This window comes from Manacus candei, unplaced genomic scaffold (assembly GCF_025592945.1).
Source record: "Manacus candei isolate 608988 ecotype Guabito, Panama unplaced genomic scaffold, ASM2559294v1 h1tg000056l, whole genome shotgun sequence".
Lineage (NCBI taxonomy): Eukaryota > Metazoa > Chordata > Aves > Passeriformes > Pipridae > Manacus > Manacus candei.
The window spans coordinates 6,836,363-6,980,541 of record NW_026138104.1 but is presented as its reverse complement, the minus strand read 5'-3'; the positions used below and the strand labels follow the sequence as shown (position 1 = coordinate 6,980,541).

Here is a 144,179-nt window from a genome sequence, read left to right as displayed (position 1 = left end):
CCTCCATACTATCTCTAAAAACTTTTACAGTCCTTTTAAGGATTGATCTTCAGATGACCACTTTTATTTCATTGCAATTTTATAAAACAAGAATTATGTTTTTTCCAGTTTTCTGCTAATTTTTGTGGTTCCAGATGCTTTTTTCCCTCTTGCTTCTTGTATTATTTTGCAAATTTTCCTGTTACAAGTATGCCAAAAATCCACTAACCTTTGACCAACCTGCCTTAATCTACCTGAGGAACTGAAGGAGCCCTTGATCATAGTTTCACCTGTAAAATGACCTGGCCTAGTTATTTGTATTAGAAATGTTTTGTGGAGTTTGAAACACAGCTTACAATTTTTTGTCCTCCTTTAATACCTGATTTTTCTGCCCTATCTTTTATTACCCTTGGCTGTATTATATTTTTGACCAATTTACTGCTGCTATTTTTCTTTCTGTTGGCTGAATTTCTATCCATAATAACCATAGTTCTCTTATGTTACTAGTACTCATACTGTTGCTCTTTCTAGTGCCTACAGCTCTTCGTAATTGCTGTTGGGCTTTAAGACACATCAAAGACAATACAATTTTAACCTGGTGAATTAAAAATTACTTTATTAGAGCTGTATGGTTTTGTGTTGATACTGAACAATACTATAGTGATCCTGCAAGAGAGTAGATGATTCCTCCTCCTCCTCTCTCCCTTCTAAAAAGTGCAAAGCACTTACTCCCTTTGGCCTCTTAAACAAAAGGATAAATGCCCAGACCTGACCACTCCTCACTGGCCATCACCAGGGGGATGTGGGGATGTCCAACCCCACAGCCCTGCAGTCCTGGGGGGATGGTGTCTCTCAGAAACCTTGCAGACTTTGGCATGGCCTGAAGGGCTTTCAAGATACAATCTGCTCTTAATGGGTAAAACACTAAATTGTATGGTAAGATTCTGCTGTATAGTTTGGGGTTTTTTTAATATTTGAATGTGAGTTTGAAGGAGCACACAGTGGCACATTCAATAAAGTTCAACTACTTTTCAATTACTATTCAATTACTACTAAGTACACATATGGTGTTAGCTGATCTTTTACAGTGTGTTTGTACTGTCGCAGGTTTGGTTGTGTAATTTTGTTCTGTAGATAGAGCACAGGACACCTGCATTCACCTCTGTACATTTTTTCTGTATCTAGATAGGGATTATATTTACACTAGAAAAACCATTTTGTTATAGATTAAGATTTTGAAAATAATAGCATATCTGTTTCTCTGGTGATAGGATACTCTGTTTCAGTGATAACTGATGACTGCATAATGCATTCATAATGTTGAGAAAAATGGAGATATATGCAATAAGAAATAGTGTTTGTTACAGCAACAGGAGACTAGAGATGGAAACAGATCATTCCAGCTAGCCTCATCAAAAGGGAGGCTTTTCTTACTGAGTGATTTTCATTCTGTTCTTCATTTAGAGCAATAATTCATATCCAAGTAATGTCATGATGGGAAGGGTGTAAGAGTAGAGCAGAAATAGTGTTGCAGGCAATAGAATTGCCACAGTTCCCCTGAAATCTATTTCAGAGCCTCATGTGTCTTACTAGTAGTTCAATTTCTTTGTTTCATTCTGTTTTCTAATTTCCTCAAATTAATCTCTTAACTCTTAATATTTGGTACATACTGAATGGTTTTCTTCCTTAATATTTATATTCTTCCAGATTTACTCCTTGTTATCATAAAACCTTATAATAATACCATAATTAATGGTAAATTACATTTATTAGATTTGAAATCTGTCCTATTAATACTGTTAAGACTCATTCAAGTTTGCCAAATCTTTCTGAATGTAAGTAAACTAAAAGGAGCAAAATTTCTATATGATCTAAACAGACATTTATAAAACCATTTTGATGCCACTTGTATTACAACTAGTAGAAACTATAGCTACTTCCAAAAAGGAGGAGAGTAAACTTTTAAGGTTTGGGAGTGAGTTTTTTGTTTTGGTTTATTGGTTGTGGGGTTTTGGTTTTGTTTTGTTTTATTTTTTTTAATGGCTAGAGATTTGTAATTTCGCCATCTAAGAAAGAGGAAAGAACGTTCCTGACATTTCCCAAAATAGAAGATTCCCGGTCAGGTCACTATATCTGATATTTATGACACTTCTGCATTAGATAGAAAGTGAAACACTATCTCTGAGCCAGTCTGTAAAGCCGTGGTATATTTATCCATCTCCAGGCCTTTGTGGCTGTTCAGCCAATGATGTTTAATTTTAGAACCTTTTAGGCAATTAGAGGTCTTATCAGGAGGGAAATCTAATATATTCAAATTGCAGTAGTAATATTTTTGTAATATAAGTAGCTTTTTCTACTGAGATAAGTAGGATATGTTGTTTTCCAAACTTTCACCTTTTAAGATGAAAATGAGATTGGAAGGAGGGGGAGATGTTACCAAAAGGGTAGTTACAGAATGCTCTTTCCTATCTGGTAAGTTAGAGCTCCAGTGTCTGAAAGCTAAGTATGTTTGAACAATGGATGAAAATTTTAGTGGACATTACCTATGAGATTCTGACCATGCTTAACTTGCCAAAAATTAATTCTATATTTGATTACATATCTGAAATATATGGAAGGTCTTCCCTGAAATGTAACTCTTATAACCACCATGCTAAGACACAACATCCTAACTTGTGTTAGAGCTCGACTTCCTTACCAAAGTTAAGTTTTGGAATCCTGTTCAATGGGATTCATATTTTGATTTCCAGGAAGCAATAGATTTTACTTGCAAAGTTTAGGTCAGGGTTCAGTTCTTTTTTGTTGCCTGAGGTACTGAGGTGCTGTCACCATGCTGAAACACTAGCTAAGCAATTCCTTCCTCTGCCAAATAAGTGGTTAGTGTTCATCTGTACTAAGAAGTGTATCAAGCAAATTTATGTAATGAAATTTTATATTTTTGCAAACTATTCATTTGCAAATAGCATGCTCTCATAATCCCTACTGCATGGAACCTTATATAAGGACAAGAATATATAGTTATGTGCTGGGAACACTTCATTAATGACACAGAGAAAGGATTTCCTGTAGAACAGATGGCACTTGTAGTATTAACCAAACTGTTCATCTAAACCAGCATTGTCTGGACCTTAATGCCCTCAGGCAAGGATCCGACCCAGTTGTGGAGAGGCACCATGCAATCCTGACAGATGGCCATGTGTTGAGGCAGCCCAAAGACCACGCACATGTACCAAGGCTGGTTGCTGAGAGCTGAAGCTCACAGTGGAGAGTATTCAGTAGGCTTGCGATGTGTCCTGCTCCGAACAACATGATGTAAAAAACAAGAAGGCACACAAAAACTTAAATCAAATGTAATGAAGAAAGCAATAGTCTCATAGCCCTTCACCCAGGTTCATTGATAGATCAGTAGCGGGCAGAAACCTGTTTCATTAGCTTCAGTCAGCTTCAAGAGGGTCTAAAAGTTAGTCTGTTGTTCTGTAGTGAGTTGAATGAGTGACAGTAATAAATAGATTTAGAATTATACATTTCCAACTTTTGGAAAGCAAAAATTTGAATAATTTAATGGTTGTTTCATTAATGTTTAGTGCTTCTTTCTACTTTTATATATAAACCTGAATGAAATCATAATGATCTACCTGAAGTCTTAAAGCTGAAGGATATGAAATACAGTTTAAATAGCAAGGACTATTCAATTCAAAAGATTGATCAAGGCTCCTTCTGTATTAAGAATACACTTCCATCAACTCAAGATGCCCCTGAAAAGAGGCAGGAGTCTCACTTGTCTTCAAACACTGAGTTTTAATCCAGTTTAGGTTTGCTTTCTACAGCTGCGGAGAGATTTGCTCTTCTTTTCAGGCAGGAAAAGCACAGTTTTGAGAGATACATTTGATGACAGAGATTTCAGAGTTGTAAATAAAAGCAGAGTAAAATAATATCAAAACACAGAAATGACTGAAGTGATCTAATGAGAAACGTGATAATGGTTTGCAAAGAGAAAAAGGAATTAAATGGGAAAATATAATGGAGGGAATTTATGTGTTTAAAACATTTCTGTGTTTAAAATTGAAGCCTTGAAAGTAGCTGCCCTTAGCATTAGTTTTAAAGTGGTGGAGTTTACCATCTTTTCAGAACAATGTTACAGGAAGCACAAGGGCAACTGTCACTCATTTCTTTTTGGCTGTCTTACTGAGCTGGAGTTCAGAAATGCCACTGCTTCCTCATGGAACCATTCCAAGAGCTGAGGATCCTCAAATTGTGGAAAGTCTTTAGACTCGGTCTTTTCTACTCTGTCGTGTCCCAGCAATCAGTGAGGATATCAGTGAGGGCTACAGAAGCCCTATTAAGTTTCTATTTCAAGCAGGTGGGAATAAAATCTTGTGACTTTGGAGCTGCTTCGGACAATTGTCCAATGCTTTGAATTCTAACCCATTTTGTGTACAGCTGCAATAGACCTGATTCTGCTTTTACAAACTCTCCATTTACCCAGCTATATTGCCACTGAAATCCAGGGTGTTGCATAAGTTTGAAATCCCTATGTTGTAAGGAGAATTCGATCGTGTGATTGGTTTTGCAGTCATTTATTAATAATATTTACAGTGAATTTCATGTATGTAGATAAAATTATTTTTTTTTACTTAAGAAGCCCTGATACTGCAATGTATCTGCAACGTATCTGCAATGCTATCTGTTCTTTAACTCTGCTGTTTACACCTCTGAACTAGCCACATAGCTACCAGCACGTGTATGTGAGAGAAAGTGGAATGTATCTGCAGCTGAAAAAACAAAATGAGGACTTGATCTGGACAGGGCTAGGGCTTAATACAAAACACTACCGAAAACTTGGAAGTTCTGTTCAAACAGGTGAATGGATAATGTATTTGATTTACCAGGTTCATGTTCAGTGTGTCTGTATGGAGACCTGTGGAAATGTAACAGGGTCGAAATGCCCTTTTTGGGGGAGGGAATGTGTAATTGTGTAAGGTGTGAAGAATCAGGAGGAGATGGCTGGGGAGACGACCAAACAAGCATCTCATCTTTTGTTTTTTTTCAGATTTGTGCTATCCTGTGTATAATATAATTTACAGTTGGAAAAACAATATATATGATACCCTACCAAGTGACAATGGAAGATTTGAGGTTGTTTAGTCTCTTACAGATTTTTGCTATGGCATGCCTCATCAATGATGCTCTCTTCTCCCAAATGGTAGAAGTACTACAGGAAATTAAAACAAGTTTATGTGCTCATTAGACCTTATTTGTCAGTTTTCAGCGCTGAAAGTAAGTTATAATGACCAATCTGCCAAAGCAAAGTGAAACTGAAACTACAATGCCCAAATAGAAAAGAAAATTGGAAAAGGAACACCTTATGAGGCAGAAATATCTTACAAAAAAATGGAAGAACTTATTGACAAGGTGAGCTTTTAATTATTACAAGCTAAGGACGGGTGTCAAGAGGATGAAGCCAGGCTCTTTTCAGTGGTGCCCAGCAATAGGGCAAGGGGCCACGTGCATAAACTGAGACACAGGAAGTTCCACCTGACTGTGATGAAAAACTTCCTCATCATGGCGATGACAGAGCAGAACAGGCTGCCCAGAGAGGGTGTGGAGTCTCCCTCAAAACCCACCTGGATGGAACCTGTTCTATGTGAACCTGCTGTAGCTCCAGAGGTTCCCTCCAGGCCCAACTTTTCTGTGATTCTGCTTAGATATGTATTTTACATGAATTTACATATGGACTTTTTGAAGTCTGTGGCTCTCACAGAACTACTGCACCTTTAACATTTTAATTGCTAACGTAGTAGTAGGTTTTTACATAGCAGCTTTATCCCGGGGCCTTTCAGAAATTCTCGTGCCACTTCTCTAAAATAGGAATCAGCTTCCTGGAAAGGAAAGTGAAGATCCAAAGTCACTCAGGCTGTGCTTAAGTTATATGGCATGGATGCTCCATGGGCACCTGTCCATCCAACCACCCAGTCTGGAAATGTGCCACAGCTCCCTTCTGGTCCGTGTACCTGGATTTTCCTAGTTCTTACACCTGACTTGGAACTGATTTGAGTCAGAGCATCCAAACAAAACCAAGATTAGGAACTCCAAATATAGAAATAATTGTGGAAATGGGAGTTAGGTCTGAGTCAGGAGTTCATTTCTTTGTTCTTTTCACTTGAAACAAGTGATTGGTTTTGCCATGGGGAATTTACAGCAATAGGTCTTGACTTCTCATCCATTCAAAGAAATGGCAATTTTACCCTTGATAGCAGTAAGATGAGGATCAGACACACATACATAGGATAAGATTACATTTAATTACCCACAGCGCTGTTCTTATTATAGTTACCAAAACATTGCCTGTTGAAATCCTTGGAAAAGAAAAAAAAAAAGACTCGATTAGATTACAAAAGCTTTCAATTTTAACAGTATACTAGAAAAATCTAACAGCCCCAAAAAGGAAAAGTTTCTCCAAGAATAACACTGTGTATGAACAAAACTTCGTATTTGTTTTGCATAGTTGGCAAAGAAAATAACCAATGTTTTACATACTTTCAGATAACATACATAGTACCTGAGCAGCAAGCTGCTGAAACAACATGCTCTTTCTTAGGCAAGTAGCACTTGAACAGTCAGGTGTGCTAGGACTACATCTATACTGACATACAATTTTTAATGGTTTGGATGCTCACATTTGTCCTTGGGCCTTGGTTCTCTATCAGCTTCAGTGTGTCTCTGTTGCTTCACTCATACTCCTTTTTGGAATAGAACAGCCAAATTCCTCAAGACAAAAACCTAGAGCATTTCTGGTGCTGCTCTGTTCCCTATAGGCAGCACAGACAAGATGGCACACCCATGTAACATCAGAACATGCAGTCTATGTTTGGCACCATGCTATAGAAACACCTATCTCATAGGACATGACATAACCCAGTGCTATCTTCGGTTGAAAACTACAGACTAAGAATATCTAAAATCCACACTTGTGTCTCATGGGATCCAACCTGCCCCAGCATTAATCATAGAATCATAGAATCAACCAGGTTGGAAAAGACCTCTGAGATCATCAAGTCCAACCCTTGATCCAACACTGCCATGGTTACTAGACCATGGCACTAAATGCCACATCCAGTCCCATCTTAAAAACCTCCAGGGACAGAGAATCCACCACTTCCCTGAGCAGCCCATTCCAATGCATGATTTCTCTCTCTGTAAAAAATTTCTTCCTAATATCCAACCTAAACCTCCCCTGGCACAGCTTAAGACCATGCCCTCTTGTCTTACTGATAGCTGCCTGGGAGAAGAGACCAACCCCCACCTGGCTACAACCTCCTTTCAGGGAGTTGTAGAGAGTGATGAGGTCTCCCCTGAGCCTCCTCTTCTCCAGGCTGAACAACCCCAGCTCCCTCAGCCTCTCCTCACAGGACTTGTGCTGGAGTCCCTTCACCAACCTCGTTGCTCTTCTCTGGACCTGCTCCAGCACCTCAATATCCTTCCTGAACTGAGGGACCCAAAACTGGACACAGCACTCTAGGTGTGGCCTCACCAGTGCTGAGTACAGGGGAAGAATCACTTCCCTGGTCCTGCTGGCCACACTGTTCCTGATCCAGGCCAGGATGTCATTGGCCTTCTTGGCCACCTGGGCACACTGCTGGCTCATGTTCAGCTTCCTGTCAATCCAAACTCCCAGGTCCTTTCTGCCTGGCTGCTCTCCAGCCACTCTGTGCCCAGCCTGTAGTGCTGCAGGGGGTTGTTGTGGCCAAAGTGCAAGACCCAGCACTTGGCCTTGTTGAACCGCATCCCATTGGAATCAGACCGTCTCTCCAGCTTGTACATACAACCAGTCCACTCTGGAGGTCACAAGAACTGATCAGTGTGGACAACAAGCTGTGTGGCACATCTTAGGTCTATGATTTTCTGCCTGCAACAAAATGTTTTAGTAGCATATAAATGTTCTAGTAACGTAGAGCAAGCAGCATCCTTATTGTCTGAGGAGATGTGCAGGATTTACTAAGAACTCCACAGCACACAACTAGGGTTGAAAAGCCCAGTAACCTCTGTTCTAATGAGGGTTGTCAGAGCTTCCAGATTCCCTAATATGAACCTAGGAACTAGAGCCTGAAAGCTCTGGGACAAGATATGGAAGTTGTAGGGTTTACAGCCAGAAGTAGTTTACATGTGAGTGTTGCCTGGAATGGCAAAATAGGAGAGCCTTCATAAATGCCAAATTACTTTAAGATGTTCTTGGTGGTGTCTTTGCCCCTGTTGTAGGGATGAATCAGACAAATGTTAACTTTAAATTTATGGAGTCCTGAAAAAACTATTGAATCCTATACACATCACATTTAGTTCTTTCCGAGACTTTTTTTTTTCAGAATTTGAAGTTTATTTAAAATTCATCTGGACTGATACCAAACTTTAATGAACGTTATTTCCCACCAACTGCACATTCTACTGTATTTCAGATGGTTCTTTTCTTGTATATTTTTGTCTCCACAACACAAATCAAAGGTGTGGAAATGCAGCAATTCCTGTCCTACAAATTGTGAACTGCAATGAAGATACATCCATTTCACAGTCAACTCTCTGTATTGTACTTTGTGCTTGTTTAGCTTAATACAATATCTCTAAGATCAATGGATAGTTTCTCGGTAAATTCAGTATTCATTGAAATAGGCCCCAAGTTATCTTCTCATCTGAAAATGGTGAGAATACACTACGTTGTTGATAATATAATGACAATTTTATCAGTGGTTTTAGTAATAATGCAAGTCTCTGTAGAAAAATAAATTCCTATTATTCTTGCCAGGTTTACTTTAATGAGTACACACTGTGTTATCTGAATAGGTGGGTGCTGGAGGATTTTTTTAACATAGACCATTAAAATTGTTTGTTTAATGAAGAGATTAATTTGTCATTTTATACATAGCTAATGGATAATGTAATAGAAAAGACTCATTTTGATGAAAAGCCAATTAATAGACTAATAAATAGACTATAAGAACATCCTTATTTTTGCTTCATTTTTTCCTGATAGTTTATTAAAGGACCAGGCAGATTATTTTTTTCATGACAGTGTGACTATCTGGGCAGCAGATATTCCTCTTGAATTTAGCCTGTATATTGTTATAATTTTATTATATTCATATTTTTTAAAAAAAATAACTATAAAATATGTGAGCCCTCTTGTGGCCAAAATATCTTCTATGTGTCTTTTGAAATCATGAAAAACTGTGTGGCCTGGTGAAGTAAGTTCCTGAAAATATCTAGAGAATACTGAGTGTAAATTTGTTAAGTTAGTACTTCTAATGTCATTTCTCTTTCATTTTTTATAACAATTAAATCCATTTAATTTTTCCTTTACATACTTCTTTCTTTATGTTTGTAGCTAAAATGCCCATGAAGTTCTGGTTTTGTAATGACACACAAACAAAGCAAAAAACTCTAAGATTTTGAGTAATTTTGTAAATTCTGCTATAATTGCTGTGAAAGGCTCCAGTTATTGTAAAATCGGGTTTGTGAAGATCTTTTTTATGACACAGGGTTTTTTACTTTAAAATCTTCATATATATCAATTATTTCAGTTATATAAGACCAAATGTGACCATCAGTCAGAGCTGTCTTTTAGTTGTTACTGAACTGGAGCTGAATTCTGTGGTGATTTTAAGACAGAAGAGACTGTATTTCATTGCCACTTACCACCCTTCCTTCATGAATTCGAGGGAGAATATTCCAAACCATCCAAACCACGTTCTTATTTTAGAAAAAATCTTATCACCTGATACATTGTTTTTCATATTTTTGAGGGTTTTTTGCTTCCCTTCATTAGAAAGGTCTGTTTCTGCAGTGTAATACCTTTCTTTGTAAAGAAAGAGGAAGAATTTTACAGCTGTTCAAATTAACTCATGAACTGGGCCTTGAGAAATTAGGTAGTAATTTTAATTGATTAGATAAAATATCAGCACTCTATGGTTAAACCTATAGTAAATTTACAGATAGGAAAGGGATGGTATTTTAAATTCAAAGTGTGTATTCTACTCCTCACAGATTTTTCCACTGTGTAAGGTCTGTTACTGTACTCATATATGTAATGTAGTATAATAATGGCATTTTAATATATGTATGTCTTGTGGATTTCTGAACACTTACTTAGTATCTGTTCTAATTCTGTTGATTAATAGCATTTGCTTGGTTATTTCCCTTGAGGCTTCAAAAAGATACCAACAATGTACATTTTGTTGTAACTGGCTATTTTAAAGTTGTGTTGGAGAATATTGGTTGAAACACCTTCTGTATCTCCTTCTTCTGTATCGTGGTGTTTAAGGTTGTTGTGTAAAGTTATGTATTTATGACAGATATATATATGTGTGTTAAAGAAATGCAAAGTATCAACACATATACTTGTATTTTTCTGGTTTATTCTGTATTTTATCATCACATCCTTAGTATAAATTCTCAAGGTACTCTTCACAAATAGTCTGTAGAATTAACAGAACTTAAGACTTCTGGTATCTGATGCCATATAGAAATTGTAAGCACAGGAAAAATGCAGGAGTCTGTAGAAAATACACCAAAGAAGAGGTAAAGATTAGTGAATTTAGTGAGGAGGGGACAAAGCCAAACTTCACACTCATTGATGGTGAAAAGAGGTAAGTTTCTCATTTTAAAAAATTGAATGAATGTAAATATCAATTGGGCAGAAAAATGGGTAATAATTCATAGACTGATTGATTTCTCCCAGTAAGGGAAATTCAACTGCAGAGGTTTTTGACCAGCCTTAAATGCTGTTTTAAATGGAATCATCTCCTCAGATTAGCCACTGATAGTGAAAGTGCTCTGAACTTGAATTCAAATGATTAACAATCATGTGAGATAGGTTGAGGCTAGAACCCAGAACTAAGATGCTCCATCTATATTTAAGAGTCTCTTATAACTCTCAAGAGAACATCAATCAAACATCCATTTCATTACAGTTATTTTGATATTTTGAGAATTCCAATTCAGTATGTTTTTATTTATGTATGGTAATTTTGAAGAATGACAACAGGCTAATGCAGGTTAATTTAAAGTGAAAGTCTTTTCCATCTGCATGTGATTAAGGATGAGATGTTTCCTGGGAAAAAACTGCAACACCAGTTACTGAGCATTACAGTGTACGTCTCTCAGTGAGACGGTGAGTAAAGTCCAGGCAACTATTTTATTTTATTTAATGTTTCATTTTTATCATGAGAAGCCCTTCTAATACTATAAGATATAGAAGCCAGCTCATGCCATATGAGAGCGAAAATTTTGAAACATTGACTCCAAGAAAGGCGTATTTTCAAAGCTGGGTATACTGAACTCTATGCAATACAATCTTGTGTCAATAATTTGTGCATACAAATAACACAGAAATTGTGCCTTGGCTGGGTAAACATGACATCCTTCTGCAGTATATGAATGAATCATAGGGTGGTTTGGGTTGAAAGGGACCTTGAACATCATCTAGTTTCAATCACCTTGTCATGGGCAGGGACACCTTCCACTAGACCAGGTTGCTCAAAGCCCCATCCAACCTAGAACACTAGGCCTAGAACACTTCCAGGGATGGGACATCCACAGATTCTCTGGGGAACCTATTCCAGTGCCTCGCTACCCTCTGAGTAAAGAATTTCTTCCCAATACCTAATCTAAATCTATCCTTTTTTAGTTCAAAACCATTCCTTCCCTTTTCTATCAGTATCTGCCCATATAAAATGTCGCTCTCCCTCTTTTTTCAAAAGCTCCCCCTACATACTTGAAAGGCCTCAATGAGTTCTCCTCGGAGTCTTCTCTTCTCAAGACTGAACAAACCCAACTCTCTCAGCCAGTCTTCACAGGAGAGGTGCTCCAGGCCTCTGATCATCTCCATGGTCCTCCTCTGGACTTGCTATAACAAGTCCACGTTTTTCTTGTACTGAGGACTCCAGAGCTGGATGCAGCACTCCAGGTGGGGCTTCACAATGACCCAGCATGAGAACTCTTTCAGCCAGTTTGTGAATTCAGACTCGGACTGTAGGTTGCCCCTTGTAGCCACCTGATAGAAGGTAGAGAGAGCAGGAGCTTATGAGGTTCGGCATGTTACATGTTCTGTCGGCTACGCACATTTAAGTCCTAACACAACAGGGAGAGCCAGCCATAAGAAGCCATCTGTCCTTCTGTTTTGCAGCAGACCAAACTGAAATTAGGGTCCTCCTTTTTTTCCAGGAATATTATATATACAGTGATATATTGTAGTCTAGATGCAGGACCTGCACAGTCTGCTTACTCTCTAGAGCAGGGCAGAGGACTCCATAATGACTGAGTCCTTTGGGATTTAATTTAAATGCTCTAGAGTTCAGAAAGTTCGTTAGTCAATCCTTTGGGTGGGCATGAATTAGTACAACTTCATATTGTCCCTATTCTATGTTCACTTAGACATACACTATACTGAGCTTGAAGACATTTAAGAAAATTATTTTTGCAAAACTGAATTGGGAGGTGTAAATAATTAAAATTAATTTATTTCATGGCAATTAGTCTTATACAAAATAATTACTTTTATGTCCTTCATGCAGAGTTGTATGTTTTTTGTCCTTTTTGTTCCATTCTGACATCATAGTAAGAATCTCAGGGAGAATGAACAAGGATGGAGCTTGCCAAATTGAAAATATTTCGAGTTTACCATCACTAGTATATGAATGTTCAAACACAGAGCTGCATTAAAATAGTACTTCCCACTGACTCTTTTTTCTGATTAAAGTCATATATAAAATTTCCTTGCAAATACATTCAACTCTTACTGTAAAAGATACACAGTTCAAGTACAGTCAAGTTGAAACACTCCCCTGATTTAAGAATGATTATACAGTGACGGCAATTCCATACTCAATTAGAGACAACAAAATGCTAGATTCTTTTTTAAATCTTTTATTAATGTTTATTTCTCAGTTTCCAGCTTATATATCTTAAGCTGCACTTTCTTGAAATATGTTGAGTATGTGATTAGCACACTACTTACAGGTGGTTTGTCCTGTTTGTTTTGAAAATTATATAAGAGCGATGAAAAGATTTAGAGCTGGGTTATATTTGCCTTCAATGTTTGGTCTGTAACTTTTTTTTTCCTAAAAATAAATATTTAAATATATTCTGTACTTAATGGTAATAATTTTTTTTACAGTTTTGTGAAGAATAGGATAAGACTTTTATATATCCAACTGTCAACATTTTCTACTGGCATAATGAAAGATTGTTTTAAAGGGAGAGTTTCTTAGTGTCAGACAATGACTTGCTGCAGACATAAATGGAATTTCACATTTCTCTACAATGTGAATAATTACTTGCATGTATTTTATGTTATTGTTTATTTCTTAAATATTTAACATATTCAAACTTCCTGAGGATTCTTTTTCAAATGCATGCAATAACAAGTATTTGCAAAAGGCACACCAGCTTCCCTTTAAAAAAAGGTGTCTGCAATTCTAACCATCTGCATATGAACTGAAGTAGTACTGTCTCAGTGGGAAGCAAGGCCAGTGTAAGCCTGATTCATCCAGCTCTAAAATAAATGGGAAGACCAAAATTATTTAATGACAACTGAGTGTGTTTCTAATGTTATGAACACCACCAGCTGCCAAATCTGCAAGAATTTAATCTGTGTTTCTGTAAAACTCAATCTCAGTGGTGAGATTATGAGATTATTTCAGTTGATGGAAAATTCTATACCCAGCTTGTGAATCTTTATGAGAAATGAATGTCACTCAGGTGAGATTTTTGTTTGAAATTCCGATATCTAATATAATGTGAACATAAAGATCTTTGTGATATGATTCTTTATGACAGAAAATGACAGGAATCCAGGGGCTAACACAGAACCAGAAGATATTCAGGTGGGGAAAAAAAATTGCATTATAGTAAAGGCTAGTGAAGAATAAGATATTATTCGAGGTGCTATAGGTAATTACAGAAAAGCTACCAAGGTTACAAAAATAACGACTTTCCATTTTAACCATCAATTCACATGAAGTGAAAAAAAGGACAATTTTCAGTGAAAAGCATCCTGAAGTATCTCTTTTCAATCCTCTAAACAAGTCTCTGAAAGTATCAATGGATTAATTGACTTTCAGATATTTCTCTCAGAAGAGGACATGAAAATATCTCAGCAATTCTTTAAGAACAGTGAAATTAATTAAAAGGAATATTAGCTGCTTAAGTGCTTAAAATTATGGCTATTAACAGTCTACATAGTACAGTAGTGTGTCTGATTCTCTGTATCCATGATTGCATGACCTGCTTTAAATTATTGAACTGAATAAAACTAGGTTCTTAAGCAAGATGATAGAAATGTGCCTTATTCGTGTCATAACGAATTGCCAGTCAGAAATATAGGTATACATGTGGGTGTAGCTATAGATGATATAGATAAAGATATAAATTACATAGATACATACATAGATACAGATATATACAAAAATACACTTCTCTGTATATATTTTTCTGAAAAAAAAATGTAAACATGCAGACAAATATTAAATTCCTCATGTTCTATCCAGCAAAAAGAGCATGTATGAAACAATTCCACTTTTCATAACTCAGTGAAAGTATTATGCCTATTTTAGTGAGTCAGGGCCTAGAATAGTCCCTTAAGAATTAAGGCCATATTAAGCTTGATTAAATGCTTATACTTTGGATATCTCTCAGGTGATTTTTTTCAAGCATGCAGCTAAGTTACTAAGTTACATTACTAAGCTAAGCATGAGAATTGATTATGTAAGTCTCATTTCTGTATTTTATAGTGTTTCAGTGTTTCTTTAAGAACAGTTTTAATTTTCTATCATTTTCCTAAATTTCAGATAAATTTAACTGTAACTTGGCTCTTTTGCTATTTAGTCAACCCATAGTTTCTAATCAACCTTGATAATAAAATATTTGTCTCTACAGAATCACAGAATTCCTAGGCTACAGAAGAGTAGGAAAAAAAAAAAGATTAATTTCTTAGACTTCCAAATGCAGCAAAAACAGACAGCATTTGAAGATGGTGAATCTGAAGGTTTTAATGCATAGTAGCCTACTTTGAAGTTTAAGTATTTCTTTCTAACTGTTTAGCGTGTAGTTGAACGTGATTGTATTTCTCCAGATCTCTCTCAAAAGATTTTATAAAGATTTACTGTACTACCATGTCTTTTCATGAGAAATCACAGATTAACTTAATTCCATTTTAATACTGAATTCTAATACCACCATGAAACCGCGTATTTGAAGAACATTATAAAAACTTTTCCCAAATCTTCGTTCGCGAAGCCTAGCCATGATGATAAAAACTTTTTTAATCTCTATGTAATGTCCCTTCAGTATCTCTGCTAGTAAAAAAATATAAATTATACCTATTAAGCACAACACTTCACTACACCTCTTAGAATGCTAGTTAGGTTTTTTGTTTTGACATGCAATGCCACAGTTTCTCTTATAAAGCTTTATGATTCATTCTCCAACAAGATGTTTAAAAAATCAGCTTATTATCAAGCCTGTGGGCAGCACTCCTTTAGTCCAGTGCCTATTCCTATGGCTAAAACCAAGTATGCATTTTTTAATGTTTTCTTGTTACTCTTTGCATTTGTATCTCTCACTGACATTATAAATACAGAGAATTGTTACCTATTCTATGTTTGGATCTTTAAATGCATGAATATAATTTAAACATTTATCTTTGGTTTTGTCATATACTTTAACCAGTCTAAGGCTTTACCCTTTGACATTGGTCTACCCCTAATGTTCTGTTTCTGTAGCTCTTCTCCAGTCCTTTTTCTGATTCTGTATGTAAATGGTACTTTAATTTTGGAGTGCATTAGAAATAGCATGGGTATGGTGTTTTTTAAAGAGAACAGAGATGGTTACATTCTAAAGGACTTGAATCTATTGCATTTGGTGACCACTTTATCTGACCCAGAATCCAAGCAAAGGAGAGACTTTGGGGAACAAGGAAGAGTTCTTTGATTACACATTTTAAGTGACAAATTTTTCAGAGACAAAATTTTCAGAGATAAAAGATCTGTTATTCAAGACATGGGATCAGAAGGCTTGGAGTAAAGCTCTAGGAGAACATCCTATTTTGACTAGCTAAGAATGGATGTTTGAGAGTTTATGACACATTGTGAAGGAGATGGTTTCTGTTCACGATATACAAATAAAAGTCTGATTGCTTCAGAGACTGGAGGTTTCACACTGGTTTTCTTTACTATACAGGGACTGTCTAATAAATGCATAAACCATGCAAATACCTACTAAGCAGGAACTTATCCAGTTAGACACTGTTACTAACATGTCTTGGTAATTGCTAATGTTTCTAGGAATTTGAGCCAAATGTTACATCATTTTTTCTCTCATCCATGTGAAAGAACATCTGACCTGTCTTCCTTCACTTTCTCCTTTCTTCAACCTCTAATACATTCAGCAAGCTGTTAGTCTTTTGTGATTGATCTAGAGAGTTCTTGACTGGTCATTACCTTCTTTCCACCCCCATGACTACAGTGATTTCCACCTGAGTTTTTCACAGATGATGAACAGAAGAAAACCAGGCATAACACAGCCTGTGATTCTTTGGTTTCCCAAGTGCAATCTATGATTCTATCACATATCTGGGTGCCAAATGTCATTTAGCAATCTTCACAGTCTTTTGCTTACCGAAGTCTCAGTGAAAGAGGGAAGCTGTGGGACTTCAAACAAAGCATAGTGAAACATATAATGGAACATATCAATATGATCAAAAACACATGGAAAATGTTCTCCATTCTCTTTTAGCAAGCCAGAAGCACATTTCAGATTTAAGAATAGTAATATGGACTTCAAACCCATCACTCTTACTGAATATTGGCTGAATTAAGAAAAATGTTTGGGTTTGGTTCATTATTTTTGGTTTGGTCTCAGTGGTTTTTAGCTACCAAAGGGTGATCAGCTAAACTGTGACTGCTAAAATAAAAAGAAACTACACTTTTAGCTACAAGGTTGTCAGGTTTTGCTGGTGGTTTGAAAGAATTGTTGCTACCTTCACTGGGGTAAATTGGAGCACAAAGGAAAATAAGGTGATTTGGAATACTGCTATCTCCGAAATAATTTAGCAGTTGTTTCCTTAACAAGATCAGCTTGTCCAATACATAGTTGTATTATGTTTTGTTTTCAGCACTTTTGAAAGGAAAAAAAAAGTATTAAGTTAGCCAAACAAGAATATTCGCTAGATTATAAGTTTAACTGAAAGGAAAATATTCCCTGAATTAGAGAAAATTATTAGAAACAAATTCATTAGTAACTTCCTTTAAAGCAATCCTAACCCTGATACTTCAAAATTATTGAAAAACAATTACAATAAATTCATCAGTTCAGTTATGTGAAAGAGTATATTGAAAACTGTGACTCAAGCAAAGACTCCTCCAATATATAGCAATGCTTTGGCTTCTGCACAGGCTTGATGTCATTCTCATGAATAGTTGATTAGGTTGAGGAGTGCAATGACTGCATGAATAATTGAAATTATAAAGAAATGATTGATCTAATTACCAGTGCTATGTAATATCATTCCATTTATAGACCTGTACCACTGGCTCATGTCTGTCCTACAGTTTCCCCTCAAAGAGGATATGGGATATTCTGAAGGAACCCTTGATATTTTCAATTACTCTTCTGCCCTGCAAAGCCTATTCTTGGCTGCTGACAAACTGTGTTGAATATTCTGTAGCAACCAACCTCATCCCTACTTCCACATACAAGTAGATTATTGGAAAGCATCCAGTCTATTTGTACATATAGATTTTCTGTTTTGTACCCCTACACCCTCTCATCATGGATGGTGGAATGAACAAGACACAAAGGATACTGAGAATATGAATAATTTTTAAAGAGGAAAAACCCCTATCTTTCACCTGCTGTTTGTCTCTTCCCAAGTTTGAGTATTGATCTACCTAGCATTAATCACAAGGTACACTTGCAAAATGCTTTGCCTTTCCTTTCACAGGGGATTAGTGCCACAGGCTTTCTGTGAAGATTTTGAACATTCAGCCATCATGGTATGTATGGGTAGAATTCAAGTGCTCTAAGTGGTTTCTTTGCAAAATGTCTCCTTTCTACATATATTAATGCTGATGTCTTGATACATGGCACTGCATTATGGGAGGATAGTGCCAGAGTCCTTATTCAATACTGACTGCATGAGCTTTCTCTGGGTATACAGAATTTTAGGCGATGCACTGCATGGAGTCACAAACCAGATGAATGTATATATAAGCACAGACAGAGAGAAAAAAGTTATCAGGAACTGTTTGTCTTCAGATTCATTTCTTTCATGTGTGAATGCAGGTCCCTATGGTTCCACCTGCACTCCTATCTCACCTTCTCCATCCTCTGAAGACTTTTCAAATATACAAGTCCAAGCAGAGTGTTCTTTTCCAGAGCTTACAGTAATTGTGAGCCGAGGATGAGGAAAAGGCTTCCCTACATTCCCAGTCTCAAATTCATGGGTTTGTACATCTATCATAATACTATCCTAACAAAAAGCAGCAATAATTAAGTACCAGACAGAAAATAGTTGTTGAAACAAAATTTTTGAACTATTAAACACAGTAGATAGTCTGTCCAAAACCTGACAAGGATTTACTCTTCCAATAATAGAAGATACAGAAATTCCAATAATATTCTTCAAATCATCTAATCAGGTGTTCAGGGAGAAAAGGTCCGGAAAGTTCCAAACTGAAAATGGCATGTTTCCTTCACAAGAAAATATACTTAGAACCCTCCTAGTCCAATTTCAGAAAAGAATATCTACATAGTACAAATGTACTTGATTTTCAATTATCAGTTTTATGTCAAGAATTACAAGCTAGAAATTTTCTTCAAGATACTGAAGCCCTCTTAACATAAAGAAATGCTTTAGGTATGTGGTTCCTATTTAAAATATCCTTGATTGAAGGTGTGAAGGAACCAGGGGAGCCACCGACAGCAGGGGGAAGGAGACACCCGTGGGCTGTGAGTCGCCTTCAATCCTACTTCCAGCCCCTGTCCCCCCATTCCAGGTCGCAGCGCCCTTGCCCCCCTCGCCGCCACTCAGCACCGCGGACCCGCTCCCGCGACAGTGCCGGGCGGGCAGCAGGTTCCTCTTGAGCAGCACCCCACCACAGACTCACAGGAAGCTTGGGAAATCCTTCTTCTTTTTGCCGGCTTCTGAAGATGGCCCCAAACACTGCTTGCAGATATTTAAAAGAATATCATTGAAAGTAATATGCGATTTTTAAATGCTTGGCAACATCCATTCAGCTACGCACTTCAGTTTCCTCGTGCCTAAGTGCCCTCTCACGTGGGTTGGGTTGAAGCTGAGAGTTTTGCCTGGCTGTTTTTTTTGCTTTAGTCTCATTTTAACTTGTGAACCCAGAGGAATATTGGGAATGCATACATTGCAGGATTAAAAAAATATGGATATAGTAATGTGGACTCAGTAGTGTAGGAAATACTAAAAAGTGATGCACCTTTCAAAAACTGAAGGAACCCGCCCAGGGCCCAGGATCCTTCAGCCTTTTAATGATGTGAAAGAGCTCTACTAGGTTCAGTCAAGTCTTTACAGGGTAATCCATAAGAGCTGCTGTAAAGTCATCCTCTCCAGGTCCACCAGCTGGTAGTTGGACTTAAAATTAGCACTGTAGTTACAGGTAGAAAACTCAAAACACTAATAAACTATATTATACTTAAACATAAATCTGTCATTACAAAATGATACTGCATCGAGATCCACCTTTAGGGATGGTGAAAGGAAGTGTGCAACACTGGAAGGTGAAGTTTTGCCACAATATTTACTCTTTCCCTTGTTTAAAGATGATAAAACCGAACACCTACAAACATCTATGCTTTCCATTGTATAGCATCCACTGCTGTTGATTTTTATGTACTCAGGGAGAGTTTTCTCACAGTCCGGTGTTTGCATCTATTGACTTTGCAATCTGTAGACAGACTCTTAATGAGCAGAAAAGACAAGAATCTCAGAGATAAAGCCCTGGAATAACAGTGAGCCTTTACAGCTTGTCAGTAAGAGAAAGCTCAAACATAAATATCTGATTTACAGAAGTAACACAACTTATTTTGATAGATTACATTGTTTCTGTTTCAAATTACTCTGTCAATTGAGGAGGAAGAGGTTAAGAGGTCATATTTTTTTAAAAAATGCTTGAAAGGGTTCTTTCAAGGGATTTTTCATAAATTTCACCCCCATATTTAATTGCTTATTTGTGATGGTGCACAAGCTCTACTTTGTCTGTCAAATATGCTGATTTTGGGAAATGTTGCTTTACAAATCCCCTCAAATAGACAGGAACAGGATCCACCTCCCTCCACGTGGACTGAAGTGTAGTGATTTGCCCCACACAGTTGTTCCTGACAGGTCTTCATCACATCTTCATTTTAAGTTTGATCTTTTTCCCCCTGTTGGGTGAGGTATTGTTGTTGTTTGGAGCTGTTTAACTTAAGAGTAGAGGATGCGGAAAACGACATGGGCTTTTTAAACAGAAGTGATGTCAAGGCTGAGAGTCGTCTATACTGAAAACTTTTAGGGTGTAAAATGTTGAGGCAAAAATCCCCTTGACTGCTGTGGTGCTTAACTTCGCTCTTGAGTATCAACACAATCTCCTGAGGGAAGACGGAGTCTTTTGTTTCTCCTTTGCCCTTTCCGTGTAACCTCCCCAGCGGTGGCACCCGCGGCCGGGGAGGGCATCCCCGCGGAGCCGATGGGAGACACTCGGCATCTGCCAGCGTCCCGCCGCCCTCCCTGCCGCCGCCGGGGCTGGGCTGCGCTCCCCGGGGATGCGGAAAGCCCCCCGTGAGCCGCCGGCCGCCCACACGTGCCGTACCACGGTTCTGGGAGCCTGAGCCCAGGCGGGGCGCAGGGCTGGCACCGCGACTCCTCCGGCGGCGGGGGCAGGGTCAGTTGGACACGGCGTTCCTGACACCACCTGCTTCAGGTAGAGGCATTCGTGGGCCCATGGGATGTTTTGCCCGGAGAGGAGGCGCTGGTCCCTCGTCCGCCCCGTCCAGGACAGCGCGGGGAGGCGACAGCGGCGCCGCGGCTGGACGGCGATGAGTTTTAGCTGCAGGGTGTGACACACGGGGTGGTGGAGCATCCTCGCCACGCGTGGGCCAGCCAAGGCCTGCGGGGAGAGGCTGCTTGGCCCCGAAACACGGCGCTGCCGGCCCTGCCCGCCGCGTCTCCGCTTTTCCAAAAGCTCGATTCACTGGCAGCCGGCAACAGGAATAAATTACAAAGCCGCACTTAATGTTAGTGACTCTTTAAATGGAATTTTTCATTCAAAGTTTGTCATTAAAATAGAAAGGCCTTTTGGCTGTGACCATACAGGCATAATAAATTGTATATGTTTGCGATACTGAATGAATCTTGCCCATATGCTGCACTGCAAGGCTACATGAATGAAGCATTTACCAAATCAGGCCCACCACATTAAACAGAAAAACAATCTTTATTCATGGTAACTTATCAGTTTCAATTAATCAACCTCAACAATAGAAATTCTGATGTGTTCAAGCAACTTGAAAGCAATAGGTCATCTCCAGGGCAGCCATGTTGTGTCTTTGTGCCTATGGCTTCAAACAAAGCAACATCTCCAGTAAATGTACATCCCCACACACAGATGTGTGACTATATCTGTATAAACATCCAGGCGCGCCGAAGGCCCTGGTGTACACGTACGGCTGTACGTAGAAGTGTTTAGCTTTTTGTCATACAAAAAGTAATTGTTTTCCAGTATTTTTTTTTTTGAGCTCCACAAGTTTAAACAAAAGAAAAGAAATTTCCATTGGATGACCATCCTTTCAGTTTCTCTGCTGCTATGTGAATAGCATTGTGCAAACCATTCCAATGGTATTGAAAAGGGGTAACCATTGGTTTGATTTGGTTACACGGTTTCGTAAAAAGCTCCCTCCCACTGCCTTAGGGTCTGTGAAAGGTCCGTGACCTGTTTAGAACTGCCAAGTGAAATGTCATGTCGCCCCTCCCAAATGGGAGTATCTGCATTCATTTGATCAGTATAAAAAATGATTGGGGATGGCGAGATCAGGGCTTTTGAATTGCAATTTATAGCAGTTTACAAAAATGCACATTGTTGGAAAAGAAAACATGGAAGTGTTTCTTTCTAAATTGCATTACCTGTGAAATGTCATTAGTCTTTTTAGGATATTGCATCCTATTTTTTATGATCTCAGAGAGAGACTTAAACGAAGAAGTTGAGTGTTTGCTTGAGATACGAAGGCATAGCGCACTACCTACAGCACCTGCTAAGTTTTGGCCTCAGCTGCCGGAGGAAATGTTTCCCCATTCCTCTCCAGGTTGTGTCCATAGTTCTGCTGTTATCATTTGGTGGTATTACCCTGTGTTTCATGAGATCTTGTCATTTTAGTGCAATGACATGAAGCTGCTGCTTTCTGGGAGGGTGGTTTGTTCATGTCCAGGGCTCAGCATCCTCCTACCTCCTGCCGAGCGCTTTGACCACCGCCGCCTTGTTCGGAGACGGCTCCGCCGAACGCTTAATTTGTTTCTCTTGCGATTGCCCTTCGCCGCCGCGCACCTGAATAAAACAAAACCAAAACAAATAAACAACAACAACTAAACGCGAGGTAACAGTTACACCGATTTTAAACTATCCTCTCTTGAATGCGTCGTCTCTCACATGCCATATACCCCGGGAGGCTGTGCCCTTCATCCGCCCAGCCCGGTTGTTGGGAGTGTGGGGACGCGGGTCCGGGCGAGCGCCGTGGCTCGAGGCTGGGCACCGGCCCTTCCCTTGCCCGCTCCGTGCCTGCCACAGGTCCCGCACCCTCAGCACTGCTTTGGGAATGTCGGCGCTGCCTATCAGCGGTGGCACCGACGGGACAAGACGGGGGGCAGCCGTCCCCCGCCTCCGGCCGCGATGGGGCTGCTCTGAGTGGTGTGGGACAGAGAAAGGCGCTGGGGAGGGAATAGCGGCGGGGCACGGGTGTGTGAGAGGGAAAAGCGAACGGTGAAGGGTCTACCCGGGATGGCGGGCGCCCTTGACAGGGCTCGAGCCAGGCCCCGAGGGCGGGGGCGGGCAGGGATGCTGGCGGCGGGGCGGGCAGGGATGCTGGCGGCGGGGCCGGCAGACAGGGCAGGCAGATGGGGGCTGCTCCTCCTCCTGCAGGTGCCGACTCGAAGAGTGAAGTTCTTCCTCACCACCTCTCCCTCACCTAGCAGGTGCCCTGCTGCCGGCAGCGCAAGGTGTGGCGGTTTGCTCTGAAAAAAAACCAAACCACCTTGTCCTCCGGGCCAGCTCACTGCGGCCTCGGCCAGTGGCCGGGTCCCCCTGGGACTCGCCTCCCCATCCTGAGCCGTGTGTTTAGGAGCTAAACGTTACTTACCTAAAGATGAAACCTCACTAAAATGTGCCCCGGCCTCTCTGAGAGCCTCCGGAGCGGCACTGCCGGGACACCACGTTGCCGTGGGGATGCCAGGCAGGTCCTCGCTGGCACAGAGTACTGTGAGGGCAGAGTGTGTCCCCGTGTCTTACTGGGCCCCGGGGCGAGGGGAGCTGAGGTGTTGTCGCCAACACCGGACAAAAGTTTGAGTCAAGTTCCACAACCAAAGAAGTGGTCACAGCACCAAGACTGCCAGAGCTCAAGAAGCGTTTGGACAATGCTTTCGAAGCACATGGTGTGATTTTTGGGGTTGTCCTGTCCAGAGACAGGAGTTGGACTTCTACGATTCTTGTGGGTCCCTTCCAACTCAGGATTTTCTATGATGCTATGACCGTGTTCTCTGAGTCCGGCAGAGACGCTCTTTGTAGCTGTCGCCCAAGGCTGAAACGTTAAAATGGGGAGGATAAATTATTAGGAGTAAAAGCCTTGAACGGCTTAATTGGGAAAAGCAGTCCTGGTTCCAACCAATGTCCGTACAATTGCACACTGCAGTCCACCATTATTCGAGCTTCATCTACTGTGCACTATATACCACCGTCTCCAAAGGATTGTTGCCCTAGAAACTTGTTTTAAATCTCCAGCTATATATCAACACCTTGTTTTAGCAGTCCTTGGCTGAATTACAGTTACACAGTTTGGCGCTTCTTTCAAATTTCCTCCCATCAGTTTGGCCAAAGAAAGGAATTTTTCTCCTTTAGAAATGAATTGGCTTAATTAGTAAGTAGATTAATGGCAATTGCTGGTGAGTTGGTTTCCAGCAGAGTTTCACCAGAGAGGGTTAATCGGAGTCAGGTCTGGAATCTTTCCCAGAACTGGCTGCCAGCCATTTCCGTCAACCAATCAACCCTGTAAACAAACGCGCCATCCGCCGAAATAGAGTTTATTTCTTACTGTCATCCTGCTGGAGTCACTTCCCCAAAGAGTCGCCACCTCGCCGTGGGTTTGAAATGGATCGCCCTGAACTCACGTCTACTAATTTCCAGCTATTTCCCCAAATACTTTGAAGCGTTTCCCTAGTGAGAAAAGATTTGTTGGACGCATCGGCATTCAGTAAACATGTAACCTGCTTCCAGCAGCCTCCGGCTGAGATTTCTCCCTTCTAAGAAGCTTATAATTCGAAGTAAAACCAATTAATGCAACAGGGCGATCCAAAACTCTTTTCCAAAGCCACTGCCTCAAACATGGGGCGAGCAAGAAAAATATCAGCATAGACTTTGACATCTTTTTCAGGCCTTTCCACTTATTTTTTTTTTCTATACCGATACAACGCATTCATACTTCGACTTGCAGCTGCATTAGTCTTGCAAAAAAAAAAAAAAAAAATCCCTGCTGAGAAATGCATATAATAGGAAAAACAGATCGGCTGGACAGCAGCGTAATTAATGCCAGAAAGGGCTGAGGCCGGTTTCATAGTTTGTCTTTTGAGGATATCAAGACGAGACCTGGTGAAAAATGACGCATGCTTTAACATTTCAGAAAGCTGGCAACTAGCAGAGCTCCCCCCCTCCACCCCTCCTTTTTTTTAACTTTATGCCTCTGAACAAAGGGGTCGGCAGAACTAGCTAGGTTGTAATGAGTTCTGTGTCCCTAGCACATTAAGTGCATCATGGAAACATATTGTATCGAAATAGTTTGGAGGAGAATACTGGGGATGAAAGAGAAAGGGTGCTTTGATCAGCTCCCTGGGGTCCTGAGTGCGCGCAGACCGACTTGCAAGGACTTATTCAGCTCCAGCGAGACACACTTACAACGCCATTCAAAGAAATTTGCATATCTGTAATTTATCACATTTGTCCCCAAGATTTTTGCAAGGTAAATAAAAGTTGCCTGAATAAAAAATATCAATCATCACAGAGCGAGGGAGAGCGGGAGCGGGAACAGGGCTAACTGTTTGTTTAACCAGACTCCGTTTGGAAAACTTTTGCTGAACGCGGGATAAAACTCATCCCGGAGCGTTTAGCAGTTTATTTCAAGCCGTCAACCGCGCTTGTGTCCGCGGCCGGAGCTCTGCGCCCCGGCCCAGCCCAGAACGGCGCGGCTTAGCTGGACTCGGCCCCGCAGGGCCCGGAGCTCCGGCATTCTGTGCCCCCCCGCCCCCGCCCCGCGCAGCACCGAGCAGCGCCCCGGTCCCTCGGACAGCGCCCCGGCCCCGCAGGCCCCCTCAGAAACGGCTGTCAAAGCCCAAGGGGAGAAGGGGAAGGGGAGGAGGTAGAAATACAACGTCGGAGAGGCCCCCGCGAAGGCCGTGTTCAGCTTCGACCGGCGGCGACCGCACCGCCACCGGCATCTTCAACTTGACCTTGGCGAGGGCTCCGCGCCTTTGCCTCATCTGTCACCCGCGCCCGGTGACAGTGATGCATTTCGCTCATTGTCAGGGCAGGGCACGGGAAAGCCGTCGGGGACGGGACGGGACGGGCTGGCGGCGGAGCGGGTGCGGTGTGTCCGGGTGGTGGCGAGGAACAAAAGTTATAGCGAGACGCCTGTGCGGCTAATTCCGTGAAAGACGCGCCGGTCCCCCCCGCGGGAAGGTCAGTGTCGCGGGCTGCGTTCCGCCGAGGGGGGGCCGCAGTGCTCCACGCATCCCCCACTCCACCGACCACTCTCCCCACGCTGGCGGGCACGATCTGTCCAGACACGTCCCAAAGGCTCCGTGTTTTCCCCCTTTCCCCAGAACACTGCCATCCCGAGCCGGCCGGCGGCGGTCAGGCACCAGAGAGGATCTGGGAGTCTCGCTGGGACCGCAGGGGTGCTTCCCAATCGCCCCAACGCACCTCGGGCCACTTCTCGCTTCAGCGTGGTCGCCCGGGTGGGGGTCGGCGCCGTCGAAGGTGCCCGTCCCGCCCTGGGGGCGTCCTCGCCCGCCATCAGCGAGGGACATGTCCGGGTCCGAGACATGGCTCTCGCCCGAGACATCGTTCTCCACGGGGCCGATACGCGGGCGCCCTGAACCGGCCCCGGCCCCCCGTGAACTTGGAGGTCAGGGCAGCCGTCGAGGCTCTCGGCGGATACATTTCCCAGAACGGGAAGCCGCCTTCATTCGCCCGACGGGTGCGGAGCTCCGCCGCCTAGGAATCCCCTCCGCTTGGCCCTCTCCCCGCGCCCCGTGGCGGCAGAAGGTTCGGGACCCCGTCGGGGCGCGGGGCAGTGGCGGCGGGACGGTCCCACTCGTGCGACCCCCCCGCTCTACCCGTCCCCGGGGAGTAGGCAGCCTCCGCACGGCGGAGCTGGAGGCTCGGGCCACGCCGTTCCAACTGGGAATCCGGGGGCTGCGAGGATCGGGGGGACCAGGGCGGCCACGGTCCGTCCGGGCGGGGCAGGGTCGGGCCGGGCAGAGCGACCCGAACCTTTCAGCATCCCGGTGCTGCCCGGCGGGGCGCCCAGAGCGGGGCTGGCGCTGCGGGGCAGGGCCTCCCCTGCCTTCTCCAAGCCGCTCGGCGTTACAGGTTGCGCCAAGCAGGTGCACGGGGAAAGCGGGGTCCGGGGCGGGAGGCGGAGACTAGGGGTGCGGGGACCGAGGCAGGCAGGGGGCGGGCGCTCCCGCGGAGCCCCCCAGGGGCCGGCTCCGGGCCGCCCGATCGGGCACTGCGCCCGCAGACGGAGAGCCGAGCGCTGCCTCCGGAGCCGGCGCCGCCGCCCCAGGGGCCGCCCGGGGGGAGCCCCGCTCCTTTCGGCGTGGCCGCCGCCAGACAGGGCCCCGCGACGCGACGCGGCGGCTCCTCGCGAGGCCCCCCCCGGGGCCGCCCCCGGCGCGGCCACTGCTCAGGGGCGGCGCCGCCCTGGCCCGCGGGGGCACCCGGCAGCCGGGCCCCCTCTTGGAGACCTCCATGCGCAACGCGAGTCGGCGGGCGGGAGAGCCCCGCCGCCGCCGCCCGCTATCGCTCGCCAGGGCCCCGACGGCGGCGGGTCCGCACCGGGGGCTTCAGTTGGGAGCCGCCCCCGGCCCGGGGCCGCCCCGCCCGGCCCCTCCCGTGTGCGGCGGCGGCGCGGGGAGCGGCGGGGAGCGGCGGGGCGCACGTGCGCCCGCGCGGGGTCCGTCCCCGCGTCGAGGCGCGCGGCGGTGCGGGGCGCGGGGGCGGCGCGGGGCCGGGGCGCCCGCGGGAGGGGAGCGGCGGGGGGGGGGCGGCGGCGGCGCGGGGGACACGGACACCCCCCCGTGCCCGCCGTGACGGGCCCCGGGCGCGGCGGCGGCGGCGCGCTCGTCCCCGCCGGGCGGTCTCCGGAGAGGCCAGCGGCGGCCGGGCGCGCCTCGCCTGCAGCCGGAGCCATTCATCCCCCGCCCCTTTGTTCGCCCTGAGAGTAACGCTGTGAATTAAAAGAAATGACAATATTTCGTATCTGCTCGCCCGGCCAGGAGAAGGGCCCTTGAGCCTGGCAAAAATCAGGCGGATCATTCATCGTGCCACCCCGCACCTGTGGGCTTGGCATTGAAAACCCCGCGGACCTCTTCCTATTCAACTTAATTATTCCCCCAAGGCGCACAATGGTTGAAATGGAGCAGGTTGGAGTCTGTTTATTGGTCGTAAATGTTTTTCTGAAGATCTTCTGAATCTCATTGTTAGCTCGTTGTTTGAGGCTGCCCTCTTTCTTTCAGACGAGAGTAGCCTTGGACTTTTCAATTTTCAATCGTAACATCTGCTTAATCGTACGGATCAAAATATGGAGACACAAAACATATGTAATGGTTGATTTGTTAAATCCTGGTAATGAGTTATTAACAAGGGAAAACAATAGGGCAGGATGGTGAGAGCCTTATGGTAACAGAGTCACTTTATGTAACGCCTGACGTTTCCCTTCTTGATAAATGGAACTAAGGTCTGAGCGCCAGGTGATAGCAAGAAAATCAATGTCTTTAGGGGCCGGCACCGAGACTTTTTTTCTATGTGAAAAATTAGGAGACATAAAATTTAATTGGCTGATCAGGGGAAAGCAGTGGTCTTAAGTTTAATTGCCAGTAGGCTTAGCGAGGGAGACAAAACAAGATTTGGGCCTGTTTGTTTGCTTGCATCCCAGCGCCTAGTCCAAGTGTATCGTTGAAAATGTGTTTTATTATAACACATGTCATGCTTTACAGTTCCCATATTGTGTAAAGACAATAGTTAATGGTACATTAAAGACAAGCAAACCATGCCAACACGTCTTGGACACATTGTAAGGGCCTCTCTCTTTGCTCGCTTTAGGCAGCTGCAGTCCAGGACCCAGAAGCACAAAAAGAACAAGTTTGAAATACCAGGTGCATCCGAGAGAACCACGACAGGGATTGATATGTTATAGCCCAGGACATGAACCTAGCAATAAAGATATCATTGCGATTGTTTGCGGCTTCCACGCCATGTAAAGCCGGAGGCGCCGGAGCAGGCTGCTTTCTGGCAGCGGAGGCTCTGCCTCCCCGGGCTCCCCCGGCGCCCTCCGCCAAACCCGAGCACCTGTTGGCCAGACCCCGGCCCCGTCGTGGGAATCGGCTCCCGCCCACGCTTCCAGGTCTCAGCAGCGCGGTTTGTTGTGGAGTTATTTAGGACCATTCCCACCGGCTGCGGGATGCTTTGGAAAGCGGGAGGTTTACCAGGGGACACTCAACTGGTGTTTGTTCGACCTCGCAGCTGGTACTCGGTGCCAGCGAGAGATGCGTGAATGAAAGAGGGATGAGATCCCGAGCTGGGGAGGCTTCACGCCCCGCGCCTCGCAGGGCGCTCGCCCGACTGCCGGCAGATGAGAGGCCCTGGGAACCGCGGCGGGACGGGTTCACAGTGCCCACGGCAGTCCCTGCCTGCGCACAGCGCTGCCGAGGAGTCACGCACGCCTTCCCATCCCCTTGCTGGGTGTGCAGGCGAGCGGTCTGACGCTTCCCGTCTTTCACGCTTAGGTGGGGGGGGTTGTTGTTTTTTGGGGTTTGTTTGTTGTTGTTGGTTTTTGGTTTTGGGGAGGGGCTTCTTGTTTGTTTTTTTTTTTAATGGGGTATTGCCCATTTCGGACAATCAAATAGTTTTTTCACCTGGAGCATCACGAGTGATGCTGGCCACGGAAGGATAGCATCAGCCCGCACACCTAAAGCCCGCACCTCCGTCCTGGGAGCCTGCGGGAAGCGAAAAGCCTGCAAGTGCCCCTAACATTCCCGCCCATCCCAAGAGGGGCTGGGGCTTTTCCCCCATTTTGTTCTCTTCTACCCCGCTCTGCAGCCCCCGCGGGGATTGCGGCGGTGGGGATGGGGGGGGGGGGGGCGGGGGAGAGAGGCGGGACAGTCCTGGGACCCGGGCAGGCCTCTCCGCCCCCCCTCCCCACTGCCGTCGGGGCAGTGCGGCCGCGGAGGGGCGGCCGCCGGGGGAGCCAGTGCGAGGTTTCAGGCGGGCGGTGGGGGCTCCGGGAGCGGGGCAGGGAGGCGGGGAACCCTTGCCCGCGGCGCCTCGGTGGGCAGCGCTGGAAGGTGCAGCTCACGGCCGCGGGGAGGAGGAGTGGCAGACGGCTGGTAACCGGGGTTTCGTGGCTGTCAGTCGCGCCTTCCTCACGCTGGTCCGTACCGCGCCGAGCCGTGCTGCCCACCAGCAAACCCCCCAAGGCTGCCGCAAAAACTGTGAGCCAGAGTTGCGGGAGCCGCGAATCCCTCCGGGTGCCTCCGGACGAGGGGACCTGCACAGGCAGTTCCCTCCTGCCCTGTGCGGCGGATTTTGTCGCAGGAGCGCGGCGCTGGGGTGAATGGATGATGAGTCAGTCAAAAGGAGCTGTCAGTCTCTTTGAAGATTGAATTTAAAGGGACTTGCCAAGTCAAGACGGGAGAGTGACAAGATAGAGACCCTGGTGCTTTACATGCGAAGGCCGGCTCTTCCGCTTCATCTGCACCATACTAAAGGATGTGTTGAAGCATTGAATCACAAAAAAGTGGCACGCCAAAGAAAAGGTGCCACATAACAATGATTGTAGTGTTTTAATTGTGGGGGACTGCATCACCAAAGCCAATTGAGACGGACGAGGCTATACACAGAAGGAAACGGTACAACACTTCCATAACTTATAATTAAGCTGAAGTCCGACTAACATTTGACTTTCTAATGAGTGTAATGAGATTACATGCCTGATGGAAGCATTTGTGCAAAAGCGACTTTCTGTGTTTAATGAGGTCCTAATACAGGACAAGATCGAATTATAGGTCGGCTCTTTTTCTCTCTCAAAGAGCCCCGTTTAAGTTCAATGACACCGGTGCCGTCCGCCTCCCGCCCGCTGCCGGACGGGGCGAGGCTTGCGGCCGGTCAGCCCCGTCGCAGCCCGGGATCACAAGAAAAGTGAGCAAATAAAAAAGCAATGACCCCCCCCCCAACCCCCGCCCCGGCCCAGCCTCGGCGTGTTTGTGTGGGTAAGTAGCTCCTCTAATTGCTATTGGAATAGATCCATGCCATCCGCTCTAGGGAACTAAATGTGTCTAACTAGGTTAATGCAATTAGCATGCATGCAACATATTGCTCCCACTTTGCGGCAGCTTTGAAAAAAAAAGGAGGGAGAGGGAAAGATGTACAGTATATGATGAGTTATAATTATACCTTGGCTCACCAGGGCCGTTCCCATCCGCCTGGGCACTGCGCAGGGACAGCTCTGCTCCGGCCGTGGGCCGGGCCGGGCATCTGGGACTCTGCCGGGGGCCGAGCCGTCGGGGCTGAGCCGCGGGTGCCACGGGAAAATTAGCACCTGCGGCGCCGGGCCGAGCCCCCCGCCCCAGCCCCGGGCCGCCCCCCTCTCCACCCCCGCCGGGAGCACTTGCAGCCCCCGGCCCGACCGGCCCCTGCCGCCCCCACCCCTCGCCCCCGGGCAGGTGCAGCACAGCCGTCTCCTCCGCAGCCGGGCACGCTGAGCTGGGGCTACTAGAGCGATTCTGCCACCAGTTGCACGATGGCTTTGCCATACCCCTGCCCCCTCCCCGCTACTAGCGGCATCCCCAGGGCGAGGAGTGTTTCCCAGGCGCAGCCGGTGCAAGAACCGCGGAAGGCTCGGGGCAGCCGACAGGATTCCGGCGCGGAGCCACATACCCGCGGGAACCAAGCCTGCCCGGCCCCCAAGCCTGGCCCTTCCCTCACCGGCACTTTTGGGAACAGCTTTGTGCGGCTCTGGAGGGAGCGCCCATTCCCATAGCGGCGGGGTCGGGGGTACAAGGCGGCGGCGGGGTACACACACCCTCGCAAAGTTGGTGTTTGGGGGCTCGGATCTTCCAGCTGGAAACCACAAGCAGCGCAGAGGCACTGAAAGGAGGGGACCTCCTAGAGGTAGACAAAGACATCAGTTGGAAGCACTTCAGGAGAGGACGTCAAAGGGGAGGAGAGAAGGGGAAAGTATGCCCCCTCCCGTCCCCGTCCCCCCGACGCTATAAGAGCAGCCTGAGCCGGCGATGGGGCAGAGTGGAGCCAGCATCTGGGCCGAGGGTGCCACTGGGTCCTGGGGCTCAACCCGCCTGGGGACCAAGCCGGGAGTTCATCCTCGGGATGTGGTGGGGCTCTCGGCAGCCGCTTCCCACAAATACACTGCTCCACAAGGAATAATTCGGTTTATTATTAACAAACACAGGAAGAGTCCACGTGCGGCAATAAATTATTTTCACAGGTTCTGGCATATTTCCCTCCCCCCTCAAGAAAAAAAAAAGGTGCTGGTGGAATAAACCTATTGCATATCTTAAAAAAATCAGGATAAATTATATAAATTATATAATGAAAACAGACGATTCTACCTCATTATCACTACTCCATAATAAATAGATAAATAAAGTTGATTGCCCTTAGAGTCTGAATCTTAAATTCCATTTACAATATAGGTCTCTACATACAGCATGTACAGAGAGGGCGGGGGTGGGGACCACCCGCGCGACGCCTCACGCCACGAAGTCAAAGGGGGGCTCGTTCTCGATGTCGTTGACGGAGGGTTTGTTGTTCACCTTCCGCGGGTCCTCGGGGGTCCACACTTTGGCTGTCCGGATGATGTTTTGTTCCTTGAGCTGCTTTTCATCAGTCCACGACAGCGAGTGACCGGCCAGAGGGGGGAGTCCGTAGTCGGGGTCGCTCGGGGAGGGAGATCCTGGGGGACAGGGGGGAGAAAGGAAGGCAAGGGGTTATTGCTGGGACCGGCATTCCTGCGGAGCGCGGAGTCAGGCTGCGCTGGGCCGTACCGGGCCGTGCCGGCCCGCCACTTACTTGTGCCGCGGTGGCAGATGATGATTTTCTTGGGCTGGCTAGAGCTCTCGCTGCTGGCGCTGCGCAGAGGCAGGTCGGACTGCACCAGCTCGCTTAGGAAGTTGATGTAGCCGATGGCCAGGCGCAGCGTGTCCACCTTGGAGAGGCGCTTCTCGTAGGGCAGGGTGGGGATGTGCGAGCGCAGCCCCTCGAAGGCGTCGTTGATGGACTGCATCCGCCGCCGCTCCCGCACGTTGGCGGCCTGGCGGAGCTGCTGCAGCTCCGCCTCGGAGCGCACCCGCCGCCGCCGCTTGGCCGAGCCCAGCGCCTGGAGCCGCCCCCCGGGGGACAGCAGCGCCGCGCCCGCCGCCCCGCAGCACTCGTAGGCGAAGCCGGGCGAGGCGGGCGACGGCGGGAAGGCGGCGGCCGGCGCCGGGCAGCGGTAGCCGCCCTCGGGGTCGCCGCCGTCGCGGTAGTACTCCTGCAGCTGCCGGCTGAGGAAGTCCACGTCCGGCTCCAGCAGCCCGTCGGCGGCCAGCGCATCCCGCGGGGGCGGCTCGGAGAAGAAGTCCTCCTCGTCGAAGTAGGGGGGCGAGGAGAAGGAGTCCAGCCCCCCGGGGAAGTGCTCCAGCAGCACAGCCTCCATGCTTCGTCCGGCCCCGGGCGCGGACGGGGACGGGACAGGACGGGGCGGGACGGGGCAGGGGGGCAGCCCCGCGGGGGACGCGCCCGCAGCCGCTGTCGCCGGCCCGCTGGGCCGAGCCGCCCCGGCGGTGGCGGGGCCCCCGCCCTGCCCGCCCCTGGGTGGCGGGAGGCCGGCCCGCTCGGCCGCTGCGGCGGGAGGAGGCCGGAGCCGCTGGCGCCGCGGGCCGGCACGCGAGGGGTCTTATAACGACATGGCCGGGCGCGTGCCGCCGGCCGCCGCCGCCAGCCAATCAGCGCGCGCCGGGGGGGCCGCGCCCCCCGCCGGGGGGACCCCGCGGAGCCCCCGAGGGCCGGGGGGCGGCGCCGGCACCGGCACCGAGCGGGGGAGCGGCGGGGCCCCGCAGAGACCCCGCCCGGCCCCGCCGCCACCGCCGCTCCCCGCACGTCGGGCGAGAGCAGCCGCGGTCCGCCTCGGCACCTCTGCTCGGGATCCGCCTGCCGAAAGGCGCGCCTTGGCCGTGACGGGCAAAGCCTCGCTCCCTCGCGGCACCGGGAGGCGCCACCCCCGCGCATCTCACCCACGGCGCCTTCCCCGCTCCCCCGGGACCGCCAGTCGGAGCGGGCATAGGGGGGATCGATGGCGCGGGGTTTTTCGCGGCGTTCGAACTGAAGGCAATTCTATCGTAACATCAAAATACATCACGTCAGCTCTTGCGCCCGGCCATGCATCGATTTTGACCTCATTGGGCCCTGTTGCGTTTTTCCTTTTCCTTCTCCCACTGCCCTCTCCGGACAAGCTTGCTCAGCGGAGTCTCTGTTAATAATTCCCTAACTGACTCTCACTGATTAAAGCCTTAAAAATTCTCACTGGGGTGAAATGGATTACTCGGCAGATTAGGAGAGGATTATCTCTGTCATTAGCGCTGCAATAGTTTGTCCGGCAGACTCTGTCGAGGTTTATCGAAAGTGACTTTCCAGTGTGCCACCAGCGCGGGCAGAGATCAAACTCCGAGTGGAAGCATACCCGGCTCTATCAGCAGAGTAAGACAGGGCCAGCTCCGGGAAAGTAATAAATGACTCGACTTCAAAGGCACTGACATCGCCGTGATAACGGCAGGGAAACGCGTGAGTCATGGGAGGGAACAAAGAGCTTTGCAAGAGCAACTTAGAAAGTCCCGCTTGCAGACGGACCACGAGAAAAAACGAGAAGGGAAGGTGGAGACTTCTGCGCGAAGCCAGGAATGCTCCCACGCGTGGTCGGGGAACAGCTGCCACCCGTCCCGGGAGGAGTAAACTGAGAGAGTGGTCCATAGAAGGACCATGCAACGGCGATGCGGCTCCCCGTTCACGTCCAGCCGGAGAGCGGGACCAGGGACCTCGGCATCCGGACTCCTGTTGCCATTCATGCTCGTCGTTCCTCAGCCTCGCACCATGCACCTCTGCCAAGAGCCAGGCTTCTGTATGCCCATGCCCGCAGTGCTGCGGGATACCTCCGACACTGCCTCTGCCCCAGGTTGAGCCAGTCCTGCTCCTTTAGACCTTCCCGCCCCGGGCAGCTGCTCCAACTTCCTCTGCCTCGTCGGCCCTTCACCTCTCACGGCTGTTTGCTGCAGCGGCTGTCCCAAAACCGCCCGCGGTTCTTAGATACGGTCTCACGAGCGTCGAGCGCGGGGAATAATCCCTTTCCTCGGTCTCCTGGGCTGTGACCGTGTTCATGCCGCTCAGAGCTGCTGCTGACATGCCGTGCGGCCGGGGCACATGGCTGGCTCCCGCCCAGCTCGCTGCCCACCGGAGCTTGGTGGGGACCGCTCCGAGTGGCACGGAGCACGACGGTCAGGAGGCCTCTCGGCGTCCCCAGCCGTAGATTGGCAGTCATCCCTCGCCCTCGGATCGCTGCTCCCGAACAGCCCTGTCCCACCGAGACGAAAGACCCACCTGAGAGAGTAAAGAGAGCTTCAGCACCGCAGGGAGCAGCGATGCTTCCCCTTCCCCGCCCCGGGGCTTCCCGGGGGGCCGCGCTGCCCCCTTACAACGCGAGCATCCCTGTCCCTCCTTTGCGCTTTCAGCGCTGGGAGGGCAAATGCTTGGCGACTCCACGGCAGCCGGGCGTGAGGCGCTGCTAGCAGGGCAGGGACATGCCGTGCCCAGTCCTTGAGGCTGCTAGGGGGGGTGGAGGTGCCGCGTACTCCGGGGAAGCCCACACGACCCACGACCACCCCTGCATCCCCATGGCCCCCGGGAGCCGCCAGCTCATCCACAGCCGGTCCCACAGTTGTGCTGCGCTGCCGAGGAGACGTCCCTGTGCCCCTGCCCGCGGTCCTATTGTCCCCCTGATATGCACCTGAACGCGAGCCCTGTCCTTCTCCACTGTGGCCGGGCCGCACCTGCGGCTGGACAATCTCCTTTTCCAAAAGCAAATGGGCCGGCTCCTTCCCACCCTGCCTGGCCTGAGTGCAGGCGGGGAACGAACGCTACGGGTGGGGCACCACAGCCAGAAACACAAGTATAAATCTGACATATACTGTGCATCCCTCTCGGATCCATGTAATTCCTACCGCGAAACACACGGAAAAAGAAGAAAACAAAACCCTAGCAACACTGAGGTGATTTCGGGGGAATTTCCGGGCCACGGAAATTCCCTCTGCTCCCTCTCTTGCATGCCCAAGGAGTCATCACCTATGGTGTGGCGAGTTCTTGCTCCTGCCACACTCTGGCTGGAGTCGGGCAGTTGAAAGCTGATGAGCAAACCTTATCGGGTGACTCCTGATATCGCTGCACCCACTCGAGACACACAGGCTCACATACACACACACTCCTGCGCTGACTCATAGTCCATCTTGCAGCATTTTGCCCAGGTCAGACAGGCTAAGTGCCGCCAGATCCTGAGGAGGAGCAAAACCTCAAAACAAGCTCTTTTCCGCAAAACCTCTGCCACCAGCCTTCTCTCAAGTGCAGCGTTTTGACCACGGTCTGTCCCTGTCCCCGAGAACGTGACAGGCTCCAGGGTCACCTCTCGTCAACGCGGTGGTGAAGCACCTCCCCGACGGCAGTATCTGAAGGCTTTGGGGGTAAGAAAGAGAAGAGGATCTCTCCTGTTGATTCAAGCACAATGCGTGCCCAGAGACGCTGGGGGACCCCAGCCCATTTACCACGCCAGAATCTTTCCCCGTTCCCCAGGGTTAGCTGTGCCCGTTCTGCTTTGGCGCACGATGGTACCGCACAGCCGGGGTGAGCCCTACAGCACCGGGCTGCCAATGTCACACTGTGGAGGCGGCACACCACTGGGCCACAAAACTCAGGCAGGTGGTCTGGGAAGTCAGTTTGTGAGGTCTGTCCGCCCCTGCAAGGCAGCTCCGTCAGGACCGACGGGACTTTCGCGGCCGGCCCGGCAGCTCCCAGCGATGGGAGTGCAAAGGGAAGCAGGGGGATATTTTGGGAACCCACTGTTTCCAAACCGCTGGGGGCCCGGAGCTTGTCTTGAAACCGTTCAGACCCGGTGTGGAAAATTTGTGAGCAGTGCCTCAGGGGAGGTAAGCAATGCGTGGTACTGGACTCGCGCAGGGAGAACCCTGAGCCGGGCACGGCTGGTGCTCTGCCTGCTGGGGTGCGCGGGCAATGAAACATCGCTCCCCGCCTCCTCGCCGCTTGATGCGACGCCCGGCAGAAGCGATTCCCAATCTGTGCCGAACTCAGCCCTCGCCCCTGCGGCAGTGGCGGCTTTAAAGATGAACGATTCCATGTGAGAAATGAGTACCGACCGTCCCCGAAGGAACTGCCTGAGGCGCAGGAAAGGCTCCTCTCTCCTCTTTGGCAACTCTCGAGTTGCCTAAGACGTCACGAAAGGAAACTTGCAAAAACCAGGAACCGGTATCAGCGGAGCCTGGGCCACGGCATCGCACGTGGGCCAGCACCGCCTGTGTCGCAAAAGCCCTTCTTTCAATATTTGTCCAGCACTGATGTCTCACCTGGCCCCCTCCTGCTCCCTGGGAGCGGTGGCGGAACGACATCTCTGCGCACCACCCTCCAGCAAAGAAAATATATGACCAGCGCTTGACTCTTCCTTATTTCAATTCGCTGAGGGCAAGAACAAGTATGGGGGAGAGCCGGAGGGGAGGGGAGGGGAGGAGAGGGGAGGGGGAAACGAACGACACACCAAGAGGCACGTTGCCTTCTCTTCAGAGTCAATGACCACACGACAAGTCCAGCTGGCAGCCACCTTCACGGGGATCAGGAGGTGCTAAAGGTCCAGAGAATGGGCGGGACATGGGGCCAGGGCAGAGCTGCATGCAGAGTCTGGTCCACCGGCACCCACTTTCGACACTCCACAGGACCACGCAATGCCCCTCGCCGGGAGAATGAGAGGGCGCACACATCGAGGGGACCCGGAGCACGCCTGGCCCTGCCTCTGCTGGAGTGCTCGCTGCTGTATACGCCCCGGCCCCGTAAACCGAGGCTTCATCGAGGGATGGAGCCCGACCCTAGCTCGGGAAGGCGATAAAGACCTCCTCTGTGAGCCTGGGAGCCCCCCAGCACAACCGAGAAACCACAGAAACTCTGCTTCTCTAGGGCAAGAAGAGTGCCTGGCCCGCGGAAGCCCATCCCTCGAGGGCTCTCGGGGCCAGAACGGGGCCGGGAATCGGGAGCAGTCTGTCGCCCCGTCGAGGCTGCAAAGCTTGCACGGCCCCTAGGCTCTGCAGGATGCCAGTCCCGGCCCGCGGACTGTGCCGGCGCTCGCCGCGCTGAGCACGGCGGGCCGTGCCCGAGGTTTTGGGCCCTGGCGGGCTTTGCACCTTCCAGGGGTCTGCCCCGATCACCACAAACACCATCACACCCATGCTCCTGGCTGCCCTAGCGGCGGGCGCGGCGGCGAGCATCTCCCTCGGGGCATCCACGCAGGAACACGGGATCAGCCCCTCCGCCGCGGGATGAGCCCCCGGGGGAGATGCGGAAGCGCTCGTTCTGGTTGCACCCCCCCCCGGGGGTGCTGCGTGAGAAGCACGGCCCCGCACTGGCCCATGGCGGGGAGAGGCTGCCGGGCCTCCGCTGCCCCCGAGCTCCCCCGCCGCCGTCCCCAGCGCACCATCTTCTACTTTCTGCTACGTTTTACCCTTGACAGTTAGGACACGGAAAATGGTGGCGTTAAGGGAGCAGCAGTGAGGTCCGAGGTGAAGAGTTCTTCACAGAAAGAGTGACAGGGCATTGGAATGGGTTCTCCAGGGAGGTGCTGGATTTACCGTCTCTGGGGGTGTTTAAGCAAAGACTGGATGTGGCACTTAGTGTCATGGTCTAGTTGACAAGGTGGTGTGAGGTTATAGGTTGGACTCGATGATCTCAGAGGTCTTTTCCAACCCAATTGATTCTGTGATTCTGCGACATAGGTGAGGTCCACAACCCACACCCTGCCTTTCAGTCCAGAGTCTTGTGAAGTAGCTCCAGACTCATGTGATACTCCAGAATAACGAATCCTGTTAGCTCAAGATGAGGCAAAAGACCAGGTCCTCTGAGGTCCCGAGGTCTGTTTGGTTTCCTATCCAACTCTAATCTTATATTACCTGCATATTTGCTGATCCAATGCCTTGAAACCACAGGCATGGGAAGATAAGCCAAGAGAGTTCCACCTTCCTCCGTGCAGGCATTACCCAGTACTCTTCTCAAATCTTCCTCCCCACCCTATCAGTGTTTAATTAAACAAGATATCTGAGTCCATAAAGCCTCAGTGGGGCAAATTCCGAGTATGGCCATTTTCTCCTCAGGATTATAAAACTCACCACTTCACCTGCTGGGATTGCTTGGCGTGCTGCACTCTTTCAGAGATGCAATGTTTGATGCAGAAAGGAAACAAGAGTATTTTAAAAAGACTGGACCAGAGTTTGCCTGGTATCTGCTCAAATTATATTTTACCATAATTAAAAAAAAAAAAATTGATTGCAATTCCCGATACAAAATAGCACTTTAATTGAGCAACTTCTAGGATTATTTTACCACTGAAAGCATAATCAAAATTAAACTTTGTTTAGTGCAACTTTGGGGGATTATGTGTTTCATGGTAACAAACTTTTACACAACTTTCCTGCTCTGTAGATGAGGGGAGGAGACCCGTATGCCAGACACTGGGCAGGTCTGAGCTGCCAGGCACTGGAGGCCCCAAACCACTTCTTAGACACGTCTGCGGGAGGTCTTTTGCTTCCTGCGGGCCAGCAAAGCCCCACCAGCCCACGGCATCCCCCGGGCATGTAGCTCGACCATCCCCGGAGGCAGGTGCCCGGGACCCGGGCAGCTCCCCCGGAGCAGAGACTGGCCCGGGGATGCGGAGGGAGCAGAGGCGGCCGCGGTGAGCCCGCCCCTTCCCCCGCCGCCACGTGAGGCCCATAAATAAGGAGAGGAGAAACGCTCCCCCCTCGCCGACGCTACCGGGGCGAGCGCGGCTCGGCGGGGCGGCGGCCCCACAAAGCCGACGGGGCGGCCCCGGGCCCTCGCCCGCCCGGCGGAGGAGGCGGCACCTGCAGCCGGGGTCGGCCCGGCTGCGCGCCCTCCCCTCCGAGCTGGTACCTGGGCGCTGGGTTGGTAATGCACCATAGCGGGCCGCCTTTCAGGCTCTTTCAAACCGAGATCGCGGAGGTCACCGTGTCTGCAAACCCCCTCCTTCGGCCGATCGGGCCGGGGTGCCAGCGCGGCAAGCTGGAGAGCAGGCACAGCCCATGGGAATCCCAACACTTGTGCCGCCGGCTCCCCCGGCCCGCCCTTCTCCCCCCTCCCCGCCCCGAGGAGCCGCTGAATGTAACAAATGAGCTGCAATCGATCTGCGGGCACGGGGGAAAATCAAATTATATGGTGCGGCTGGGCGGCCGCGGCCGGCAAAAGGTGCGGGCGGGCGGGTTGCCGACTCCCCTCCGCTGGCGAGGCTGCCAGTCCCAGCCCCGCTCGGCTTCGCTTCTCGCTCCATGGAGTAGACTGAACTGCGCCGGCCGTGACAAGGCAGGGGGTCGCCGGCTGCGAGGGGCTCGCCCTGGTCCCGCCAAACGCCGTCCCGCAGCCGATGACTCCTGCCCCGAGAGGTGCGACGGCGGCTCGGTGTCGCTGCCCACCTGCACGCAGGTTGCCCGGCTTGAGGAGGCGCGAAAGCCCCTGCAAAGCACCTGCGGGGGAACGGGATGAGGGGGACCGCAGCAAGGTCGTGCATCAAAGCTCTTTCCTCCCTTGCTGGTGCCGCTTTCAGGTCTCCTCTCCGAGCTCCTTTTCCGGGCCGGGGCTGGCACGGGGAATCAGCCCCGTCTCAGCATCGGTGCCGCCGGGCCCGTCCCGCACGTGCGGAGCCCGAGGCTCGCTGCCCGCGGGACGCACCGCCCTGGCGAGAGGCGCGTCGGGCACCCGCCAGCCTGGACGAGCAGCACCTGCCGAAGCCGCCGGCTGTGAGCAGAGGGGGTTCAGACGGCGAGCTCGTACCTGAGCCCTTTTCTCGCCCCCCAGACGTGCGTGGGCGAACGGCTCCGCTTGGGAAAAACCCCGCACAGGGCCGGCGGTTGTCGCGGGTCCATGGGAATCTGGCCACTTGTGCCGGCCGCAGCCGGGAGGGGGCTGTGCTTCCTTTACAAAAAGAGACACAATTAAGCAAAATGCTCAATGAACATTATAAATGATGTGCAATCGCCTCGCAGATTGCTTAGCAAATCAAATTATATGGTTGCTCACGGATGATTTCCATGTCCTTTAAAGCGCAAACAGGTACTTTCTGATTCGAAGAGGAGAGAACAGTGTTGGTAGGTTTTTTCCTAAACAAAACAAAACAACCCCTCCCGCCACCCTCCCCCCCCCCAAAAAAAAAGTGCAGCGCTTTAAACATTGCGGAGAAATGCCACACGCTGAAAGGCGGCTGTGTGAATATTCACGTTCTCCTTTGTTCGCCCCTGAATTTCACAATAGCCTGGGGAGGGCACGTTCACTGCGCTCTTGTAAATTTACCAATCCTTGACTAAAACCGCCAGGCACCTGCTTGGCAAAGCACAAAGCTCCCTACGTTTCCACCAACAATTTACTGTTTCATCAGCTTCTAAATTGACCCGTCAATGGCAGGGCTCAAAGCTAATATCATTTAAATCAACGGAGATGGCCTGGTTCGAGGATCCGCCGGCTGCGGGAGTGGTTCAGGTGCGAGCGGGGCCGGGGCGGCCGTGCCCAGCCTGTGGGGTCATCCGAGGCTGCCCTGCCCTGCTCGGGACGCGAGAAGGCCGGAGGAAAAGGCAGCCACGGTGCGGGGTGGTCGGGTGCTGGTTTTGCTGGACGGGGACTGCGCAGTGACCCCTTTAGTGCATGACAGCGGAATGAGACGGCAACAAACCCAACCAGCCGCCTCAGGGAACAGGCTCCTATCCCAGTGGTTAACAGGGCCCTTCCTTATTCTGTTAAACACCCGTGTCTCATCGTCTCTTCCATAAACAAAACCAGCTCCACATTAAATAGAAACAAGGTTTTCCAGTCATTTCTCCTTTTGGTGGGTTAGAGATTCCATTAATTTTCTGTCCTCTTCCCTTGAACCCTCACTGGTTTACGTCCTTCTGTTGTGTTGGTTCCTATGAAAGATTTCAGTCTTCAAGGGATTTTCCCTTAGGTCTATATACAGTCACCATGTTCCTTCCCAGCTCTCATTTTGCCAGGGCAAGAAAATGAAGCTTGGAATTAGACTCCCCCCTTCTTTACCACATTTCCCCGCCCTTTTCGTCATATGAGTTATCTGCTGGGACAACCAGAACCGTAATGGTACACAGCTGTCCAGGAGAGCTCTCACAGCTCCTTGGAGAATGCCGTCAGCATTTGTCTTCCTGCCAAAATCCCTCACTTTGTACTGCAAGGGTTGTATTTACCTTGTTCCTTCATCAGCTCATGATCACTTTGCCATTAACTAGTGCCCCAAGGTCTTTTTCCTCCTCTATCTGGCAAGGCCTATCAAGACCACAGCCATAGCACACGTTCTTACCCCACGTCCTTAATGTGTGACGCTCTAACACTGCATTTCACTCCTTATTCGCCACTCTGGTACTCACAGTCCTAGGCTTCCTCTGATGATTTTTAAAGCCCCCTCCATGCTGGGATGCATTTCCTGCTCTGTGACTTACAAACAGCAGAGTCCTTCTTTTGCTCTACAGCTCTTCATGAAAAATTTTCTGTTGAGTCCATAAGACCTGTGAGACCTGGACCATGGCATAGCTTCATGTGTATAAGAGCTCTTGATACATTTCTCTCTCTCTCCCTTCCATGAATTTGTCTAATGGATTTTAGAACTCAAACAACAAGTATTTTTATTAACATTATTAGATACTATTTAGTAGAGATGAGTTTTAAATTAATGATTCTTGTCTTGGAAAGAGGTAGGACTTCAAGATGCAGGAAAAACCAAAGGCTTAAACTCACCTTATGGGTCCACATTCCTCAGGAATCTCCCATCAGCTACCATCTAGCCCCACAAGTGTCTCTTACAAGGAGACACTCTACACTGTTGGTGTTTTGTTGAATAGTCTTGGCGGTAACATGATGTTAAAATTATGATTTTTAACAGGAATGGCTGACCTGCCATGGTTGTTCAGTTCCAGGAAAGGATTTCCAATGCAGATCCCTCAAACCCTGTTTCTAAGTGCAGTTACATTTTTATCCAGCCCAGAGTTAGACATTTGTTGGCTCCTTACTGAGTCCACTGGGTCACTCCTACATTCTTTTTTGATCACCTGCCTTTCACTTTACCAGGAGCCTTGGGGCTGCATGCCCAGCACCTACAATTTCGGCATTGCAAAACCACATCTCTGCATCCATTTAGCCCTGAGGCTTTTATCTTTGTGGCAAATTATTAACCAAGTCAGGGACATGAAAAACATCTACACAAGGAGATGCTGCATTTTCTTTGGAAGTTGTCCACACATGAAAAGTACTGTTTTACCTAGCCTGCTAGCTCTTCTCATATGCTCATCTTCTAATAGGCATGGGAAAACATTGTGCATTCTACTCCATGAGAAACTTTCTCACAAGGAGGACTGTTTTCATGTCTCCTCTCAACGACCTCTTCCTAAGACTAAACAAATCCATATCTCTTCAAATGTGCACTTTTTAAACATCTTAACATTTTTATGCTGTTAGCTGCTAATTTCTCTGTACCATTTCTTCAAGTGCAGTGTCCAAAACCAGACACTGCACTTAGGCTAAGCCTCACCAGTGCCAAGTAGAGCAGAATAATTATCTCAGGGTTTTACCCAAAACACTGCTGTTAATATATCCCCAAATGACATTTGTTTTTATGCATCTCCCATTTTACCTGGTGCATGGTTCACAACAGCCAGCTGATCCATTCCTGCCCTACTGCTGCCTTATCAGTTATTCTTCATTTCACATTTCACACATTTGATCTGTCTTTTGTCCCAAGACTGCATTTTGTACTTGTCTTATTACAGTGCAGTTTATTGATTTCAGGCAAGCTCTCCAATCTGTGAAGATCAATGTGAGTCCTGATCCTGTTCTTCAAATCAACCTCTCTCAGCCTCTCCCAACCAGTGCTCTCCAGAGTTGAATTATGCACCCTTTTTTCCAGTAGCCTATTTATTGTTGAAAACATCGGGGCTGCGACAGATACCCACAGGACCCCACTGGGCACATCCAGCTTCGACAGTGGATGAGCACTTTTGAATGATTCAAACATTATCTGCTCATTCTAATCTCTATTTTATTGAGATCTCATTACATGGTTTTGTTTGTCAGAAGAGTCAAGGTTTTTGACACTAACAGAGTTGACATATATCACATCTATCTCTTCATACACTTGGTTAGTTAGTCCTTCAAATAAGGACACTGAATTAATTGGAAGTGATATGTTCTTGATTAATCCATACCAATATGTTCTACTGCTTTCTTATCACTTATGTGCTTACAAATTGATTAATAATTGACTCGAATTATCATGGTTACGCTGATGGATTTATACTTCCCAGGATCCTCTTTGCTCTTTTTTGGGCTTGTAAACACATGCCTCTGGCATCAATATCCTCAAGCAAGTCACTTAGGGAGTGAGTCATCATTAACTTTATCTTCATCCAATCAAGAGCTGGACACTCATTAGGAGAGGGATTCAGGAATACGACATATATGGTCTAGTACTGTTACTACCTAGTATCCAGGACTATACAGTACTTGGGGCTGGTAGACATGACACAGGATCAACAGAAGATCTGCACCTTTCTGGAGGCTCAGCTGGAATTTCCATTCAGGCTATCCATGTGGGATACTTGAAAGCATCCAAATGGGATAGGGCATCTATATCCATATGAAAGTAACTGCACTCCTAAGTATAACACCTTATGGTGTTCATTAATAGTCAAGGGGAAAAGATGGGTAAAACAAAACACCCTCAGGAGGGAACTTTTTTAAGATGGAGTCTGGTGGCCTTTGAAGATGCCACTCTTGTTCCACTGGTAACAGAAGGGGAAAAAAATCCAGAAGGATAAAAAAAAATACCTTGCAGTTAAAGGACTAATATTTAGGCAGCTACATGTTTTTCAAGGCATTCCAACATTTAAATTATTCAAATGCCTAACATGAGTTTTGAATTACTTAAGTGCCTTGCACCCAGTCTGGCTCATGCTTGGTCTGGCTGATTTTCAGCACCAATGAAGACACCCCATGCAGGAAGCTAATTACTTCAAATTACTGCTGGAGCATTTCTACATGCTTACAGCTCTCTAACAACTACCAAGAGAAATTGCACTGATTAAACTTTAGCTTGGGTGTTTTTCTTGATTCAGAGCAATCCAGGGTTTTATAACTCAGCCCTATCTATTAAATGCAGAAAACAGCCTTTCACTTGCTCCCAGGTGAGGATAACTACATGAAAGCTTGCTTTCACGCCCTAATCTGTGGTAACTGAGCCACATGCACCCAAGGCAGATGCACCATGGAGTATAAATTGGGAAACTGGAAATTTACATGAGCTGCTCATAGCCCTGAGCCATGTTAAAACCTTTTTTCAAATCTACAGACAGTGATGGCAGGACATACCTAACTCAACAGCAAATGCAATAAACTTAGAAAACAACAAATATCACATCAGATGACAATTGCCTTTTTTGGGGGGGTTACCAAAATGCTCAAGACCTCTTTTGGACATAGCAAGTCCCAAAGGTGCGTGACCACTGTAAATCCCCTGCATGAGCCCATACACTTGGGCTCATCTAATGTACAAGACCTCTATGATCAATTATAGTTGAATGAATGAACGAATGAGAGAGTATGGGTGAGGAAGGGGTAGCTTGAGAAAGCAGCTTCTCCCTCATCTGTGCCTTTATTTGCAAGCTGTCATAAATCTGTAGGAATAATTCCACTGCCAGTAGCTTACAGGCTGTTTAATTTAATCCATGCCTCCATCAGCTTTCCAATCAACAGGGCCAACAACGGGTTATCAGATCCACATGAGCTGCTGCAGTTTCCCACCCCAGCGTGGGGACTGAACCTGAATTACCCTAGGCCACCTGTCCCTGCTCACCACTGCAATGTACAGTAGAGGGATTTAGCCTTATTTGTAATCTTTTGTCTGCAGCCTTGTTGTTTGGGTGGGGCTGCACCTGTTCATGGAGAGTGGGAATCCCTTAATTACGGCTGTGGGGCTGGGCAGCAAGTGCTGGCCCTGTGTGCTGGCACATAAAGGCTTAGGGCAACACGTGTGAATTCTGTGCCCTCTTTTTGCCATGCCAGCTTTCATTGCAAATCCTCCACAGGTCTTCACAGCTCAGCTCCTGCATTCCCAGGGCTTCTGCCTGGTGTTTCACACACTAGATTGTCCTTTTTTTAGTGGGCAGAGATGCCATCTCTCTATATTTTGGATTCTTGAGGTCTGTAATTGTTTAGGAATAATAGCTGAGGGACAATAACACATTTTAAGGTGTATTTCTGGTTATAGCATCTCCAGTTCTTTCTCGTTATCAGATGCAAATTGGGTTTACCTGGTGAACATATACCCATTGCTTTAAACTGTCATGGTAGTAACAACAACTCTGCTGAATCCTCAGAGATGATGTTACCCATAGTATCAATACAGGCTGGGGGAGCAGCCCTGCTAACAAGGACTTGTGGGTGCTGTTGGATGAGAGGCTGGACATGAGCCAGCAATGTGTGCTCACAGCCCAGAAAACCAATTGTATCCTTGGCTGCATCCAAAGCAGTACGGCCAGAAGAGTGAGGGAGGTGATTCTGCCCCTTTACTCCACTATGGTGAGACCCCACCTGCAGTGCTGCATCCAACCCTGGGGTCCCCAGCACAGTCCCCATGAACCTGTTGGAACAAGTCTAGAGGAGGGCCATGAAGATGATTAGAGGGATGGAGCATCTCTTCTATAAGGGAAGGATAAGAGAATTGGGATTGTTTTGACAGGAAGAACGAAGGTTTCAGGGTGATCTAACTGTGGCGTTCCAGTACCTGAAAGGAGCTTACAAGAAGGATGGAGAGAGACTATTTACAAGGGCATGCAGCAATGGGACAAGCAATAACAGCTTCAAAAGGAAAGAGGGCAAGTTTAGATTAGGTGTTAGGAAGAAATTCCTTACTGTGAGGATGGTGAGGCTCTGGAACAGATTACCCAGAGAAGCTGTGGATGCTCCATTCCCTGGAAGTGTTTAAGGCCAGGTTGGATGGGTCTTTGAGCAACCTGGGCTAGTGGGAGGTGTCCCTGCCCACAGCAGGGAGGTTGGAACTAAATGATACTTACAATCCCTTCCAAACCAAACCAGTCTATGATTCTATGATGCAGCCCCACTCTCTTCCCTCACTAATCCCAGTTACTTGCTGAAGCCCCTGTCCAGCCACTTCAGTTGGTGTCTCCTTCCCTCCCTCCCCTGCCCTATACTCCCCTGTGCCTTTTGCTCCCTCTTCTCTCTCCCTGCCCAAGCTCTGCCCCTCTTCATTTCAAATGTTACTGTCTCCCACCAAATGCCAGCAGAGAAGATGCTGATGGCATGCCAGCATCCACCTCTTAGCTACAGAGGCCAATGCCACACAGAACTCTTACGACTAAGTTTGTGCTTGGATTGCACTCCAGGGTGGAAGCGCAACCTGTTCACAAGGAAACTACGGTGTACCTGGCTGCCAAAACCGCCAGACTTCCGTTAAGCGTGAGCACAGACATCCCCAAAACTCACAACACAGCATTTTTTTCCACCTTTTTCCAGGCCCGTCCAGGCCCGGGAGCCGTGAGAGCCCGGCCTCGGGGCTCTGCCGCCACCTCGTGACCGCCGCTCGGATTGTCGCTGGGATCTGCCTCTTGGAACATCGTGATACCGCTGAAACGGCCCTGAAAACGGCAGAAATTTGCTTTCTCGCTAATTCTCGCTAAGAACGGCGCTTTTTATTTGCTGTGGTGCTGCCCAGGCTGGGGGATGTGGGTCAGTCCGCTCTGATTCAGGGTGAAGGCTGGAGCTGGTACCCGGCAGTGGGTGCCTGGTCTCACTGCGAGCAATTCCTGTGAAGGGAAGGAAGAAGGGGCTCCTGTGGTGCCCCCTCCATCTTGTCACAGCACCTGTACACCCCTCTGCTCCCTTTGCTCCTTGCCAGCGTGCAGATGAGGACCATCCCTCTGTACCTTCTTTGAACTTGTTGTAATAGCCATGAGGATAACCAGGGTTAAGAGCCAGCTGTTGTTGGGCTTATATGACAAATGAGAGGTTCAGATGTAAGACTGATAGCAATCAGATTGCCACCTGCTATCGCTTTAATCCGTATCCCAGATTTTTAATTGTTAAGGCAGAAGGAGGGGCTGCTGGCACATGAATACATAAGGACTATCTTAAAAGGCACAAAGTGTTAGGACTGTAGCCCAATCATCACAATTCGGGCTGTCCATTTCGTGGGTTTAGCCTCTACTATGATTTTGGCCTAATTTTTGAGCAGTTTCCTCCTGAGTTTTTTAGGATTGGCCTACTCTTGTCCTTCCATTCACCATTTTTCTATTTATTTGTTTATTTATTTATTTTTACCAAATGCAGACAATTTCATTTTAGGCTTGGCCAGCACTTTCCGGTTTGGCTTCCTGACAATCTTCTGCTGTCAAGTGGTCTGCATTCATTTGCATTGTGTCTGATTTTCAGCAGGTTCCTTTCTGAGGCCTATTTCTCCTGGCTGTTACCCAGGTGAGCAGTCCTGCTGCAGTCAGAGTGATAATAGCTGTCAGTAATTGGTACTTAAACAGGTTTGTAAGGTCGGGGCTTGCTTCTTCCCCTCAGCTTTGGATAGTGCTAATCTACTTTCAAGTCACGTTTCATCAGAAAAAGAGAACACCAAGAATTTTGAAAGGTTTGCTATCAGCTTCCACAAAGAGATAGCTTGGGAGGAACACGTTGGTTTTGTTGGAGAGACACACAAAATAGACTATGATTTGCATAAAGAGCTGAGAGAGGAGAACTGAATGAGAGATTGAGGGAAGGGGTTTCATTGACTTCAAAGAGTATTGGATCAGATCCATGCAGACCATCTGCAACTTCCTTTGATGCACCAGCAAACTGGAGATAACAAGCCTCTCTTCTCCATACATGCCCTGCTTGAGGCATTATGTAGAGAAGGACTTTAAGCCTGGCAGTGGCACAAGCCACTCTTAGAAGAAAATGTAGGTCCATATAATCTGTTTGGGAGAAGCTGGTTTTCCTGTGATCAAATGTTGCAGCAGGTTTGAAAGCAAACGTATCCCAGAGGTCACTGCAGAGCAGCCATTTGAGCTGCAATGGGTTCCAAGGGAAAATTCACAAAATATTCTGGAATATTAGATTTTTTTTTTTAAGTGTATTTTGAGGTGATTCTGAGTAGTCACTGTCCATCCCTCTTCGAAACCACCCAATTGTATGCCATACCTCCACAGAGTAGGATCCCAAAATTCTATCCTGTTACCTCCTTCAGACTGAATGTCACTTCCTTCATGCTACACTCTCCACTTCATGTTCCCACCTCCTCCCTATACCATACCTCATCTCGTGAAGTCTTCCTGCTTTGGAGTAGCCCAATCTCATCATCCTGTCTGCATCACATGTCCCCAGCACCCACTGCCCCCTCCCCTCGCCATGGCCTCAACAAATTGCCTTGTTTGTCTTTCTCCATCCAGAAAAACAGTTCTGATGGCAGAGAGGGATAGCTCCCTGCAGCCACTACTGTGATTGTCACAGGCTTGGAAGTCATCACAGGCACAGCTGAACACCTCTGATCAGCTGTAGTCATCTGTGGAGAGATGCTTAATGGACTTAGTTTAAATACCACGGTAAGGGCAGAGTGGAGGAGTTTTACTGTGTCTCTTTGGAGAAGTTCACCTGCTCTCTCCATTTAGGCAATGTTTTTTAGTTGGCAATTTCTGCATATTCTTGAGGCAGGTGTACAGCAAGAAGGTGAAATCTTGCAGAAAAGATAAATTGGCACAGGGGTAATAGAAATAAGAATAGTAACAGGACCAAAATAATAAGCCATGATAAGCATTTCTACAGCCCTTTTCATCTGTGCATGTCAAACAATTTGCAAGAGCTAAACAAATTAAGCCTCTCAGCAGTGCTCATATGTCAGAAATACGCAGCTTCTTCCACCTATTGCTTAACTGCTGTCACCCTTGAATTAGGACAGAGAAGCTGTTCATTGCTCAAGGCAATGACGCCTTGCAATTTAGGGTGTGAGAGGCTAACTCAAACTGTAAGACAAGGCACCATTTAGAGTCTAGAGTTGGCCAGGCCACCGCCTTACAAAAAGAGCCATGGATCTTTAACACCAAGTGGTCAGGCCCTCAGTTTGACGTCTCAGCTGATAAAACAGGAAAGGTGAAAGCAGGGGCAGAACCAATCTTTTAACAGCTGGCTATAGGAGAAGACAAATTTGTAAACTGAAAGAGGGACAAAGGAAAAACATTTACCCCCCGCTTTTAACAGAGATTCATTCATAAAACTAAAGTTAGAAAACTAAAGGCTACAAGGTCATAGAAAGTTACATGTGATCTGGTTTTGGAAAATGCCCTTCTTACAGACCAGGCCCAGAGGCAGAGGCTATTTGTGCTATTGCCAAGGAGAAGTGTCATGGAGGCCCCTTTTTTCCTTCTCTGGGGCCTAAGGAAACTCCAGCTAGACATATTGTACATGACAAGGTTTAACAATCTTTGTTCATAATGGACCCAAGCATGAATACCCAAGTGCATTCAGGAGAGGCCCAGGACTAAGAGGTAATGTAAAGCCTGAAATAAGGAGGGAACATTTTCTGGATTGGAATAGGGTCATTGCTGGGGCAGTGAATGTATGCGAGTTCATTTTGCAGCTGGTATTCTGATTAACAGTGAGGTCAATCTCCTGAACTTCCCAAGCGTGAACACCTGCTTCTAGCTCTGCTCAGATCCTAGCCCTTCACAAGGCTTTCTCCTTCAATAATCCCAGAAAATGCATAGGTATCCCATGTCTCTGTCAGAACTGTCCCCAAGAGATTTTCACACCAGGGAGGGTTGATCTCAGCTCTCCCATTCCTGAGAGGTCACAGTCAGCTCTTTAGCTGACATCTCCCAGCTGTGTTGTCATCCTTCAGTGCTGACTTCTCTCAAAACGAAAACATGAATTCTTGTCATCTCTGTTTGACTCCAGCACCTTCCTCTGTGATGCCTTTGCCTCTTTCTTGGCAGTTGGGCAACAGTTGCTATTCTTTCCTGTTCCTTCTTGCTATTACAAGATGTCTGGATCCATCTTTGATCTTCCACAAATCACACCTGAGCAAAGATAACTTGGCTGTGGTCCCCATTTCTACATCCCATGCATCAGTAATATGGCTGAGTAGCACAGCCTTTGTTTCCAGAACTAAGCAGGCTACTCAAGCATCCCTTTTGACTTTTTTATTGCCTTTTTCCTGATGTCTGTGGCAGCTCCTCTGTCCCTGATGAGTTTTTCTGGAAGGCACTTCGTAAATGTCGAACTGTGCGTGCAAAGCAGGCGAGCAGGATGAGCACAGCCAATGTCTGCTCTGCCAACCTGCCCAGAGCCTGCAGGCCAGATCCCCACAGTCACTTCCAGCACGGGCAGGGAGCTGCAGGCGTGGGTGCAGGACCGCATGCTTGCTCATCTCTCTGGCACCAAGGGGAGAGAACTGAGTGTGGAATTAAGAGGGTGTGGAACATGGTGAGGGCGAGTGCAGTCAAAAAAGCCAGAGACCAGGGGATATTACAATGGGATTTCTGAGGAGAGAGGAAGGATACCACAGAGCAACGGGAAAAAAAACCAACAAAAAACCAAAACAAAATCATGAAAACAAAATAACAAAAGAGAAGACAGTAAAAGTGAGCACAATAATGGGCATGAATTTCTCTTTCTTCTACCCCATGGCAAGCTGCCAATCTCTTCCACGCAAATTCCTCAGTGCTACAAAAACCAGCCCTCATGGACACACCTGCCTTGAGACAAATTCTTTTACTCTTGAAAAAATCTGGGCAGTTCTTTAATAAAGAGCTTTGCTTCTAAACTGCTTTTCCTTTGTGAATTTTGGCAGCAGCTCACACTTGGAGAGCTTCTGAGAACCCTTTCTTTAATCAGATTTCCCTGTCCTGCCCCAGGGGACTGTGGGCGAGTCACTTCCCACAGCTGTCCCTCAGCTTCCTGTTCTGTGACACGTGGCTCATGACTACCTCAGAGGGCTGGGGCGAGGCATCACTTGTGTGTGAAGAGCTGTGAAATCCATGAGGGTGACTGAGCAGTACATGACTTGCTGTGAGGGTAGTGTTACTCTCACTTGGGTGTTTCAGGAGATGGGATAGGCACAGCAGTATGGTTTAAAACACTTTGCTGCCCAGTGCAAAAAGTCATTAAGTGAATGGGAGAGAAGAAAGTTGAGTTGCGTGGTGACAGGACTTATTTCCAAGGTTTAAGACCAGAAAATACAAATGTCCTTAGGAGTACTAGCAAAATAGTCAGGGAAAAAAGCAAAACCCAAGCTGAGAGTTTTTCAGTTCCTTCTCATGCAGGCTGCCTCTGAACCACCTCATGCTGGACATGTTCAAGTGTGGCAAAAATCCTATTTTTGCTCTGAGAAAAGTCTCCCTTCTTCTCTTGTTCTGACCAAAATCAGACTAGGCTGCCCACAAGCTTAAAAGGGAATCCAAATTATTTGCAGCATGGTGCAACAGAAAAGAGCATCACTACAGTTCTCTGTACATGGCTAAAATAATGGGCATTATGATTTCTGGTGGAAGGAGAGTGAAGTTGCTAGTAATATAAGAGTAACCTGCTCATTCTTTCCTATTTTCTTTCTTTCTTTTCTCTAATTTCTGACCAAGCCCTTACCATTCTCCCTCTCAGAAAGAGGTCAAGTGTTGTTCTTTATGACTCAAAGTTGCCCAAGTTGGCTTAGCTTCAGTTTTAATACCATAGCTGGAAAAACATATGGTAAGTTTACCTCCTCTCTTTTGATAATTTACACTCTCACCCTCCAAAACAATCAAGTACCAAAACAACTTTCAGAAAAAGCAGGGTCTGAAGATATGGATGCTGTTATGAGCCATGCAAAGTCTTATTCTGGCTTGGCTGCAAATTTAATTTGAAGTCTTGAGCAAGTCAGTGAAATTCTTCTCATTGAGTTTTCTCTCAGTAAAATCGAGAATAGTTACTTGCCTTGTAGACATGCTGTAAAGACTAAGAAAGTCTTCAAATAGTTTATTTAAGATGTTAAAATCTCTTAAGAATTATGTAGAAACCTCAATTAGGATTTATAGAGAGGTTATTTAAAAACACAAGGGGATAAAAAGTATCATAATTGAAACTAATTAATGAAATAATCATGTTGAAAAACTTCTCAGATGTGAAGGGTGGAACATAAATCTGCAGTTGCCTGGCAGAATATATTCAGCTCAGAGAAGCAACTGCTCATTACTCCCTACGGTGGAACAAAGTCATTGCAGATACATGAGGAAATTCTTGTAGCCTATGATACTCTTTAACAGCGTCTTCCATTATTATCGGTCTTCATTATTCATGATCTTAAAACACTTTGGGCCTTTAGTTGGGATCTGTCCTCGTGTGGTTGGTACCAGAGACACAGAAGATAATGAAGTACACTGCCCCAAAGTTTTGGTCAGAGGTCCCGAATGTCCAGCAGTTTAAAGGTGATGTGCCATTACTCTTGATTATACACATGGTCAACGACAAACTTTCTCCTTTTTCCCTGTTTCATCTGGAGCAGAACAAGGCTGCTTAGCTCAGTGTCTAGTTTCTCAGGGGCTTTATTGTGTTTTCTTGGCGACGTATCAGTGTAGTGCAGGTCAAGGGCTGTTCTTGAAAACATGGGTCTGTTTATATGATTATATATCTCTTTCTTCAGGTAATCCTGCCACATGAGTGAGGAGGCACCAACTGTTCCCGATCCCAAACATCCAGTTGCACACAATTATGTTTATAGGTGTAAAACAAATGTGCTCTCTCCAGGCAAGATTCCTCTGTCAGTAGTAGCTACTAATTTGCCCGTTCACTAAGAGTTGATCTCCACCAAACATGTAAATCCAAGGTACCAAACTGAGCGTGGTTTGCACACGTCTGTGTGGACACTTGTTTTGTCAGCTTCATGGTCTATTTTGTTTGTGTGGCACTCTCATCCATAAAAGGTGTTGTGAGACCTGGTATCGCTGGGGATAGGAAAAAAACAGGTATTTTGCCAGCTCTCTTCTACTTTCTGCCATTTGCAGAAATGAGGAGCATTTCCATCTGGTATCCCACCAAAAGTCACTGTCCTAAGGCAAGTCCCAGCTTCTCCACCAGCACTTGGCTGAACACAGGAGTACAGCTGGGAACACCTTCCTCCTTTCCGAGAGAACCCTGTCCTTTTGGAAAAGGCAAGAAGAGGGCTGCCTGACTAAAGAATGCCTTTAAAGGTCAAACATCCCTTCCGGTAGCTTTGCAACAGATTTTAAGAAAACCAAATAGCAGATGAAAGTATGTGAGGGCACATGAATTCAGAGCATGCGAAGATGCTAATTTCTGTACAACCTGTGAAGACACTTGAGAGCAGAGTGGACATGTATGGCCTGGTCAGAGCAGGCAGGGGACAGCAGGAGGTGATTCAAGGGCACCTGTGCGTGGCAGAGCCCGGTGCAGCACAGGCACAGCAAGCACCATGCTGTTGCTGTTAACAGACACCTCTGATGACAATGTGACTTTCACCGTCTGTGACACTACGTAAAACCAGCAGCCAGCAAGTGTCTGCTTCATTCAAGCTGCTTCACACCTCTGGTGGCCTTTGTGCCATTCTGGTGTAGGTTGGCTGTAGCAATAGCTGTCTCTGATGTTTTTAAAAGTTACGGAATTGTAAAGTTCTCCTGCAGAAAGTACAGGAGAATGGAAAACTGCAGAGCTCCAAGACAGAAAGACTAAAAGTAAATTCAGTGCAATAGAGGTCCGTTGAAAAGATTTAAGACTACACTAGTAAATGAACACATCCTTTTTATTACTGAGGCAACCAAAGTGGGGAGAATGGAAACAGTCTGTTATAGGTAAAGCCAAATGAGATGTTGCCTAGTAACTCTCAGCAGGGAAGCATTTAAACCCAGCCAGTTTAGTGAAGCTGATGTTCTGACTCAGAGATTATTTTCTCTGGAAAAAAAATCTGAAAGCAGGAAAGCTCAATTTAACAAAAATAGGATTTATTTTTCTGTTAGAGCAAACCATAATGACAATGCTTGGGCGAATACAGAAGTATTTACAGACTTGTACAAGGAAGAACAGACAAGGCATGTTTTCAGCAAAAGCATAATTTTACTGAACCTGTTTTTTGATGCTGACTTATTTTCCCCAAATACAGTGAAGTTCACCTTCATTTTTATTTCTGGATTCTGAAATACATAAATGATAACAGAAGTCTGGAAATATTACACATATCATGACATTATTATCATATTATTGCTGCAAGAGAAAGTTCCTGAAGCAAACCCTATTTCAGCTCTGCTATTGGACTCAGAATCAAAATAATTGATTTTAAAGAAAAAAGACTCAGTGTCTCCACCGGCTCCATTGCCTGGAATAGTTTTAATTAGGCCCTCCTTCAGGACGACTTTGCTTTCGTGGGTTCATGGAAAAGTCACTTGGCTTGGCTAAAGGTCTCTCACAGTAGAGGGGAAAAAAACCCCAAACCTTATTTGAAGATTCACATTATTTTTGCTTCTCTTTTGAAAGATATGATGATTTTACAGAAGTATAAGCTGTGGCATGATCAGCCATGTATATCTGTGTTCCTGGGTGCCACAATTACTGGTCAGAATAGACAGTTTCAGGAGAGCGTGTCATTTCAGCAGCCTCAATACAGTTAATGATGAAAGTTATTAAAGTGAAATATTGCACAGATTTTTTTAAATTTAAAAATACAATAAGCAGATCAAAACATCACACTAACCATGAAAAAACAGACCGCAAAAGAGTTATGACAAAAATATGTATTTTATTAACAAATAGCTGGAAAACAAAGCTACTATGGCATAAGTACTAAAATTTGGGTTATATATTAAAAGCATGAGAGTTTTTCACAAGCATGCTGTACAAGCAGAGAAAGGACATTCTGTAAGCCACAGAGATCCACTTCTCACTGACCAGAGCCTGGTTTGAAGTTTAATGAAACACTGTTGATACAGAACCTCTGCCCAGAAGGTGTGGGACCATCATCAAACACATGGCCTAGATGGGCGTCACACTGCAACAGAAATTATTACCATGTTATTATTGCATTATTACAGAATCACAGAATCAATTATGTTGGAAAAGACCTCTCAGATCAGAGTACAACCTTTGACTGATCACCACCTTGTCAACTAGACCATGGCACTCAGTGCTGCATCCAAGTCATTTCTTGAACACTTCCAGCAATGGTGACTCTACCACCTCCTTGGGCAGCCCACTCCAATGATTAACAATCCTTTTCGCGAAGAAATTCCCCCTGATGTCCAGCCTGAACCTCCCCTGGTGCAGCTTGAGGTTATGTCCTCTTGTCCTACTGCTAATTGCCTGGGAGAAGAGACCGAACCCCACCTGGCTGCACCCTCCTTTCAGGCAGCTGTAGAGAGGGATAAGGTCACCCCTGATCCTCCTTTTCTCCAGGCTGAACACCCCCAGCTCCCTCAGCTGCTCCTCATAAGAGCTGCCCTCTAGACCCATCACCAGCTTCGCTGCCCTTCTCTGTACTCGCCCCAGCACCTCAATGCCCTTCCTGAACTGAGGGGCCCAAAACTGAAAATGGTACTGGAGGTGCAGCCTCACCAGTGCCAAGTACAGGGGGAAGAATCATTTTCCCACTCCTGCTGGCCACACTATTGCTGATTCAGGCCAGGATGCCACTGGCCTTCTTGGCCCCTGGGCACTGCTGGCTCGTGTTCAGCTGCTGTTGACCAGCACCCCCGGGTGCTTTTCTGCTGGGCAGCTTTCCAGCCACTCTTCCCCCAGCCTGTAGAGTTGCACAGGGTTGTTGTGATCCCAAGGGCAGCATCCAGCACTTGGCCTTGTTGAACCTTGTAACATTGGCCTCTTCCCACTGATCCAGCCTGTCCAGATCCCTCTGGAGAGCCCTCCTACCTTCCAGTAGATCAACAGTCCTACCCAACTTGCTGTTGTCTTTGAATTTACTGAGGATACTCTCGATTCCCTTGTCCAGATCATCAATAAAGATACTAAATAGGACTGGATCCAATACTGAGCCCTGGGGAACACCCCTGGTGACTGGAAACCATTATTATTGCATTATTACCACTTCAATTATGGACTACCATTATGATGGTACCTACTGTGCTATCCTGAATTAAGAAAGTTCTATAATTAATTCACTATTGAATTGTGTGTGGGGGGGAAGTCTTAGGGAGAGACTAGTAATACAACCTGGAGTAATCACCCCTGGCCAGCAAGCAAATACCTGCCCCCCAAACAAGCAGATTCCAGAAGAGGAAGTCAAAAAGGTATTAGTGCCAGAAAGTATAAAGGAAATAACTGGAAGTATCTAGACTTCTCAATATATTATGAAAATTTCAATTAAGACAGAAGGGTGGCTTCTGTGAACCATGAGAATCCACAGAAAATAGCTGTGGAGATGCAGGGCACAGCCACCACCATGCAGGGCAAAGAGTAATAAGCTTCAACAGCTGCATTTTCCCCAGTGTCAAACCAACTGTAGGAAGATATGCAGGTTACAACTCACTACCTAGTAAGGCTGTATTATGTCCATCTCTGCATATTTTAAGAACATCTTCAGCAAATATTTTGCAGCTGAACTAGGAATAACTGTCCCTGTGATGAGCCAAATGCATGGTCCCTATCTCAGAGTCTCTTCTACTGTCTCTTGTCACACCCTGCATTGCACCTGAGGTCCTTTCAGTAAATTTTCTGTCTAAATTTTCAGCCCCTGGCTATACTTGCACAACTACTTTCCCCAGTCAGATACTTTTCTTCCCACCAGACTGCCTATATTTGATACTCTACTCATGTTTCATACCAAGAAGTCAGACAGAATGGTTCCAGTGATACTGTAATTCTCACTGTTGTATTTAGGAAGATTCCTTCATGGGCACAAAGAAAACATATTTGTTAAGATCTGTGTCTTTGCATATTGTTTTCAAAATAAACATACCTGTTTGCAGACAACTTCAGTTCTAGCTAATCCCAATGAGTTATCTGGTCGTCTCGTGATATTGGTATTACTTTCATCTCTGCCACAAGTACCATAAGCCTCAGAAAACGATGGCCATCCAGTCCCAGAATTGTACTTCTTTTCTGAGCTACAAGAGGAAACCAGATTTTCTTGTTAATTAATAACTGAGATGTTACAAAAGTCTATTAAGAACATTGGCTTTTCTCCTCATTCCTGTCTTGTACCACTATTAATAATATTTGGCACAGTAGAAGTTTTCTCACTGGCATCAGACTGTGCTGGAAACTCTTTTCCAAAGGGAATTCTCGATCAGCCCACAGCGGGAGATTCTGCCTCACTGTTTCTATTTCAGAGACAGGTTGGCATTTCATAAAGCTTGGAAAAGGGTTTTCCCAACAACTGAGCATGGTGTTTAGCTGAATCACACCTACTAAGTTGCAGTTCAAAGCCTGGCCCAATATAGCACTGTCTCAGAAAGTTTACAAGAAGAAATGAAGAATGGACAAAGGCTGGGTTGGCCCACCAGACCAGGCTCACACCTGATGATGATGGCTTTGTCTGGCAGTCAGACATCAAGCTGGTTTGGAAAATCAAACAGAGCCTTGCTCAAACTATCAATCAACCCATGAGAAATCTTCACAGCACAAAGATCTACTTTTCCCAAGAGATAATTGCAATAATCAGAAACAGTATTACACACTGTCAACTTGTGGATTGCCTCCTGTTAACATCTAGGATGACCAACGCTGTTTAGCTGCATATTAAAACCTAGAGTGTATTGGAAAACACAATCAGAAAATATTTTTGGGATTTAGTACAGAATTGAGATAATCCCTCCTACTTAAAACTGCGCAAGCTTTAATAGCAATATGGACTTTCTCCTATCAGAGAGGGACCTAGAGTGAGCTAGAACAAGAAAAGAAGATAGATTCACATACTTCTCAGATAAGTGGGCTGGAGACTCACCTCAACCATTTCCTCTCGATTTAAGTTTTTTCCCAGTTTCACAAACTCAATGCTCTTACTGGCATCTAGTGGTGGATGGAGACATCAACACCAGTAGCAGCTCTTGGTCAAGGGGATTAGTCCATTACTTAAGACTGAGTTTAAAACAAAGTATGTAGTGTATATCATGTATATTCTGGTGGGATATTAACACAGTGAAGAAAAAGCTGAAAACAGATTGCAGTGCCTTTAAAAAGACAAGACAAACAAGCTAGGCAAAAAGCTTAAAACATCCAACCCAAAGAACAGTGTGTGCGTCAGCATGGATTTTATAATCATCTGTACAGCGTTGTCTTTGAGCAATGCAACTCTGGAAATAAAAGAGGACTTGCAAGCACAGAATGACCAAAGGCTAGTTTTTGTGAGGGCTGTTGCTTAGTCCTTTACATCAATGCACAAATACCCATAAGAAATGCTCTCCTTCCTCCTCCTCCCCTCCATAAAACTGGAGAGAAACAGGACACAGTACAGAAACAGGCTGCACTGAAGCAAATGCAGTTTGTGGACTCTGCCTTTGTATGTGAAGGTCCTTAGGGCTCCAGCACTGTTTCTTTTCAGCCAAAGAGGGCTGCCTGCCTTCTCTGCTACAAAACCACATTAACACTGCCTACCAGCCACCACAAGACTAACCTGAGGGAACACATATCTGTACAAGACTTCTGAGCTTCCCTGACATATATCTGTTTTGATTCCCTTTTATTAGAATTCTTTATTTTTTGACACAGGGGTCCTTATGTGTATTCATACATAGATACAAAGATCCTCTCTAAAACCCCATAGAGTCACAGAAGGTCTTTAACACTGTGTGGGTTTTGCATCTGACCCTGACTGACTCTGTCCCTTACATGTCACTCACAATACTTAAGTTTATTGTAGATGTTTTCCACTGCTAAAGGAACAATCCTTTGAGCTGTTAAATTAGCTCTCAACAGAAATGGCCTCTGTGTGGTTTTACTAACAGTAATATCACTTAGATTCCCTAATAGAAACATTTTAGTACCCAAAAATATTGCTGTTCAAGATAATATTTGTCCTTTGAAGTATTTCACCACTTAATTTATGGATAAATGGACTTTCCCTAAACATATGCATTAGATTAGCCTTCGACACGCCATTCCTCCAGCACATGTCATTTACTTTGATCCCTATTTCAGTCATCCTGGATGGAATCCAGATAATTCTAAAAAGTGCTTTTTGCTGTATGAATCTCAGCTGTAGGTTTATGGTTTGATGAAGGTTTGAGGTTTAATTAAAGCACCACAATTTGCTATCTATAAAGTTAGGGATTTGTTCCATGTATTTCCAACTCTTTCAAATGAATATTTGGTAGCAGAAGGTAATAAATTCTGGTATAAATGTATACACACATGTTTCAAAGAAAGGAAGAAATACTTCATGTTTACCTGTAGCTAATGATCTAATGCATTTGAAAAAGAAAGGACATTTTTAATGGACTAGGAAATAAATATGATGAATGAATCTCTTATCCAATACCATTCCCCCTCTCATTTTTAGTGTTCTCCACAACATAATACATCAATGGAAAATATATTTTCGGACCATTTTGCACATTTAATAATTTCAAATTTTCTTACGAGGTTCTTTTTCTGACAGTTTATTTTTTTTTGTCTGTGAGGCTCAGCATTATCCTGTGCTTTAAACAAAAGTACTTATATTCTCTGAGAGCTGGATAGTGCAAAAAGCAGCTTGACTGTTTGGTTATACTGTCGATTTGTTACTAGTTTAGCAGCAGAAGCAATTCCCTCCAGTGCTTGTCTCTCTTCATGTTGATCTGTCAATATCTATTGTCTAATATAAAAGATGCCGAAATTGAAGGCAAATTTGAAGGAACTGAAGGAACTCTTCCACAGCTTAGTAATTTAAAATGTCTCTAATTTATCTGAATTTTCCAGAGGTATTATTAGGTTTTGTATTTGTCTTCAGAATATTTTGTAATGCTGGAACTTTGGAAATAAATTTATTTAAAAGTGTTTATTAGCAAACCTCTACAGAAAAAGATACATTTAAGCAAATGCATACTTGCATAACAACAGTTTTCTATACTTGGCCAAAGAAAAATTAACCATTCAAAATGATCAGCCTCCATTTTTACCATTTAATTGCTTACTTTATGTTTACTTTCAATACAGCCATTACATTTTCCCCTCCTTTCTTACTATCCAGATCTCTTGTTCCTCAGCTTCCCATCTGAAGCTCTGATTTGTGATGCATCCTTTAAAGTCTTCAGAAACATGGGCATATCAGCTGCATTTCATTGAATTGGGAATAATAATAAAAAAGGGCTATTTTCTAGAACAAAACCAAAAGAAACTGTCTTTTCTGGTTCAGTTACAGAGAACAGAACACCCACTGCATATCCTACTCCAAGGCACTCTATTTCCTTTTACTTAGATGTTAATGAAGTTGCAAAATATATAGTATTGCAAAGAGCACTGGGGTTAACAGCACAGTCATTTGCAGTTAGGTTTTAAAAAGTAGATTTAAGCAAAAAAGTAGGAATAGTGGAATTCAATTAAGGAACAAGTAGAGGGTGGGGGTCTTAGCTCCAGTGTGAGGGACCCAGCAATAAGACCATCACAACAGCTAAACAAAGGCAGACCAAAGGTCTCCATAGCCCAGCAGCATGAGTGGCAGAAGATGACTTTGGAGGAGCACAAGAACACAGTGATACTAATGCACAAATACACATAATTTGTGGCAGCCTGTGGTTTAAGGATCTCTTAAACAGAGAATTATTATCAACCCACAAGAACAGTGTGAGGCAGGAGAAACAGACAGACCATAATGTAGCAACTGTCTGCTGGCCACTGGAGCCCCTCACACGCTCGAGGAAAAGGCAAACCATGTGTTTGTATCAACACAGGTATCCTGGAGGTCTCATATGTAGGGACTGTCCTTCTTTCCATTCCTCCTCCTTTTCACTTCTGCTCGTGAAAAGACACTGCCCCTCCTGCCACAATTAGGGCTTGTTAAAGACACTACGAAATCCTAAGGATGTTACCTGAAGAGTGGGGCATTGCAGCACACGCAGTAGTATATTCCTGATTCTGTGTTATTCAGATAGATCCCACTAAATGGCTTTTAAAAAGGAAGGAAAAAAGAGAAGTTAATAATACAGGTCTTTGAAAGCTCACCATCTGGAACAAGCATGTAGGAATCAGATTCAAAACAGGAGAAAAACCATAAAAAGAAGGCTTCACAGGGGGGCTTTGAAGAACAAACATTAGCAGCCCAAAGAAATGAAGGGGAGGATGCCTTTGGATTAATAGTGAAGAAAGACTACCCCCTACCCCCGGAAACCTTGAAACCAGTCAAATGCATAAATCATCCAGGTACCAGGGACGGAGTCGTGACCTCCGAGGAACTGGTGAAATGTGCAGGATCCCAAAGACCATTGGCTCTGCTATGGAGTGCCACAACTTTAAAGTGGCTCTATAGAGGGACTCTCCTCCTTCCTGCATGGTCTGGAACTCAGATCCTTATTTTATAGATATGAATTTGGGCAGTTAACTGATTTAATCCCATGGTGCATGATCCATGCATGCAGAAGTCCTGGCTCTGGGCTGTGGATGTCAGTGCTCCATCCACAACACTACATGGCCTCCATCACAGAAGGAAACAAAGTATGGGGACAAGGTAGGTGGGTGATCTGGCACATGAGGGATAACCCATCTCTTGAATGGAGTGCTATGTATAATATTTCCATGGTTAATCTATATATGGTCAAAAAAAGGAGACTACAGGACAAAATACAATTTCCCTCCCCTCTGGAGAGGCTCCACTACTGCCACACAGACTGCTGAGCTGGCAGCGAAGCATCCCAGGAAAAAACCCAACAAAATATGAAAAGAATGCAGAATGCTTTTTCATCTTCAAACCAGTCTGTGTCAGAACAAAATCCACCTCATTCAGTATAATGAGTCTAACTTTCATCAACAGGAAGGCAGGGGAAATCCTGTGAAGCAACTGAGTGGTCACAGTTCCCCAAAGCAGGTTTTTCTCAGCCCAGCAGGCAGAGGAGGTGGTTTACCCTTGGACAGCATTAGTGCCTTTGCTTACCGGTTCAGTTCCCTTTTCTCTTGTAACATAGAATTGCTCCGGAGTCAATTTTTTTTTCCAGTCTGTAGCAGCACTTGCTTCAGCTTGTTTAGTCAGAGACCCTTTGTCTTCAATTAGATGTAGAAAGATAATTTGTATTATTTTTAACACCATTTTAATTTAGACTGCGTTGATGCTTTCCATCATCATCTTAGTTCTCCCCAAGTTTCTATGGGTACAGACAGAGCACAGTGAGCAATTCAGGGACATGAGCAGGGGGGAATGCAGGACGTTGCATCTGCTTTCCATTTGATGTGCTACATCTAGACAGCAGCTCCAGCAAAACACTTGGGAAGGCTTATAATAGAAACAGGCACCTATGACCCAAAATACCTCCCACTCTCCCTGCACAACCTTCTGTTCTGGCTTCGAATAACTGCTCGTGCAATGCTCCTGCTCCTTCCTCATCCCCGGGTATCACTAAAAGGTTTGGAGTTTGTCTCTTGGAAACCCCCAGAAACCAGAACTAATGTTCATCTTTGAGCCGTTGAAGACTAGCAACTTTCACAGGCCCCAATGAAAAGCAGTGCTAAGAAGGAGCACTGGAAGAAACACCTAGAGACCAAGAGAAAGGGGCTGTAGTTAAGTGAGGGACACACAACAGGAGGGCAGAAGTCACCCATTACAGCGCAAAACTCCAGCAACACCTCCTGTGAGTCTGTACACATCATGTAGAACATTTATGGTGGTATGGAATTGGCAAAGAATTAATAGATTGGCTGAAAAACAGCGAGTAAAATAGATTAATACCTTCCTAATCAAAAAGTCTGAGGTGGGGAACTACTTCCCCGCCTATCTCCCATCAGCACAGGATCTTCGAAAAAAAATCAGCTCCTGAGCGATGCTTGCCTGCACTCATCTCTTGCAATGCAGAGGTGAGATTTGGCGGGGTGTGTGTGTGTGAATTTGAAAATTATAGTTTAAGCAAAAACCCCAGAGTTTAGCTGGCCAGTTCAAGACGAAAACCTACAGCGTGCTAACTGGCCAGAAGACATCGAGGACGGGGACGCCCTCCCCTTGCAGGGCAGCTCCTGCTCCTTCCCCCCATTCCCAAGCTCCAGGCGGGGGATTACCTGTGCCTCTGGGTACCCGTGCCCCTGTGGGTCCCTGTGGGGGTAACCTGTGCCCCTGTGGGTACCCGTGCCCCTGTGGGTACCCATGCCCCGGGGATACCTGTGCCCCGTGGATACCCGTGGGGGGCACCTGTGCCCCTGTGGATACCCGTGCCCCTGTGGGTACCCGTGTCCTGGGGGTCCCTGTGCCCTTGGGGGTCCCTGTGGGGGGTCCCTGTGCCCCTGTGGTACCTGTGCCCCTGTGGGCAGCGCGGGCGCAGCCGCCGGAGCGGAGCAGGACGAGGCGGAGGCCGCGGGTTCCGAGCACCCTCAGAGGCAGCCGCGCCGCCATGTCCGGGGGGCGGGACTGGGCAACGCGCCGGGCGCGTCTGATCGTGCGCTCAGCCTGAGCTGTCAGACCTGATAAAAGCAGCGAGTAAAGAACTCGCTTAAATGCCGATGCAGCATTTGCAGGTAAAGGTTTCGATCGCTTCTTACCGAGAGGCAAAGAGACCAGCTTAAAAAAATCAACAATCGCTGCAGCCATAAATATAACAAAATCCTGCTGAGGCGTTTGCTTGCAGCCGTTGTAGGTTGTTTTTAAGGAGAATAAGTCTGGTGCTTGCATGCCCAAGTGCTCTTGCTGTCCTGGATGCATGTTACAGGCATTGCTCTCGCTGATCGAGGGATGGCGAAGGTGCTGTGCTGTCTGAGGGGTACTTGTCAGCGGTGCGATTTGCAGTCACAGCTGCTTTGACTTGGTCTATAAATATACCTGTAGTAGGACATGTGTTTTAGTTTGGCCTCCTGTCCTTAAAAGGTAAACCTAAACACAAGTTAGTTTTCCAGGTTAAGCCTTCATGCTACTGTCTGCTTTTTTTCCCCCAATAGTTCCGTTTCTGATTTGGTTCATCGTTTCTGAAGGATGTGGAAGGAACTGTTTTAATTGCATTGGATAACAAAACTAATAATGGTGTTTAATAGAAAATTGCTTTCTTTCTAGTCTAGTTCTTCTAGCCTAATTCTGAAATCAAAGCTAAAAAAAAATAGTGTTGCGTGATCAGTCCTGTATATACACATTTATTGAACCGTCCTTATGTCTAAGACAGTGAGTTCAAAGGCAGCTGAGGACATCCAGCACAGCATATGATCAGTACCGTGGCTCTAATTACTCCCTCTGCTTGGCTCCACAAAGTATTGCACCAAAAGATGGATATCAGCAAGGCTCGTAGATGGTTGCATTCACTACCTGCTGCAGTAGGGGAGAGGGGGCACACACTGGGTTTATGGTTTTGTCCTGTGTAATAAGACACTGTGGAATGAAGCCACAGTACCTTGAGAAAAATCCTGGAGATGCGATGGCTGTGAGTCCTCAGGATGATCGGAGAGGAGTGCTGCTGGGCAGGGAGGAGAGGGCTTTGCCAGGGCTCTTGGTGCTCGCAGGGGGCAGCATCCGTGCTGTGGCAGAGGAAGAACATTTTGCCACGTTCGGCCATTTGGGGAAGTAACAATCAAAGGTCTTTTCAAACCACTTCTCCTGTGGCATCTTATATCAGTCATTTAGCCATGCATTAGGAGGGAACTGGTACATTTTAGAGGGCCTTTGGAGAGGAGAGAGCCAGTCTGACACTCCCCCTGTTCTAGGAAATGGCTTCGGTCTGGAAAATGGTGGCAGGCGATGGTGTCACTCTGTCTCTAGTTCAACTGTGGAAAAGAGGCATTTCCCTCACATTCCTGGTCTTGATCTCAAGTTGTGTTTGCTGCTGAGGAGGACAGGTAATCAATGGAGTTCTCCCTGAAGTATCTGGGAAATGAAGGAGGGTGAGAGAAAGTGATTAGTCCTGAAACTTGCATGTTTTCATGTAATTGGCATTGATTTAACTGGTGATTTTTTTAAAGACAAAATTAAATAAAAAACAAACCGTCAGTATCTTCCTTGTGGCTGTTAAGGGTACCATCCCAAAATGCAGCACTTTTGAGGCAGTGGGAACGGAACCAACACAGGTCTGTTGCTGTGCCATTTTCCTTGGGCTGTGGAGGAGGGTAGCAGGCACCTGGGCCGTGCACCTAGGGGAGCAGTGGGAACAGAAGGAGCAGAAGGCATCAGGCACATCAGCCCAAGCTTCATCATCCCCTCAGTCACCCAGTTCATTGCAAACCACGCCTTGATTAAAATGAGGGTGGTGGTGGAAGAGGCAGATCCCATTCATCCCAGCAGCCATGATCCACATTTGAGGTGGTGCACTGGCAAAGCAGATCCTCCCTTTTTCCTTCCAGCAGAAGCCTGACCTGCATTCATCCAGACTAGCATGACAGGCCTTCCTCAAGTGGTAAACAACCCCCCTGGCTGGAGGTATTTAATTTTTCAGATCTTTGGTCCTGAAAAACCAAATCATTGTCCTGTCATGCCTGTAATATTGCCTCCCATAGTTACAGCACATACCGAGCTGTGTAGCTAGGCAGACATCCGGCCTGCATTTCTCTCCATAGACTGTTATAAAAGCCAATTAGGCTGTTACTTAATTTTCCTCCCTTTTTTTTTTCCCTTATGCACAAGGGGAAGCAGTTAAAAGTCTCCCCTAGCTACATTATGTAAATTTTCAAGTAAATTCTCCCTGAATTGTAATTCAGCAGGTTTATTGTTAAAAATGTCACCTGACTCCAGCATGTACATAAGCTGCATCCAGGGAGGGGTCACACAGTGTCCTATTAGATGTGTGTAGATGGGGGAGAAGCTTCTCAGCGCCTCCTGTAAGTGTTACTCTGTGCTGAGGCAGCAGCAGCAGTGCGTGTGTGGGCGGGTGAGGGCGAGAGTAGGAGGGAAGCAGGCACGGTCCAGACTATCCTGCTGATATTTATTCGGACTCTAACCACTTCCCAGCCCAGGCTCTGTCTTGACTGATGGCTTTGGGGACAAGCAGAGCATCACATAATGCCTACGCTGGCAGATACTGAGCAGTCAGCCAGGAAGCAGTGAAGTGAAGAAGTCAGATGAACCCTGCTCAAATTCAGACCTCTGCTTACGCAGCTTTCGTTAATAAAGCCCCTCGACATTATTACATATGGAAGAAAACACTGAAACTGTAGTGGTTTTATTTTGTATGCATTTGTATGCAATCAGTTTTCTTCTGCTCACTTTATCATACTTAATGTATGTCCCCTCCCATGAGATGTTCCCATTGAAACACATGGGAACTCAACATGCAAGAATTTATCTTGGATCTGTCCTGTGTAGTGATACTGTGTGCCCAGGTCTCTGGGGAATGAAGAACAGGGGACTGGCATGAGCCCTTCGGGGGTAGCTTGTATCTGTGGTGGGCTCCATTTTCCCCCACAGAATCCTTAATGCTTTTGTAGGAGATATCACAGGAACTCCACATTCTTCCTCAGCAGAGTCTTCCTTCTGCTCTAATAGACTTGATACAACTCCACAGCCAGTTCCTAGCCACTCAGGTGTGATGAAAACTCTGAGCTCTTGGTATGTGGAGATACTGTTTTCATATGCAAATGCTATCCAAAGATATGTGGTAATGCTCTGGTGCTGAATTCCAATGATGGAGAGGGATTTCAGCAAAATTTAAAGTGTCAAAGCACCTCAGAAAAGGATATTGCTGGTTTCCAGAGGCACAGAGAGACTGAACAGAGCTCTGGACCTCCCTGAAGCTGACACAGGGATTCTGCTTAGATTCATTTACAGAGTAGTCTGATGTGATTCAGGCAAAGACATCATCAGAAATAATGAACACACAACTTCTTGCTTTGCTTGCTTTATGGTTTAATATATCTTTTTGCTAATTATAAGTTATAGGATACCTGATTATTCTGACCTTTGTTTTTAGAAAAAAATAGGTGGACTAGCTTAAGCATGAGCCTTCTGCAGGAGTCTAAGGGTGGAATTTGAACAGAACAAGATAGAATAGTTCCAGTTGGAAGGGACCTACAGGTTTGGTCCACTGTGACAAATGCTTTGAGTTGGATTAGACCAAATGCCCTCCCTAGGTCCAGTCCATCATAAATTATTCTAGGATCCTAAATGTTTTGAGAAGTGTCTTGCAGAACAAGCGAAGGCATGAATTGAAAGTGAAATGGATATTTTGCAATCACTCCTTGTTAGAGAACTCTACTCTGCAATTGGGCCATTGGTTCAGCTAAAAGTAGACACACAGGCCTGTATGGGCTATGTGTATCTGCAGGGGCAGCTATCGGGAAGCAACAACTCCAGGCTATTTCCCTGGATTGCCCTATGCATCCCCTATATCATACCATCCAAATTTCTCGAGCCACATAGACAGCGATAATACATTCCACAGTCTTGTGTGTGATTTCCTATCCCTTGTACCTCAAGGTAGTGAAGAAGTGGGATGGTTCTTCCACCCAGTACCCAAAGCCTGAACAGACCATTGAATGAACAGTTATTTGGCAGCATCTGCCATAGCAGCAGCTTTCTGTAGGTTATCTTAATGGATTTATCACACCCTGAACTAAGCCCTGACCATCTGTTCTATCCTCTCATTACAAATGCGGAAAAAGCTCATTCATGATTGCATCATAAAAAAAGTAAAATATAAAGGATTTAATGATTATATAAATGATTAAAATTTAATAATTTTAAATGTCATGCTTCACATTCTGATTGGGGAAGTGGCTCTCTTCAATAGACTGACTTCCCTGATAACAGAGTTTGCCTCTTTCCCAGCAAACGGGAATTCCTGAGGAAAAGGTCTCACCAGAACAAGTTTTATTCCCAGTCATTCATCTTAGATGTATTTTTAAATCTGGGATTCACATAAGTGAAGTTATGAATCTTCTTTCTTTCTGTCATAGGTAAGCCCCCAAGTTTATTTTTAATGAATTTTTTATTCAGGGAAAGGACAAAATCATGTTCTTTAAAGTCTGCCCAAAGTCTGCATTTCCTCCATCTTACCTTCACTTAGATGCAGGCACTTCTGGAAGAGTCACCCACTGGTTTTATGCTGGTGACTCACCTTCACTGTAGTGCTCTTGGTTAGAAGATAAGCAGAAAGCAGGAGGCTGTGTGTGCATTCCCTGCTTTCGAATGACCTTCAGATCTTTTGTACTGCCACTGTCCCACCAGCAGCAGGAATGGTTTAACTGGGAATTCAAGTTCTGATTGACTTGTGTTGTGAGAGTAAGACCTCTTGGCAGCACCTGTCCTCTGGAAATGTTCTACTAAAAATGAATGTATTTGAACAAGTTAAGAGGTCAAGAAGTAATATCTTGGTCCTATATTTTTTTATGTGGAACATCCTCCTGAACCAGCACCTCTTACCAGTGTGAAGTGTTGTGCCCCGGGTCTGCAGCAGCTTCAGCAGAGCTTTCAGCACCCCTAAAGGCTGTGACCCAGCTTGTGGGGGAGTTTGATGGGGCACTTGAACACACTGCCAGCTTCCTGCGAGAGACACCTGCCTTGTGGCCAGACAGGAAGGCTGAACTTGCCTCTTGATTTCACTAGGGAAGGAGTTATGGAGTAACAAACAGGACTGTTGATAAAGTACATGGATAGTGAAGGGTGAGAAATATCTCAAAATTAATTTGGTATCTGTGTTTTTGGAGGCTGTTTTGTTTGGGTTTTATTTTCCCGGTTATATAAAAGCAGATTGTGATTTTATCAAATGGATGTGTGATTCGAAAAATAAGAAACGTATTAAGGTAGAAGCAGTGCAAGAGACTCTAGTTCAAAAAACTGCTTAAGGGATGTGCAGGTACACAGTGTGCAGTTCTGCACTACCTGTGTGCCTTAAACTCATTCTTTTAGCAGTACTTAAAGATTCAGTTAAAAAAATTGGTCACCAATTGTCTGTTGGAAAAACTAGCATTCTGTTCTCAAGGCATGAGCTGGTTTTCCATTTCATGAAAATGGAGTTCCTGGTGGCAATGTGGCCCAGCATATCCTGTTCCCACAGAAACAGGAGTTGGGTTTCATTTTCAGGACCTATCTGAACAACTCTGAGCTGAGCAAAAACTTCTCCTCCAGATTCATGTGATATAAAGACTGGCCAGGTCTGAAGGGACAACTACTTCTGTGGGAACTTTAGGTGAGGAGCCTTTTAAAAGACAGAGAGTACTGAGTCAATGCTGCTGTGATAAATGTTTTGGTCCATATTTGCTCCACAGGAAGAGGGTAGAAAGGATCAGAACAGGCTTTAGGTTTCACCTAATGTATAGTTCCACACCATACTGCCATTCATCTAGCAAGGACGATTATGGTAGGTCATGTGCTAGCACATTTGTTAATGTGTTGCTTTAATTTTTGAGTGGCAAGCAAAGATACCTTCCCAGCCACCTAATGTTCAGCAGCGTTTCAGTATCAAAACTGAACACAGACCTGACTGAAACCTGTACTGCTGTTTACTGCTGAATTTCTGTGGTCAGCAAATACACAACAAGTGGCAACAATGCACTAAATCAGCAGCAGCCCCATGGTGAGGCACTGGAACAGGTTGCCGATAGAAGCTGGGGATGCCCCATCCCTGGAACTGTTCAAGGTCAGGTTGAATGGGGCTTGGTGCAACTTGGTCTGATAGAAGGTGTTCCTGCCCACACCAGGTGGGTTGGAATGAGATGATCTTTAAGTTCCTTCCCAACTCAAACCATTCTATGAATCTGTGACTCTCATCTCTCCTCTGCCCCATGGTAACAAAAGCTACAGACTAATCCCTGTGTAAATAATTGCAGATTTCTGATCAGAGGTTTTGCTCTGAAGAAGGTGCCCTGACCACTGGAGCAGTGTGATCCTTGGCATATGTAACACTGCATCCTGAACTTGGCCTGTATTTCATCTTATTTGTGTTTTAGAACCGTACCACATGCCACATGGCACTTGGCTTGTGGAAACTGCCATGAGATACTTAGACCCAACATTAAATTTGGCCCAGTGCTGCAAAGCTCCAGTTCGTCAATTCCTGATACTTAGGAATTCCTGAATAGCACAATGTTTGGGCTTATAGTCCTTGACTTTTTTGCATATTTTTACACCTAAGGGCCAGCCTTCAGTTACCTAGTTCTCTCTTTGGTACTGCAGCTCCCATTAATTACATTAGAAGTCTGCAGCAAAAAGAGTGTAATGAAAAGAAACTGGCACTCACAGCACATGATTCTTCTGCATGATCTACCATGGATAAACTGTGTCTTAAGAGTGCCTGTTTGCCAGAGAATTTTCCAGCTTTGGAAATCAGATATCATTACCAACATCTGTTACATCTTGGGACACTAAGTAGACCTCCAGTCTTTCATAATTTGTTCCCTAATGCCAATTAAAACTAATGACTTGGCATTTTGAAAAACCTTTTGACTTTTTAATATCTTTTTGACACCTGGCCTTTAAGGAATCTTCCTTCAAACTCTGTCACTAAAAGCATCTTTTTCAGTGAAATTCGTATTAAAATGGAATTAAAAGCATGCTATGGCATGGGGTATTTTTTCTTCAAATCCTTATAGCTAGGAAGCACTGCTGATCTATAGAAGAATGTGTGCTGATTTTGAACGGGATAGAGTTAATTTACGTCACAGTAGCTGCTATGGGGCTGTGTTTTGGACTTGTGCTGGAAACAGCATTGATAACACAGGGATGTTTTTGTTATTGCTGAGTAGAGCTTACACAGAGCCGAGGCCTTTTCCTCTTTCACCCCATCAGTGAGCGAGCTGAGGGTGCACCAGAATCTGGGAGGAGACACAGCCAGGACAGATGACCCCAAGTGATCAGAGGGATATTCCATAGCATATGACATCGTGCTCCATATATAAACTGGGGGGAAAAGAAGGAAGGGGGAGGATATTTGGAGTGATGGCATTTATGGTGGTGGTGGAGCAGTGGTGGAGTCACCATCCCTGAAGGTGTTTGAGAGAAGACAGGACACAGCACTTAGAATGGTCTAATTGACATGGTGGTATCTGGTCAAAGGGTGGACCTGATGATCTCAGAGGGCTTTTCCAGCCTCCCTGATTCTGGGATTCTGTTTGTCTTCCCAAGTCACTGTTATGCATGCTGGAGCCCTGCTCTCCTGGGGATGGCTGAACCCCTGCCTGCCCATGGGAAATGGTGAACAAATTCCTTATGTTGCTTTGCTTGCATGTGCAGCTTTTGCTTTAGCTATTAAACTGAGTTCTTTCACTTTTCCTCTTCTGATTCTCTCCCCCACCTTACCAGAGGGGGAGAGCACAAGCAGCTGTGTGGGGCTGAGCTAATGGCTGGTTTTAAACCACGACAGGATGTAGATTAGAAAATACAAGAGATGAGTATCAGAAACAGTAAGACAATCTAGGAATATCTCCTGGAAACGGCAAGAGAAAACAGTAAAAAAGAAATGGGGAACAGTGAGACCACAAGCTGTGGTACCAGCCAGCATGCACTGAGGTCTCTGGTTGGGTAGTTAGCTTAGCCTTTCTTGGAACAGAAGAGTGAAGGGATTTTGGAGCAGTTTCTGCTTCACAAGAACTTGGCACCATGTTTTAAAGCAAACTTGCACAACACTGGCACCACAGAAAGGAAACATGTTACGTGCTATGGAGCCCATGGAGGGGGTTGTTACTTTTGGGAGTTTTATGCAGCGTGGATGAGGGAGCGAGGAACAGCAGTGGACAGCTCTAAAGGTTTACATAGACTGGAAGAATTTTGGTCACAGCTAGACCTCCACAGAAAACCTAATGGCACTGAACTTTCTAGTAGAGTCTTTGCTGAAGAGCCTATTTTGTCCCTTATTCTAAAATAGGCAAAGAGATCTTGCATAACCTGCAAAAGGAAATATGAGGCCCTTCTCCATCTGCTCCTTAAAAGGAGGAAGGTGATCAATTCTCTCAGGCATGGCCCAAGCCAAATAGTGTATTAGACATGTCCTGGGAATATGCACCCAGATGAGCCTTGTAGAAATGTTTAAACATTTTGTTTTCAGTTCTGGAATGAGTGTGAGCTGGGATGTGCTTCTCAAGCCTGGGGGAATTCTTCACTGGAGCCATGGGCACAGCTACAGGTCCTTGGTTAACATCAAATAAAAAAGTGTGGCATCTCTTGACTTACTTAACAACTGAAGTGCAGTTTTCAGAGTAACAATTTGAGATTGTAGTGTTTATATTCTGCCTAGATCTTATTTCTGACACCCAAATGTGTTACAATTTTGAAGTGACAGAACTCAGATAATACAAAACTAAAAATTTTGAGTTGACACGAAACAACCCTCATCCAACATTTTTGGATCATCAAATTCTTCATTATACAATGCAGGGTACAGTATATGGTTTTATTTGTTTAGATACTTATTTTATGTAAAGTGAGCCTATATGTCTAGAATTTTCCCAATTTTTATTTTTAAAAACTGCATTTTGTCTTTCCCCCCCCCCCATATTGACTTTTATCAGAAACAACAGAAATTGCTTTCTTTTCAAGACCTCCTCAAACACAGTAAGTCACACTTTAACATTATGGTTCCAATACAAAATAATGAAATTCCAGTGTAAGAAAACTATACAAAATGATAGCTAGCAGGAAATTAATTCTTATTTTACTTCAATTTACTGCACTTTCAAAGTTGTAGATGTCTATACTGAGTCATACCTGTCAGGGAGAGCATATGACCTTCCATCCCCCTACCTGCTACAGAGCAATGATAAGAAACACATCCTCACCTTCCTCTCAGTTCTACCAGCATAACATGCATTTTGTTTCCAGAGTTCTTTTTCCTTCTGATGTCTAGAGTGCTGCTGAACATAAGGTAAAAAAATGAGCATGCAGCCATATAAGTGAATTTACAACAGAAAGATAAAATGTTCCCCAGGGGCTACCAGGAAACCATGTTGATGTCAGAGGAGGAAGGAGGGGGAGTGGTGGGATCATGCTCATAAGCAGTAATGAATACAACAGATACAAACCTCCTCAGTCTAAAGTGGTCAATGCAAGTGGTTCTGCTTATGCAAACATTAAAAAACTAAATGAACACGGACAACAAATTTTTAAGTTACATTTTTGGTGGGCAGGAAGTAAATGCCTTGTTGTTTGCATTCTGAAATTCTTCTGAAATTCAGTTCTGTAAAACATTGTCTGCACTGGCCCAACTGCTGTACAGGGCATTTTCTCAGTTTTCTATGGTAAACTCAATTCATGGTGGTGCTCCCTGAAATACTCCAGTACATTCCTGACAGTTTCACCAGGAAGTGTTTACTGGAGTTACTGGCTGTAGCCAGTATTTTACCTCTCTTAGATGCACCACCACACTTCAGCAACACCACACTACCCAAGGCTGCAAGAAATACAAATTCCCTGTCTAAAACTGCTGCCTTCTCAGAGTCCATTTTATCTTCAAGTGAAAAATAAAGAATTTAAACAGAAATCACACAAATTAATTTATTATGCTCTTCCCTGTGCCAGGACAAACAGTATTTACTTTCAACTAGAGTACCTTATTATCTGTAAATATTAACTCTGCCAAGTTCTAAGAAATATATATGGGATGTTTTCTACAGAGGCTGAAAGTGTACCATTATCTTCATTCTAATTCTCATTTCTTGGGTTATTTCACACAAAAATGGTTCAGTTGTTTTTAGGTGACTTGTTATTTCACCAGATGTCATATTTTCTTGCTTCATGGACAAGTAGTTTCTATAAATGTGCATGGGAGTAGAAGGAAAATAAGAAAAAAAATACTGTATTGGAAATAATCTAAACCTATTTAATAAGCATTTTAATGTTAGCACATAACAAATATTGATTACCAAATTTTAATCTATAGTTTTACAGTTTAGTCTTAAAATAGTACAAAAAAATTTAACAAAATTTCTAAGCATCGAAGCTGGATACCAAAAATTCATTCAATTAAATGTTTAAGACAACATACCAGATATGCTTATTTTTGATAGTTGGATATGAAACCCTGTGTTTCAAAAATACAGCACTGCAAACATCTTTAAAATATTTATTTGGTGAAATTTGTCAAGATGATTAAATACGTTTGTATTGATCCGCTTTTGCACTTCCCTGTTTGATCAAAAAGCCTGGCTCAAACATTAGATCTACAATATATTCTTGAGGAGGAAGCAGAAGCCCAGCTATTCCCTTGGGAAAGTCGTCAACCAATTTAACTTCATTCCAAGCTCTGTTATACTTGCCACGAACTAAACTACAGCCAATGCCAATCCTGTCCGCTATCACCTAAAAATGAAAGAAGTAGTAGTTAATCACAGTTCATCCATGTAGCTTCTGTGATATACAGCAAGGCCCAGAGATGCTTAAAAAGCAAACAAATACCTTAAAAGTGAAGTGTTTCCTTGAAACAGACTTTATAAACCTCTCAAGCGTGCAAACCTTTACTGTTCATTCTGCTTAGAAAGTGTAGGCTTTTAAATATTATTTTGAGCGTATTCAATGCACATCATGAAAAATATTAATTTTAACTCTTTTCAGATAATGATATATTTGTTTATCAGCCAGTCCTTTAGATCTCAAATGAAGTGCAACACCCACAATATCCAGCAGTATTTTTTTTCTGGTTGGAAGACTTAATTCTGAATAGTATTATGAAGTGTATTCAAGCAGTGAGGTGTAGGCCCACTGCACACATATAGCTCATATGAAATATTAAGTGTAAAAATGTAACATTTTCATCAGTGTAAGTTTAGGACTCTTGCTTCGCTCCAAAGCACACTCCTTGCTTTTCAGCCCTGGAAATGTGGGAAGCAATGAAATGCAAGGCAAGTGCCTGCTAGATGAAACACCTGCCTTTCCTCTGTGCTGCACTATCACAGACAGACCTATAATGGTTTCCAGCTACAAAACTGCTTTCTCACCATGCATCTGCTGTGAAGGAATGAAGTCCTGGAAGATTTTTAACTTGTTACAAATGGACAAGGATATCCATTGCTTAGAGTGCTGTGGCTTTAAGAGCTGATCTGTTCCCTACAAAGGTTTCTTAAGACAGTGGAGGATAATTAATTCACAGCCTCAGACCATTCATAAAATAGGTTGGGAACTTTCTCTCCCAATGGATACCATAAATTTAGGTTTGTGCTCTTTCTCCTGTGTGCTCTTTCCTAGGTCCTTCCAGCTCAATGTGCTAGGCCCTTGCTTCTCTTTTCCTTTCCATCCAAGAAAGACAAAAATCCAGCTAAGGAAAAAGTATGGGACAGATAACCAGACTGCACCAGTATATCTTCACATGAAGAAAGAAGAAATGAAACTTCCCAGAAGTTAATGCTTGTGAACTTCTAAGAAACTAGAACATTAAAGCTGTTATATACTATCATAGAACACTGGATAGATACCAAACAAAAATTGTCCCAACAAGTTTACATTTGCAGCATGGAAAAAGAAGGAAGCTGCATAATTCATATTCTACAGTTTACAGAAAACGTAAAATGTTTTGACTCCAAATCAAATATTTTGGCTTTTTGCCATTTATCAAGTATTCTGCTCATATCACTTAAGACAATTTAATGACAACAAGAATGCTTACAGAAAGAGGCAATGTTGGCTTTCATTCACTGGGAAATCAACTTTGCTGGTGAAAAATTACTAAAACGTATACAAAAGATTTACAGGAATAAAAATATGGTATTATACTGATGCAAGTATAGTTTTGAATATCCATTTAAAATCAATATGTTATGTTGCAAAATAAATGTTAATGTACCTTGAAAAGTAAAGCTCTGTGATAGAACGTCCCTTTTTTGATTTTCCCGATAGGCACAATGTTGCATTTCAGTTCAAATTCTATTTCACTTATGTGAAGTTCCCAGCTGAAGTCATGTAGTTTGTCTCTTTCAATAGAGCCACCCATCCTGTCTGCAACAAACCTGTTCCAAATGCATACTGGGATCAATTACATCGACAGTTCCTCTTGTATTTATCACAAAAATGTAGCAAAATGAAATGTATACAACCAGTAAGTGAATGAAATATGAGAGTAATACTTCCTCTATGTTTGCTTAATTTTTTTAATTCAGTAATTGGTATTTTAAATATGCTTACTATAAATATAGATAACCATAACTCAGGTCATTCAGATTTGTCACAGACCTAAAACAAGGTGCAAAAACTGCCAGAAGAGATTCTGGAGAGGTCTAGTATAGGCATGAAGTCCTCAGAGAAAATCATCAATTACTGAGAAGTAATTACAGAAGCTAGTGTTCATCTTCGCAGGTAACAGATTAGGTGAGCTACATATTACATTTGTTTGAAATATTAATAAAACCTTGAGAATATATATGACAAAAATAAAGCCGTAGGTAATGATCCCAACACAGAAAAGCAACTGTATTCATTGAAGGTGCTTCTACATGTGCTTTCTTACACTGAAGCCTGTATTTTGGCAGTGAGAGGTGAGTGTGTATCCATTAAAACAAGTGGCTCAGTCACAGAAACAGATCAGAACTCACAATTTGTGCCAACTCTGCCAAAAGGATGTCTTTTGAGTGAGTGCACACACACAAGACCAAGCCCTGATTTGTAAGTCCCCACCTCCTCATACACACACCTTCACCACCCTATGCACGGTCCCTGTATGGAAAGACCTTTGTTCCTTGCAGTGTCTCCAGCCACAGGCACAAGGGTTATTGAGGGGCTCTTACCCTGGACAAGATGTCACAGAGCTGACATGGAAATCACAAGCCATTGCTTCAGACAGGGAGCTAAAATCTGCATCCCCTCCTCTACAGAAACTGTGAACAGGTTCTGTCTGCACAGCACAAGCAAGGCAACCTCCGAGGCCTCATTTCTCAAACCGAGGGCTGAGGAAGCACCGGTTCCAACAGCACAGGCATGGGGAGCTATCACCAAGCAGGCTGGATGTGGTATCTTGAAGCTGGGAATTACTGGGCGAAGCTGGAATAGTGTGGGCTCCAGGCAGTCCCTCTCACTGTGTGTGCCCACGGCCAGCCCTCACTGAGCACAGCAAAGCTGTCTGAGCTGACGTGCTCAGCACCGCCGTGTGTGCGCAAAGGTGCGCCGTGTTTGTTCCAAAGGACACATCCAGCACTGCTGGTGTTCCCTCATCCAGCCCGACCCCCTCTCTGGTGAGCAGAGCAGGAACTCTGCCCAGGCTGCCAGGCTGCCGAGGGATGCAGCAGCTGCCTTCTCCTCCCCTCCCTGTTGAACACACGCTATTCAGGCAGCCACTTAAAATGGAACATGCACAGAAAAATCCCCAGAAAAAAACATTCTGCTTAAATTTCCCGTGATTGTTTCACTGGGCTGTGTGTCTGCAAGTATATCACTGGTTAGAAGACTGAACTTTAAAGAGCATTTTATGGATTCCACCTTGAGGAAGGCAGCATGATTTATACACAGCTGGATAGTTAAGGATGAATATCTGTCCTTTCATACTCTGCAATCAACAGAAAAGTCATCCCTCATATCACATTAGACCACTTCATTAAAAATTAGAGTTAGTGAAAGTAACAAATTTTGTGAGACTCAGTGGGATCTGACACCAAACTCTCCAGATTCAGGAGGCAGCCAGGAAACTGCTAAGATAATAAAGGTTAAACTAAGGAGAAGATGAAAGCAGACACACTGCTTGGAGGTGACAGTGATTGGTGCCCAGGCTGAATAGTCAGTGTAACTAATGAATCACACATTGATAACAACAGTCTGTACATGCATCAATGCAATATTGTGGCACTATTAAACCATCAGGATATTAATTACAACAGGATCTAAAAACTGCATTAGAAAACTTGTCTCATGCTTTTGGCTCTATAGAAAAACAAAATACAAGAGAGTTCCTGTCCCGAGGGGCTTCCAAACCAAGTAGATAAGAAACACGGTAAGAGAAAGAACAGATGATACATGTAAGCTGCAACCATCTTGACTGTTAGGTTGGGGTTCTAGCTTGTGTTTTTAGGCTTTGCAGCACCTGAGTCTCTGGAGCTCCTTGATGATATAGATGCTATAGGGAGCTGATGTGTTCATTGGAAAGGATCAGTACAGTTTCATATAAATGTGAAAAAAAAAAGCCTAAAATTGCTCGTATGAATATTTTCAAAATGAAAAATTTACATCTTTTTGTTGCAAGTGATACTTTATTTAAAAAATATTAAGCTAAAGTACCAGAATTAGAACAAGAAGCTTAAAATCTAAAATCATGTCCACATGCTGGAACACAGCTGATTTGGATTCCAGTTAAGAATGGGAAAAAACCCAAATTTGGAAAAGTCGCTCTTGGATAAGAAAACAGTTATTTTACTAATTCAACTTTTGGAATGTAATTTGGTACTCACTGTGCAAGGGCCACAACCTGTTCCCGGGTAGTAGTTAGTGGTAGAATTGTTTTGGAAGCATCATTAATGTAATCCATTAAAATGATGTCAGATGGCGGTAGCCAAAGTGAATTTTCTAGATTTATTTCTTCCTGGTCTTTAGATGCAATATCAGTAACTTCTTTTGCTTTTTCCTCTTCTGTTTTCCCCTTTCCTTTTCTTACATGGAAAAAAAAATACATTTATTTAGAATACTGTAATCTCTAAAGTTCAAATACAAATACTGTAGTTCTCCACCAGGACATTTACACAAATTGATTAAGGAGGGATGGAAAGTAGGAGAAATCTTTTCTCTTAACAACAAATATCCAAAATGTATAAAGCTGTAGAGAACACTTGTGGAACATTCCCGCAGGAGATGGTTAGGAACCAAGTGTCACTATCTCTACATTAACAGTGTTGTAAATTGTCATTTTATTTTTGTCAATGGCTCTGGTATGTCTTTCCCATATATGGGTTATCTAGGGGAGGAAACTCTTACCTACTACATACAGAGAGGAAAGATCTTTAGACAGTTATGGTTTGGTTCCAATGGATATGAACTAAAAATCATGACCTCCAGTGACTTTTTACTTGATAAAAATCTGGACTTCAAATAAAGGAACAAATGGTATCAAGAGCATGGCTGAAATCTTGAGAGGACATTCCAAGAGATAATCTCTGTACTTGCAAGTCCAGGTTCTTCAAGGGTTATGTAAGCTGCAACATGGCTTGTCAGAGGAAGATTTTACAAGAAGTGTGTGGGTTTGTTGACTTTTTTTCATTGCTCGTGCTTCATATTTCACTGATGCTTGGGATCTGAAAATGACTGTGATCCTGAACAGGCATCATAAGCACCCAGCAGAAGTATAAATGAAATGATTGTTCTACTTAGATTGAATATTGTGCATTTCACAAGTAATGCAGCAACTATAAAATCGGTATCTTACCAGAGGTATCATTAAGGTCTATACAATCAGACACTTTAGGATTTTTCATTTGTGGGAACACATGAAACTAGTGTTTTTTAAGCATTATGTCTTTTTCAGCATAAATCCTGAATAATTTTACTGTGAAATATGACAAAATTTCTTTCCTTCATTTAACAGCTCTGTCTTATTTTTTTAAAAATCTATAGTATTTCTGGTGTTCTTGGAAGGAAAGAGAAAAAAAAGAAATACAGAACCACTAGAGTAGATGGCTCCAGGACACACTATCATTATTCTATGCTCTTCAAATTATTCTTAAAATTTTTACAATGAAACAGGACTCTTAAGATGGAAGGCACTGGGCAAAGCAAAAGGGTGTACATCATTATAAGTAGTTGAATTCAAGCACTTTGTCTGCAGAATACTTTGCAAACTTTTCTTTAACCCATTGAGATTTACCATATTCTCAAAAAGCCCTTTTCATAGGTGTCATAAAGCACATTATTTTAGAGTGATAACCAATTAAGATTTAATCTTAAAATTACAGAAAAATTATCACCCTCTTAAATGAACTGATCTGATTATTAACTACACATATACTTGAAAAAAGACAGTTTTCTTTATCTAATTTGACTCTAACTATAGCCAGGGAACCTTATAATGCTATATTAAACAGCCTCTTACTTATCCATTTATACACTTATACACTATGGTTAAAAACGCCCTGTTTAAAAAAAATTAATTATTCCAAACTCTCTGGTGTCCGACTTAGCAGGTTTTCAAAGGAACAACTTCTACAAATGCTATAATTCTTGTTTCTTGACCATTTTCTCTCTTTTCCCCCTTTATCCCTTCTCTCCTCCCAGTACTTTCTTTCCCCATAAAAAGTGCACCATTAAATTAGAGTGCTATAGCAGGAGAATTTGTTCCTTATTCCTATCTACTCAAATGACTCTCAGATCACTCATTCTCCTCCTTCCCAGTTTTTAGGAAGAAAACACCTGAGAGGGATGGGTTTGAACAGTGATTTGCTTGGGGTTTTTATTGCTGCTTATTTCTCTCAGGTATAACTATGTTCTGTTCCTTGGTGGAATAGCTGCTCTAAGGTTGTCTTCCACACCTGTCTCTACCTTACTCCTCAACTGTTCAGTTCATCATATCTGTCTAATACTTCTCTCATAAGGAACTGTGGAGCTCTTGTTATTTTGTACAGCAATTTTGTAAGCATTACAGTAGACTTCTACTCTCTTTTTTCCTGCCCACTTTTTTTTTAATTCCCATTTCTTTACCAGTGGGAATTGTGACATCAGAAAAAAACATCACTCTCATTTCCCAAAGCTGTTTTCCTACTTGTGAGACTACTTGCTGTGAATGCAGAGGAATGTTGCAAAGGAGAGATCATGGCACTTAATAGTTTCCAAGCTGTTTCTGAGTACTGTTGCAACTTCAGTATAGAAGTCCAAGGGGTCACCAGAGCATCAGGGTGACGAAGAAGGTAGCCAATACAATATCCTACCATCAAAAGACAGCCATGACACCTATTTTCTTTCCCATTTTACATAGCTTAATAGCCTGATACTCTTTAGAAAAGGATTAAATGAACATTGGGCAGTATTTACTTAAATGCTGTACTGGAATGTAGCATGGAATAAATACACATTTATTAGTCAATGTTAAATACAATGTTTTAGCCCAGTCAGTGTGTATATCAGATATGCAACTGTTTGATTAAAAGTGCTGCTGTCAATGCAAATACATGTCAAACTATCAACTAGCCACTTCCTCTACATCTAATTCAAACACTGCCAGCAGACAATTACAACTACCCTTTCTCTGAGCTTTCAACTATGGTTTATATAAAGTAGTATCACTTTTTCAAAGCAATGGCTTTAAACAGTGTTCAGTATTACTTTGCAAAATAATGATGAACAGAAACATACGATCAAAGGAAACAATATGTAGAAAAAAGTCTAAGTGTGTTTGAGACTTGGAGTCAGCTACTGACCTTCAAGTAACTCCCATATATCTCACAAATTAATAATGATGTATGAATTATGGATTCAAAATGAATGACAATGGGGTTATAAATCATACAACTTGATCATGACATTCAAAAGCAATTACTTCATACTTGAAGAAAGAAGTCTTTATATCCCTGCAAGGTTTACTATGGGAAATTGAGCCAGGTATTTATTTCTTCCTAAAGGAAATTTTTTGCTCTTTGAAAGAGTTATGGTTGCTAACAGAGCAGTCATTTACTCTGTAATTGACATAAACTGCATTTAAAAAGCAACTATCCAAATGTATCTTCATCTCACACTGTAATAAACAAACATCTTGTCAGAACAGGTCTCTCAGCTCCTGAGACTATGCAAAATGGCCTGTGACTCGAGCATGTTCTGAGATGAAGGAACCTGCCACTGGTGCAGAGCAAACACAACTGGGGTTCCACATCTCCCCGTGCCTCTGCTCCCTTCGAGTAAACTGGCATATGTGTGGTGGGTCATGACCAGAGCATGAGGGGAACCAGGAGGACCTGCTCAGTGAGCAGAAGGTAGGACAGGCCTCATAAGACACCCAAGTTGCAATATCTGCTCTCGTGCATCCTGAAACAGGAACCTTCCACAATGCAATTCATGGGATCTGTTTCAGGTATCTTCTATGAAATGACTGAAACTGAATTTCAAAAGTGCTTGCAGTCCAAATAACTAGTCAAATGGGAATGTCTGCCTTCTAAGTCAATAACTTTTCGATAGACTAATCTCACAATTTGGATTCTGATTTGTCAGAACCTCAACCCTTCACAGTCAGTAGCTATTATCTGTCAACAATTTGCATGTCAGTTCTAAAAAAATTGACATAATTCAAATATATTCAAATATAATTCAAAGTATAATACCCTTAAACCTTTTTCTCTGCTGCTGCTTTTGCTAAGTGAACACCATTGTCCAGAAAACTCCTGCTTTTCCTCCACTGGAAATACCATTGAACTGTTAAGACCACAAAGCAGGTTTCAGATTTCTCTCAACTTTCTTACTGCAGATTTCATCTCTCAAGCACAGGTTCATACATACCCAGAAATATATAAACAGCATAAGAAATCAGCCATTATCTCAGTCAATAAAATGCCTGTACAGACAGTAGTGTATTATAGTTAATGGATGAGCTCCAAGCTAAATATTGGAAACACAGTACTTCAGCTCCTACAGCAGATGCACCATTTCTCCTTTTGTTCAACCCTGCAGCACTTAGTAGTTTATAATGTCCACCACTGACTAGAACTCACAGCCCTGAGCCATTACCAAGGCTCCCTATACCATAAAGAAAGGAAAAATAGGAAGTCAGGAATGGGACTCACAGAAACCAGCATAATAAATGGTCGGCTCACAAAGTTAGCTAACAGAAAAGCCAAGGAGAGTTGTAGGTTATCTCACATTCCTGTCAAGGACTAGAGACCATCCCATTAATGGCAAGGAGGCTCTAACTGGACTGGGTTTGGAATTCTGGACATTCCCCTGGAATTGAGCATGTACACTTGGCTTCTCCAAAAGGCACTGTTGTGGTCATGACTGTGCTGCTGTTTTACAGGCAGGACAGTTGGGAGACCATGGCTCAGTTTTCTTCCACAGGAACAAACTACAGGTTAAGTATTTTATACTAGACAAGGACTAGAAATTTAGTCTTGGCTCTCTGAGGTAAGTACCCCAACAGCTGAAGCAGAAAGCCCTGTTCATTACACCCCATTGTCAGTGATCAGCTACAACAAACCAGAAGGAGACTGCTAAACCCCAAATATCTTGTGGTCAGCTGTCTGCTGAGGGACAGGCTCAAATCCTCTTTCTGTAAAAGAAGGAAATTAATTTTTCACTACAAGGGTAGAGGTTCCAGCCTATTTGGTATGAACAGACAGACTGCAGCACTGTACCTTGTGTATCATATGGATCAGGACAAGCCCTGCAAGAGCAAAGCATTTCTAGGCTAGTTGTCATCAAAATCAGGACAGCTCTGAGCACACCCTTCTAGTTCTGAGCACACACAGCTTCTAGTCATCTATGGAATTTCACTGGAAGAAATTTAATCTACAAATAAGGATGCATGTAGACAGTGTAGGAACATTTCATGGGTCTAAGTCCTAAATTGAGAAAGAACTTCTACCCTAATTTCCCTGTGTCTTGGTTGTCAAGTTGCAAAATAATAGCATTTCCCTGCCTCCCAGGGATAATGAGAGGAAAAAAGTAAATAAATATGAGCTGTTCAAATACAGCATGGGGGGGGAGGGAGGACAAATAACCACTAAGATAGACAAAAGAATGTTACTGCAAATAGGAGGTGAAAGCAGGACTCCAAAAACATACTTAACATTGTATTTAAGTGTTCAGAAACTGTCACTATTTTCAGTCAGAATTCTATTTTTAATGTTAGAGCAATAACAGAACATTGACAACCAGTAAATCTGAAAACCCTACCTTGCTTTTTCTTTACTACCTATTTTTGAAATAGGAGGTGGTGAATCTTGTGCCTTCTCTACTGCAAGACTGAAACAGAACAAAATTATTTTTGCACATTATTTGCATGTGAAGCTATGAAAATGGAGTTCTGATTTTAAATATATTGTGGAATGTAAGTGGAAGAAATAACCACTAATAAACCAGATATTGATTCAGGGATCAAAAATGAAGTATGGAATACCAAATTATGGACACAAAAGTAACTGGGGAGTAAGACTGCTGCCGAAGTGCAAGAGCAAGAAGCTGTATCAAAGCCAAAGAAAGAAAACCTGATAGTTAAAGACAACTCTAGGGATCAACAAAGAGCATGGAAGTATAATTTGTCATAGATATTCCCAGACATCTTTATGGTGTCATATACAAGCTTAAAAGGGAAGCTAATGATACTGTAAACCAAATATGTGATGTGTTGACAGAGAAGAAGGTTTTGGACTTGCAAAATATTGGTAGAGCAATCTTTGATCTGTGATACTGTTTACAGGAAATGGCTCCCAGTTAAACAAGCCCAATACCAACTTCCTGCATTCAAATCTAAGAAGATTTGTTAGGCTGGCTTCAACTTAAACGGAGAAGAAACAGACACAGGTTCTTTATCAAGCCTGAGGTCTTCATACTTGGCTTTGTCCTGCCTCTTGGGATGATGTGCTTAAACTTCCATGCATTTGTCTATCTCTCGAAACAGAGAAAAAAGTTATTTTCCAAATTCTTATTTTATAAAATACGACTCTTTTGCCTTCTAGGACATAAAGCACTGTACTGGCATTAAAATAGATGTGCCTGTATATGTGTGTGTATATATGCGTGCATGTATATATCTATCTATCTATAAAATTAAGTTTATACTGGAAACAGGGAAAATTATTAAAAAGATGAGCTATTGCAATAAATGGTAGTAGATCTAACATGACTCACTCTTCTTGGGGTTTAGCATTAATGAAGATTATTGCCCGACGGTCAGTAAGCTCTTGCATGCTTAGTTCTTCCAAAGATAAAAATTTTGCTCCGGGTTTTATCTACAAGAAAATTAGCATAAAATATAAGGTGTTCTGTTCAGTTAAAGATGCAGACAAAAAATGTATTTAAAAGAGTAATTTAAAATTCCTAATCTTAAACCAAAGACTCTGCAAGAACTTACAAAGCTATTAAAAATATGTGAATTTTTTTCTTCTTAATTTGCATTTTCTTCATCAATTTTCCTTAGAAAATGTTGTTTATAAATAATTTAACCTGCAGTTATTGTCATTAAGGCATTCCAAACAGTTCCAGAATAAGTAAATGTTCCTGCCTCTGAAGGCTTTACAATACAGGATGGAATTTTCAAAGCAACCAAGTGCTTTAGGAGCAGGTATTTCACTGATTGTCAGTAAGACTGGTATTTCTAATTCATTTGGGTATTTTAAGAAGTCTTTCTCTGATTTAACCTGAACAAGTGATACTGGAGTCAGTCTTTATATTACAAACACTTCTTTGTGAGAGAAAGGGTCATGACTCAGGTGAAAATAAGAACTCTCTACTTCTTTATGTAAAAATAAACAAACAAAAAGTCCATAGGTCATTCAGTGTCGAGTTAGTATTAAGTACACTGCAGGGAAAAAGATCAGAAGACCTAAAGTTTAAGAAAGGATCTGGAAAGGAACTGGGTCTGCACAGCTCATATAGGATTGGGAAGAAAATCACAACTAAGGGGTAGCATGAAGATGGTGAGATTTCATCCATGAAGAAAGATAATCAAAAGAGATCTGTGTAACAGCTGTGAAACTTCAGGACATGAAAACAGAGTATTTTCTGTAGCCAGATTCTGGTTTTTTTTGCTACAGTACTCTTTCTAAATTAACAGGAAAATTTTACTCTTTCTAAATAAGAGTAGCTATTTAGAATAGCTTACCTGACCACAGTCATAGAATCCATTAGTAATGATATTACTTGATGATAAATATCCCAGCCGGCTGTACTTTTGGGAAAGATTGTTATCAAGTAGCTTTTCCAGAGCAGCTTCACTAAACTTATTTTTACGCTTTATTGACAGATTAATTTCTTCTAGGATGTCTAAAGCGCTGATAGATAAAATACAAAAGCAAATAAGCACTGGTAAATAAAACACAGTGGCTAATTCATTGTTAAATACTTATTAACTGTTATTATACAGTTTAGAGTTAGTTTTCAGCATTACCAAGGCCAAGACAAATTCAATTCCAAGTGCCAGCCCTGTGCCCTCTGGGCCAGCAAGGTTGTGCTGCACAGAATTTCTTCTCAAGGGGAGAAAAACGCCTTGCAATGCTCAAAAGCAAAAGCAATTTCTTTAGGTAGTTAAATGCTACATAAAGAAACGTGGACACGATGCCACAGCCTTTTATCAGAAGGATGTTTGGCACCACAGAGGACTTGAGGGAGAAAAAAGATGTAAAAGGAACAATGTTCAGAGCTGACCATATGACACAGTTCAGGCAAGCTCGCTCTCTCTCTCTTTTTCTCTCTCTCTCTCTCCAGCTGCAATGCAATTTTCATATTCCAGTTGTGCATTATGTGATGTGTGAATCCTTCTGGCCTAGGACTGTTACTGTGCTTGGGGAAGGCACAGTTGGCAGATATTTGCTAAACACGAGTGAGCAGAGAAACACAAGCAGTTGTCTCAGCACCACCAGAATGGCAGGATTTTTGCAGCATGGAGACAGAAACAAATAGCAATGTGAGGACATGGGAGGACAGGAGTTAATTTCTTAAGCTGTTTCTGGTGCAGAAACCCACATACTGATAACTTCTGACCTGAAAAACTTGGGGAAAGCTCACTAAGAAGATAAAGGAGAACATAGCATACTGCAGTTTTAGAACTGTTTGCAAATGAAAAAAAAAAAAAAAAACAGGAAAAATGATGATATATTTGCGTGTAAATATTCAAATTTATGTGTGTGATTTTATGCACACATGCAGATATTCTTCACATCTCAAGGAATAAATTTTATATATACACACACACATATTATAGATACATATATAATGATCTCCATGTTTAGGCTGCCCATTTCTCTCTGTGAGCTACACAGGGAGCCTCAGCTGCAGACATTTACAAGGTAGACTTCGAAGGTCCGTCAGATGAATTCCAGAGAACAAGTTTTTCAGGCAAGGCAAATGACAGCCTTCTCTTATAGAAGCGAGCAATGGGAGAAGATAGTGGAAGAGCAGTTCAGTCTATTTGTCTACAGCATATTGCAGATAAGCAGCAAATAATACAAGGAAGAATTTTAAAGGGGAAAATGAATAAAGAAAGGCTAATGTGTTCAACAGTGTCTAAACCAGATGACATTACAGGCACAATGGCATATTACCCTCATTTAGAGGAGAGACAAACTAAAACTGGACAAATACAGTTGCACCAAAAATTCTGTGAAGAGCCAAAACCCAAAAAAAAAAAAAAAAATTCAAACAGAAATGGAAACACTACCAACAGAATAGAAAAAGTAAGGGACAAACCCAAAAGATGCACAGGCAAAGTGAGACACAACTGTTCAGGGACTGAGACAAATGTTTCACATGCTATGAGTCAGAGAGGAAAACGTAGGCCTATTACTCAATGTGGGAAGAAAACTCATAACAGATGGCACAGAAAATACTGAAGTGTCTGATGATGCCTTTTTTGCTTCAGTTTTCATAAAAAGGTTTCAGGCTGATGCCTGGCAGTCATATTAACAAGGAGGTAGGAACAGCAGTCTTAACATGTCTAGAGTAAGTTTGAGGAGACAAAGTTAGCAGTCCCTGAGGACACCTACATCATACCACTCTACGAATTTGCAAAAGCGACATTGTAACTATTTATAATTGTATTTGAAAATTCTAGATGCATGGAGAGTGGAGAAGGGCAAAGATACTACCTAGATTTGAAAAACTAAGAACAAGGAAATTATAATAAATATCATGCTGCCAAATTTCAGTGTCCAAAGAAAACTATATCAAATTATTAAACAATCAGTTTGCAAGCAATAAGAGGTGAGAAATAGCCAGTGTGTATTTGTCAAGAATAAGTCACGTAAAGTGAATGTAATCCTTGCTGTGATAGGGTGACTTGATGTATAGCTAGAAAAAGTAGATGTGAGATATGAGTTGACTTTGAGATATGTTTTGATTTTAATAAGTCTTTTCACATATTCCTACTTGAATACTCGTGATCAAATCAAGGAAATATGATCTATATAAAAAAAAACATGAAGTAGTGCCTGACTAGTTGAAAAACTATGCTTAATATATTATTATCAATAATATCCTGTCAAACTGGAAGGACACATTACAATTAGAGTCCTACTTTGATACTGTAACAAAGAAGGGATTAAACAAGAACAGTGCCATATGCAAGATAAAGAAAATAATTACTGAGCTTTATTTGATGGTCGTATGACCCCATCTGACGTACCTCATCCAGGGTGGGAGATGACACTTCAAAATGGTATAAATAAAGAAGAAAAATTCAGAGATGTGTGACAAAATAATACAAGATTTCAAAATAAAATTAGTTTAACATTTTTATTTTGTCATGAAAAAGAAACTGAGAGAAGAACATGGAAAATGAGAAAATTCAGTAAGTTAAATTGCTATAAAAATGGTTATTCGATCCCATTGCAAGTAAGAGAACATGTAGTTGGATTGACTTGCTATAAGGGATATTTAAAACTCAGAAACCCCTTCTAATTGTAAGGATACTCCAGCACTGGAACAGGTTACCTCAGAAAGTTGTGAAACCCCATCAGAATCAGTATTTACACCAAACAAGCCAAAACACATCAGTGTACCTTACTCAGTCTTACAGCAGATAGATGGATAACATCACCTTTGAGGTCCCATCGTGATCTAAACTTTTGAGAGTCTCACTGTAGAATTCCCTTATAGAGGGATTTTAAGTATCCGTGCAGTTATCAGAGAAGTGCCCAGCAGAGGGAGCAGGGCAATTACATATATTTTAATTTAACAGTAACTAAAAGTCACCCTGTCTGAGGAGTCCTGTGTCATAATTCTTATAACCTAAACTAGCTTTTGTAATTCAGATATTAATATATGGAACTGGGAGCTTCTAAGAAGGAATAAAATAGAGTCACTTTTACATGACACTTCAGCACACCTGCAGTTAACCAGAGATTGTAAATCAAATCTAGCCTGTGCATAATAAGTACAATTTACTGTATATTAAACTTAGTCTGAAACCTTTATTTCAGTTTGAAATGTATGGGGCACTGTAGTTCCTAATTTTGACTAATATAAGCAATCTTCAATCTAAAGCCTAATTCAGTCACAGAAACAATAAATGCTTTATAATTCCAGGAAGTTCTCTCTACAGGCTTATATTTTGTCTGAAAACCTCTGTTCCTAAAAATCAATACCATTTCATCTGTAACATCTGTGGTGCAAAAGTAGTTTCTGCTTACCAAAAAGCTTTGTTATTCTGCTAAAAATACGTAAAGATTGACTTAAATTGAGTTTTCACATCAAAAATGTCCTATTTCCACTCACCCTAGCCTGCATAGTTCAACAGCGGTTGGTTCATCACTTGCACAGACCGTAACAGCCCAACAGGCATTTCTTCGGACTTCTTCATTCTTAGAATGCAGCAGTTCAACGAGTGGTCCCAGTCCACCTGCATTTCTTAACTATGAAAAAGTGAAGACATTGCCACTTACTTCTTTCATCTATCCGAGCAAGAACAGCCTGTGAAATTCGCCTTCCAAAACATTCAAGCCTCGTAGACAACCTGTGCTGGGCTGGTAGAAAGGTCATTTGTGGGTAATCTGTGTTCCCGTGAGCTCTGCACAGGCTGGAGCTGAAGTGAGCTTCAGAGTAGTACAACACAGACATCCCTTCTGGCTCTACCTTACTCTTCAGTTATTAGGCTGCGGTGTGGAACCTGAAGAGACTATGCAACCCAAAACTGCCACAGAGAGTTACACAGCTTTTTCTGTGTTCTGCTGCCTCCCAGCAACTAATTTACATCACAATACATTTGAATCTGTATTGCATGTGTGACAGTCTTATTAACATCCTATTCTCTTGTGTGCTACAGTATCTTTCCTATACATGCTGGAGGAAATATTGCTCATTTGGATTTTTGAAGAGAAAGACATTTTAAGGACACTGAAAGAGGTAGATTAATTATCTGTGCCCCTTATTCATGTCCTAATTAACAAACTTGACCCATGAGAAAACCCCATCTTATGATTTATGAGTGCACATAGCATCATTCTTATTTATAAAAATACTATGACCAATTCATAAACAGCAAAGAGTTCAACTTGCTGGATGTCACTGATCAAGGGATTAATTATATTTTGAGTTTTGTCTGAATTACATTTAGTCCGTGCACATCCAATATTTCATTAAGCAAGGTCAGACATTGCCATTCAGGCCTTGAAAGTGGGCAACAGAACACTGAGGGAGAGTAAAGAGGACTGAACTTCTCATGTTCAAAGTTCAGCTGAAAGAAACCTTTAATGCTCCTTAACATGGGGATCAAGATACAGCCCTGATTAAAGCTCATGGAAGCCAATGAAAAGCTGCAAAGCATTAATTTGGGGCAAGCAAACACAGTAGTGAAAATACAAATTAAAGAAAGCCCTTTCCAAAATCTCATGAAAAACTGAGCTAAACTCAGTAGAACAAGCCTATGACAAAGATAAAAAAATCTAGAAAGCTCAAAACTTCTAGAACAGACACAAAAGATTCCAGGTTAATTTAACTCCGACCTCAGAATCTAGAAATGTTATCAATAATCACAACCTCAAAGAGTAGTTTTACCTCAGTTCTTGCAACAGCATCACAACCAAATGCAGCCACAGCGAACGCTGCCTTGCTCTGCACTTGGCTGTTGGTGGAGTGCAGTGGTTCCACAAGGGCACTCATGATGCCGTGGCTCTGGATGCTGACACGGGATGACTCTTGCATTGCCAGATTTGTCAGCGCTGTAACAGCACTGGCAATGGTTCCATCTCTCTGAGCACTCAAGGTATTCACTAATGGCTCAATTCCTTCAGCCTCAGCAACAGCACTAGCAAAATAAAGGAGGGGGAAAATATTTGTTATTTTAGGACCATCTTTCCTTCTTAGTGTGCTGTATTTACCAATTAAATTAGTATTATGTTTCAAGATTTAATTATGTATATATATGTGCGTGTGTGTGATTTATATATGACTCATGGTGTGAAGTTCAAGAGACACAACCTAAGCAGACAAACCAAGTCACAAACTTCTGGATTCTTTAAGTTACTACAGGATTCTTTCTGAGGTGTTGAACAAGTCAGTTAAATCCTGCATCTTCTTAAAGATGTGGGATTTTTGTATTTTAGTTCCAGGCAAATGTTTCTGCAGACATTTATCACTTCTTGCCATAAACATTCTAGCACTACTTCTAATGAGGATTATAGTGCATGGAATGTCACATTTTTCTTTGTTCTGTCTCTGTAAATTTTTATTATCAGGTACCTAGGTAATATAAACATAGTCGACCAAGTTTCTGTCCTTCTTAGTGCAGTTCAGTGCAATGTAGGAATTACTGAGCTGGCTTTATACAGCAGGATAATAGCAGAGTCATCAGAACAGAGCTCAGGGCTGGCTATGACTGTGATTCCACATTAACTAGTCTATCAACAGCAGATCCAGTTTAAATGTTCCCTCTGTTCCCATGCATCCATGGTTGAAGGGTGCTGCCTCTCAGCAGAGCTGAGACGAACGCTTGTGTGGCCAAGTTCTAAGCTAGGCATGCAAAACTAACCATTTCCAAATAAAACTGGTGAGTTTGTTGGGATTTTTTTTCTAAGGATCATTTCACAGATTTAGGTTAGAAAACATCCAAGGGAAAAAAAACATAGCTGAAGAAGCACTACTAAGGAAATAGCAACTTTGGGCACGACACAGAAGAAGGTGCAGGGAGCTGCACTATTAGAGGATATATAATTTTACTTTGGGCTCATCTGTTAAACAAAAGTTGGCAATGGGAACGTGCAGATGGCAATTTGAATTTTCCCTGCAACTGCTTTTTATACCCTCTTTTAGTACATTTTACCTACATCAAAAACATAAAAAGCTCTTCAACGGAGGAGTGTACACTTCTTATAAATTTTGCTACATTTCTGTGAACACATTAAATAAAAAGAGAAATCTGCATGTAAACATCTTTTATTGTAACAGCCTCTTACCAAAATCTGACTAACCTTTTGATAAGTTTCACAGTTACAAAATAAACACAAGCTTAGAAGTATCACATATAAAAGAAACCATTATACTATCAAAGACTGCTGGGGCATTGATGAAAACTAAAAACCATCAGGAATGCTGATAGACACACTCCTATGCAAACAGGACAGAAAGCAGAATACATGCCAGCCTGTGCTATGTAATCCCATTACATGGGCAACATAATGTAGATCTTACTGTGAACTCATGTTAGTGCAAATATTTCCAGATTGTCACAGAGGGGGATGCAGGTGCTCCTGAGCATACCTGGAATGAATCAGCAGAGGCTAATGGGGTTTGTCACTCTGATCTCTGCCTCAGGTACAAGGCCATGGCAGCTCACAAATAGTGCTGGTGCATGGATCTAAGGAAGGCTGGCAGGCAGTAATTCCCACTTTGGAAAACAAGGGAAAAGGCAGCAATCCAGGGACTGAAGGTGAGCGGGCTTATTAGCTTGGGTGTGCGTTAAGATATAGGGTTAGTTTGGTGTTGGCTAATGAATCCGTCTGGAGCACCAGTAACTTTAATGCAAGCACTTCAGTCTCTGTTCAGAAGTGAGCCCCATGTTTTCAGATGTCCCACACTGTCTTCAAGTAGCTGGATTTCCTTTACCTTCCTTCCTTGACCAGATGAAGAAGATGTAAAAATGTTTTGTTTGGTGGGTTGCTTTTTTGTTGTTGATTCGGTTTGGGTTTTTTACTTAGGTAAGGCCACTGTATTTCTAGGTTCTTTGGTTAATACTGACTGTCTTCTCTTTGCCATGAAATTTTATCCAAATTTCCAGCTTCAGGACTTTTGTAGCTCTATCCAGGCTGCTGTATATGAAAAAATCCTGGACATGTTGATTGCACATGTAAGAATCAGCTATCCACCACATGTATCAGGGGTTTGCTGGAAAACATCACATTCACAGCACATGTAACAATGTCACAATGTACCAGCTGGCAAAGTATGGGAGAGACTCACATACATGCACATGGCCATACGCAGTAAGGCATGTCCATAAAGTATCAGATTTACAGCATTACACAGTACATACACACATATCTTATGCAGGAAGGAAAAACCCCAAAAACCAAAACCAAACAGTTTCTCCTTTACGACGGATACAAAGAAATTCCAGGATTTATGGGACAGATTAACTACTCATGAAATGCATCACTGCATCTCACAGGTGTAGTATATCCAATACTTCTGCAGTAAGTACAGGACTTACTATTCCAATACTGCACCCAAGAATACATGTATTCTCCCACAGGAAATCCTAGTAAACATATCGTCCCTCACAGACTGGTTACAGAATGATACACAGCACTGAATGACGTAGCCAATCACATTATAAGCAGATTTACTATAATTTCCATAAAGCCAGCAAGTACACAAGCACTTAACAAAAGAGCAAGGTGACAGCTCCTCGTGTGTTCAGAGCTGACCTCAGCGAGGTACAGAGCACACCCAATTTTCTCAAGTGCCACTCAACTTCAAAAAGGTTGAGAACCACTGATTTAGAAGATCATACATATTTATTTCAGATCTGTGTTCTGCACAGACTCATTCTGAATCACAGTTTCAGGAGTATAGTTTAATCAAGTAGAACGACTGATCACAAGGCAAAAAGATTTTGTTAGAAGTGACGACAGCAGGGAACAGGAGCTGAAGGTAACCAGTACCTTTGAGAATATGTTTTTAAGAGGCCATGAACATCTGATGCCATGCTTTGTTCTGATAACAGGGACACATACAGAAGAGATTCTGAGGGAAGAAGGAAGAATGGAGAATCCACAGTTCAACTCAATCCTACTCCACAGCCCTCCGGAGAACACAGAAATAGCACTGTCACCCTGGACCACGGAGCCTGACCTCAAAAGGGAGCTGAAAGAATGAACATGCTTAAGTTCTTAAGGTGCTGAAATAATACAACATTAAGATCTAAGTATGGAGGTCCTTGTTCCTTTCCATCCTGGGCAGAGGCATGGACTGTGTAATTCTTTTATTATAAGGCAACAAAAGTTGGAGAAAGTTTTTACCAGCACTGTCTTTGCTTAACACAGAGCAGCCATAGCCTCTCTCCCTGCCTCCAGAACACTCTCCCTCAGACACATCCTACTGAGACAGTGCACTTTATCAGTGTTCCCACTACAGAACTACATCCTCAAGGAAGAATTGTGCCTTGGTTTAGCTGGAAAAAAGTGTTCACTTTTTGATGTGGAAAAGGAGTAAATTATATAAATCCACAGGATTTTTTCCCCTTCATCTTGTGTAAATATTCAAAATACATTAACTTTCCTAAATACGGAGAAAAAAGGTTAGGTTAAAGGAAAGAAGACGATGACGAGGGGAAAAAAAAAAGATGTTGAATTTGCAACATCATCGTTTTTTGTTCAAAAGTGGAAGCTGTCTATCTGAAATACAAACAAGAAGAAAAAACAGACAAGATAGGTGTAGGAGTTGCAGAGCTTAAATTACATTTAAAATAATTCAAATGTTATGAATTATAAGCCCATATTATGATCATTAGGATGCCTAACTTAACAGGCATTTACTTTAACCCTAAGGATCTTAACCAGGCTCTTTAGTGAAACAGTAAAATTCTGATTACAATTGGATTCCAATTACTGTATTCAGGAATAGGTAAAATCTTTTTCCCAAGTGTCATTGGAAAGACAAATATTAAAAGGTCAGATAATAAATATTTAATTTATTAATTTTAAATATACATTGTAACACATTATTAACAGATATTCTCGATTTAAGACTAAAAGAATAAATGCTGAAAAGTGAAAAAACCAAACATTTTCTTTGCTGCTTTTACTGCAAAAATAAGTTAAATGTTGTCAATAAAATCATTACCAAAAGTTTCACAAAACAAACTTTTTTTTCAGCAGATACTTTGGGGATTTATACGAATGTGACTGAACTGAATATTTTGTTGCTTTAGGTGTCTGGGGTGCAACAGGAAAGTTCCGATGTTGTTAACAGTGTTGTGAAAACAATAATCAGTAAAAATTTGACCAAAACTCTGTGGGTTTATTTTATTTTTAGGACTGTAAGCATTTTAGGGCATGAACCACCTCTTTGTTGGCATCATAGTAAGCATAATAGTTCTGGTCTGTGACCAAGCCTTCTAGCCAGGGCAAGAAAAATAACGGATTATTTACTTAGTGCATAGGGAATGGTCCAGCTAGCTTTTCCTCCTGAAGAGAAGGTCTAGCCTAAGGGAGAAAGCAACTAATAGTGTTCAAAGAGCTGCCAGAAACCCTTGAGACTGCCCCCCAAACCTCCAACCTCAACGACCTCCCAGGGAGGGGAGATAGAGGGGAAGAGCAGTGATGCAGCTTGACACCACTGTTTGCTCTGCATTTTCTGAATTTACACTAGTGAGATTGACACTTCATAAAAATGATAAAGTATGTTTGGTTTTGCTTCTACCACAACTGAACATAAACTGGTTTATATTAAATTATATTTTTATTCGCTTCTATGCTGTTTACTCCCCCCTTCTGACTGAGGATTTAACATAATTTCTGCTCAGAAAAAATTCAGATTTTTCCTCCTCACAAAAGCCATTGGACTCCTTAGGGACTTCATTTTTTTCAAATGTGTTTTCAACTGCATGTTTAATTTCTGTGTAAAATTACTGTGATTGTGTGTGAGGTGCTTAGCTAGCCATTTATGGCTGTGCATATCTCATTTTCATACATAATTGCATGTAAATTATGCATAAGAATTATGCATCTAATTACATATACATTTTTTAAAATCAACTCTATCTGTTGTTAAATCGCATGACTTCTTTTTTCACACATGGCATTTTTGATCCAGCTCTCTTATGCAATTTCTGAGAAAGAATATCATAACCAGAAGTTTGATAAGAAATAGCTTCCTTTTCATCCCTTAAATGTATTAGTACTCTTCATTTGCCTTGTTATGGAAGCAGAATACACACATCCAATAAATGTCTTCTGCATTTAGCAAAAATTTCACTTTGTGATTTAATTATTTTCAAAAGCAATTGACTGTTGTATATAGTCACCTGTATTTTATTTAAAAACTAATATTACTTCCGTTTTCTTCACTATACAAGGGAAATTAATGTCAGTATGTTTATTCTGAGTAAGAGAACCTAGCACAGGAGACTCTGATCTACAATTTGAGGCCCCTTTGTGCTCCAATAAAAATACTGATGATATCAACAAACCATATTAATCTTTCATTTCAGGAACTGAACCTTCTATTTCTATTTTATAATGACAAGTAGCTTGTTAAAACATCAACAAACCCAAAACTCAATAAACCTCACAGTCTGGAAGCAATAAAACCTTAAACTGTCTGGGTTAGCAGAGACTTAATACCTGACTCTCATTTAGCAACTCACAGAGATATTCTAATGTCTGTCACTGAATTCATCTGACAAAGTTACATAGATCTCAGTTCTAAAACTGCAGTATATTTAATTTAAAATATTACAGGCACATTGGTAATGAGCTATCTGTTCATATCTGAGACTTTCAACTATAATATTATTTGCAACCTTTGTTAAGAATTTCTGACACTTCCACTATTATGTGGAAGGCTTGAGATTCAGCAATAAAAACTCTTTTTACTCCTGAAAGATCCCATGTATCTTTGGTCAGGATAAGCTAATGAAAAAGACACCATCCTCCTCTCTCTTTTTTCTGATCCAAGAAGTAGTGCATGCAAAAATGAGTAACTCAGCACAAATATTGTGAGCCTGGAGCCTACACTGTTACAGAAGCAAAATAACAGGGAATATGCAGGTGTTGCCACAGCAACCTTCATGGAGGTGCAAGGGAAGGAAAGAAAATGCCAAATCAGGGTCCTCACAACAACTCTTCTGAACACAGGGAGTGAGAATATGGTGGCTTTTCTTCATCTTTGGAAGCACCAGCTGAGGAAGGACAAAAAAGCTGTGCCAAGTCAGTCTCTACACACAGTACTTTGGACTGTGAAACCTGACATCATCTTTCACTTCTGGATAACTCTTTTCTGGATAACACTGAACTTATCTCAAATGTCAAGAGACTGTTTTGCCTTGTTAAAAGCTCAAGCTCTTACAATGATTCAGATGGGAGAAATCTATGCTTTTAGTTTTCTCTCTTAAAATTACATCTGTAAGAAAATACACATATACTACTATGTTAAGATAAAATTATTGAGGTTGCATGTCAAAATGCTAAAGTTACTTGTGAAAGCTTACTTTTACCGTCTCATGTATAAGACAGTCCAAGTAGACAACATGCCACAGTCAGTGCACAGGTTGAATTCACAGCATGGTCAGCCATAACCCTGCAATTTCCTAACAGACACTTAAAATAAACAAATTCACACCACAGTAAAGTTAAAAGATACACTTAAAAAAATTGCATTTAATTTAGAAATATACGACAAAGAAAATGCGCATGCAAAGCACCAATAAATTTTTCTGAAATTTTACTCATAAGTAAAATAACCCTTGCCACTTTAAATTCATAAAAAGTATAATTTATCTCAGTGCGTGCCACTGAACGTCACTGCAGGGATACACACTCAAGGGTAATCATTGTACTTGTGCCACTAGATGAAAGAAAGTTTTCTCTCCCGGGTTTAGAAGTCTCCATCGGGGAAGAAAAATGTTTCACCTGATCCCATAGAAATCTACCATGGGAAGTTATAGGTCCTCCAAGTGACATGGAAGTTACATATGCTCCAAGTGAAATTCCAGCCTTCCATGGCTAAGATAGTGATCATAGTGCAAGGCTTAGAAGGTAGGGGAGTACAAACAGCCCAAAAGATTTTGCTATATCAACAAGGACTTAAATTTCTACATAGTTATCATTATCCCAATTCAATTTGAAGCGTTCTGTTTTCTGTCTGAACCTATTTTGGATATACTTAGTTTCCCATCCACTTCAGGATGCAGTGACATGAGATCTGTGTTAGATAGAGATGAATGCTCTGTATTGGTCTTTGTCTTCAGTTGCCTGATAGGCAACAGCAACAAACCCCCAAAAACCCCAGGAAAATGCATAACAATTTTGGTTTTTTGTAAAAGAAGAACTGTACTGAGACCAAAACACAGTTACAGTGTCAGTGTACAGAGGGAGTTTTCCACACAGCCACACTTTCAAAAATGTAAGAGAAAAATACAACAGCTGGCTGTACAAAACATTTGTCACCTGCCAGCAGGGCATGATTCAGGGTACTGTCCATGGGTTGTGTATCAATCATCTGATGTGATGTTAAAGTCTTAAGAGGGAACACATTTCTGAATGACATCCCAGCATTAGGACTTAATTCAGTTTTTCTGTCAAGGGAAAAATTTACCATAAAACATTTTGCAGTTTTCAGTGGAAGTCAATATATAACTGAGTGTGTTGGTTTTTTGCTTTAATTTTTATTAGAAAGTATCCCCCACACTATGGATATACAGTAAGAGAAAAGAAAAAGAGGGAGCTGTTCATGGCATGAGATAACTCTTTGTATTTTACAGGCTGCAGCAGAATGGATGCTAATATAAAAAATAATAGCACAAACCACAAAACCCCAAAAATCCCTTTACCTTGCAGCACATGAGCTCAAAAATATAATTCTGACACTAGGGGTCAGTATTAAAACATATTACATCTACACAATACCGCCAGCAGCATTCTATTGTTGATTTCCTCCTTCGAAAAAAACCAACTTATGTCATAAAGAACTATAAAACCATAAAAAAGACAAATCCTATAGTAGATTACCACCTATTTATGTTATTAAATGTAGCTCTCGTGCTAGAAATTTGTGTTCCTGTTCTCATAAATTAACACATATATTCATGCAAATGTATTACCTTACGTAATATCGACGCTTCAATATTTATATGAATTAGATTCCATCTACAGTCTCGAAAGAGAAAAGCTATTATTAAGTTTTCCATTTTTTAATAGGGAAGATTACTACCTAATGGTATTACTACCTAATGGTAGTAATCACTACTTCCTAATAATAACAACATTTTGAATGTAATAACACTGGACGTTCTTTAAATTCATTCCTTGACAGCCATACCCATCTTAAAAACAGTAAAAAGTCTGTTGTGGGTACTGAAAAATCTCAGTTTAAAAAGGTGAGAGACTCTCACTACAGGTGAGCATTATCCACATGGAACAGACTGAGGATGTATTTTGAGTCATTAGATCAGTGTATGAATTTCAGTTTGGAATAGATACAACGTCCACTGAAGTCAAGGGAACAACTTGCTTTCTCCTTGCTGGGCACTGTCCATAACCAAAAAGTTTCCAACCCATCTTCCTATCCCAAGCTACTCCCAAATCTTGACATTTGAGAAAGCATACATTCAGATGCTGCACTAATGCCTAGAACTGCTTATATGGACATAATCGTGAATGTAAATAGATCCATTGATTTCTGTGAAGAATTTAAGAATTTAAAAAAACATAAAACTTGCTGATTAACTGGCTAAGCTTGCTAAATGTTGGGATGATACTTTGCTATCTTAAATCCAGATATAATACAGAAATATGTCAAATGACACTAATCATAAACCCCAGGAGAAATATTCTGCCATATGATAAGTCTGTCATGTACCACAAATTCCTGCAGCACTTGGTACAGATGAAGAAAAACCATCCCTTTCCTTCTTCCCCCAGACCAAACTCTAACTGAATGCTATAAATTTTGCACTTAAAATAAACAATTTAGGACAAATATTATTGAGGCTGTTAATTAGTTTTCACATCCAGTACCCAGTTCTAAATTCCAGAGCATATGTTTTTCTTTAGTGGCAAATCCATTAGGTGCCCAGAATTCAGACACTCCCAGATTTATGAAGGCAGCTATTAGAAATGGCATTTGTGCTACAACAATACTGAAGAAAAGAGCTGGTCAAATTAATGTCTGACTAACTGGTATGTTTGAGATCTTATTTCTACATGCTACTTCTAACTAACATCATATTCATATTTAACAGAATTAGCTTACCCTAAACACATGGAAAGCAAAAATAATTGATTATACCTTAAATGGGAAAAAATAGGCAGAGGCCGAGATAAGACATTTGTTCCAGGGTTAGATGTGTGGCACACAATCACTTATTTTCCTGCCCAATAGATGACGCTGCTGTTTCTTTGTTCCCGTGTAATTGCTGGATTTGTGCCTCACGTCCTTACTGAACTGACTGTGCCCACATCACCCTATGCTTGGACACAGCAGAAACAGGTTTCATGGATTCTTAAAATGGCATTTGGTTGTACAAATAAGTGTATACAGTTTTCAACAAAGCAAGTTAATGTTCTGGATTAAAAGATGGGATGGGAAAAATAGATGCAAATACCCAGCTGAACATCATTCTCTTTTTTTTCCAGAAGCAGACCACAGAAACAAATTCTGACATGTATATACCATGGATGACCTTGGAACTATATACACAGAGGAACATAACATGTTAGAATAAGTACATGGGATTTTAAACTGCAGTATACTTTGCAAATTTATTTAGCCTAATTATTAACAAGTTTACAGAGAAGTTATTACCAGTATAGAGCAACATTAAAACTCTGTCCTTACATTATGATAAAATTCTTATAAAACCGTCATCTGGGGGAATCAGTCTGTAAACTAATGAGGCATTTGACCACTGTGGTTTTTTCTATATGCTACTGAAGTATGACACAACAACAGCTCTGCAGCAAAAAGTTAAATGCTGAAATATTTTAGAAGTTATTTATAATAATTGTTATGTGTTCTGGTAGAGATCATATTGAAAATCCATGTTTTCCAGCAAACCTGAAAACTCAAACCACTTGTATGGGACTTGTGTTCTCTTCTGCTCTAGATCTTTGGTTAAAATACTCTGGTAGGCAGAGCAATTCATTAATTTATTTATTTTTGCCAAATTGTGGTTGCTGGGGGACTTGTGTGAAATGACAAGCTGGTCTCTGTCCCGTTCATCGTGAACAGGTGTTCTAATTACCAAATCTCCACCATATTTGACACCTTTATTAGCTGTCTCAGTTAAGAAACAAAGGATTGATTGGGCAAGGGTAGAGAACTAGCCTTTCATTGCTGTGGGGAAGCACCTAAAGGTCAAGGTTAATATACATTAGTGGGGGGTAGTATTGCCCATTACCTATGCTGTTCTTGTGCCATTAATCAATGGAAGACTTTATCTTTATGAGCTAGCTATTGTGGGAGCCTTAATTACACACAATTTGTTTTAAATTGTATTTTTTTCCATATTATATGAAAAGCAGGCTACACTTCTTGAGCAAATATTCCTAACAAGAACAACAAATCTCCAGCAAAAATAGTGATGTCTTGTACTCAGTTTATATTCTGAAATATATACTGTACAAAATGAAAAGGCAAGGTACACATCCTTCAGTCAATGTAATACATACAAAAATGCTCATGAAATGAAATATGGCAGAACGCATGTACATGAGTTCAACAAGATTGAATTTTTGACTAGTCAGTAAAAAGTGAAAGCACTTACAGCAAATAGTCTTCCCCATTTCTGTGGCCATTATGTTCTTGACACATAAGGTCTACCTGCTACTACTACCTTTATGATTTAATATTCTTGGAGGGTTTATAACAAGAATCTAATACATAACCAATAAAAGGGTGCTAGTCTCATTAGTCTCATTTGGGATCAGAATACTGTCAACATAATTGCACAGCAAAGTCACATTATTATAAAAGTGTATCAGCATCTTCATTATATAGACACTTATTTTCAGTGGCGTACAAACACATAAAACACTCTAGAACGAAATATGATTACGGTGACTCAATCTGGAATTAATTTTCTCCAAACTATTTTTATTTCCTATTACGTGTATGTAAAATAAATATGGGCCAGACAGTCAGTCAGTGAGCTGGAACTATACCAATCTGTATCAGCTAAGGGTTCAACACTATATATTTGTCTACAGATCCTAGTCACACTTATACCCTTCTATGACTTATTAATGGTTTCGATTTAGGAATGAAGCTTTGAAGTAATTATATAATCACATGGCATTCATCCAATATACATATTTAATGTAAATTATTGCTTCCTGATTTTCACAGAAGACATGTGATTAGATTATCTGGTGCTTCCATATTGTACTTGAAGCTGGATTGCAAAGAGAGAGAAGTATATGTGAGCCACCTTTACAATTTCCTGACTCTGCCCAGCAAGAAACAAATATGGACTTCATTATAATGCAGAGGAACAGAAACAGCTATTTCCCTGCCTGAGGTCTCAGAGAATTGTTCCAGCAGTTGAGCTAAACAATGTCCTGACTATCTCCTTGGCAAAAGAAATGGAATGAGTTGGCATAAGCTGCTATACCAACTCAAAAATCCCTTTTGACAATGTGAAACCTCAAAGAGCTGCACTACGAAAAACAGCTGTAGCAGAGCTGAAAGTTTGACCCCTAGACTCCAGTACTGCGCTCATTTTATGTGTGTATGACTCCCACTGACACCAACTGAAGAGTCCAGCACATGAGGAGAACAGAGTATCAGACAAAAAAAAAAAATCTACTATGTGAATCTGAGAACAGAGTATTATTCTCTTGCATCAAATTATGGCTCCATCTGGTAACATTAAGTGAATACTGGTGACTATTAGAGATGAATCAATAAATTGAAACAAATAATTTATTTTGTGAGTTATTTTATTTTTTCACTTCAAAGAATGCCTGTGAATTGATTACAACTTTCTTAAGTATATTCCAGGAAACTTCTAAGGAATTTTATTTTATGGTTTGTAAGTTACATGTGATTGCTCACATACGTCACACACTGCTCTGTTTCTTTTCCCTGAACAGGATTTTTAATAGAGTTGGGATAACAAAACTCTCCAACTGACAGCAGAATTTAGTTGATACAATTGTTTGGGAACATATAGTCAGCTAACCATCCTTTGTTAGTTATTTTGGATACTGAAGTTACCTTTCTTTTCTTTCAGAGAATGCACTAGAAGCATTCTCCATTACTTGGGAAACAACAACAAAAAAGAAAGACCAAGACAATGCCAATATTCAGAAGATCTGAGAGCTATCTCCATCAAAGACTGGATTCAGATCAGTCAAAAAAGTTGTATGAACCATAAAATTTTAAACTATCTTAATGATTTGGAATTTAAAAAAAATTCCACATCAAATGCTTTAGATTATAAGGCATATTTTGCTCATATGTTCTCTTCAAAACATGATTTATATCTCTGCTTTCATTACATCTGCTTCATACCTTTCCTTGATGAAGCAAACGTTAGTAGACACAGCATAACTCTTGTAACACTGATGAGAACCAGCCTATTCCAGATGACTCATAAGAACCAAAAAGCACCTTACAGTCAAATTCAAACAGACCTGCCTATCCCGGGATAAGGACAAGACAAGGCATTTTTAAAAATCAAAATATTATCACCTGTGTTCAGATTACTGTTTTAAATAATAATTCAATTATTGCAGACTCACCTTGCATTACTGTGACTGGCTTTTGTCAAACTAGCCAATGCTGTCACTGCAGCTTCTTTTACCTCTTCATTATCACTACTTAGCAACTGCACCAGCTGGGGAATCCCTTTGAAAAAAATAATTGTATATATGAACCTTTAAGTAAACCATGGCAGTCTCCTAACAAAAGAAAAAGCACAAATTCTCAGCTCATCCTTTCCCACCTTACTTACCCTGGAGTCCAAGCGCACATTTGCTCTCTACATTCTTACACATGGCAGAAATTGCTTGGGAAGCAGCAACTTTAACTTCATCATTGCCAGTTTTCAAAAGGTTTAGGAGACATTTCTCAACCTCTTCCTCATTTAAGATTTTTCTGATTTCAGCTGTAAACAAGAAATAACAATAGCATTAATCAGCATTTGTTTTCCAGATCAGTGAAAGGACATGAATTTGATTTCATATAGTTGCTCGAAATATTTGGTAACAGGGGCATCGGCCGTTTAGAAATGTGCACAAAGGACCTGAGCCAAATCCTATTATAGAATATCCTGAGTTGGAAGGGACCCACAAGGATCATTGAAATCCAACTCATGTATTAGACTTCAGTGAACTCTGAATCAAGCCCAAACGATGGCTATTAAATACAGCTTCAAACATACACAGCCCAACAGAAGGCAAAGTTTGTTCTCTAAAAGACTTTAAAACCGCAGAATGTATACAGGCTTGATGGAAACAGCTTTTCCAATTCAACAGATCATACTTACTCAGGATCATGCTTAACTTCAGTTTATGCTAACAAAGTCCAAATGCATAAAATTGAAGAACATAGTAGTAAATGTACAATTGAACTTGGTGGAGTATCGGTTACCATACTGCAAAAGCCAACATACTGATACAAAGCCAAAAAAAGGCAAGAGGAGTTACAAAGAAAATTTTAAATTCTGCACAGCTTGTAGTTCTTCATCAACGCACAATTTGCAGAGAATTTCAATTTTGTAGTTTAGCCTGGTGACAGTGGGACTTCAACACATGTAGAAATTTTACCAATGCTTACTACTGCTCTCAGGGATCTCTCCCTTCTTTGGACTGTCATCCTCCAAATAAAAAAAATTTAAAAGGAAAGGAAAATATCATAAGTATTCTTTTAGATAAATCTGAATCTATAGTGAATAACAGTAAACAAATACAAGTCCGCAAAGTCAATGAAAAGGGAATTTGACTGAAAATCTAGTTACAGCAGAAATGACTCAATGCACATAGGTGAGATGGCTACAGTTGCTTTCTTCTCTCTAGCTCAATTTTAAACATTTTTAGAATCATCACTTACACAAATGAAACCACAAAGCAAAGATGCAACAAATAAAACAGAGAGGATTTTAAGGGTCAGCAGAACCTTGGCCACAACCTTGATGCATATTGGCCAGCTTTCAAGAGAAGGCCTTAATTAGGATTAGAGACCATTTTGAGAAGTTATCAAGTATGCCGCTGGCCTGTTGCTTAACAAAGTAGTCCATAATCCCTAATAATGATCTCTAGAGGTTCTTCATGACTCAGTAATTTAGTTTTTGTACAGCAAGTTATTTATTACTATTCAAATTTTCTTTAAAATTATTCTTGCTTTTAAAGGCAGCTATAATGATGAGTGTTTAATTTTAAAGATAATTTATGCCTATATGAAATAACAATATGAATAATTAATTTGGATGAGTGAAAATAGTGATTTAAAATTTTTTAAACAGAAAAATATTTTTCTGATAATGTGGAAAAACAGATTTTGAATTTGAACTTATGGTAAAGAGTATCCACATATATTCAGGTAGCTAGACCAATAAAAATTATTAATATTTTAACAATCCAGGCACCAATTCTATATAAGGGATGAATATTTTCTGATAATCCTCTCTGTTTGTATGAATTGTTCCTTTGTTTCCATTCCTACAGAAAAGAAAGAATGCACAATTGAAAAGCATCCTTTCTACTGAAGTACTTCTCATGTGAGTGCCAACACCATTTTTACAGTGATGACTAAGTGATTTGAATACATTGATTTAACATGAAGCAAAATACTCAAGCACACACAACTAAGAGTTTGGAGTACTAACAGTTCTGTCCAGTTTTTCATGCATTGACCCCATTGTGAGATAACCTTTGTTTTTCAATATATTTTCCTATTTGCCTCAAAATCATGATCAGAATTCTACTGATCGCCTATTCAGGTCACTGTCACCACTTTATGGAATTATTTATACCAATTTCAAATGAAAAAAGAAGTTAATGTTAAATAGTACCATGAGCTCTCACTTATCTTGAGTTGAGATAACCCAGATAAACGAAAATCTGTATTATGAAATGCATATGGTAAGCAGGTTACAGAGCATGTTTAGTGTGCTCCCTTTTGAAAGGATTTGCACTGAGATACAGAGAAAGAACGGGGAGAGGTTCAAACCAGAAGTTTGGCAGAGTGAGGCCAAGCCCAGGTGAGCATGATCATCACATTCTCCATACATACTCTATAGCATTTTGTTGTTGCTGGTGTGTCTGGCATTGACAGGGGAAATCAGGCCCTCCTTAATCAACAGTCCAGATAATCCACTCACAAACATTCAATAATTTATAGCATTAAATTATATTTTGCCTTCTGAAATGACTGCATTATTTGCTGGGCAAGGAGGGAATCACAGTATAATTCACCACTATAATTCTGAGCATACAAAATAAAATCATCAATAAATTAATATATTAAATTCAAAATTATGTACTGAACAAAAAAAAATTTTAGGGGTAAAGGCATAATGATTATGTATAGAAATGTGATCAATTTTAATGTACTTAAACAGAGCAGCAGCCTAAAGATGCTATTTCAAACTGAATATCATGTTTGTACCACGTAATTTATTCTGATATTGAGAATAGCTCTTAAGGGATAAATCTATCTTATAACACCACCACGAGTCCCTTTGCAAAGGGCTGAAAGGGACATAAACCAAAGCTGTTTGCTATGATCACATCTATCAGGAAAAAAACCCATCAAAATTAAATTCCATCTGTCAATAATAATAATTTCAAAACCAGACACTGCTGTATACTCAGCTTCCAGGATTAAAAAACCAGCTCGATACATGTTCTGTCATTCCAGAAGGAACTTTTTCATTCCAATGAAAAGCAGTACTCTTTTTTCCCATGTATGCAGGAAATGTTGGTAAATTATCAAACCTGAAGAATGTCAGCTACTGTATGGCTATGGCAAATTTAATGGAAAAGTCACTACAGAACTTAGAGTTGTGTTGTATTATTTTGGATTCACATCAAGGCAAGTACTAGTGCTGTATACGTTAGTGTTGCAGTTTGGATAGGCTGTTTAGTATGTTTACAACCAGAATCCAATCCAACAAACAAGGACTGCAAATATTTCTGTTTTCTTTTTGCACTTGGGCTATTTCTTGTAATGGCCTCAATGCCACTTTTCTTCCCTCTGGAAGACTGACAGTAGCCCTGTGTATCTGAAAAATACAATGCTTCTGGGGGCCACACTAAGCAGTGAGGTTACTGGATTGTGTTTTCTCCTGCACCAGGACAAGTATCCCTTTGTCTAACTGGGTGTCACCAAAATTCTACATCTTGAAAGCAGATATTTTAAATGTTCTTTTCATCTATTTTCCCAGCTTGCTGTATCCATACCAACTGTCATAGGCTGAAGAAGAGAGCAAACCTTTATAATGAAACCACATTGACTCCATTTGTAAAGAAGCATGACAAGAAGATGCATCTTCACTGACGGCAACATCCCATGATATAAGATCATAGGCAGTACTGTAATATATTATGTGTAGTTCTTGCCACCGTGCTTTAAAAATGTGTTCAGACATGCTTCTACTAACAGCTGCTAAAATATTAGGCCACAAAAACTGAAAAAAAAAGTGTGAAAGAGGAAAAGAAGGCTATGCTTATTTGAAAATAAATATGATAAAGGAGTAAGATGCAGTAGAAAGCAGTAGGAGCAAATATAAATCTGCTTAGCATACACCTTATAAGCCTGTCACAGGACTATAAAAATGATACTGACAGTCCTAAGTAGCATAATAAAATAACAATACAGGAAAATACACCAAAAAAAATACTGGCATAAGAAGGTTCCTTCCTATATTTGATACTTGAACATTAATAAAAACAATCTTCAGTGACTTGCAAAGCTTCCAACAGATAATGATGAAAGCACAGAGAAATCCACAGAATACTAGGAAAGGCAGATTCCACTCTTTTTGTGTATCATTTGCAATCCAAATAATTACAAATATTCATGATGTCAAACTAAGCAAGGTGAGAAAAGAATTGGTAAGACAGCATGGGGAGAGAAGAAAGGAAGTCTGAAATATTGTAGAAAGGAGAGATTATTTTACCCATGTATTAAATTAAATAACATATTTTTAAAATACTCATCAGTTAAAGCCATGATTCAAACACAAAGTGCCAGAAATATTAATGAAATATTTAAGCTCTACTGTCACAGTTCTATCATAAGAATCCCTTGACAGAATGAAAACCTTCTATAGACAGAAGTATGTTTTTAGTTACATCGTATTTTTTTACACAATGCTACTTGGCACATGTTGCAACTCAGAAGCCAATATATGGAAAGAATTTCAAATGTAGCTTGATTAAAAGACCATCCTTGTGGGCAAAAATGATGAGCATGTTCTGCCTAATTCAGAATTCCTTGGTGAATTAAAGAAAAGTACATAAAAAAGAACTATAGGATGAATAATTATAAAAAGATTACAATGAAACTATTTAACTCCCTTGAGAATATTAATCTGCAAGCCATTTGAAAGGTTTTCTTTCAGACCCCTGTTAAAGAAATTTGTATTTGAAATTGCCTGACATTTAGACGAGCAGCTGAATGCCAGATGAAGTCTTAACTGATAGTGGTGAGAAAGTGCCAGCAAAGGTGGCTTAAGATGGCAGTTACCTGGCATCACTAATCAAAAGACAAAGATCATATTTTCAAAGTTCCATTTTTCTTTGAGAACAGCATTTTGCAAGAATATATTACATTTAAAAATAAATTGAAGCAAAATCTTAAAATTTTCTCATATATATATATATATGTGTGTGTGTGTAAAACATAGCACAAGTACTATCCTCAACCAGGTAAGACAACCTCATTCTGGATAAAAATTTACTTCATAAACAATTTTATGTCCATGGATTATTGAAAAGTCACATACAGTCACAAGCTGCTTTGGTAATTGCCTTTGCTGCATTCTTCTGAATATCAGGAACAGTAGAGACTCCTAAAAGTGATAGGAGTTTTTTAAGGCCTCCTGTCTGCTGAATCAGTTGCAGAGTATGCACATCTTCAAGACAATTTCCCAGCACAGCAAGAGTTTTGATGTGTAGATCACTCAGTTCCTAATAAAGAAAAAAACCCAAACAAATAACCTTCAAATCAGGATTAAAATATCTTTGGCTTTTAAGTTTGTAGGATAATTGTTATAACTTCCTTTTGGACAGTTTGTTCATACTGCAGAGAACATATTTTTATATTCACATTTTCATCTAATTTATTTGATGATGCCTTGGGATGCAACACAATTTATCAAAACCACTAAAGCCTCCAGAAGTTTCTCATTTACATCAAAGTGGGTTAGACAGGTACTTGTCATGTTAAAATTTCAAAAACTTCACAAATTTCTCTATGCATTATGTCCCATGGTGACACCTGAACTCAAGAAGCACTAAACTGAATATCATAATAACATAAACAATGACATTTCCAAGGTAGAAAATTATGTCTAAGGTCATCGATATCAAAGTAAATTCAGGAAAAAAGGATCAGTGTTCAAACTAGGAACCAGCATCAGAGTTCTATATATAATAAAAAAAATTTGAGAAAACATCATATAAAAAGCTATATGGTGAATTTTTCTGATATTTACAACAGTTTGAGAAATGGACAGTAAATGTAAAACAGCATTTATTACTAAGAGCAATAAAACAAATATAAATACTTTGGTGAATCCCTTTGCTTCCTTTCTTAGTAAGCTAGGTATCCTAGCCTATCGTATTTCTATCACAGTTCACTCCAAGTAAGGAACTCTTTCTTCTTATTTCACTCTTCCATAACATAAGTAATATTTTCTCATTAGTCACACAAACATTAGTAGCAAGAACGAAAAAACTTTTAAAGCAAGTAAACTGTACATTGGTTTCCAGTATCTTCAGCAGGCAATCTAATCCGTTTTTTTCTCCCAGTATTATCCTGGTTTCTCTGTCTTTGCTAATTACTTCTAAGGTTTGAAGGGCTAACAACTGAATAACTGGGTATTCAGATTCCAGTAGTTCCAGCAACGGTGGAATCACATTCAGTTCACTAACTGCAGCACGGTTTTGAAAATCCTGCAGTAAAATATTCAACAAATAAAGTTAGTGATAGAGAATATAACAATACATCCACTCCTGACTTTACAGAAAGAACACCAAAAGTCTGATTTCAGACATCAAAAAATTAGTCAATACTCCAGAGCTTTCAGTTCTGAAGATTTCTTTCTTTTGAGCTAAAAATCAAACTGATTATAATCAAGCCCCGTGAACCTTAAATTCTAGGAGTTTTTTTCAAGACTGAAGTACACACTACAGAATCTAGTTCTGTCTAAGGAAGCCCATTTACTCTTGGTTTCACCATGTTTGTCTCAACATAAATGTTTCTTTGAGTAAGTTTTTTAAATTTAGTTTCACCGTTTTTGTTTACTCAGTGCATGGAAAACAGTTTTTTGCACTCAACTGTGGTTGCCTGGTTATATCTTCCTTTTTTTTTAGTAATTATATTTAATTTAAAATTTCGACTTTAAACAGAGAATGCGCAGCTTAATAAAAAGACAGCAGTTGATTATATTAAAATAGAAAATAAATAAATAAATTACAATTTGCTTTTAAATAGCTTATTGCACATGTGCAGCATGCAATTATCCTTATCAATATAAGCAAGCACCAGGTGCAGTTATCCAGATATACCCTGCAACAAAGACAGCGAGATAGTAAAAAAGGAGAAAGAGTAGAATGTGATTCTGAATAGACATGCTCTGATGCCCCAAAAGAGATAGAGTTATAAACTGAATTCATTATTGAATTGATTCGCTTAAGCCATGGAAGAGGACTGCCATACAAATGCACCATTCTTTTGCTAAGCAGCATATGGATGACATTAGTGCTGAGTGTGAAAGTAGCCAATAACAAACCTATTCCTCCCAGTATGGAAAGTAGCTGTTGACAGCATTCACCTATCATTAAAAATATGTTCAAAATTGTGCTATGGACCTGCTGGTCAAATCAAGACACAATGCAATTGGTAGTTCTTTAATTTACAGGATTATTCCAACCTTTTGGATGGACAGATTATGACTCTCATTACCACAATTAGCATTTTCCAACTGAGAAAACAAACTCCTATTTAATTTAAAAAATCTAAATCTCATTCTGATTATACTTATACTGCAGCACACCACAGATAATTGCATCAACAGAATTAGAGTCAAATCAGCTATATTCATAACTAATTTAACATTCATGACATTGAGTGTGATGGTTAAAATACACTGATGGACATTGGGAAGTAAAGGAAACAAGTATTTTAAAATTATTTCCCCCACAGAGGATGTCAGGGGCGGGGTGGGGTGGGGGTTGGGGAGGGAAGTGCCTATCTGCCTTTGTAAGTTAAGGCAACAAACAACAGGAAACTTTACCTGTACCAGAAGGTAAATACATTCAAGTGAATTCTTCTGAACGTCAGGATCAGGGCTACCTAGCAGTCTGATAAGTGGTTCTAATCCACCTTGCTCAAATATTTTTACTTTAGTAGTACATTCAACAGCCATATGTGCTAGACAGAGAGTAGCAAACTCATGGATAACTACATCTTCTATAGGGAAAAAGAACAAACATTTTGATCAAGTTTTATTCAGCACAGAATATATTCACTAATCCAGTGGTTTAAAATATTATTTGAAGTCAATAAATAATAGCTGTTAATCCTACCTGATGTCTCCATAAACATGTTGCTCCATCCATACAACATAAAACGCTACGCAGTGAGTAAGAGCTACACCTATAAAAGCATTTACCTGTTTAACATGTAGTAGGACAAATCATAAGTTACAGGGAAGATTTTATTAAATTGTCCGTTCAAATGCAATCATAAATTATTTCTCACTGTACTTTAGCACAAGGAATGAATACTGCACAAGGTACCTTCTGGTGCCAGCTGTGATATAAGTGGATTTGTGACATCCAGTTCCCTCAGTAACTTCTTGACATTATCTACAATGAAATAAATACAAATATGAAGTCTCTCATTTGGCAGTGTTGGCTGAGTAAAGAAGAGAATCTGCTCCAAGCAAATGTACTCAGGGTTACTCCCCGAGTGACAAACAGATCTGACTGGGAAAGACACACAACTGAAGTTATACCAAGATTATAATAGGTCCAGACAAAAAATAGAAAAGACTTTCAAGTACCAGATGACATTCTTTGACGTGATATATATGAACTTCCTTAATATTTTATTGAAACTTTACTCAAAATACTTGCATTTAGCAGGTTCTGATTAAATATTGCACAGTTTTAGTTGCCAAAGAAGTCATATCCCAATAGCTTAAATTATTTCTCATTAAAATTATCAAACTAAAAGCAACCTCTCCATTATTTCAAGCCACGACTTTGCAATTTCAAGCTAATGCCAGCCCACACTGCAAATGGAAAACACGAATTACATAGGTCTTATTAAAATCACAGTAAAGACTTTCAGAATGAATTTTTATTGTTGTTAATGGCAAACTAGCAAAACCACAACCATTGGATAAAAAAAATCAAATAATAGCTATTGGAACAGACTTCGTGTGATCTTACAGGGCAATGTTGTCATTATCAACATATTACAGCGTTGATACGTAAGAAAAAAGGTATGAGTTTAATTTACTTTTAAATAAAGAAACAATTAAGATGTAATATAAATGGAAGATCTTTGCCCATTCAAATTCATGTCTGTGCAGCAGCATGGACTATCTGCTAATGCTGAGTTGAAGGAAGGTAAAGAGGGTAAGGTCCAGTGCAGCATGAAAAGCAGGTAGCAGTTGATGAAAAGACTTAAAAGTGGCTGGGACATCACAATGGAATACAATTGGGTAGAACATCCACCAAAATAACACCTGCTTAATTACAGTAATTAGATATAGGTCTATAAAGCACTGTAAAAATAGCAGCCACTGAAACTCAGCCTTACATCACTTACTCATTATTCTGGGCCATTAATATAGGATTTTTTCACATGGGTCAGCTCCTTGTTTTGATGAACACACATTCAAAAATATTTATAAATTGAAACTCTTACGATTAGAAGCCATGATGCCAAAAACCATGATGGCATTTCTGCGTACAATGGGATCTTCATGTGAGATGAGTTTATACAGATGTTCCAATGCTCCAAGACCAAGAAGTGTCACTTTGTTTTCATCACCTGAAGAGGAATTGTGTTAAAAGCCCAAGAAAAAATGCAACAACCTCACAGTTCTAATGTGTCAAAGTAAAACAGCTACTTTTATTGGACAGTAGAATCAAAAAACAAAGGCCTGACAGGGCCTTGGGAGATCATGTAATCTATACCCCAAATAAATATGTGTCAAAGAGTTTCAAGGATTAATAATATCTAAGATTAATTCACATTTGTAAAGCAAAGGACACTTCTGCCCATTGGACACTCCACTCATTTGTTAGAGACTGCAATGGTAGTGCAAAGGACAACTTTCTATTTAGCAAAGTACAGGTGAACAGTATCATTAAGAACCTCATTTTATTCAGTATCATTAAGAACCTCATTTTGTCTTCCTCTTTTCTTGCCTCCCAATTCTGTTTTCCTCAAAATAACAGTTAATTAATTCAGTGTATCTTTACTATCCCTCAATGGAAGCAACTACCAGGATTTGGAACATTAAATCCTAACTGAGATTTCTACCACCTGAGAATGGAGCACTCTGTACCTCAATAGGTGCTGGACATACAAAGAACAGAGGTGTTTTGTGTGATTACAACCTTCCATTCCTGATCACTCGAAACACACACACAACCCAAGAAACAAAATCCCAATCCTACTCCCATTCCCAGTTCCCACAACAGCTTTATAATTCATTTTCTAATGAACTATGCCTATTCTTTCTGGCTACAAGCAAGGAATGTAAGAGGAAACTGGAGAACTATGCTCATTCTCAGGCCAAGACATGATTAAAATACAAGGTATTTTTCTTGAGGGATGGGACTTAATTTACTAGCAACACTCAAAAAATAGATTAACTGCAATTAATTAACTGAAAACAACACCTCCTCTTGTGCCACACTGCAAAGTTACAGTCAAGTCTTCTGGAGGATTGTAGGAATATCTACATTAATGATTTAAAGGATTATTCATTTAGTAGAAACATAAAATATAAGCATCTGTCCTCCCTCTTGCAGCATGACATACTTTACTGTGGATAGCAGGGAAGGAGCCAGCAAGATCTTATGGTTCATAGCTGTCTCCCAGCAGTCCACATTCTCTCTTCCATATTCAAAATGTGATTGCTTGCTCTCAGCCAAGCTTGCCATATCAAGCTGAGCCCAAACATCTTTCAGAACTCATTGACCTCTAGCCAGCTGTCAAAGCCTCCAGCTCTTCTCTCATAACTTCAGCAGTGTTGGCAATCGCCATCAGTATAACAATCAACATATAAACCCACAATTTTTTAAGAAAATGTAAATTTACTGGAAATTAAAATTAAACCAGATTAATCAGACCAAGAATACTACCAGCATATACCAACTTGAGTGACTGGCATGGAGTAAGTAGGAGACAGCTTAGGAAATTACTTGCTACATAAAATTGAGCCTTATACAGTTGCTTGTGTCCTCGGTCCCTTGGACATGATCCTTAGCTATAGATTATACAGGAACCTTTGGAAGATTTGGTATCTTGGAGACTTGTTAGATTCCCAACAGACAGAATAAGCTTGATAAAGGAGGTTGAGCAGTCTCCAATAAATCTTCTGTCACAGAAATCCTGACACAACAACTTTATGCAAAAATAACAGAAACAAGCTAAAAAGTTATTTTCATTAAAAACTGAACCTTAAAATAACTACAGTGGTACAGAAGTCTTAAACTGTGACATAAAAAAAGAATTATTTCCCAATTGCAGGTCTGTTGCTCATAAAAAACCAGATCTACGTTATATTTAAAACAAGCTCTATTCAACAGTGAATATAAAATTCTACAACAAAATTATAAAAATCTGCTTCATGCAAACTACTTTATAACTGCAAATACGGGTTGGATCAATATTTCAGAAAACCCCCAAAACCTCAACAGAGACCTTTGAGAAGAAATTAAGATTTCAGTGCTAGGAAACTAAAAATTGTGAACTACTATCAAAATCTAAGCGTGCAAAACAAAGCTCATTGCAAAAATACTAACCTTTTGAAGCAAATTTATATAGAGCATCACATGCTTTGGTCAAAACTTCCGTTTCAGGAGAACTAAGCATTAGTACAACTGTTTCTGGTGTTTTGCTTTCAATCAATAATGGATCGAACTACAAACAAACAAACAAAAAAAAAGGAAGGAAAAGTTTGATTTATACTGACTCTTTCTGTATGCTGCAGTAGACTCCCATATTTAATTTAAAAAAAATCTTGTTTGATATCTAGACTGAATTAGAAATATTAACAAGTTGCTATTTACTTGGAGAAATCCAATTTTTTAACAATTGGAGACACTGTTAAAAACTGACTTCCAAATAAATATAATCAGGATTTCATCCCATATGGAGATTTTGGGAAAACCTTGACACTTCCCTGCACATCTAGAAAGTCTTGAAAGTAACAGACTAAGTAATTGTTACACATGTAAGAGCATTCTGTAACTTTGGAACCAGACATGAGAAGTTTCTTTTGAGCACCTGTAACACAGAGACCACGAACTTAGGTGTTGTACAAGGAAGAGGATTTGGTTACTCTGTGGCAATACCACTTTGTGGTTGCTTAAAAAAATAATATAAGAACACTGCCTGTGCCTTTGTCAACTCAGTTCAGCTCACTATGATCTTGCACTAGCTGAAGTATTTCCAAGATATAATCCCTGCTCACCCAGCCAGAAATGATACAAACTGTTCATTGTTATTTCCGAGTTCTCTCATATGGAAAGAAATCTTCCAGCAAATCAGACAGTTTTCACACTCTTAACAGACTTCTGAGGACTAACATCACATGAGCAAGAGAATCTTCTAAAAAAGACTTTCATTCCTTAACAAGACTCTATTTAATTTCTGAAAATCCTACCAATTAAAACGTTTTAAGCTTGTTTGGATTTAAAGTAATTTTTCAGTACGGAAAAACTGTCTTCTGTCTTCACACTTCAGGACTATAGAGTATCTGTGTTACATACAGAAACTATCACATACTGGAGTCATGCTGTCTCTCAGAATCAATGTATTTATCTTTAAAATATAGCAGATTAATCATATGAGATAGCAATATACAAATTATTTTAAAATATTGTTACAATATATATTTATACCATATATAATTACAAACATTGACTATTTGTTTTACTTCATTAAAAAAACCTAATAGCTACATCAGAGGCACATATTGCTTGTCAAGCAAGTAAATTATATGGAGTAAATCTTAAAAGTTATGAGTGTGCTAGAAGAAAAATGTACAAAGAGGAGGCTTTTTTCTTCTCACTCTTCTGACTTGCTCAAAAATAAGGCAAAATATGATACTAGTACAAAGACTTCCAAATTCATATTTTCAGTAGGTTTTAAAATCTAATTCATTTCATCACCTTCCATGAGGCAGATCACACAACTTAGCAGGCAGCAAGCTCAACATACAAATTTCATTAAGAGGTCGCCTGCCTAACGTGCTTAACTGATCTACCTCGCTTCAATCAGGTCTGAAAATCTGAAGATACTTCGTGCTTGCTGTGACAAGTTGGAGGCATGGGCCAAGTCATGGAAAAATATAATCAGCTTACTATACTGCAAGTCATTTTGCTTAATAATGACTCAGCAACAAGAAGTAAATCAAGTAATAGCATAGTGGTGCAAGTTACATCTTAATGATGTAAGAGCAGGAAGGCTCTTCAGAGGGACCTGGACAGGCTGGAGAGCTGGGCTGATTCCAATGGGATGAGGTTCAACAAGGCCAAGTGCCGGGTCCTGCACTTTGGCCACAACAACCCCCTGCAGCGCTACAGGCTGGGCACAGAGTGGCTGGAGAGCAGCCAGGCAGAAAGGGACCTGGGAGTTTGGATTGACAGGAAGCTGAACATGAGCCAGCAGTGTGCCCAGGTGGCCAAGAAGGCCAATGGCATCCTGGCCTGTATCAGGAACGGTGTGGCCAACAGGACCAGGGAAGTGATTCTTCCCCTGTACTCAGCACTGGTGAGGCCACACCTGGAGTGCTGTGTCCAGTTCAGGGCCCATCAGTTCAGGAAGGATATTGAGGTGCTGGAGCAGGTCCAGAGAAGAGAAACAAGGCTGATGAAGGGACTTGAGCACCAGTCCTGTGAGGAGAGGCTGAGGGAGCTGGGGTTGTTCAGCCTGGAGAAGAGGAGGCTCAGGGGAGACCTCATCACTCTCTACAACTCCCTGAAAGGAGGTTGTAGCCAGGTGGGGGTTGGTCTCTTCTCCCAGGCAGCTATCAGTAAGACAAGAGGGCATGGTCTTAAGCTGTGCCAGGGGAGGTTTAGGTTAAATTTTAGGGAGAAATTTTTTACAGAGAGAGAAATCAGGCATTGGAATGGGCTGCCCAGGGAGGTGGTGGATTCTCCATCCCTGGAGGTTCTTAAGATGAGACTGGATGTGGAATTTAGTGCCATGGTCTAGTAACCACGGTGGTGTTGGATCAAGGGTTGGACTTGATGACCTCAGAGGTCTTTTCCAACCTGGTTGATTCTATGATGGGCTTAAAATTATGGAATTCTTTATAGGAATTTTCTTTTTGGATTGTAAGGAGGCAAAAAAAATTCACAGCAACACTCATTCAACCACATGAGGGGAATACAGAAGAATTAAGAGGTGACTGAAAGTTCTTTTAGTCACCTTCATACTTCCCTACTTCTGCACCTTTGGGTCTTTGCATGGACCGAACATGATCCTCCAGGTAAGTACTATTATTTAAGCACAAACACATCTCCAGAGTCTGGACAAATACTTGGTGATGGGATAAAACCCCAATTTTTAGTAAAGGCTGCTAGTCTTCCAGAGAGAAATAAACACAAATATTGGTTTCAGATGAAGCTCAATAAGAAATGAAAGATGAAATAAGGGTTTTAAATCTCAGTTATTTATTTACATTGATCTAATAACAAAGTCACTATTACATCGCTCCATTTTCACTGCATCTCATGTTCACAATAAATTGTAGAAACCACAATTTAATGCAAATTCCTGGGATTTAATGACAGGTTTGCACATGAGCAGAGTGAAATTAATCTAATGTCTACCCATGTATGCTTAAGCAGTCAGAGGCCTGAGCAGGTCAGTGATTGAGAAAGAATTTCTTTACTGTGCAGGTGAGAGTGCACTGGAACAGACCGCCTGGAGAGGGTGGGAAGTCTCCCTCTCCAGAGATATTCAAGAACCATCTGGATGCAATCTCGTGCTGTTTTCTCTAGGATGGCCCTGCTTGAGCGACGAGGTTGGACCAGATGACCCACTGTGGTCCCTTCCAACCTTACCCAATCTGTGAATCTGTGATTGCTCTGTGTTCATCAAAACTATCATAGAACTGATTAGGACTCTTGCTGATCATAATGCCTGCATAGCCAGTGTTCCACCTTTTTTTTTTTTTAAATAAAGGCTTGCTTCTAAATCTTCATACCTCATTGTATATTCTTCCTGTAATGGCACATACAGGACAGATTATGTGCTAGAATAATATGACTGAATTAATAACCTTGAATTAAACACAGAAATTTAACTAGTTTATAAGCAACATTGCCAACATTCAGTTTTTATTAAGAAAAAAGCAAATTAAATGAAAAAGAAAGCTATAATTCAAAAACTTCTACATGTCTTTGATTCTGATTTTTGTGTACATTTGACTTCAAAGCCATTAAAAACTGCAGAGCATTTGGGGTTTGATTTTGGGTGGTGGTTTTTTTTGCTTCCATCAACTTAATTTAGTTGAAATTGAATGTAATATAAAATATGTTTCCAGTCAGACCAAAGACCCATCTAGCCCAGCATCCTGTCTCTGATAAAAGGCCTGTAACAGGTGTGGGCAAGCAGACTATTAAACTTTGCTTATATTCCCTCTCAGACTCCAGCACTCTGCAACCTAGAGAACTGGAGAGCCTAGTGAGTTTACCTCCATGTTCAAAACGTCCAAGAAAAAATTTGGTACATAATTTTTGAAGCCATCTGTATTTTAATCACCGTTAATATTCTGAGACACAAGTACCACAATTTAACAGTCATATAAATTACTGTGCCTCTTCTTTGTTTAAAACTACCACCTGATAATTTTGTCTGTCCTCCACGGTTCATTCACCATAAGAAACAATGAAATAAATTACACCCATTTGTCTTCCCTGTGTATTCATAATTTTCTAAGTTTCTATGATATTCCCCTTCACAGTTGTTCCTTCTGGGGATGAAGAAACCTACCCCCTTTGATCTTTCCTAATACAGAAGCCACTCTGTCTGTTATTGTTGTCTTTCTTAGTTCATTCCTAGTTCATTCTGTTCTACAGTTCAGAACTGTGTTTCCATTTGAAATGGAAACACCAAAACTGTTAATGGCATTTAACATGTGCATGTATAATGCATTTGCTAGTGACATGGTGTTTTGCCTTTTATTTCTGGAATTTGAAATGTTGTATCTGGCTGCCATTTTCATGAAAACATCAATTAATTCTGAAAGACTGGATGACACAGGTTGCAGAATAAAACTCCATGACATTCCACTGGCAACCTCTCTCTGTTATGAAACCTGAACAGGAACCTGTTTTCTCACCTTTGCTTTCGGTTTTACAACCCGACACTATTGCTAGGAGAGAAAATTATTTTTACCTCTTTGTCTTTATGTAAGTGAAAAGCTCGGTCTAAAAACTTTTGAAAAAGCTAAGTAACTGTATCAATCTGAACACCATTATCCACTTGCTCACTAACTCCTCCAAAGAATTCAAGTAGATTTCAGAGATGAAAATTTACATAAGCAGTATTGACTCTCCCCCATTATTATCATATTTATCCATGGGTTTGGTTTGAAGTTTTTTTTCAGAACTATTTCTACCAATTAACACAGCATGGAAAGTTCCTGTAATTATTAATGTATTTCTTTTAGAAAATGAAATTTTCTACTCTTCATTTTTCCACTACATTAAATACTACATGTAGCAGTACCACATTTTCAGATTTTAATTATTTTTCATTTAGCACAAGACCTGGGCAAATACTATTTATTTCTATTTGGGCAATTTTATCACATTTATTTTGGTGCTTTGGCTTTTGACAAAAAAAAAAAAAAAAATTTGCTTTTCCTTCATGACTTTAATCACCTAATAAAGTCCCTCTAAGAAGTTTCTTGTATCTAGTAAATTTGGAAAAGCTTTACTCCTAATTTGGTATCTTTGTTAGTTCTCTCCCAAAATATTTTGATGCAGGGTGACATTGTGCTTTTACTACTCATTTGGGAGGGCAAGGGTTTTTTTGTTTTTCCATTTGAATGCAAATCCCACCTTATGAAAGATGCATTTATCTGCTATTATTTTATTGTTTAATCATGCTGTAATTGTTTTTTTAAAAATCACTTAAATTTGATTTAAGGTCAGGTTTAGCATCGCACCTTTCACAGAATTTTTAGAAGCACTATTGATATCTTTGATATTCTTAATCCCTTTTCCTTTACCTAGAAAAACAGAGTTAATAGATACCTGGACATGCTAATTGTTTCAGTTTTGTGATTGCCTGATCTCCTGTTTTAACAATATAAACCCAAAATATTCCACTGAATCACAAGCAGTTGATGTTAGAAGGCACTTCTGGAGACCTGATCTGATCCAACTGCCCTGTTCAGAGCAAGGAAAGCTGGAGCTCAGGGCCGGTACACAGTCTGACTTTGAGTGTCTCCAAAGATGGAGACTCCACAAGCTCTCTGGACAACCTGTGCCACGTTCCATCATTCTTACAGTAAAAGAGGGTGTTTTTTTTTCTTACGTTTCAATGGAACCTCCTGGATTTATGTTTGTTTCCATTGCCTCTCATCTTTCCACTGGGCACCACTGAGAAGAGCCTGGCTTGATTTCTTTACTTCTTCCTGTCAGGTGACACTGCCAAGACCCCTCTCTCCAAGCCTTCTCTCAAGACTGAACAGTCCCAAATGTCAAATGACAAATGCTCCAAGACTTTGGCAGATTTGTTCCAGTAAGGTTTTGTCTCACTTGTACCACAGAACCGAGAACAGAATCACCAGGTCCTTTCCTGTAAAGCTGCTTTCCAGCTGGTCATCCCCCAGACTGTACCGGATATTCTTCCCCCAGGTGCAGGATTTGGCATTTCCCTTTACTGAACTTAATTAAATTCCCAATTTCCCATTTCTCTAGTTTGTTGAGGTCCCTCTGAACGGCTGCACAACCATCTGGTCTGCCTATCACTCCTCTCAATTTTGTATCACCTGCAAACTTGCTGAGGGTGCACTCTGTCCCATCATTCAGGTCACAAATGAAGAGGTTAAACAGTATCAGCCCCAGGATCAACCCCTGGAGCACAACAAGAGTGCCTGACCTCCAACAGGCCCCCATGCTGCAACGCTTTCAGCCTGTCAGTTCAGCTACTTTTCAATTCACTTACACTGTTTCTCGTCGAGACTTCACTAGCTTGCCTACGAGGATGTTATGAGAGTATTGAAAGCCTTACTAAAGTCAAGTCAAATTAATATTTAGGCATTAATCAAAAGAAGGGGTTTCTGTGGAGACAATTTCAGGAGCTGACTGTGCCACTTCATACGTTCCACCTTTTGTTAACATCAGAGTTGTGAATGAAGCTATTTTCAAAAATACTCAGGTATCTATAGCTTTCTTTAAGTGACAGCGCCTCAGTATTTTCTCTGCTGGTAATCTTAGGTCTCCTTTCAATGTCTGTGCCCTACCTGATGATCAAATAGTAATATTGTCTGGACCAAACTTAATCTAGACATCATATGAAAAGTTCCTATCAATCTGTGTCAAGTATTTTATCTGCCTGAATTACTGACTTAGGTCATTCATATAGAGATAGAGGCTCAAAGCAATATTTTTCCTGTAGGAGACCAATTCTCATAACAGAGAATAGTAAAGACAAATTATGCAAGGCTGTGAAAACAGAATCCTCAGGAACATTTTCTGAAACAGAGGCTAGGCTAAGAGATGTGTTTCCCACCTGTTCCTAGAAATCTATAAAAAATTAGTGGTCATCTGCAGTACCATATATTCTCAGAGCATTCCATGTGCACAAAGGCCCTCTTTATAAGCCTGCCTACATTATCTCAAGGCTTCTTTTCTTAGACTTGACATTTTCATAAACAGATTATCAATCAGAAGATAATGGCTAATACACCTTTTTATTTTGTCTGCATCTCATTTCCTGCCACCTGAAATATTCAGGTGAAATTTCAAGTTTTGAGATTTGATTTTACACAATCATTATTAACAACATTCTCATAGCTATAAGATTTTCTTGGTTGATAGTTACAATTAATCAATTATCTATTTTCATGTTTAATACTGTTTTGCTATGCAACATTCAGGTTTTTTTCTCCTGCTAGGACTGATAGAAGAGATATGCTAACCTGAAGTATAATAAGGGGAAAAACTAAGCCAAAAGCTTCAGATGCCATGTGGAATTCACTCTTTCCAGTTCTTTCCTTTTTGATAGTTTTATCAACTTCTTCTCTAAGTTGGATTTTTTCAATTATTGAATATCTTTTCTGACATTATTCACAGCCTATTGTAGTACCTACTAGGCTGTATCACAGTTTTCTCCAGAAAATCTAATGGTATGTTTTGGATACAGAAATTGTAGTGCTGCATCTACTGATTTTAGCTATTTACTGAAAAGGTCAACTTTTATTACTTTAGCTTATCTGTATGGCTTAAATGTACTGTCATGCCTTTCGAATTTTTTCTTAGACTGCAAAGATACTTAGTTTTACTCTTCAGGCCTGTTTTAATTAGTCTTATCCACATTCACTGTCTTTGTGACTCCTCCTGGTTTTTTTATACAGACCCAGGTTATGTTGAAGTTTTATGTCATCTCTTTTCATAAGGATTTGTTATTGATTGGAGTTTATGAATTACATTTGTAATATTCACCTTTCCACATAACAGTTGGGCCAAACCTGGTATCAATTCCTATGCCTCAGCAGCATCATGGCTATTGGATATTACTTAGTCAAAATTATTTATGCTTATTTAATTTTAAAATTGAAATGTAGTTTTTGCTGATCAACTTGTCTATGATCTATGAGCTTTGAAAAAGCTCTTGCACTACTACCACTCTTTACAGACAAACCCATTGTTTTTTTAAAACAGTGTACTGAACTTTGCATTTAGTTTCATGTTCCTCTGTGGAACTCATTGAGGTCCCTATTTTCATTAATTTGGTTATTATCTGGCACAGAATTTATACTATTTTCAAGGTTTCTGTATTTCCTCTACTTCTTTCTGAATAAAACATTTAAGCTTTAAAATTTCCTGTATTTTGCATATCTATCTTTTTGGGGGTTTCTTCGTACCTTGTGAATTTATAGAAACCCTTGAAAAGTGTGTTTGTGTCAGACCCTTAACCTCCACCTTTTGAAAAAAAGTCACATTATCACCATGACTCTATATTTAGCTTCAGCTCTTGTACTTCCAATGATACCAAAAAGACTGTGTATCTTTGCAAAAGATCCAGAGTATATAATACTAGCATTCAAAATATCTGTCAAATTTTGTATTTGTATAAAACTGCAGATCCGTCTGCAGTTAACTCTTAACTCTTTCACCCTTAAAGAAAGAGAATGTCTTCACAGTTGAAAAGACAGGCAGATTTCAGGTTGCTCTTCTCCTTTCTCCTTTGATTTTTACAAAGAGAAAGCTAACACTGTTCTTAAATAAAAAGAAGCCTGGATTGTTTCATACATTACTGTTTGCAAAGCCTGCCAAAGACAACAATCTCTACAAAGAACTACACATGCCCAGTCACTCTGGTTTGTATGCTGTCCAAGAAAAGCAGAAACAGAGTCATCTTTAAAAGCCATTTTTAGAATAATGTGGGTAAGTTAGGAGAATAAGGAACTACATAAGGACTGTAGAGCTGGGCCTGTAACTGTGTAATGTTTATTTTATAGCACATAGCAGTTTATAAACTTACCACATCCTTGGGTGGAGGCTCTGCTTCCTTCTTTACTTTTTTACCCATTCTAAAAACAAACAAACAAACAAATAAAAGCAGACAAACAAATTCCCTTCTGTGTTTTAGGAACCAGTTTACCATTGATTTAGAAAAGCTTCTAAGACAGATTTTCTCATTCATTTGACCCCACCTAATTAGTCTGAAGATTTCTTTGACATAGTAGTTTCTATGCAAAATTTGTCCCTTTTTCTAACACTTGAACACATTTGGTAAAATACATCTGTCAACAAAATATATAAATCAAAAGAAAGGTTTGAGACATCACAGGCTCAAGTTGTAATGTGGTACAAATACATAGAACATCCTTTTCTCTAAGTTAGTTTTATTTGCATCTATAAATCATATATGAACTTGAAAGTCCTTTTAGGGTATTTCCCCATGTTTGTCTACACATTCTGTGTTAGCAAACATTCCATACAAATGTAGAATGTACAAATAAGTTCTACCCCAAAAACATGGTTCAAATACAATTTGAATTCTCTGTTAATATTTCAAAAAAGACAAAAATCAGGTCTGCAGGTATTAAGAAACAGTTCTTTACAGTACAAATTTCACTGATTTAAAAAAGTTACATCCATTTTCACCAAGTCTAGCTTTTGTCTTCTGCCTTTTTTTTTTCTGGCATTAGCACATGTGCACATGAACCAGGAAGACCTCCTCAACTTCATCTAATAGTAGCTTCTGAAGCACATGGATGTAATACCTCATGTGGACCTAATTTTGTGTGGCTTCAAAAACTTCAGGAGAGCCTTCCAGTTAAGGTACAGGCAAAAGTAAAGGGCAACATGAGCCACTAGCACTAACTATGCATAGAACATAACCCAAGTTATGCCAAACTTCAGTTTGTTTTAACACTGCGTAAAAGAGAAATGTGCACTGTTAGCACCCCTTGTTAACTCCTCTGTTGGTTCTCAAAGTAAAACCACACATTCACCCTCAGCCAGGACTACCCTGACAGCTTCCCTGTGGTATAAGAGATTATTTTTTAGTGCAATATGAGCTGTAGCCTGGCTGGTCACAAAAGTCAAGGCTATTGTTTGTTGTGTTCAACAAAAATTTAGAGCTCTTCTTGAATCCTCTGATTTTTTACCAGGTATTGTTCCTGTAGTGGTCTCTACAAATAAACTGTAACACAGCAGTAGTGAAACCAGTTCATAATCACATCCTAAAAATGGATCTGAAGTTTAAAACTTCAAAGGCAGGTCACTGATTACAGTTTTGAGAGGAAAATCCACACAATCAAAGATTCTTCAGCTCCAATCTGCTTTACCCTTGTGCATCTGTACATACACACATATGAACACACACACACAAATTCAGTGTTTCAGAAAATGCAGCTTTGGCTAGAGATAAATTAACTTACATAAGAAAAAGCATAAGGACAAATTACTGACAGTATATTCAACAAACATGATGGACATACTACCTTCTGATTTATGCAGTCACTGTAGAAAGTAAGAATCCTGCACACATACAAGAATCAGATTTACAAGGACATTCAGGAAACCTGGGTTATTTAAATTGTGCTAAATCCTGGTATGGAGATATGGACTCTTATTTAGAATTATTCAGTTCAGCTCGATTCATTTCAGGTATAAATTAAGCTAAAGTCATGAGGCAATTTTAATTCTGAATGAGTTTAATTAGGTTTAAACCAAACAATTTTAAAAGTTAATTAATGTAAAAGTATTTATAATGTTGTATAATTAATGTTCTCAGATTCAAATTATAAATATTTCAAGACCAAGAATAACTAAAGCATTTAATTGCAAGTACTTCTTCATTCTGTATAAATACATCCAACTTCTGAGCAAATTTTTAAGAAACTTTTACATTTTTCTTAGTTTCAAAATATTTAGTTCCTTTCACTTTAAAAAAGCAGTATGACCTGTAGCAATAAGCAGAGAGACCAGCACAACTACTGTACTGTGGGTTATGCCCCTCAGTCTGTTTCTTTGCAGTAGGTACTAGTCTGGATTTCAATGCATTCTGCCATCAAATGTTGGTATGATCTTTGTTCCCATAAAGATCTCAGTGATCACTCTCTGATTTGGGGAATGATGTACTTGGAATTCTTTGGCTTACTGATAATTAAAAATATGTATTCTGCATTTAATTTTCATTATCACAGCCAATCAATGTGTACAGGTATTGAAAGGTTACTGAACTACAAAACAACTTCTTTATTCAAATCCCTTTCTGTCCATGATAGCTGCATGTTGTCTTTTTCTCAGCAGGTTTACAGTACACATGCACCAAGTTGGGTGGGACTGTTGATCTACTGGAAGGTAGAAAGGCTCTGCAGAGAGATTGGGACAGGCTGGATTATGGGAAGAGGCCAATGGTAGGAGGTTCAACAAGGCCAAGTGACGGGTCCTGCCCTTGGGTCACAACAACCCTGTGCAACTCTACAGGCTGGGGGAAGAGTGGCTGGAAAGCTGCCCAGCAGAAAAGCAACAGCAGCTGAACACGAGCCAGCAGTGCCCAGGGGCCAAGGAGGCCAGTGGCATCTTGGCCTGTATCAGCAATAGTGGGGCCAGCAGGACCAGGGAAATGATTGTGCCCCTGTACTGGGCACTGCTGAAGCTGCACCCTGAATCCTGGCTTCAGTTTTGGGCCCCTCACTACAAGAAGGACATTGAGGTGCTGGAGCGTGTCCTGGGAAGGGAAATGAAGCTGGTGAAGAGTCTGGAGCACAAGTCTGATGAGGAGCAGCTGAGGGATTGTTTAAACTGAAGAAGAGGAGGATCAAGGGAGACCTTATTGCTCTCCACAACTACCTGAAAGGAGGGTGTAGTGAGTTGGGGGTCGGTCTCTTCTTCCAGGTAACAAGCAATAGGACAAGAGGAAATTACCTCAAGCTATACCAAGGGTGATTTAGATTGGATATTAGGGAAAAATTCTTCACCAAAAGGGTTGTCAAGCATTGGAACAGGCTTCCCAGGGAAGAGCTTCAGTCACTAACTATGGAGGTATTTAAAAAACATGTAGATGTGACGCTTAGGGACATGTTTTAGTGGTGGGCGTGGCAGTGTTAGGTTAAGAGTTGGAGTCAATTATCTTAAAGGTCTTTTCCAACCTAACCAATTCTATATTTCTAAATCTTAAAGACAAAATAAAGAATATTCTCATTTGAGTAATATCCTCTACTTCATGTCTTGCACGTTTCTAGAATCATAGAAGCATACTTTTTCCACATATGTTTTTTGAGATTAAAGAGTTGATTGTTGTAAATCATGTAGAGCTAGAAGTAATAAAGTACTTTGACCTAACAGATGCAGGCAATGCATAGTCAAGCAATCTATGAAGTTATCATTCCATGCTACTTTCTGTCCTTCACCTGGAATTTATTGCTATCAATGACAGATAAACTAGCCTGCTTTACCTCCCTCCAACCCAGTTTCAGAGCAGTGGTCTAATCGGGTGTTTTCTCTCAGCCAGCAGGACAGTCATTAGGTCTACCTAAATCCTCATTCTAAACCCACAATCCTCAACACTCTCCCTCAGCGCTGGCTATTCTCAATGCCTAAGCTCAGCAGGTACTTCCCTGTCTCACTCTAAACTTCATTAGAATCTCCACCTTTCCCACAGGACCAGAACTGCTCCAGTGTATCTTAAGTTGAACCAGTATCTGTAAACTGTTAGTAGTGTCCACTAAACTATATTAGGCATCAGTACTAAAGTTAGTCACTGTCCTTGATGACTGATGGAGATCTAGTCAACGTATTGAATACCTCTTATGGCAAATTCATCCTAAGTAGGTATCTAAAATGGAACCGCACCTTAAAAATAACTATTTTTTTCTTGGACCAAAACCAAAGTCTAGAGTTGTTGGTTCATATATTTACATTTATACTGATGTCTGAAATGTGTGAGCTAAGCTTATTACCCCGTTTCTCCACATAAATCCACATGCCAGGCTGGGTCTAACAGATACTACTGCAGCAGACTAACCATTAGCAGAACTAGACATACCCCAAAACACAGCCACCTTGTCTTTCTTAAAGTGGTTGAAGGAACAGGCTCATCTCCAGTAACATCTCTATAACCAGAACATTTTGCCTGTAAGTGGAAAAGGATTTTGAGGAAGTTCAGAAATACAGATTTTTTTAGTTCAGAAGTGGAACCCTCTAACCTCTTGACTATTATATCAGGAACTGGCATCTCTATCATGTCAAATAAAATAAGGACAATTTATTTAGTTTTTGAGAGTTGCTGCAGATGCCTGCTTAGAGGAGCAGATTCCAAGTACTAGATCGTAAGATAATTACGGCCATGATCTCTGTACTTACTTCATTTTATTGTCTTGCTATAAGAACCTCTCTGCTCAGTGTGAATAGTTTCTTAGATTCAAATCTGAGATATGCACTTATTTCTAGCCACTACACTTTTTTTTTTAAACACAAGATGATGGCTAGTAAGTGAGCTTCAACAAGAAAAGAATCTATAAACCACACTTTGAAATATGAGGAAAGTCTTCTGGTTGTTTTTCTGTTTGAAATACTGAAATCTTATAATCTTCCTTTACAGTATGGAGTATATATCTGTATTATCAGAGTCCTGTTGCATACACTTCAAGACCATAATATATTATGGTTTTAAGTCAGACAATGCATTTAGAAAGCACTACCTGTTCCATTTGCTTCTTTCTGTTTTAAATCCTTAAATAACAGACACAAAAACCTAGAACTCTGCACATACTGTGAGACCTGAGACAAAGAACAGGAACAGGTCAAAGGTACAGCCAGCTGTGGAACTTACCTCTTAGTCAAGGAATCAAAGGTCTCTTCTGAGAGCAATTACCCCTGTGGAAAAGCAGTGCAAAGAGAAGGATTTAAGAATAGTTTCTAACAAGTTATTTATTACATGATCCACTTTTCAGATTAACTGTCCTATACTTTAAGACAATCTGAAGCTGTGTTACTACAACTTGGCCACGATTTTCAGGTTCTTCACAAAAATGATGCACGAGATTCTTTTTGCCTTCCAAGTAACAATTACATATCAATTTAGTCGAGCTAGTTCAATTGAAGTTTGGCTGTTTAGTTTTGTCTCATAGAAGCTATTTTTTTTGTGATAACAGTGGAAATTACCTTATAAATGGGTCATTGTCATTGATTATTTCAATTGATTTCTGTATGGACACTTTAGTTCTGCTGCCTTCCAATGTAATCATATCATCAGCAGACAATCTCACTCCTTTTTTGAGTCCATAAACTAGTATGTCCTTTGTATGCCATCTTAAATATACTCATCATCATTCTCAGACAGCTCTGTCTTAATTAAGAGAACAATGTGGAATGATCTTGAAACTCCTTTCTTTCTCCCACATTCTTCTTCCATCTTTTTTCTGTCCAACTCCCTAAGTATGGATCAACAGACTCTCTTTGCCATGTTGTAGAGACAGCGAAAGCATTAAAACACTACTAAAAAACTTGGCTTCACAGAAGAAGAGAGTTAAAAAGAGATGGCAGATTCAATTTAATATTCAGTTCCTGAACATATATATATATATATGGCATATGAAACTAATACATTACATGAGAGACCAATTAAGTCAAGACCTTTGAATTTGTCCAGTGTGTGTATTAGGCAAAAAATGATCAGGAAGTTCCACCTGAACATGAGGAAGAACTTGTTTACTGTGCAGGTGACCACACACCAGAACAGATTGTCCAGAGACGTTGTGGACTGCTCTTCACTGGAGAGATTAAAGAACCATCTGTACACAATCCTGTGCAATGTGCTCTGGGATAACCCTGCTTGAGCAGGGAGGTTGGACCAGATGACCCCCTGGGGTCATTCCAACTTGACTCATTCTATGATGCTGTGAGGATTAGGTCAAGATTTAGCTACCATGCAAGAGACATTAACTAACCAAACTTACCTAGAGTGTGATCCTAGATACAAGACAATATTTTGATTCAACTGGACAAAGTTCATCCCATTGCAGGAAAAAAAAAAAAGACTAAATGTACTCTGATCATTCTGAGAGTTCCTTTAAAGATTCCAATTTTTTCCAATGATCTATGCATTTTTACGTTATACACACAGAAAATGAAAGAATCATTAAAAATACTGAGAGATGCAGAGTGGAGTACCCTGCAGACAAAGTCTTAAAACCAAAATAAATTTATAGTTGGATGCCAGGTTGAGAAAATAGCTATGAGAGAGAAAAGGTGGTGATTTTAGGCAAGTTAAAAGATAATACAATTATTTATTTAAAATCTCAGAACTTTTAAGATACAATTACACTTCTTATTTGCATTCTGATACCCCATTAACATTCAGCTGAGTGTTACTTTCAAAAGCCCAAGGATAGATGCTAAGGTTTTTAACAAAAGCCAAGCTTCTCAGCTATTTGATTCTACAATCTGATGCTGTGAAAATATGCTAAATTTGCACTAAAAAATTTGACTCATGAGTCATGTACAGCCTCAGATTGATAGATAGTTTTTCCATACTGCCCAAGGGCCATAGTTCACTGTTTTCTGAAAGTGAACAGCTTGGTACACCTAGCAAGAGTCAGGAGTGTTCCAATCACGTTGAAATCCTAAGCTGTAGAGGCAGAATGTATTTTCCAATTTGTACGGTGTAAAAGATGACGTACGATTGTTCATAAAAAAAATTATTAGGAATTAAAGGACATGATAGCATTCTTTCCAAATCACACAATAACTAAGAGGTCTCAGCACAAGAAAGCTCCTTCTATGAATAAGAGTAGTCTTCCATGGATGATCAGTATCCAGCCTCCAGAATGGTAACAACCAAATGCTGATAATTCCTTGAAACTATCCCAAAAGTCAGATTTCCTCCATTTGTTACAGGGTTTCTATTTCCCTAAATTACCAAGGTTTAGATTTCCTAAACTTTTTATGTTCTTCCTAACAATAGTAGCTATTTTTACTGTCCACATGAACACTTAATCCTTTCACTCTTCTTTCTTAGTCTGAAATGCTACAGCACAGGTCCAATTGTCAAGGACACCGTACAAGGAACTACGCCTTAGATTTAAAAAAATATGTAAATAGTTTAAATGTGTTATTCAATTCAACCCCTCATTCTTGTATTACAAGTTTAGGTAAGAGGTGCCCTGACTTGATCTTTTTTACTTCTTTTATAACTCACTGTACACCCTGATTTATCACCTTTCTAAGCCAGCTTAATTATTTTTTCCATATAGCTTTTCCAGACATTTATATTTCTTGTCTCAGAGTCCCTCTGTGACTGTTAAATCTTTCTCAGACATGATATACTCAACCTAAAATACCATAATCAATTCTAGAACACTACTGACTTATTTGAGTGACTTTATAACTTTCAGGGTATTTATTTTTACCCAATTTCCTCAGTGAAGATTTTCACTAAGCTATCCACATACGGTAAACAGGTCATTTTCCCAGCTGATCACAATTAATTTAGGTTCACTACTGAAGAGAATATAGTGCTCTAAGTATTCCTGACATTATAAATTACACTGCTTTCATCAACAATTAGTTTTATCTGTCATTGTGTTACCAGTTCACCTAACTGCAGAAGAGCTCTCAGAAGCTTCTAGCAGTCTTCTTTAGTCATAACAAAATTATTTTATCTCACTAGAAAATTTTGATTTTGCTATATTTTTGGTCACATATTAAATAATATGAGACCTAAGATCTACCTCTGGAAAATCTAAGCTGTTATAACCCGAATGAAGGTGATTTCTAGAAAGTATGTGTGATTTTAAATGTCTGACTGAGACACGTAGTGAAATCCCTCATCCCATGAAAAAGAGACTAAAGAAAAATTGACCTAAAACAAATGAGATACAATAGTTAGAGTAGTTACAACCACTGTCTGAGCAAAAACAGTAGGACACTTCTCATACAAGAGGCAAAGATGGTCTGACTTAGGAAGAAAGACTAGTAAAAAAATTGAAGACGCTCCTAAGTTTTCAGCCAGCGGTGCCAGTCTACATGTCTTAAAAAGAATGCCTTCTCCTGGTAGTGTCACAGGGACATTTGGTGAAAGGAACATTCTGAATGATCAGATTCATGCCCCTCCGCCATCACAGCCACTGCATCATTTTAATCCCACCAGATGCCTATCGCATTGTATCTTTAAAACTGCTAGATATTTTGTTTCCACCTCTCCTGGTAAAAAGTTGTTCCGCAAGGTCAGGGACCATTTTTTAACTTTTGTCTACAGTTTACCGTGTTTGTGTCATGTCTGAACATCTGTCAGTTACTTTATTTGCTGGCATGAATGAAATATACAGTAAATAGTTATACTATACAATATATATTTGCCATATTCTATACATACTATATAGTATATTATATAAATTCCATATATATTTACATACAGAGAGTCAGAATACATTTAGAATCATAGAACAGTTTGGGTTGGAAGGGGCCTTAAAGATCATCCAGTTCCAAGCCCTCTGCTGTGGGCAGGGACACCTTCAACTAGACCATGTTGCTCAAAGCTCCATCCAACCTGGCCTTGAACACTTCCAGGGATGGATCCACAGCTTCTCTGGGCAACTGTTCCAGTGTCTCACCACTCTGAGTAACTGTCTAATTCAAACCTACTTTCAGTTTAAAGTCATTCCCCTTTGTCCTACCCCTACACACCCTTGCAAACAGTCCCTCTCAAGCCTTCTTGTGGGCCCCTTCTAGGTACTGGGAGGTGTTACAATGTCTCCCCAGGGCTGTCACTTCTCCAGGCTGAAAAACACCACCTATCTCTCTCAGCCTGTCTGCACAGGACAGGCACTGCAGCTCTGATCATGCCCCTCCTCTACCTGAAGATAACAAACCCATCCCCACTCATTTTGTTAGCTTAAAGAATTCTTCTAATTTCCTCCAAAAAATGATTCCTCATTTCCCACACCATCCTCATAAGCCCTTTTTAAGTCAACCTCTTGAAAACATGGATGACCTCAGCTGAACACAGCATCCCTGATGAAGCTTCTCCTGTCTTGGACAAAACCGTACTCTTACTTCTTTGTCAGCACTGGATACACCTCAACTGTGTTGCTATCACTTTTCTTAAAGGCGTATATGCCCTTATCAAGTTGACTGTAAGTTTTTAGGGTTTTTTGGTTGTGGCTGGAGAAAGCTTCAATGTATGCCTTTAAAAATCATAGAATCATAGAGTGGTTTGGGTTGGAAGGGACCTAAAAGATCATCTCGTTCCAACCCCCCTGCCGTGGGCAGGGACACCTTCCACTGGACCAGGTTGCTCAAAGCCCCATCCAGAGCCTGGTCCTGAACACTTCAAGAGATGGGGCATCCACAACTTCTCTGGGCAACCTGCTACAGTGCCTCACCACCCTCACAGTAAAGAATCTTTTCCTAATATCCATCTACGCCTACTCTTTTTCAATTTGAACCCATTCCCTCTTGTCCTGTTGCTATACGCTCTTGTAAACAGTCTTGACCCACCTTTCCTGCAAGTTCCCTTCAGGTACTGGAAAGACGCTACTAGCATAAAATAATGATGCTTTTTAAGCTTTAACTTACTATTTCTGAAGGTCTACAGACACGTGGCCCTCAGCTCACTGACCAGCGCCGGGGAGCCAGACCCGCCGGGCACGGCCCGAGGGCACCGGCCGCTATAACACACCTCCCGCCCGACGCCGCCGCCACCCGAGGCCGCACACGGTGATTTCAGCGCCTCAGCCCCGCCGCCCTCGCGGTGCTTGCGCCCTTCGCCCACCTCCCCTCAGCGCCAGAGACCCCCGAGATCCGCAGCGGCGGGGCCGGAGCGCCCGCCCTGCCCGGGCTCCCCGCGCCGCCCGGGGGCGATCGCGCCGCGCCGCCCGCGCCGCTGTTCCGCCGGTTGCCGGGAGACGGCGGCGGCCCGGGCAGGGCCCGCCTGAGGGAGCCGGAGGGAGCCGGAGGGAGCCGGAGGGAGCCCGAGCCCGCCGCCCCCGCGCCGCCTTCCCCCCCCTTTCCCAGTCGTCCCTGGGCAACGGCTTCCAGCGTTGCTCGTTTAATGTGAATTCCCAGAAGTCCTCGGGGAACAATTTCGCCGTGACACTTGCATATAATCCATTTCTTCACAGTTTATCCCGACTCCGAAGTGGTGGTGACACTTCTTTGAGGGAAACTTTTAAGTGGTTAATGCTGATGGGCCCGGGGCAGTGATGGAAAAAAGTAATCAGTTATTTTTGCAGACTAAAGGGGAAGGCTACTTTCTCACCCAAAGAACGCTATTTCTGAAAACTAATAAACGTTTACAGTCTGTCTAAAATATACAAGTTGCCATATTCACGCCTGCCTTTTGTGGTTTTTTTTCTCTTGGTCCTGTGCCACTGTCTATTTTCAGTGCACTCACGGGGGAAAAAAAAAAAAAAAAAAAGAAAAAAGAAAAAAGTTGAAAAAGCCTTCTGTTTCGGGGAGAAACAGATAAAACCACACACGACTTAGAACGAGGCACAGGCAAACCTCTCCTGAGCCCCGTGGGCAGAACATCAGCCAGAGCCACGTCAAGGGGCCAGAGGGGTGATCAGCTGTTGTCAGCTCTGGGTTGGTGATGGAGAACACTGTGCTGTATCGAGAACTGTGCTATTCTCAGAATAATGATTCATTCTAGTATTTGCTGAATTCTGAAATCAAAAAAAAATTTTCTACTTGAAATGCAGCTTAATTGCTATCAGTAACTGCTGAAGTGACAGAAAACAAGAAAATCTAATCATTTCCAGACCTCAAAGTCAGGTAATAATAGGTAAAGAAATTACAGCTGCTAACATATCTCGCCTGTGATTCCTTATAATCACAAATCTCATTGCTTTCTCCCCAGATTTTTTACAACATTGTGCTGCAAGTATAAATTTAGTTCTATTTTTATAAGCCATATCAATCTGTTGAGATCATAGCACAAAGAGGTCCTGCCATCACACTATGACAAATATGTACCATCATAACAGAAGAGCTGGTAGGTCATTTTCAGGCATAGGAAAGCCACGTGTGAAGGTGTCTCGTTCCACTTTTGACACTCCTATAGAAAATTTATAGAGATTTATAATCACCTTCCCTGGAAAGTAACTGTGCTGACAAGTGAAGAACCATTTATACTGACTGGTATCTCCACAGACAGAAGAAATCTCGCTGAACTTGGTGACTGACTGACACTCCACCAATTCTGGCCAATGGATGTCTCAGGCTTACAGTGGTTAGTAGAGGCTTACACTGGCAGGGAAGGAAGGAAGGAAGGAAAAGCAATTTTGGTACAGGCAAGTCACCTGCTTCCTAAACTTCATCATGGACCTTTATTTCTCTAAACAGAGTCTGGCATGATAGTGCCAGACTGGTGCTATAAATGTAAGAGATGGATGTAAATAGTAAAGGCAAAGATTTGGTTTTAACCTTGTGCTGGGTCTACCTGGGGTGCAGATAGTTTTTTTCCTAGCAGCTTGTGGGTTGCCATGTTGTAGGTTTGTGATCGAAATAGTGTTGATAATGCTATTGCTAAGCAGTGGTTGCACAATGTCAAGGCTGTTTGTTATGCTACCCTGCCAGAGAGTAGGCCTGAGGGTAGGCAGGAGGCTGAGAAGGGGACACAGCTGGGAGAGCTGACCTCAACTGACCAAAGGGGTATTTTATGCCATATAACATCAGGCTCAGCAATAACGCTGGGGGGTGATCTTCCCAAGGCAGATGTTGCTTGGGGACTGGCTAGGCTGGTGGAAGGTGCTGAGTGATTGCCTTTGCATCACTTGGGGATTTTTTAAACTTTTCCTTCCTTCATTTATTAAGCAGTCTTTATTTTGAGCCACTTATTTTCTCACTTCTGTTTTTGTAATTATTTCCCCTATCCTGCTGTGGCTGTGGGGGTATAGTAAGCAAGCAGCCCACAAGTGCTTAGTTGCTGCTTGGGATCTACTTGTCCCAAACCCAAAGATTTCCATGACTGGGAAGACTTTTCTTTTTCTTATCTTCAATAATGGTAGTTCTTGTGGCTATTTCAAACATCGTGATAGCCAAGCATTAGTTGGTTAGATATTTTCTTTATTTCATTTGAATGGTCACCTAAAAAACGTACAGCGATGCAGACTCTATGTGAAAGAAGAGGGACAGGGTAATTTGGTGCATAATTACCTTGTATTTCAATACACTCGTGGAAGAATGGGCTCAGTTGTCCTTGAAGACTAAAGCGTCCCATGCAGGTAGGAAATGCACAGATAGTTTCAAACTCAGAGCTGGCACCTTCTCACAATTTTTGTGAAGACTATGCAACTGTTTTGGGAAGCAGACAGAAAGGAAGATGGGCAACAGCAGATGACCAGGAGAAAGTCGAGCATGCTGTTCCCTCCCCAGCTCTGTTATTTGTTCCATGTTTACATGTCTAACCTTCAGGACCCAGAAGCACCTCCAGGTGTGTGCTTTTGTGGCATTTTGACTCCACAACAGGTGAGTCTGTGTTCATCAGGCCAGTGCTACTTTCTGTTCAGTTGTATGTCTGGGAGTTAAGGACCATGAGCATGTTGTGGGCACATACCTCCTCCTCCATAGTCTAAATAAATGTGGTCTTACCATTCCATGGAAATGAATTCTGCAGAGACAGAATAAAGACTTTCCGTCTTTATTTTTTATTTTAACTGTTTGCCATGAGAAGAGACAATCAAGCACTGTGTGACAGCCATATATTTGCAGCATTTTTACCTGTGTTTTGGCAAAATTATGCAAATATATCAAGAAAAAAATTAATTTAATTTTGTGAAAATATTCTGAGATGTTTTATTAAGTAACAACATACTGATAAGAAAGCAAAGGAAGAGGACTAATGAGGAGAACAGTTACAAAATGTCACGAAACTACACAACTAACAAATAGTCACAAATGACAGAAACTACAGAATCACAGAATATTCTGAGTTGGAAGGGACCAGAAGGATCATTGAAGGGAAAGCCCCAAGAATCACAGCATGTGCCTGAGAGCATTGTCCAAATGCTTCTTGAACTCAATATTTTATTGAAATATAATTTATTCTAACATTCAAAGATACACAAACCAGAATAATACAAATTGTTTTAAAGATAGATTATAAAATTAAAGATCTTTCTGAGACTAAATACCGAATAAAATTAATAAGAACTTTATTAGCTACAAGGACCTTATTAACTACACATTTTAACAAAATTTCATGACTTAACTTTTGATAGAGCCACTGTAGAATTTGTGTGCTGTCCTATGAAGAAACAGGGCCAAATATCCTATCAGTTTGATTAAATTAAGGCTTCTGCAAAAATAAATCAAGTATGGATTAGAAACATATTTGAAAGAATATTGGGGAAAAACATTTTAAATATTTAATTTCAAAAGGGATTTAAATGCGTAAGCTGCTGCCAATTCAAAGTATTTTTTGAGTTTAAGTGTTGGAAATTTGCATGTTGAGGTGTGTGAAATTGTCTGTCTACTTTTACTGGAAGTACCACTGGGGGAGTCATTTCTCATTTCTGAAACATCAGAAGTAGAACTACTATTCACTGGATTGCTTGTCTGAAATAACTCTTTTTTCCATTAAAACAAATCAGTCATAATTTATGCTTTAAGAAATACCTGATGACATACAGTACAAACAGTCTTGTCATATAACTTGTTTTATATCAGTCTCAAAAGACACTTAAAAGGAACTTCTCTTTTCTGACAAGAAGCAGCTGGCTTAGGGAGTGATGAATTTACAACACAACATCTTGGCATTTCAGTTTGCTGTATTACTTCACACATTAAAATACTCAATATCAATGTAAATGGACCTCTTTCGGGGGGGGGGGGGGGGAGAATCAAAGAAAAGAACAAACCTTTTTGTCTTTTGATTTGCGATGAGATTTTTAAGTCTTCATTTTTCACGGCCTCCCTGCCTAAACCAAGTGTATGGTGTGGGAGTGTTGAAAAATGTCCCCCCAGTATACTTGTATTCTCTAGTCAGTTTTCTTCTATGCAAAAATTAAATTAAATTATTCAATTGATTATTTTTAGCAAATGTATTAATCATAATTTGCAAATGGCAAATTGCAGTGCTATTATTTAGAAACTGATTACTTGCAGCCCCAGCTTGTACCTAGACCTCTGACTGCTGGTAGTGGTATGTCACATCAGTGCATGTGTGTGTATGTACCCAGTAGCTTCAGAGACTCTCAGAAGAGGACAGGTGGTTCAGCAGTGAAAGGTTTAAACCAGGAGTTGAGACCATAGAGCTTCCTGTATAATCCTGAATAAGCTGCATGAAATGAAACCAGTTTGATTGTTTTAACAGGAATGACCAAGTACTTCAGTACTTCTGTAGTTGAATTTCTGCCTATGAAACTGGGCTCTTCTGAAGTCCTCATCATAGAGTATTTTGAGATGAAGTTCATTAAGGTTCTCAAAAATTGTTACTGGAGCATATGAGCATTACAAAATCAGGAAGGCTATGCTTAGGTGATATCTGGTAAATCAATAGGTGGCACACTTGTTTCTTAGGGCATATATATCCCAAGAAAATAAGATTGCTTTTCAAGTCACCATGACTATCACATTTTTTGTTTTTAAAAAAGAGTAGATTAGGAGTGACTATCATCAGCTAACATAAATAACTGGTTTTTATCTAAACTGGTATTTGAAAACTGTAGATGTTATTAGAGATGTTAATGGCTGACTAAGAAATGACTGAAGGAAGGGAAGGAACTGAAGATTTCACTTTTTTGACCTTACATCTAACACAGATCAGATAATTCTGCCTAAATACTTTCACAGTCTCTTAGCAAATATATTTTAAAACATCACTTGTTTTCCCAAGACATGGATTTAAAGGCTAAACTGAATAAGTTCTCCAGGATACTGTTAATTGTCATCCTGGACAGACTGTTTGATATCAGGTATTCTCAGAGGCCATAGCCTGCTAAACTGATGAAGGAATACACAGCTTGTGTTTAAAAAACCCGAGACTTTTCTTGCCCAAATTTCACTTTCTATCTTCGTTCTTCAAAGATGAAACATTCTGTAGTGTCTTCAGGACAAATTGTGCTGTATTGTTTCCATTCTTGTAACAGCACCGATCCTCTGAAGCCTTGCCAAAGGCTGTGTTTCAACAAGGAATGACAAGTCTGTTCTTATCTGGGATTTGAAGGCTAGAGTCACAAAACATACAGGACAGTTTAATGAATATTTTTAAGTTGATTCAATACTGTAGCAGTCTTTGCTCTTTTAATTACAGATTTAGAATTCTCAGAATTTGAGGTTTTGGTCCCTTTCTTTTTCTCCTTGTTTCTTTCTGGTTCATAGGGGAAATTGAGCAATTTTTTCACTTTTTTTTCAGTTCCTCTTCATTAATCTACTCTGTAATTTACATAACTTTCCCAGCTATGAAAACACTACAGAGTGTGCAATTAAAGTTGCATTTTCCTTTTTCTTACTGTGTAACTTTTAAAAACTTGAGGTGAAGTGTGTCTGCAGCTGAGAGAGAAGAAATCCTTTATGTAGGGATTTTTTTAAAATTTGGAAATCAGAAAAGAAAGAAACATTTGAAAGCTTGAAGTTATACACACGAGTTATACAAAAAAATTTTCCTGAGAATGATACTAGTAAATTTTTTAGTCAGATACATATATTTAGGGATACCTAAGTATCTTCAAGCTGGTTTTTTCCCTTTCCCCATCACAGTCATTTAGGGGAATTTTTGTAAAATTTGTTCCCTCATCCTACTAATTTTTAAAGGAGTGCTTCCTTTGGAGTGCTTTTACCGGACTCACACCAGATATGAGAATCCAGCATCTTGCTGGCCAACTGCTTAGTAAGCCCGTGGGTAACTTGAAAGGATCCAGCACTGCAGTCTCTGAAACCTGGTTGCAGTGCCAGGCCTTATTTTTAGAATAGTGTAATTCACATCTTGAATTAGATCTAGATCTAGATCTATCAGCCAAGCTCTTGTTATAGTTTTGCTCCTATAAATGCTAGACAAAGCGGAAGAGGAGCACAAAAAGCAAGATAAGCTGTGCTTTAGGTCATTGACCTTGAAACTGCATGGAAATGAAACAGGGTCTTGTTTTTACTTGAAGTCATTTTGCATTTCACACGTTTCCTAGCTTGATTACTATCCAATTCTTGTTTTGGCATTATTTGTGTTGAAAATTACTTTGGCATATTGTCAGCCCACCAAAACATTACCTATTTCTGTATGTTAAGAAATTGGTATCAGCCCAGTCATTTTAGGTGTTTGTCAGAGTGTATTCAGCAGCTTTTGGTAGGGCTTCTGCATAGAATTGTTTCAGAGTTGTGTTTAGTTTAGGATGCTGAATAAGATGCTAACTAATATTTTTGAAATACAGCCTTCCTTTGTCTTCTGCTTTTCCTATGTTCAGTTAGGCATTGTTGGATCTTGCACTCCCTCTAACTCTGGAAGAACCGTGGGGTTTGTACTTGCCCATTCCTGATTTCTGAGTAGATACATGCTAATGCACCTTTTACTATGCTTAAATCGGAATAGGACTAAATGCTGTGTGGTTTTGCAAAATCACTGTTATCCAGAGCAGCAATAATTTCAGTTCACTTGCCTTACATGGTTCATTCATAGAGCACAGCAGAAACTTTTCAAAGGGCTTGGTAAGTCCAGACCTGAGGGTATGGTTTCCAGTGCAGAGGGTGATGGTATTGAAAAAGGCTTTTAGAATATATAATTATGTTTTACTACCTTCCTTATAATTAATGAGACACACAAATGACTGTACATAGATGGAACAAGGGTTATCTTCGTGTTACCTCAGGATCTTGCTCTTTTCACCACTCAGATTCAGGCACTGTCTTGCAGAAACCAAAGCAGGGGTGAGAAGGGGCAGGATGCAAACTGGAGAGTTCATGAGTTTTAGTTTCTGACACACGACACATGAAGCTCAGCATACTTGAACCCAGGGTGCTCAGAAGCATTCCTGGGCCCCTGGTTTAAGCTAATGAGGTTTGGTCTTGTACCGATTCCAAGGACTTCTGTTCTTGGGAACCTGGTGGTGTGCAACCTTCTTTTACAGTAGCATAGAGCAGGATCTGAGAAGTTACTATGTCTCTGTGTTTTACTAACTGTATGTCTCTCTGTTTTGGTGATAATTTAAAATAGTTTCTTGCCATGACATGATTGCTTAATAGATCAACATTTTCAGAAAATTTGTTGCAGCACATGATACAGTATCAGGACAATCAAGGGATCAGACCCAGCCAGCACAGGTTTAGGGCTCCTTTTATGACCAGAGTCCCTTTTATGACCAGATGACCTGCCTAGTGGATGAGGGGAAGGCTGTAGATGTAGTCTACCTGGACTTCAGCAAAACCTTTGACACCATCTCACACGGCATACTCTTGGAAAAGCTGGCAGTCCACGGCTTGGACAGGTGCACTCTCCGCTCCTCCTGGTTTAAAAACTGTCTGGACAGCTGGGCCCAGAGAGTGGTGGTGAACCGTGCTGCATCCAGTTGGCATCTGGTCACTAGTGGTGTCCCCCAGGGGTCAGTGTAGGGCCCAGTTCTGTTTACTATCTTTACTGATGGTCTGGATGAGAGAATTGAGTGTACCATTATCAAATTCACAGACGACATTAAGTTGGATGGGAATGTTGATCTGCTAGAGAGAAGGAAGGCTCTGCAGAGCGACATGGACAGGCTCTGTTAATGGGCCAGACCACTAGCATGAGGTTCAACAAGGCCAAGTGCCAGGTCCTACGCTTTGACCAAAACAACCCTGTGCAGGGCAACAGGCTGAAAAGCTGCCCAGCAGAACAGGACCTAGTTGTGTTGGCTGACAGCAGCTGAGCATGAGCCAGCAGTGTGCCCAGGTGGCCAAGAAGGCCAATGGTGTCCTGGCCCATAACAGCAATAGTGTGGCCAGCAGGAGTACAGAAGTGATTCTTCCCCTGTACTCAGCACTGGTGAGGCCACACCTCAAGTACCATGTCCAATTCAGGAAGGACATTGAGGTGCTGGAGTGTGTCCAGAGAAGGGCAAGGAAGCTGTTGAAGTGTCTGGAGTGCATGTCCTATGAGAGCAGCCAAGGGAGCTGGGGCTGTTCAGCCTGGAGAGAAGGAGGCTCAGGGGTGATCTTATCGCTCTCTACAGCTGCCAGAAAGGAGGTTGTAGCCAGGTGGGGGTCGGCCTCTTCTCCCAGGCAACTAGCAATAGGACAAGAGGACATATTCTTAAGCTGCACCAGGGGAGGTTTAGGTTGGACATTAGGAAGAATTTCTTCATAGAAAGGGCAATTGGATATTGGAATGGGCTGCCCAGGGAGGTGGTGGAGTTGCCATCCCTGAGAGTGTTTAAGGAAAGACTGGACATGGCCAGTGGACTGGACTGGACACTCAGTGCCATGGCCTAGTTGACAGGGTGTCTTCATTAACCAGTCCCGGAAGCCATCAGCGAATGAAGACTTCTGTACCAAAAAGGTATTTTTAGGCCAGGTGGTCTTGTCTCCTCTTCTAATGTGGTCACTGTGAAGTAAGAGATGCCATCACAGCCAAGATGGAATCACTAGCCAGTGTTTCAATACTGCTGGTTTTTATATTGCTTGTATATTTTCTACATTATCTTCCCTGTGACATGTGCTATTGGCTAATATTCAGGCTCTGAATGATGAAATCAAAGTAGACAAACGCTTGTAAAATCTTGTGGTTTGAGATAGTTTTTCTTGCCACAACAGCAGAAGTTTCCTCACTTGTAGTGCCAAGAGTGCCTCATGGATAGGGCTGTCCCAAAAACTGTTCATCTCTAGGTTACATTACTACTGGCTACATGTTGTTTAACCTTCTGCTTTCTGTACCTGCTTTGGAATCTCAGTCCATTTTTCCATTCAATGACCACTAGTATTGGCACCAGCGCCTGGAATGCACTTAGCTCAGTCATTGGCAGGTTCTAGGTGTACCCTATATTTTGGGCAATGGCTCTTAATGTTTCTTGGTTTGGAAAGTCTCTTGCTATTAAAAAGGGGGGATATAGTGACTTCTTACATGTGTGCTGAATGTATGGCACCTGTCACACCCATATACTTGCATGAGTGAGTTTTAACAGACTGTCCTTGTAATATGTCACCTTCTTCATGGGTTTATACATTATTTTTTATTTTAACAATGTCAATGCAAGGTAATAAGAGCTAAAGGTAGTGGCTGGAGACTTAGAACAGCTCAAGCAAGAGGATAAAAAATAAGTGATAAGCAACAATGATCATAGTAAAATAAGCTTTGTAAGTAAATAGGATTGGAGTTAGCGAGGGGAGTAAGTGGAATTTGGCCACGCTTAGCGCCCATGATACAATGTGATGTTCTGTTTGTGATACATCTGGGTAGTTGCACCAATCTATCTCTCTACAGATTGTATCTGCATCAGCCTTGATAATACGGAGTCTTTTAAATGCTGGTAT

The 144,179-nt window shown here is 42.0% G+C and overlaps 3 protein-coding genes and 1 long non-coding RNA gene across 7 annotated transcripts; 1 reads left to right on the top strand and 3 right to left on the bottom strand.

Moving 5' to 3' along the window:
• Nucleotides 1-31,959: 31,959 nt before the first annotated feature.
• PTF1A (pancreas associated transcription factor 1a) lies at nucleotides 31,960-33,395 on the bottom strand. Its single transcript, XM_051802511.1, has 2 exons — nucleotides 32,595-33,395; nucleotides 31,960-32,478 (listed from the first exon to the last, which is right to left on the bottom strand). The coding sequence occupies exons 1-2, from the start codon at nucleotides 33,217-33,219 to the stop codon at nucleotides 32,276-32,278; spliced, it is 828 nt and encodes a 275-aa protein (XP_051658471.1). The 5' UTR covers nucleotides 33,220-33,395; the 3' UTR covers nucleotides 31,960-32,275.
• Nucleotides 33,396-54,848: 21,453 nt separating this feature from the next.
• MSRB2 (methionine sulfoxide reductase B2) lies at nucleotides 54,849-64,764 on the bottom strand. The gene is given in 8 exon segments (XM_051802531.1): nucleotides 54,849-55,905; nucleotides 57,826-57,973; nucleotides 61,874-61,950; nucleotides 62,932-63,038; nucleotides 64,275-64,415; nucleotides 64,418-64,442; nucleotides 64,521-64,547; nucleotides 64,549-64,764. Coding segments are annotated over 8 exon segments (765 nt in total). The 5' UTR covers nucleotides 64,681-64,764; the 3' UTR covers nucleotides 54,849-55,797.
• Nucleotides 64,387-76,670, top strand: LOC127477725 (uncharacterized). Its single transcript, XR_007907006.1, has 3 exons — nucleotides 64,387-64,496; nucleotides 65,667-65,798; nucleotides 76,063-76,670. It is a non-coding gene; the product is annotated as an uncharacterized LOC127477725 (long non-coding RNA).
• Nucleotides 73,502-134,605, bottom strand: ARMC3 (armadillo repeat containing 3). Of its 4 annotated transcripts, none has more exons than XM_051802373.1 (20): nucleotides 134,325-134,513; nucleotides 129,580-129,623; nucleotides 128,794-128,880; nucleotides 124,777-124,825; nucleotides 115,851-115,968; nucleotides 113,740-113,865; nucleotides 112,602-112,670; nucleotides 112,097-112,272; nucleotides 110,559-110,753; nucleotides 109,583-109,766; nucleotides 104,588-104,740; nucleotides 104,376-104,481; nucleotides 91,471-91,720; nucleotides 90,193-90,329; nucleotides 86,585-86,753; nucleotides 85,612-85,712; nucleotides 84,658-84,726; nucleotides 79,245-79,442; nucleotides 76,658-76,820; nucleotides 73,502-75,180 (listed from the first exon to the last, which is right to left on the bottom strand). In XM_051802373.1, the coding sequence occupies exons 4-20, from the start codon at nucleotides 124,822-124,824 to the stop codon at nucleotides 74,971-74,973; spliced, it is 2,472 nt and encodes an 823-aa protein (XP_051658333.1). In that variant the 5' UTR covers nucleotide 124,825; nucleotides 128,794-128,880; nucleotides 129,580-129,623; nucleotides 134,325-134,513; the 3' UTR covers nucleotides 73,502-74,970. The 4 variants fall into 4 exon arrangements, with proteins under 4 accessions (XP_051658333.1, XP_051658334.1, XP_051658335.1 ...); XM_051802374.1 differs by having other exon boundaries at nucleotides 128,810-128,880; XM_051802375.1 differs by lacking the exons at nucleotides 128,794-128,880; nucleotides 134,325-134,513 and adding an exon at nucleotides 134,521-134,605.
• Nucleotides 134,606-144,179: the final 9,574 nt, after the last annotated feature.

Excerpts from the sequence above, each read along its gene's own strand:
- PTF1A (XM_051802511.1), bottom strand. The coding sequence starts at position 33,219 with ATGGAGGCTGTGCTGCTGGAGCACTTCCCCGGGGGGCTGGACTCCTTC. Across the intron at positions 32,479-32,594 it reads CATCTGCCACCGCGGCACAA|GATCTCCCTCCCCGAGCGAC; the intron begins GTAAGTGGCGGG and ends CCTGTCCCCCAG.
- ARMC3 (XM_051802375.1), bottom strand. The coding sequence starts at position 124,824 with ATGGGTAAAAAAGTAAAGAAGGAAGCAGAGCCTCCACCCAAGGATGTG. Across the intron at positions 110,754-112,096 it reads GTATTTACCTTCTGGTACAG|GATTTTCAAAACCGTGCTGC; the intron begins GTAAAGTTTCCT and ends ATTTTACTGCAG. Across the intron at positions 79,443-84,657 it reads GGTAGTAAAGAAAAAGCAAG|AAAAGGAAAGGGGAAAACAG; the intron begins GTAGGGTTTTCA and ends TTTCCATGTAAG.